This window comes from Carettochelys insculpta, chromosome 11, assembly GCF_033958435.1.
Source record: "Carettochelys insculpta isolate YL-2023 chromosome 11, ASM3395843v1, whole genome shotgun sequence".
In the NCBI taxonomy this organism is placed as follows: domain Eukaryota; kingdom Metazoa; phylum Chordata; order Testudines; family Carettochelyidae; genus Carettochelys; species Carettochelys insculpta.
In genome coordinates, this window is record NC_134147.1 from 16,311,006 (window position 1) to 16,445,279 (window position 134,274).

Below are 134,274 nucleotides of genomic sequence, written 5' to 3' on the forward strand. Positions count from 1 at the left end.
ACCTGAGGGTCTGGCACTCAACTGGGGTCACTTTCCAGAGGCTGCTAAAAGGCTGGGGCACAGCCCAGCACACTCTTGCCCTTCAGCAGAGGAGGTGCAGTGTCAGGACACAACCTGTCCAAAGTCACAGAGGTGAGAATGGAAGCAGAGCCCTGACTGCCAGGGGCTGGCCTCAGCCACCAGGCTGCCTGTATTCGCTGGAAAGGAGTCCCAAGTTGCTGCTGGCTCTCAGCCATCCTCTTGGCACACGGGTGGTGACAGGGCCCAGGTCATGCTGGGCACATCGCAACGGGTGCTACTCTCTTGGGGGCTTGGCCTTGTCACCCGGGTCTGCGTGTCTGTCAGCCTCTGAGTCACTCGGACAAAGGGTTTCCCTGGTTGGGTCCCGAGCTGTCACTGCAGTTGCCTGCCAACACCAGCCCAGGGACTCAGTACATTTATTATGGTTTGGCAGCCATGGCAACCAGTAATCAGCACGACAGGGCTTCTTCCCCCCCCTCCCCCCCAGGAGGAAGCAGGGCTTCCCCTTTCCAAGGGCACGGAAGTTTCTCCTGGGGAAGCCAGGCTGATGTGCCCCTTCCCAGCAGGCTGGGATTCGCAGCAGCTCAGGGCAGGCCGGGTCTCTCTGGTTGTCTTTCGCCTTTGCCAAGAACTCAAATGCAAACAGGGCTGCACCTTCTCAAACAAAGCTGCAGGCGCACCACCCTGCTGCCTGGCAGAACACCGACAGAAACACCCACCCACTCGAGGAGGGAGGAGGACTAGACTTGCCTCCAGGGCCCTCCCCTCAGACTTGTCTCACATGGCCCTGGCTAGTAGCTGCCTCGGATCCCCACACATGCCAGGGCACTGGGACACTAATGGGCACAATCCAACCCCGAGCCCACAGCCCGCCCCCACCAGCCCCCGTAGTCATGTCCCAGGTGCATCAGGCACTCAGCCCAGGCGTGTCCTTCTAGGGATCTGTTGTCCCCACTTCCACAGATACAAGCGCTAACGTTGGATTGACTCTAACCCTCCCTCCCCGACCCCACGCTGGGATGGGAGACCAGTCCGGCCCGTCCTTGCTCTCTCTCCCGTCCCCAGGCAGGTCAGTGCCAAAGGAGGCGGGTGACAAGTAAGAGCCTGCAGTGCTGGGGAGACCGAGACTGCAGAACAGGTTTCTCTGATCAAAGACATCAGAGAGAGCGAGGCGGGGCCGGGCCCGGCCTGCCCTCCACCTTAGAACTGCAGTTCCTTCCTGCTGGAGATAAGTCAGGTCTCAGACAGACAGAAAGATAGACAGGGCCATGGGGCCCCACCAGCTACTGTTAGCACAAAAGTGTCTAGAGGCCCCTTCAGCAATCAGGGGCCCAATCTGCAGAGACCCAAATGGACCCCAAGGCCCCACTGTACCAGCAGCTGCACTGACCGACTGAGATCAGGGCTCCCATTGCACTGGGTGCTGCCCGGGGGCACTCAGAGATGCATCCCTCCATCCCCACATCCCTCACTCCAAGGTGGGGGGGGCAGGCGTGCAGCCGAGTGGGGTTTTCAAGGATCTGAAAAGCTGCTGGGGGACCCCAGCCGCACACTCCCTCCTGAGTCTACAACAGCAACACCCTCTGCAGCCTCAGAGCTCAGGAGTAAACACCGGTGACAATCACGCCGTACTGGCCAACATCCGTGGTCCACAGAGCCGCAGCACCCAGCCCTGCTGCGTCAGACCTCAGCTAGGGTCTCTGCACCATGAGCTAAAGAGCCACCCTCTGCGGGGAGTGGGGGGAAGGTAAGAGACTCACAGAGGCTGTGCATGGGGGGCGGGGATTTACCACACACAGACCAGGGGATACACCTGTACGCACACCGCAGAGCAGTGAGAAGGGTGGACAGGAGAGGGGACTCGGGCACTGTCAGCACTTTGTTCCCCTGAGCGCTTGTACTGAGGTGCCTGACAGCCACTGGGGCTGAACTGCAGGCAGCCTGGTGTGGGGAGAGTGGCTCCTGGGCCCCCCAGGCAGAGCGGCACTGTGTTAAGCCCTCTTGGGGACCCCACCTCCACTGGGGAAGGCTCCTGCTGCAGACGAGCCAGGAGAGGTCGGCGCACTCTGGGTGCACCTTCCCCATCCCGCCCCACGTGCAGGCCAGGCTGACGCAGGCCCAGCACAGAAAGAGTAAAGGATGGTGCCACTTCTCAGTGGCATCTCTCGCTACAAGGCCTGTACAGCATCCTGCCGCCAAGCAGGCGGATACGGGCCCAGCGCAGGCATGATCCTGGCCAAGATAAGAACAAGAGAGAAACCGAGTCGTGTGGTCTGGGCACATGACTCACTTGTGGGTTTTTTGATCCTTCAGAGATGAATTTATGAGGCCTGGGTAGTAATCAGGGCTTTTTCCATTGCTACTCTCGGCCCCCCTCAGCCAGCTGAGCCTGGCAACACACAAATACACATACAAACACACGCCCTCGCTCAAGATATACCACACACGCAAAGTCTACACACATCACACTCCTCCTTCCTCCCACACACAGCGCATGTTCCTCAGAGGTACACCACTCCCACAGCCTTCATGTGCCCACATCCTCACTGCAACACATCACACAGATCTCCTCACACACCCCGAACACGCAACACTGCTCCCTTTTTCCCCAGCCCATCAAGGTGCTGGCCAGCCTCAGCTCAGACACACCTCTGGGGGGGGATGTCTCCCTGCTCTGGCTTTCGTGACCCCCCTAATGGAATCGGACGTTTGCTCTTACCCTGGAAATAAGAGTTTATCTGACTGGCCCTCAGGAGCACATTACCCAAGGCACCTGGGCCAGAGACAGCCCTTGACCAAGTCCAGGCCTCCCCTGCAGCAGCAGCAGCTGCAGGAAGCTCCAGTACCTCACGGAGCCAGCGGTGACAGCGGCAGACCAGCCTCTGACAGCATCATGGACAGGCGCTTGAGACCCTGGGGAGGGAACAGCAAGCAAAGGCCACAGCATTGAGTTTGCTGGATCTCGGGTGGTTCTGTAAATCCTGCATGGAAGAAGCAGTACGACCAAGCAGGGTCGGGGGAAGGCAAGGAATATTGCTCTTGGGGGAATGGCGACGGCCATCTCCTGCCGCTGTATAAACACACCAGCCCCAGGAGCGGACTGGCCACCTGAGATGCGGGAGAGAGAGGAGAAGGGGGCGATGGGTGTAAGGAGACCATTTCAAGTGGGGCACATCTATTTGCGGCATTTCTAAAAATCCTGTCTGAGCAGTACCTGTGGCCCAGCTGAACAGGCCAGAAATGTTCCCGTCCCCCTGAGCCGGTGACCAGAAGGAGCCATCTCTCCATGAAGCTGGAGGTCAGTGAGCTTAATGTCAGTCTGGGGCCACCAAACGATGCTGTCTGAGTGCTCTGCCTGCATGGATTGTTGCAGGCTCACAGGCCCTGACAAGCACAGCAGGGCCAGGAATCTGGCTTTAGCAAGCAGGAAAGAGAGGAAAAGAGGCTCAACCAGGGTCCCACAACATGTCAGAGCACAGTAGGGAGCGGAATATCGGAATCCAAGTTCCCCCTCCACAGTTCTCCCCACTGGACCCCAGTTCCCTCCCCGGACTGGAGACTGAACGCTGGACTCCTGAGTCCCAACACCTCGGTTTAGAGACAGAGAGAAAAATCCAGGAGCCCCCAGTTCCTTCTCCTGTAAAATACACCATGCACCTCCCCTGGGGACCTGTGTGATGCCCGATAGCGGTGCAGGCCAGAGCACCACTGGAATCAAAGGAGCACGCATGAATGGATGGATCTGAACAGACTTCATTAGTGCCTCCTGCAGCTACAGGGCTGCTCCAGCCCCTAGCAGCAGCACATGCCAGTGGGGACATAGGCCTGTGCGAGGAAGACCTCGCCTGTCGGTACAGTAAACCCTTGATTTAACAGACCCCTGTTTAACAGACTGTGGGAAAAACAGGGGCTGTCCACCAGCCCCCAAGCCACTAAATAAATGTTGGCAGCTCAGGAGAGCCGCCAGAGCCAGAGGAGCCACTGGGGGTGCCGGGGCCAGAGGACTGCTGAGGGAGGAGGTGGATGGAGCCAGGCCAGCGGGTAGCTCCTCTTCTGGTAATTGGGAAGGGAGAAGGAGGTGTGAGGGCAAGGATGAAGCAGGAGAGGGGAAGGGAAGATGGGGCAGAGGACAGGAGTGAGTGGTGGGCTGGGAAGGTCAGTGCATTGCCACACAGTAACGGACTTTCGATGTAACAGAATTAACGTCAGTCGGGTGAACAGAGGCTTTACTGTGCAGAAGACCGACCCAATGCCTTGTGTGAGGGCAGCTTCTGCATCCTCGGGCACAGCCCAAATGTCAGGTTAGATGGGCCACTGATGAGCAGCAGCCTACATGAGGGGACGGTGACAGGCCGTGGGGTGCAGGGTCTGACCCTGAGAGGTGCCAAGCCCCTGCCGGTCAGTCCAGCCCCTGGGGAGCTGCCTTTCCAGCCTCCGCACTGAAGGTCCCTGTGAACGAGCAGGATGGCCAGCCTGCACATCCCTGCAGCAGGGCTCACTGAAAGGAGACACTCCAGCCTCCCCTCCCCCCGTGCAGCAGGAGCCCTGGCTGCAGAGAGATGCTCCCTGGGGCAGTGCCACAAGGCACAGAGACGAGCACACCAGGGAGTGGGCCTGGGGCAGAAGCCCTGCACCTGGCCAGGAGCCCTGAGCCCAAGGCCACATGGCCTGGGCACGTCAGCTCCCCCTGTGCACATGGCTAAGGGGCACTGCTCCTCAGAGCAACAGCAGTCACACCAGGGCACCCCCTGTGTCACCTGCCAGCTGCCCCCTCCACATGGGTGGAAACGTCCCACAGAGTGCCAGTGCTGGTTCCCTCTCAGGGACCCTCTCTGCAGCTCCAGGGGGCCTCTCCTCAGACTAGCACCCCAGCCAGCCACCCGCCCACATGGAGGGCTTGGCTGGAGCCCGGGCAAAGGAGCGCGGCCATTGCACAGGGACCGATTCCCAGTCTGTGGCGGGTGGAACGCGCTGCTGCTGCTGTGACTGGGAGCGTTGCCGTGCCTTGGCACACAAGCAAGGGGAGCAGGGGTCCTGCCCATGGTGTGCCAGCTGGGCTGGGCTCTGCCGTGGTGCCACAGGTAACCTGGGCCCACACAAGTGGGCAGGGCTGCCCCCAGGGCTGATGGATCTTACCAAGTCCCCCATCCTCCACTCCTCCAGGCCCAGCTCAGCCACACTAGTGCCAGGCTCGCTCCCTCCCAGCCCCGGGCACAACGGCCATGGGTCACACACACCTGCCTGGCGGAGCTCACTTTGCTTGTGGACGTGAGCTGTGCCCTGGCTTTCCCAGGCCACCTCCTCTCTCGGGTCAGTCCTGCTGGTGGTGGGGAGGGAGGAGGGCAGTGCAGAGCAGGGCTAGGCAAGGGTGCCGGCCTCTCCGACGCTGATGGCTCTTGGACTCTCCCCCACCACCTGAGAGCCAGAGAACTGGTTTGGTGAGGAGATGCCAGAGCGCAGTGTGAGGCTTGCCTGTGATTGATGGAGAGGGCAGGGCAGGGAGCAGCAAAGAGCTGTGGGGGGTGCAGGGAAGCCGCCTGCCTTGGACAAGCCTCTGAGGCTTGGTGAGCAGTGAGGGGCTGCCACCCGCTCTCTGCAACAAGCCTGTCCGCAAGGGCCCCCTGGCCACATGGGAACATTTGCCCCTACCCTTAAGAACCAACCCTAAGGAGCAGCTCAGGCATGAGAACGCTGGCAGTAACTAACCCCAGCAGCAAGCAGGCAAAGGGCACCAGGCTTGGCAGCAGGGGGTGCCCAGGGGCGGGATGCCTGGCATGAAAAGGGGCAGAAAGGCTGTTCAAAGGTGGGCTGTCGTTTGGCTTCCACAGCACAGGCAGAGGAACCCACATGAGATGTTACCAGCCTGGGACAGGGCACTGCCAGCACCAAAGTCAGTGCCTGGGACTGGGACCCCTCCCCCGGCTCTTCTCTCACACACACCATGCCAGATGTCCCCACCAGAGGCGAGCTGGCCTGTCCCTCGTGCTTTCCAAAGCCGCCCTGGGCCCATGCTCAAAGAAGCCAAGTTTCGGACACTCAGAACTAGACGGGTGTGGGGCCCTGGTACAAACCTTTGAGCTCTTCACACAGGAAAGAGAATCTGTCACATCTGAGACAGAAAAACTCCCTGGCAGGAAAAGAAGAAGGCAGGTTCCGCGCTCTGAGCTGCATAAATGCAGGGAGGGCACTGCAAGGCCTAACGCCTTTTAAGCTGAGCTGAGGGAGGCTGTGCCTGCCTGGAGCAAAGACAAGACGAGCTCCGTGGCCCAGCTTGTTCCCTGCATCTCCAGGCCCCTGGGGCTCCGTTTAAGGCAGGATCTTGCTAGCTGGCTCCCACAGTAAGAAGTTTGACTTTGTAACTCCCCTCCCTGGCTAGACTCCAGATTTACTCCTGGCCTCCTGGGAGACTCTCAGCATCTAGTTCTAGGAAGCCTGTTTTCCACACAGGCTGGGAAGCTGCAAAGCGAAGAGAAAGGGGAGGAGGATGCTTGGGGCTGCCCCCAGCGCAGGCTCCTGGGGAACCATTTCTTGCTGACTCCTCTACAGAGGCTCTGGCTGCCACTAGGTAGTGAATCAGAAGCCACCAGTGCAAATGGGAGCGGCCTGGCAGGAAAGGCCCCGGCTGCCCAGCGTGAGTCAGTGGAAATGCAGAAGCTGAGCAAAGATTCTTACAAAAAAATTCATATTGCCGTAGTGACCTGGTGGGGAAAGCCTGGGGCCTGTGGCTGCAGGAGCCAGCTCACCCTGCCCCAACTCAGCTTCCTCGGGCAGTTTTTAGCTACCCCACGAGGTCCTGGCAAAGCCGGTGGATTTCAAAAGGGCTGAGCTAGCTGGGAAACCGATGCTCCCTCACATGACAGCTGCACGCCACTCCGGGCACATTCCAACAAAGAAGGACATTCACACACAGCCAGCCCCCAGAAATAGTCCCCCTGCACTTCGTAAACAAGCCTGCCCGGCTCTAAAATGCAGCTCCGCTTGCAGGCAGTGTGGTGAATGCAGGCAAGGGTTGGGAGCCGTGCGGCAGATCGCCATGAGCCGTGCCAGGGCTGGAGTCAAAGGCCACCAGGAGGGAGGGCACCTGGAAAAGGCAGAGATACAGATTGGTCCATCTCAGGCAGCTGAGAGCCTCTTGGCCTGTTGAGAAGCTCCTTCCCACCCACACCCTTGCACAGCTCAGGGCGGGAAGCTGGGACTTGGGCCCTCACACTGCTTGCCTGAGCCCTGCGCCTGTCAGCCCGTCCTTATTCCCACCCTGACCAAATACGGACAGAGCGGGCCCTGGGTCCATGCCCAGGTAGCATCCTCTTGGCGGGAGGTCTCAGGTGCATTCCCTGAGGAATCCCTTTCTTGCTCTTAACAGGACATGGCTAGAGTGACCGTCTGTCCGTCCCAGTTTCAGCGGGACAGGCCTATATTTGGGATGCCGGGACGGAGGAGGGCGTTCCAATTTATTTCATCAAAGGGGCTAATTGCCCCGTATTTTCAGGTGGCTGCCACCTGCTTCCCCCAGCTGGGGGAGCCAGGAGCTGGACCTCCACTGTGCCTTCAGCCCCAGCTTCCCTTGGCTGGGGGAGCCAGACCTGCATCGTGGCTGCACCCTGCCCCCGCCGCCCCCAGCTTTCCCCAGCTGGAGGAGCCAGGAGCCAGAACAGCAGCACAGCAGCCCTCCCCAGCTGATGGAAGCCGGGAGCTTCGCTGGAAGGGTGACAGCCGCCACAGGGCAGCCACCGCCTGACTCCCAGCTCGGTGACCATCTGTCCCATTTTGGCCAGGATGGCGTCATTCTCCTTGTCCCATATTTGGGCAGGGGAGATATCGTCACCCTGGACATGGCTCACTAGCCAAGCTGCCACCTGAGTCTCCTGCACCCTTGGAGAAGATGTAGCTGCGTCTGACCCGAAGAAGAGCTCTGTGTGAGCTTGAAAGCTTGTCTCACTACAGGAGCCGGCCCAATAAAAGATAGAACTTCACCCACCGGTCTCTCTTGGGCCATATAGTGGTGGGAATGGGAATCCCGTAGGCCAAGCCAAGCACACGTATTCCTGGTGGGTTAAACCGGCCGTTTTGTTATTGAGAAGCCAGAGGCAGATGCTTTAGAGAACCCAGCACAGTAGCCAAAAGAAATGCACCCCTCTTGTCTGCCACTTTCAGACCCCAGGATGCTGCAGGGGGAGCTCAGCCTGCCAGAGGCTGGGGGGCGCTGTTGTGGGGCAATGCACTGCACTGGGGTTAGGGCTGGCTGGCCAGGCACGGCTGCGGGGAAGCTCAGGGGCAACTCCCAGCTGTCAGGAAAGAGGACTGGAGTTTCTCCTCTCTGAAATAATGATGCTTTTGTTCTGGGGCAGAGGGAGAGCAGCTCCACTCAGAGCTGCTGCTGGGGGAGCTCCAGGCCCCAGCGGGGCAGGGAGGCTGGGAGAGGTTCCGTTGCCCTGGCAACAGCTGTACGTACTCCAGATGTGGCTCCACTCAGAGGCTATGTAGGGCCGGAAACCCGCCATTGGTCAGTTTTGAACCTCACGGATGGTCTCCCCTCACCCCACCATGCACAGCGAAAGCAAAGGGAAATGGCGCACGTGCTGTTTCTGTGCAGCTGGAAGATGGGCCCTGGCAGAGCGGCAGTGGCATCCCACAGCTTCCTGGGGTTGCTTGAAGACGCTCAGCTCAGCGGGGAGAGGCGAGAAAAGACGGTAAGGGGACCCTCATGGTTGGAGAGGTGGCCATTGCGGGGCAACCCTGGGGCTTTAGCTTCCTGCAGACACAGCCTCCACTTCGTCCCAGGAGGGGAGCCGCGCATGTGCCCAGGGCGTTTGTAGCCAAGCCTGCAATCTCCCAGCCAGTGGCATTTGCGCAGCACCTCACCCGGGGCAGCTGCTTCAACCAGGGAGGACTGCAGAAGAGCCAGGGCAAGCCCCTTGCAAATGGCAGCTGGCAGCGGTCAGGGCCATGTAGCAGACAGAGGCGCAGGGAGGGAGGGAGAGAGACTAACAGCCCCAGCACAGAATCAGCAGTAAAACGGCGCAGAGGGATTTTTCAGATTCCGAGTTGGTGCTCAGCCATGGCCTTTCCTGAGCTACAGGCCGAGCACGGTGCCAGGTTTCAGCTTCTGGCACCAGGGAAGCTCTTCCATGGGAGAGAGAGAGGCTGGAGTTAGGAAAGCTCAGTGCTGCCACAAAGCCCTGGAGAATCACTGGAGTCAGAAGCCAGGCTCTGCAGCCTGCCCAAGGCAGCCTCCCTGTTACATAAACCCAAAAGCACAGCCCAGAATCCCCAGGCTTCTCACAGGCGCTACAAGACATAAGCGCCCGGCAGCAGCGAACTTGGAAGCTGTCGTCATTGCTTCCTGAGCCGTCAATTCCCCTTGCAGCTTTCACCAAATGCAGGATCTTTCTCCGCTTCCTGTTGTAACAGTCGTGTTCCCTTGCAGCTGCCACAGTCCAGGCTCAAAAGGGCAGCACCTCAGCCACTCGCAAGGGCCACAGGTATACACAGCCACCACAGCACGCCCTGGAAGAGCTGCATCTTTGCACCAGGTGAGGGATCCCTTTATGAACAGCTGCCATGCCGCACTCCAGAGACCGCTGCATCTCAGCACGGGGTGCAATAACCCTTCTCTGCAGGAAATATCTACGTCAGGCTGATCCAGACAACAGCAATACTAATCCTCATCACACACCATTTACATTAACCCTCCTAGGACACACCCCACTTGGCAGGGGCAAGGGAACTAAGCTGGAGAGAACTGATCACTCAAACAGCATGCAAGAGAACAGAACTGGGGTTAAAGGTTTTTGGCTCCCGGTCCCATGCTCAGACCCCTGGACACAACTGACTTTTGTATGTACTTATACCAGCCCCTCACTGTAACCTTGGAGCACCTTGTAATCATCTAATATCTTTATCACGGTAATACAGCTGGGGGAAACTGAGGCATGGAGATGCTTGCCTAAGGTCACCCATGGAATTTGTGATGGAGCTGGGCATTGAGCCCCAGCCTTCCCAGGCCAAAGCTTATGCTCTGTCATCACACTGTCTGCCCTGCCCCTCCACAAGCATTGGCAGCTCCCAGGTGCTGAGGTGCTGGGATCCAATCCCTCTCCTCAGACCCATCATCATATGAGTCAACAGTGTGATGCTGTTGCAAAAAAAAAACCGAACACGATTCTGGGATGCATTAACAGGTATGTTGTGAGCAAGACATGAGAAGTCATTCTTCCGCTCTACTCAGCTTTAGTTAGGCCTCAGTTGGAGTATTGCGTCCAGTTCTGGGAGCCGCATTTCAAGAAAGATGTGCAGAAGTCGGAAAGGGTCCAGAAAAGAGCAACAAGAATGATCAAAGGTCTAGAGAACATGACCTATGAAGGAAGGCTGAAAGAATTGGGCTTGTTTAATTTGGAAAAAAGAAGATTGGGGGGGTGGAACATGACAGCAGTTTTCAGGTATCTAAAAGGGGGTCATGAGGAGGAGGGAGAAAACTCGTTCTTCTTGGCCTCTGACGATAGAACAAGAAGCAATGAGATTAAACTGCAGCAAGGGAGGTTTAGGTTGGACATTAGGAAGAAGTTCCTAACTGTCAGGGTGGTCAAACAGTGGCATAAATTGCCTAGGAAGGTTGTGGAATCTCCATCGCTGGAGATATTTAAGAACAGGTTAGATAGCTGTCTATCAGGGATGGTCTAGACAGTACCTGGTCCTGCCATGAGAGCAGGGGGTGGACTCGATGACCTCTCAGGGTCCCTTCCAGTCCTAGTGCTCTGTGATTCTGTGATCACCCCCATGGGGTTTCCGTCCATTCACGCCCTATCACTGCCCCTCCCTGGTCAGAATGGGGTGTGCTTGGCTCCTGAATGGACTGCTTGCGCCACAATGTCAGAACCCCAGCTCAGTCCCCTGCCAGATGCGGGTCCAGAGGCTGCAGAGAACCTCCCTTGGTTGCCATGGGAGCAAGGGATTTAATTATTAGGGAAGCCCCAGGAGAAATGTGAGTAAAGCTGCTGGTTCCCATGGAAACCAAAGGCAACGTGTCTCTCTCCTTACGTCCTTCCTGGAGGCTTTCCCTGGTGCAGCAACAGGCCATGAAGAACTCACAGCGCAGCAGCGATATCTGTGCCCGTGTGAGTCATCGGAGGGCTGGTCGGATGCCTTTGCTAGCAAAGCCACCCGTTTACCCTGAACAAGGGCTGCAGAATTACCCGGTGTTACAGCCTTGGAGCAGACCACAGGGCAGCAGCTGTCTCCTGCCAGGAGGTACCAGACATCTGCATGCCACCCTGGAGGCAAGACTCAAGCTTCTCCTCAGAAAAGAGGCAAAGAGCTGCTCACAGACCAGGCTTCCATGCAGCATTTAAAAGACCGAGACAGTACTAGCACCTACTGCTGTCCCATTCCCTCATGTTGGCAAAGCCTACACCTCCCAGACCCACAGGCACCCATTCCACCCCATTGGAGGCCCAGTGACCACCAGCCACCTGTCCCCCTTTCACCAGCAGAGGCCTCTACATGTCTTATTTGCTTCATGACAGCCCCGGGAGCAACTCGGACAATGCCACCGCTGTTCCCAGCGTTGTCATTGCAAAATTACTTTTCAATGAGCTGGCAAGCCAGGAAGGGGAATCCATCATGTCCAGTGAGTCACAGCCAGCATGTGAGTGGGGTGGGGTATCTAGCGAATGGAGGAGGGTTATGAGCTCACCAGACAAAGCTTTTCCCCTGCACCAGGGATTCCAGCAGAGTAACTTCTGTACTGGAGTCAGTGAGAGGAGAATCTGGCCTAGTGATTCTACTTCTGGCTCCACACCAGGACCCTGGCCAGGTCCGTTCCCCTCTCTGTGCTGTCCTTTCTGTAACCGTCTGCAGTCAGACACCACCTGCCTATACTGCTCATGTCCTAGCAGCTATTTTCCTGGGAGACCAATGTTCCATCCCGTTGGAAAGGTTCCAGTCCCAGAGCTTCTGCACAGCAATGAATGGGAAATGAAAGCATGGTTCAAGGGTAGGGCCGTGAGCTTAGGTTCAGTTCCCTGCTCTATTCCCCACCCTCAGTGTGACCCTGGGTACTTAGTACCAGAGGGGTAGCTATGCTAGACTGTATCCAGAAAAACAATAAGAAGTTCTGTGGCACCTTACAGACAAACAGGGTTTTGGAGCATAAGCTTTCATGGGCAAAGACCCACTTTGTCAGATGCGCGTTATGCTCCAAAAAATCTGTTTGTCTGTAAGGTGCCACAGGACTTCTCATTGTTTTTCCTGAGAACTTGGTCATCTGTGGCTCCACAGGGGACAATAGCATGGTCCCAGGGACTTGTGAGGAGAAATACACTAGAGAATGGGATGTACTTGAAGGCTGCCTAGGCAGCTTGTCTGGATGATTAGCTCGCTCCTCAGCTTCTCATAGTGACATGGGCCAATCCCCTGGGAGAGAGGCTGTTTCCCCATGCCACTATTCTATCACACCACCCTTTCATTGAGGTCACTGTTCCCAAACCACCAGGAAGCTGTTATCTCTTCACCTGTTGCTCAAAGGCCAAGCAGCTCCTGGGAGGAAGCCAGTCTTGCCAACTCTGGTGATTTTATCATGAGCCTACTACAGCTATTTGCTCAAAGCTCCCACGCGTGGAGAGATGGGATTTTCATTAAAACAGGCCCTTAGCCCACCTTGTTGCAGCAAAAGCTTGAAAACAAAACCTCCACAGCCAGGGAGCAAAGGAAAAGAGCCCACACGATTACGTATTTAGCTTCATGGCTTTGGGATCCTGTTCCGTGAGACTCTGGGATGGCAGGAGAGGAGTTATTTTGCATCCCTGGCCCCACGCACAGCCCAGCTGGTCTTTGTCTGTCCTCACTCACGAGGTTGTGACTCCATTGACTGTGGAGGAACCACTCCTGGCTGGCACTGCTATAACCGACACCCCCTGCTTTTCCGGTCGGGCACGGCCCAGCCTCTCCCATCCACAGAACGTCCCTTTCTGCAGAGCTAGTAATCGCTGTGTCTAAATAAAAGCTCCTCCGGACACCCCCAGATGAGTCATGCACTGCCACTGAGCTGGTGACATGGAAAATGCTCCTATTTGATCTGCAGGGGAGCAAGTCGGTCAGCTGACACCAGGCAGTCACAAGCAAGGGGACTACTCCCAAGCCTCTGTGCACTGTCCCCCCGAAACCAGCAGCACGAGGACAAGCCCGAGCTCCCCCTGACATGCACGCTGGGTGGGGAGCTCCTACTGCAAACTCCACCTGTGGGCCAGAAAGAGGAAACAGCCCCTTCCTTAGACACCAGCTCCCCTCTTAGAGCCTCAACAGCTGGAGAAGGCTCTACAGCCAAGGCACCCAGACCAGGGCTGTCTGACCAGCACCCACCTGCCTCTCCCATTACCACTCGTATCCCAGCAGGACTTGGCACTGACAAGGGTTTGCTGCAGCCACCCAGAGCCTTGTCCTCTGGCAAGTGCACAGCGTCTCTTATCAAAGATGCAGATGCAGCAGCAAAGCCCTATCAGAACCTGCGTGGTGAGCTCCCCTGGCATGAGACGTGATTGGGCCTCCACGTGGGTGGACGGGTTTACTCCAGCCTGTCATTAAGCTGAGCAGGGAGATCACACCTGCACCACAGGGAGGGGAACAGCCCCCAGTCCAGCTTCCCAGGGAGTCAGAAATCCATGGGAGTTGCTTTTGCTGCCTCCCTCCCCCTGCCCAGTGTCCTAGTTACCCGACGCATGCACACAGTACAGGTACTGCTTGGCTCTGCCTGAGAGCCCTGAGGCCCAGTGAACCAACTGTGGAAGGGACTATACTGAGCTGGCACAGCCTGGGAGTCCATCCCTCTGTGAGCACTCAGTAAACACTCCCTGCCACCCAGTATCTACTGATGTCCTGCCCAGCCTCATTCCATTACCCAGAACCCCCACCAGGGTCCTGCCTGCCCTCACTGCTCCACTCCCAGTTACCCAGAATCCCCCAGGACTCTACCCATCACCACCTTCCCCCTCCTGCACTGATAACCTCAAAAAACCCCAAAGTCAGGCATTGGCCCCCACAAATCAGGAGATGACAACGTTAAAAAGATCTGCAGGACCACATGAATATAAAAACATAAGAATGGCCATTACTGGGTCAGACCAAAGGTCCATCTAGCCCAGCATCCCATCTGCCAACAGTGGCCAGTCCCAGCTGCCCCAGAGGGGGTGGACCAAAGACAATGATCAAACAACTTGTCTCCTGCCATCCCGCTTCAGCCTCGGACAATCAGAGGCCAGGGACACCCTTCCTACCCCCGGCTAGTAGCCTTTGATGGACCTAACCTCCATGAATTTATCTCGCTCTTCTTTGAACTGTCTTATAGCCCTACCCTTCACAGTCTCCTCAGGCAAGGAGTTCCACAGGTTGACTGTGCGCGGTGTGAAAAAGAACTCTCTTTCATTTGTTTAAAACCTGCTGCCCATTAATTTCATTTGGTGCCCTCTAGTTCTTTTATTACGGAGCTAGTAAATGATGTTTCTTTATTCACCCTCTCCACACCGCTCAGGATTTTATATACCTCTGCCATATCCCCCTCAGTCTCCTCTCTCCTAAACTGAAAAGTCCCAGTTTCTAACCTCTCCTTAAAATCCATTTTGACCCAGCCCCTCCTCAGGCATTGAGCTCACACCCCTGGGTTTAGCCAAGCACGGCGCTAGCTCTGCCCTAATGCACATAAGTTTGCCTTGCTCTGGCGGAGGGTTGTTGAGCTCCCCATCTCCGGTGCACGTGAGACGATCAGTGTCTGCCATACACCCAGATTTACTGGGTGAGCAGCTGTTGGCCCCTGCTGCAGGTGCCGTCACCCACATCTGCCCAGTAATTAACCTGAGGCCCAATCTTACCCCAAGGCCAACCCCACCTCACCTCTACTCCTCTGGGGCTCGTCACACCTCTCCGCCACCGGCTGGGGTGCTGCAGCAAAGCCCCCAGGGGCCAGTCACAGCACTCTGGGGCAGGTAGGAGGTAGGTGGAGCTGTCTCATTGGTCCCAAAGGGAAAGGGGAGGAGCCCCCTAGAGCAGTGGGGCTCCACCTGCCTTCCTGCCTGTCACAGGGGGTCAGGCTATGAGGGAAGTTGAGCTCTCCTGGAGCAGTGCTGATTGGTTGCAAAGCCCCAGAGGCGAGCAAGTGAGGCAGGCAGCCAATCACAGTGGGTTCCCCACACACAAGGCCACCTGGCTTCAATTCCATGAGGGCAGAGCTCCAGGTGGCCAGGCTGGGCTGCAGCCCCCGCCAACATCCCAGCACCCACAGACGGTGTCGTCACTGGTGCATGCCCAGTACCCTAGCCAGCTCCATTCCCTGACATCCATTCCCCCGACCCCCCGCCCCAGGGTCCACTCAGCCTTGTTCTCTGCTACCGAGATATATCCACACCCATGCCCCATTCCCTGGTACCCAGAATTCCCATAGGTCTTGCTTGTCCCCAGGGTACCTCCCCAGTCTGTTACCCAGAATCCCCCAAGGCCGTGCCCAGTGCCACCCTGCCCCCGTTCCCCCTTATCCGGAGTTCCCCAGTGCCCCTGTTTCATCACCCCAATAGTCATCTTGGCTTGTGGGACCAGATCGGAGGGGTGTTGTACCCAAGAAGATGGGGCTGGGAGTGCAGGGAAGGCGGGGCAGCATCATGAACAGGGCGGGTCAACAAAACAGGTGCCGTACCCGCCCCCTGCGCCCCTGCACCAGCCTCAGGAACACCCAGTTCCCAGTAGAGAGGACCCGGGAGAACCATGGGGTGTAAGGCACGCAAGCCCAGGTGGCCAAGTAGGGCAGAGCTACAAGCAGAGGTGGTAAGAGGGGGGGCATCGTGACACAAACACACACACCCCAGCATGCTCGGAAAGGGGCTGGGGCTTGGGTGTGTTGAGCAACCCAGTGCAGGATTAGGCGATAAAGCTGCTCCCTAGCAGCACAGGATGGTGCAATAGGGGAAAACAGCTGGGCTTGCACGTCCCCGCTCAGGGGCTGGAATGCTGCAGCGCCCTGCGTGAGCTGGGCTGCTCCTCACTCACCGCCATGCAAAACCAGACAGCACTGTCTGTGCCGTCCCCCTTTCCATCCAGGGAGGCCCAACCCCCTCAACAGGCTAGCGTGACTTGCACTCAGGCTGCAGGAGGTGTCTGCTAACAGCGCACCTTCTCTCTCAGCCAAGAGCAACCGAACAGTCCCCTCTCCAGCAGGCACTACCAGCGCTGTCACAGCAGCAGCCAGCTCCCGGCCCCCACGTGCGATGCTGCGCCTTGTCCCATGACTCAGGAAGGCCTTTGCAGCCAGCTCAGACCGATCCTGGAAGTGGGGCTCAGACGGTGGCACGCAGGCCCAGGCTACAAGCTGCACCCAGGGCAGTCATGCCAATCGTACCTCCAGGGCTGGCTCAGGCACTGCCCCATAGCAGCTGCGACCCCAGGGCCTGGCGTCCCCAGACACCCTCTGGTGTTATGTGTGTTCACACTAGCACCTAGTCACAGATCAGGAGCCCATTGTGCAAGGTGCTGTGCAAACCCAGAGCTTCTCTCTCTCTGTCGCTCCAGAGGGCTCCAACCGCCAGGGAGCTCCCTGCCAAGGCCTCTTGGTTTAATTGGAAGCTGCCACACCTTGGCAGCAAACTGGAGAGAGCTACTGAAAATGACCCTCCCCTCCTCCTGGCAGCGCTTCCTTCTTCTGGAAAGAGCAAGGGCATTTCGCAGGCACCCACACACAGTGGGCTGATGCCAGCAGGCCAGGGCGAGCAGAGAGAGGAGGCAGGGCGGGGAAGAAGTCACAGCAGGAGGCTCCATTGGGTGACAACTCCTTGGCAAAGGTGCTCCTGAACCATAGAGATTGTCAGTAAAACAAAGAGCTGGGGCTAGGGACAGGGTGGACCCAGAAACGGCAACCAGAGCTTGGCTGGGACTGGCTGTTGCTGGAGAGGAATGCCCACGTCCTCTTTGGGGCTCTAGGAGGACCAAGTGCTGTAACAAAAGCTCACAGCCCAGGGTGTGTCTGACCAAAGCAAGGAACCTCCAGGAGGGTATGCAAAGTTCTGTGTCTTTCTACGCAGAGCCTGGGCCAAGCCAGGGCGTGTTTGGCTCACTAATTAGGGGTGAAGGCAGAGCAACGCCTCCTGCAGATTTGGCGCTGATACAACCCTTCTTCTGGCTGGATTCCTTCCCTCTCACACTCTTTAAAGCTACCACCCAGCAGGCTGCTGCCCCATCTCCTGCAGGCCCAGGGCTGTCTGAGCAGCTACCTGCCTCTACAGAGGCCTGGCACTCAGCTGTGCCACCTTAGTGCTTCCAAGCTCATCCCACTGGCTCGTTACAGCAGGAACGGGCACAGCAGAAGCCCAGGTGGGAGCAGCAAGTTATTCTGCATGGTGCTCCCCAGACAAACCTTGTCACCTGAGGCTGGAAGCTGTGCAGAGTGGGCCCCAGGAACTCCCTGTGGTTCTCCCATCCTCCCAGCTACTCCATACCTGGATCTACATCTCCCCCTGTCCCTAGGAGAGGAGGGATTGCTGCAAGGAGTGGGGAGCCTTGGAGACCAGGACCCTCCACCCCCAAGCTCAGTGCAGCCTGGCTGGCTGCTGTTACCAGAGCGGGGGCCAGGGCACCCCCTCCCCTTCTGGTCGACAGCACTGCTGATAGGAGCCAGGCCTCACGCTTGCCTGGCTCCTGCGTGCGGCCAGCCTGTCTCTTTAAATGGATTGGAAAGCGCCAGTCCTGCCCCCTGGATTCTGGCCAGCTGCTCAGGTGTTCACCTGCAGCCACCCCAAGGCCAGGGACTATCAATTGCCCCTGCCAGGGTGGAGCACTACTCGAGCAATGGGCAGACTCTACTCGGGGGCGGGGACAAGTGGCCCTTCAGGGCAGCCCAGGAGCCCTTGTGACAGGAGGCTGGGGAGCAAGAGAGACAGTGGCCCTTGGAGGAGTTAGTGTCATTTGTATTGCGGCAAGGTCTATGTCACTTGGTCCACACTTCTAAGGACCACTCCCCTTCCCCTCCAGGGCCCCACGCTCTGTTCCCCTCCTGTTCCATTCACCCCTCTGTTCCTCCCCTTTTCATTGGTTGGTTAAGGAAAAAAAATCTCCTTTTCATCATGCGCCTTCATTTTCTTTAGGCCAAATGTCCGGGACAAAAAACACCCACACATCAGCCATCCCGGCTGCTGCTTTCAATGTTTCCTTGGGACCCAGCTCAGGATCTCCCTACGGAACTGCCTGCCAGCCCGTGAGGGCGGGGACCGCTTCCCAAACTGGGGCCACAGTTTCTGTCGCAGCTCAGTTACGGCAGAGAACTGGGCTTTGGTTCACTTGGGTTTTGGCAGGAAGTACGTTGAGAATGTATCTTTCGTCCAAACTGTGTGAGCCCAACAAGAGAAATTAGGAGTGGGGGCGAAACCTCAAAAATTCCCACAGAACATTTTGCCTCAAGGAAAAATAATTGTCTCTGGGCCTTCAGTCGTGCCACATTGAAGATGGGAAGGGCTACAGCCGGGCGAGAGCTCAGGTAAACGATGGGATGACAGCAGACGGACCGCACAGAGGTCAGCACTGGAAGGTGCAGTGGCTGGAGGGGACTGGCCAGTGGGGACCCACCAGCCATAGGTGGCTCGTACGGGGCCGGATCGTTCCTCCTAATGGGGCACAACAGCGTTTCCAGTCTCTGACGCGGCCAAGTGAGCTTCCTTTGGCTGGTTTTCGGGTCAGGCCCCCACACTAGCTGATTCCTCAGGTGCTCAGCCTGCCTTCTGCAGCCACAGTCCCCCCACAGCTCATGACCATGCCTGTGTGGGGATCCCAGCAGGCAGCTGGCCAGGGTCCCCTGAGCGCAGCAGCCACTGGAGATTGGGGGTGAGAGGCGCCGAGAGGGTGCAAGCCCAGGGGGCAGTGCTCGGCGTAGGGCACTGTTGGCACAGCTCCCACTCTCCTTTACTGAAAGGGCAGCTCCCTCCAGAGACCCATGTGTGCAGGCGCCCTATGGCACCAGCTGCTTCCGGGAGCCCTGGGGCCAAGGGCAGCTCCCCCAGGCAAACTCAAAGTAACATCTGCAAAGGTGTGACAAGCCAGCTGGGAGAACGGAACACATTCTGCTGCTACTGGGAGCCCTGGGGGCTGGGCCCAGCCACATGGTTAACAAACATTTACTTACCAACACTTACATTACCAATTACTCACCAATACATTAACAAACATTTACTTACCAACACTTACATTACCAATTACTCACCAATACATTAACAAACATTTACTTACGAACACTGCCCTTCTGTGATGCGCCCCTGCAAACCCCACATTCAGACAATCTCTGACAGCCCCCAAGAGCCCCGCCCTGCAGCTCCTGGTCTCTAGGCAGTATAGGACCCCCCCCCGCCACAACAGCTCGGCCCTGCAGTGCCAGGTCTCTGCCCAGTATACAGACCCCCCCACAATAGCTCTCCCCCATCTGTGTTCAGTAATAGAGCCCCCCGCACTCTGCCCAGAGGGCCCTGCTCTCTGTTCATGATACAGCCCCCCCCAGCTCTGTCTTGGCTCTCCCTTGTCAATACACAGCCCCCCCCACCCCGCCCTGCCCCGCTCAGAGCTCTCTGGTCTTTATTCAGTGTGGGGGTCCCCCCCCCGCTCAGCTTTGCAGTTCGTTCCCTGCTGTTCAGATCCTTCTCTTCGGGGCCTGGGCACACAGCCTGGACCTGAGCCCCCTGTTTACATGTAACGTGACCTACATCAAAGCTGGGCCAGCCACCAGTGGGCCGTGTGCAAAACCCAAGCGGGGTGGCTCAGCCCAGCCCTGGAAGTGTCAGGTTTCCCCGCCTGCTTCCCCCTGCGGCCCTAGGGGGTGAGGAGAGCTCAGCTCGGGGACACGCTGTGCCCACCGGGCACCTTCCTGTGTCAGGGGAGAGCAGCGGGGCAGGGGCACAAGCTCAGCTCTGTTCCCTGCTGCCTCTGGCGTCGGCTGCGTCCGTAACTCCGGGGAGAGGAGAGACCGCGTGGGCCCAAAGAGCCACCCTGCCACATGCCCCACTTGGGGTCCCCCTGGAAGCAGCCAGGGCTCCACAGACCAGCCCTGCTTCCCCAGCCCGACACACACAGTGGCCAGGCCACACCCAGGGCTGCACGTGCCAGGTCCTACCCGGAGCCCAGACACAGGGGGAGCACGGGAGTCTCTCCCCATGTGAGCGCCGCCCTGGAGAGGCCGGGGGGTTCGCCGTGCAGCCACCCACAGTCTACCTCTTGCCCACAGCTGCCGGAGGCAGGGCACAGCCAGGTCTGCCCAGAGCTGAGAGCTCTAGCAGGAAGCTGCCCTCTGCGGCCCTGTGTCTTGGTGGAGGGGCTCTGCCCTGCCCAGTCGAAGGACGAGCCTGGGCTCTGGCAGCCGCAGCGCTGTCGCCCTGGCCGCAGGATCAAGATGGCGCCCGAGCGTCGCCATTTCCTTCCAAACAATGCGACTCAGAGTCTCTGCCCGGCACCTCCCACCCACCCCCGCTGCAATTCCACTAGAGCAGCTTGTACCCCAGGCTGCTCGGCTGTGAGCCGGCCCCAGTGCGCTGAGCCACGGCTGGGTTACCAACCCCACCGGCTTCCAAGCAAGCAGCGGGGGCAGGGCTGATAAACCAGCGCAGGGACGGGGCAGGGGAGGCAGGCAGAGCCAGATGTGGGCAGTACCAGCCCAGCTAGGAAATGCCAAAGCCAGGCACACAGGTCCTGCTGTGGACGGGGGCAGGGCCGGACCACATGGCAGTGTGGGTCACAGCTCAGCTGGGGTCTCCCCAAGCCAGCTGCAAGGCCTGCCGACTGCAGAGAGTCAGGAGCAGTGTTCCTTGTAAGCTGAGCACTGGGGCAGCCACCCAGGAGGGATTCAAATGCTGCCCAGCTGGTGGGCAGAGCGTGTGCAGTGCTCACAGCTGGCAGCGTGTTTCTATGGGTGGTGCACATTGGCACATGCTTCAGTGCACACAAAATTTATTCTGCACAGGGATGGGGAAAAAAATTAGCGGGGGGCACTGGTCTGCAGACACCAAGCCATGGATGTAGCAGCCGACTGGGGGAGGGAGCCTATGCAGGACTTACCAACCCATCAGGAAGGGGGACCCCGGATGCAGAATGTCCCACTCTGGCCAGGTCCTCCTAGGCTGCCTGATCCAGCAGGTTCCATGAATACACTTGGAACTGCTCCTCCAGCTGTGGCTCTCCAGCAGGCCCCCCAGAAGGTGACAGGTGGCATTGGCCAGGCAGGGGGTGCCTATGGCTAGTCTCTGTAACCCTCTCCTTACCCACCCGCACACCTGGCTTTAGTTCCTGCACGCAGGAGTCCATGTCACACCAGCACAATGGCTTCCTGACCCTGCCAAGGCACACACCACGTCATTCAAATCAACAGCAGTGACTCAGCCCCGGCCACGCTGTGCTGGCCACATCTGCTGCCAGCTGCCCCATGCCAGCTAGGGCTGAAAGCCCAGAGCAGGGACCTCCAACCGCCCCACGAGGACAGAGGGTGCATGGGCCAGTGCAGGCCGGAGGGCGTCGTGTGGCAGTGGCTGTGTTCTGTGGTCTGGAACTTGCACGCCCCCTGCCCCTCCCAGGTGAGCCGGGAGCCTCCCCCAGTCTCCCTGCTCTGAGCGCAAGGGGAAAATACCATTGCACTGAGGAATGCCTTATGCAGAGCCTGGCTGGTGACTATGATGGGTGGGGCTGGAGATGGTCCCACTTCCCTGGCTGGGGACTGATCCTGACAGGAGCTGAAGTCCAGCGCACAAGAGCAGAGCCTCGTTAATACCCTCGAAGAGGCCTCCGCACGCAGGCACCCCTCTGTCAAACCAAACTGGTAGTTTTACACTTTGATTCAGCTCCTGCCTCCTCCCTCTCCCCTCCCTGGGGCTCTGGCGGGCTGGGCCGAGCAACCTCCCTGCATTCCTCCCACCACCAGTAAACAAACAGGAATTTGGCCTAGGAACATGGCTCTCTCGCGCCTCCCCTGGCTTGCAGCCTGCCTCCCACGCTAGGCTGGCTGCAGGCAGAGACGGCTCAGCAAACGCCCCTGCCCCACACAGGTCTGCACGCCCCAAGGCGCCAGGCTGCCCATCACCTGAGGCTCAGGCAGGCCACTAGAGAGGAGGCAGACAAGCCAAGGGGCTGGTTCGCTGCTCCCACGCCTGGCCTGGGCAAAGCCTCTTCCTTCCACTTCCCCGTCCCTCTCCGGAGGCCAATGTACCGCACTCACCCTGGCAAAGGCAGGGGGCCCTGAGGTGAACGAGGCGCCAGAAGAGCAGGATTGTTACAAATTGCACACGCTTTCTCTCTCCCTCACATGCACACTCACCTCCCTCCCCCCATCGAGCCATGGCGGGGCTGTAGTTACACATCCCCACCCTGCCTGCAATGGCCAGGCTCCAGTGACAGCACCAACACCGTCTTTCTAAGCCTCGGGCCCCTGCACGTGCCCCCTCGCCAGCCCCACGTGCTGCACCCCACACACTCCAAACCCCAGGCTCAGGCTGGGATTGTGCATGGCACAAGTATCTGCACAGCCTCATGCTCTAGGAGCAGCATTCTGCTAAGCCCCTGCCTGGTAGCCGGACATTGTGTGGGGAGTGGGGGGTGGGTGGGAGGGAGAGGACAGCCCTGGGATCGCCTGCTGGCTCCTCCCAAGCTCAGAGCAAAAGGAAAACAGCTCACCAAGATAACATTCCAGGCCCACATTCCAGGCCCAGCCCTAGTGTTTCCGCATGCAGCACAGCAACTCTGACTCTCACATGGGAACCAGGCACAGGGAGCCGGAGTCACCCTGGGATTGTCCCTGCCCTCCTCCCACCAGCACCTCCTCCAGAGTTAGCTGAGCACAGGATCGGGGCTTGCTTCTCTGGAGCACGGCTTTAGCCACAGGTATGAATTTAAAGCCCCATCATCAAAGCGGTGGGAAGAGCCACAGGCATACTCTCCTTTTAGTTTGAATAGCTGGATGGCTCAATGGTTTGAGCATTGGTCTACTAAGCCTAGGGTTGTGAGTTCAACCCTTAAGGAGGCTCGTTAGGGATCTAGGGCAAATTGATCTGAAAAAGGGGGTGGGTGGGGGTGGTGCTTGGCCCTGCCAAGAAGGCAGGGGACTGGACTTGATGATCTCCTGAGGTCCCTTCCAGCTTTATGAGGTGGGTGTGTTGTTGGGTCCCTTGGATGTAAGAATCCAAACCAAGATAGGAGCATCCAGGGGAGTGCAGGCAGGTAGGTGCCCCTAACTACTGTGTGTTAGGCAACCACCTCCCCAGGGTGCAGGTAGCCTGGCTCCTACAGTCATCCAGCACCTTTCTCTGCATATTGTGGAACACTGAACTAGATGGGTCCCAGGGGCCCAAACAGTCCCCCACTGCTGCAGAAAACCTAGTTATTGCACAGTACCCTGATCTGTAGCTTAGCCTCTACCAAGGCTGCTCCTTGCTGAAAGCAGGGGTCTTTACACCACCCCAGGGGGCAGCTCCACCAGCAACAGTATGCTATTACTCTCAGGTTCAGTCCTGCCCTTAGAGGGCCATGCACAAGGAACCAGCAACCAGCCACTAGGCCGGGCAGCAGGGGAGGTATTGCCATATCAGAGCTCCAACATCCCATCACAGGGGTGGGCCACCATTAAAATGTTCTCCAGAACATGCCCACAGCTGGGGACATTGCACTTGGCGATTACCTGTCCTGTTCATTCCCACCACAGCACCTGGCCTTGGCCACTGTGGGAACACAGAATACAGGGCAGGATGCACCTTTGGTCTGACCTCGTGGGACCGTTCTGATATTCTCCCTGCTGTGTGCAGTGAGGCCCCATTACATCTCCCTGACCTGACACACTTGGGAATCCCCATTCTCTCTCTCCCCCTTCACTGTTATGCTGTTTCCCTGCTGTAGTTCTCATCAGTAGCACATCCCCCTTTGAGCATCCCTCCAGACCTGCTATCCCCCCCCAATGAACTGTGTCCCCCATTACCTGGGGTACAGCCTGCACCTTGACAACTCCCCCAGTACACTGGGTCCTCCTACTCTGGGTGGGGACAGATGAGCTGGTAGGCTTCAGGGGAGTGGAAGCAGCAGGCAGGGGGACAGGATGGGAGGCCAGCAGGGAAGTTTTTTCCTCCACTCAGACTATTCTTGAGATTTAAAAGCCAGGCCAGGCTTCGGCCACCCCCAGCCAGAGCCCTGGGTCAGTCACGGGCTGCTCACTGCCAGGGCCAGGAGCATGGAGCCTTTGCAATCTGCAGCTGTGACGACCTCCTAGAGGACGCAGGGTTCTCCCCCAACCTGTGGCCCTGAGCTGGGGGCTCTGCCCAGGGCAGCTCCCACCCCACGATGCAGCCATCATGCCTTCCTGTGCAAGCGGCTGCAAGAAGCTGAGATGGAAGTGGGCTGGGGCTGCCCGGCTGCAGCTTGCTTCCTCTGGCGGGCTGGAAGCGGAGGGGAGGCATGAGTCAGTGCAGAGCTGCCCAAGAGCTTGGGTGGGGCCGATTAAGCAAGAACAAAACTCGAGCCAGATGTGCGAACCAGCAACTTGGAGTGGCGCCAGCCTGGGCCAGGGCTACGCCTCCACATCTGGCAGCCATCTTGAGGCAGTGGAGTTTGTCTGGGAGGAGAGGTGCCCCAAAGGGGCGGGGAGATGGCTAAGGGGCAGCACAGGGCATTAACCCTTCCCTCCCCACACCCGCTAGCAAAGAGCAGCTTGTTGGCCACAGCGTGCGCAGTGAAGTTCAACCAGCTGATTCCCTGCCAGCAGGGAACTGCTGGCAAACGGCGCAGCCGGGGCTGCAGCTTCACAGGGCCCAAAGGAAGGAGCAGCCCTCCAGTACATAGGCAGCATTTTGCATAACTGTCTAGGGCCCAGACACAGCAGCGGCAGGCCAGCCAGCCTATGCCAGCTTTGGTGGCTGGGCAGAGCTGAGGAACGAGCCAAAGGGCTTGTCCAGGCGCAGGGACTACCACATTACCCATGGCATAGGTCAGGCACTGCATTGCCACAGCTGCACGGGTGAGGAAAGGTGCAGGCAGACAGCCCCAGCGCTGGCTGCAGGAAGGGGGTGGGAGACCTTGGCTAAGGCTGGTATTTCAGCAGAGCCCATTATGTGCACAACAGCTGCTCACTGGGCTGGGGAGAGCAACATACACACGAGTGCCAAGCACAAGTCAACAGCCAACTGCTGGGGGCCTGGTGAAGAAACACGCCCCGTTTGCAGCATGGAAATGAATACCCCAAGCCGAAAGTCTCTAATGGCCTCTGGGCCCAAGCACAACAGCCAGAGGACTGGAGCTTGACTGCTTTTGGTTTTGAGAGGACTGCAGCATGTGGCTCCCCCTTGGCTCCTACAGGAAGCTCAGGGTGTGGCTCACCCCTGCCCCACATGAGGGAAGGGGGCCCCTCCCCCCACTGGGGGCACAGGGACAGCTTGGGGTAGTGGGCATCCTTCACCCTCCTGCTAGGGCACAGTGCTGACCCAAGACTGGCAATCGAGAGGAGGTGCTGAGAGGTTCATTAGAAGCAGGTTTCCAAACAAAACAGCCTGCCCCAGGCAGACAGGTGCTGGCAGCAGCTTTGAAGCACCCCCTAACATCCCCCCCCCACTTTTTGTTCTGTTACCCAAGCACAAAAGGCCAATAAAAATCCTTCTTGGTTTCTCCTCATTGCCCCCACACCAGCAGCCCTGTCGTACCAGAACCGTCTGTCTCTGCCTCCAACACACAAGCACTTGGTATGGCTGGGGCTTGACCAGCAGCTGCTTTGCAAAGGAGGTTCTATGGCCCCATTTACAGATGGGGAAACTGAGGCACAGAAAGGGGACCAGTTCCTTGCAACTCTAACTACAGCCCCCAACCCATGGGACCCCTCCTCTGCTCTCTGAGCTGGGGCATAACCCAGATCTCTCTGCTGCCTGGGTCATTTGGTGGGGAGAGGTAGAGTGGGGAGCAGCAGGCTGCTCAGAGGGCCCAGCCAGCACCACTGCAAGGGTACACAGGAGGCACAGCTGCCAAGGTGATGGGGTTGAGCACCAGCCTTGCCCCTGACCCCCCAGGAGCCATGCAGGCTGCCAGGGTCCTAGAGCTTTTACTGGGCCCAGGGGCTCCTGGCACAAAGTTCCCTCATTCTCCTCCTCCCGCCCACTTGGCCTGGGTGGAGCAGAGCTGGGCAGGCCGCTGTGGCTCAGACAGACCCAGGGAGGGAGGGAAGCAGGACTGAACCAGGATCCCAGAGAATTTACAGAGGGTGGGGCAGGGCAGGACGGGGCAGGGCCAGCTCACCCAGAAGCCCTGTTATTCAGGCAGCACTAGCCGACAGCCCTTATACCAGGGGCTTAGCCACAAGCCAGCAACATGCCCACAGCCCAGGCTTCCAGCCTGAGAGCAGCCCCTGAAAGAGTCTGCTCCTGCAGCAACCAGTGGGGAGAGATCAGCAGGCAGGTCTTTCCCCCAGCCAGGCCCAGCATCCAGCTCCAACCCCTGCAACAAGGCTCACATGCCGCTCCAGCTCCTAGCCCTGCCGCCCAGCCCCGGCCTGCTGGCAGATGGCAGGACAGCTACAGCCTCGCGTGGCCAGACCGCACGGGCACGGAACGCAGCCGCCGGGCAGCAGGATGCGAGAGTGACTCACGCTTCCTGAGGGCCCCCTAAGAGCCAGATGGATGCGATTAAGCCAGTGCTGCCTCCTCCCCCCGCCTGCCCCAGCAGTACGGAAAGAGCTGGAGAGGGAACCACTGCAGCCAGGGAGCAGCGCAGGCCAGCGCTGGCAACAAGGCAGAGTAGGGGGAGGCAGGGCAGAGCAGCTGCCCTTGGGGCCCCAGCCCCTCTCCACCCAGGAGCTCCTGCACAGCCAGCCCTCAGCCTGGGGTGACAGCCCAGACCCTCTCCTCCCTGCCTCTCAGCACCCCCGCACTCTTCCACTGCTAACCTGGCTTCAGCCGCTCAGCACACGGCCAGCAGGACCCGGTTCAAATTCCAAAGCACACCTGGTACAGCCTGTTTGGTGCCATGGGGGCCTGGCCGCTGCCCTTCCTGCTGCCCAGGGGTTCCCCTGTCAGGCACCAGCCTGTTACACCAGGGCCGTGACTCAGCCGCTGCTCTGCAGTGGGCCAGACACCTGGACATGAGTCAGCAGCAAACGTTGCACTGCAGGCTGCTCCCTAGGAACAGAGCCTTGCTGTGGGCTCAGTGCTTGGGATTCCCAGGAGAGGAGGCCCTGGGCTGCCTAGCTACAGGCACAGAGCAGGTTAGGGCAGAGCCCAAACGAAGGGTTGTAGGAGCCAGGTGGCAGCCCCTGGCCTGCTAGAGAAGGAAGAGCCCTTGCAGAGGGCACCTAGCACAGACCATCAGCTGCTAGTGCCCAACCAGGCCCAGAAAGCCCAGTGCCGAGCAGCTGGAGTTGCTTCCCTGCTTTAGCAGTGCTGGGGTGGAGCAGCAGCTGGGCCAGGATTGCACAATCCCAAGTAGGAAGGGGTGTGGCGAGCAGACTGCAGCTGGGTCCAAGCCCACTCAGCAGGGGAGGAGGTAGTCTAGTGAGTTGTTTGATGGGGCTGGGGTTGAGACTCGCCTCTTGTCCTCACAGAACTGTGCATGGAGCTGGCCCGGCCCTGCTTCCAGTGCTACATACCCAGTAAGCCACCTGGCTGCAGAGCCCAGCCCTGCCTAATGACACTGATAAGCTTATCAGCAGTAGGTGTCACAGCAAGGCCAGGGCAGACGCACCCTGCCCCACACCTACCGCCCAGCTTAAATATTGATTTGGAGCCAGGCAACTCAGCCTCTCCAAAACCCATTACAGGGCTATTCTCCCAGCCCTGCCCGCCAGGGCCACCTCCCTGCACGCTGTGCCAAGCTCCCACCTGCTCACGGCACACAGGGCAGCATGGGAGAAGTTGCATGGGCCCAAGTACAGCAGCCTGCTCTGGGCACAGCCCAGAACCAAGCCGCCCTGGGCTCTTACTCCAGCCTGGCAGATGGCCCCAAGCCTCAGCTCACAGGGAGCACCAAGGTTCACCCCTCTGCAGCACCTTGCCCAGGTCCCGTTTGCCAGGCACCAACAGACCAGTAGCTTCCTGCTAGAGGTAAACACCAGCCTCCCTACCAGGTGCACCCGCAGCACTTCCCTCCCCCACCCCCGCCCCCAGCCAGGACACCCAGCGAGCTCACAGCAGCTGGCCCTTTGCTGGGGACAGGCAGATTTCTCCTCCTCCCCAACAGGAGACCTACTGCATGGATGTCCCTGCAGGGGGAAGAGCCCTATCCAGCTGCCAACAAGGCAACACCCCCCCCGCCTACCACCCAAGCCCCAAGGAAGCACCAGCAGCCCAGCAGCCGCCCCCCCCACCCCGTCCCTACTCAGGAACAGACCCCAGAATACAGCACGTGGGGGCTTTATTTTTCACACTGACCCAGGCTTTGAGGTTTGGCCTCTGGTGAACAGTTCCCAGCAGCCCATGCTCCTCCTGGCTGCTGTCCAGAGACTGCTGTCCTGCACTGGCCAGTCTGTGCTGGCCCAGCTGGCCTGAGGCAGTGCCCTCACTTGAAAATCTTGCCCTGGTTGAAAGCTTTGCCGACGTGCTTGAATTCACCCTCCCACATGAAGTACTCCTTGACCAGCATCTTGCACTCCTCACTGTCCACGTCCAGCTTCCTCCACGTATAGGACTCGTAATCCACCTGCCAGTCAGGGCTCAGCTGGGAACAGAGGGAAGGATCAGCAGCGAGCAGCCAAGGAGCCATCCCCAGGCAGTTCACTGCCAGGCTCCTCCCAATATTCTTAGAGGCCTCTGCACTCCGACACCCCTGCAAGCTGCTCAGCAGGCCCTGGGCAACCCCCTAGCGCAGCACTACGAGGCATCACCAGCCGTGGATGAGAACCACCGTTTGCTCATGCCACTAGGCAGGCCCAATTGCCCCGAGGTGCCCACGGAAGCAGGCTGCCTCCTCTGCATTACCCGACTGCCCCAACCACGTTTATCTACTCCTCGGCCTAAGAGCCATAGTAGAGACACGCAGCATCCAGGGTGGAGACCCAGCCACCCAGCACCTCCAGCTGGAGCACGGCAGTGCACAGCTAGGGGATACCCACTCCTCGGGTGGCCAGCCAGACTCCCTGTCCACAGAGCCTCACCGGGAAGGCCAGCTCCTGGCCACGGAAGACCCACACGCCAGAGATGGTGCTGTCATTGTTGGTGCCGAAGAGGATGACGCTAGCGAAGGCGTTCTTCCGTAGCTTGTCCAGCCGCTGGAACATGCCTGGCGAGAAGAGGCAGGAGAGCAGTCACTGCTGTGCACCACACCAGCAGGGCTCCCTGTGATGAGGCAGGGTCGCTTGGGAGCCGGGCTGACCTGTGATGAGGTTGCAGCTCATAAAGGTCTGGCTGAGCTCCTCAGGGAACCGGTACTGCGAGTACCAGATGGACCAGCCGTCCTTGTCAAAGTGCTCCCAGAAGTAGGGTAGTGCCACCGTCAGCGTGTCCTCGTTGGAGTACTTCCGCTTGAACTCATCCATGACGAAGGGGCTGGAGGCAGAACGGCTCCATCAGAGGCAGGCGGGGGCAGCTGCCCTCACTTCTGCCACCTCCCAGACGGGCTGGCTCCGGCCCAGATCCTACCTAGCAGCGACTCCAAGGCCCCTCTTCGTGCTGAGGGGTTCTGAGCTGGGCAGCCAGGGCTCTGCACAGCTCACCTCCCCCGTCAGTGAGGGAGCCCTGGGGTAAGAGCCGGGAGGGCACCGAGCAAAACCAGCCGTATCTACGCCAGCCTGTGCCCAGCGGCCCTGAGCTCAGTTCCCAACCCCCAGGCCTCTGGCCACATGCACCAGGGCCCAGCAGGGTGCACGGGCCCAGCCAGTGCAGTAGATGAAGCTATGCCAAGCATGCAGCAGGGCGTGGGACTGGGGTGACTCAACTCAGCAATGCTGCGGCTCTGCCTGCCAGTGGGCAGCCACCGCCCCCTAGTGGCCAGGAGAGGCAGCTGAGAAGTCATGAGCTAAGAGCCTGAAATCTGATTCCCAGCACGTGGCTTCCCTCCCCTCCAGGCAGAGGGCTGGAGGAGAGGGAATGCCACCCCGCCTCCAGGCAGGGAGGGGAGGGGAGGGGCGGGGCGGGGCGGGGCTGGGCTCCCACCCACACCCACTCTGTTTGTTCTGGAAAGGCAACTCTGCCCTTTTCCATCCAGGCCTCCCAGGCAGCAGCAGGGGGTTGGCTGTCCTCCTCTCTTCTCCTCTCTCTTCCCCCCCTCCCGCCCCCCGCCGGTGACAGCTTTCCCAGAAGAGGCCAGAGAAGAGGTGGAGCAGATCATGGGAACTGGCCCCTCCCACCGCCCAGCCTGCCAGCACCAGAGAGGAGCCGGATTAATGCAGGGCAGCTGTGGGGAGGGCCGTGCAGTCACCCAGTCTGGCCCCATCACCCCCTCTCCCGACACGAGCCCCCCAGGGAGGCCCAGCTCACCTCTTGGGCAGGTGAGCAAAGGGGTCCTTGGATTTGGGCTCAGCAGCCAAGGCCTGCTCACACTCATCTAGCTCCTCCTCAGGCTCAGACTTCCGCTCCTCTTTCTTCTCCTGCTTCTTCTCCTCCTTGGCCGGCTTCTCCTTCTTGGGGACGTCTTTCTTTGGCTGGTTCTCCGCAAACTTCTTGGCTGCAACAGACAGAAGAAGGGGCCCATGTGGGGGCAGCCAGGTCTCTCCTCTGCCCCACAGGCAAGTCTGGCAGACCATCCTGAGCCAGAGTCATGGCAGAAATCCAGTCACTGAGGCCACAACCCTGGGAGACCCCTGAGCACGGCCAGAGCTTCTGCAGTTGCATCCTAACAAGGGTGGAGTAGCCCAGAAGCACATGGGGCAGAGTGAGCCCCGTGAGACCCCAAGGGGGAGGAAGCCAGTAGTTCAGGGCACACCAACCCCAGCACGTCAGCAAGAGACTCCCCCCCACCCCACCTCCACATCTAAGCTGTTCTCGACTCACTGCAGCGCCAATTTATAACAGGGCCGGGGCTGCCACCCCAGGGAGGCAGAAGGCCAGTCCCCTGCCAGGAGAGCTGCTCACCATCAAACTGTGCCATCTTCTCACACAGCTTCACCTCACCCAGCACAGCCTTGAACTGCGGCTGGTTGATGCAGGTCACAAACCAGCGGTTGGTGTTGCCATAGGGCTGGCGGAAGGATGGCTCCAGCACCTGGAGAGAAGGTGAGGGATCAGCCCAGCTGGAGCCAGCCCCAGCCCTGGGCATAGAGCCCAGAAGAAACGCTTCCTGGGCATCTACCCCAAGGGCCGCTCTCAAGTCGTGCAGGAAAACCAGCCCCACCCTGCAGGCTCAGCATCCCACAGGGGGCCCCCAGAGCAGCAGGAACTCTCAGCCAAGCTACATGCCAGACGCAGACCCTCCCACCACTCCCTGGAGCACAGGCAGCAGCGTCCCCCTCTCCGCGACCCCACACCTGCTTGTAGAGCCAGAGCAGCGCGCACACAAGGGCGATGTCAGCCAGCGTGACGCGCTCTCCCACTAGGAAGGTCCGGGTCCTCAGGTGGGAGTCCAAGATGCCCAGGATCCGCTTCACCTCCTCCTTGGCATACTCTGTGGCCTGCAGATCCAAGGGAGGGGTGAGCCCCACTGAGGTGGGCACACTCACTTTGCTGCCATACGTACACTGGCACCACATCCGGGAAACAGCTTCACCCCGGCACCCAATCCCTCCCCTCCTCAGCGGCCCCAGGAAAGCAAGCCTGGCTGCACTCTAGTGCAGGGCTGGACAAATCCTGGCCGAAGGGCCACAGCAAGGAATGGAAGACGCACAGTGCCAGGAATGCTCCTGAACTGAAGCTGGGGTGCAGGAGGCTGGGAGGGCTCCAGCAGGGAGTATGGGTTTTGGTGTGGGGCCAGAGAGGAGTTGAGTATTAGGAGGGGTTCCAGGCTGGAGTGCAGTGGGAGGGCTCCAGATGGGGGTACAGGAGGCTACTCCAGGCTGGCACAAAGGGTTCAGAGGTGCAGACTCCAAGGCTGCATTTACTCCTTAGGCAGCTCCCAGAAGCCACATATCCCTCCCCAGCCAGCTCCTATACAGATGTGCAGCCAGGCAACTGTGCCCCACTCCTCATGCATAGGAGCTAGAGGGGGGAGATGCTGCTGCTGCTTCTGGGAGCTGCCTGGAGCAGGGCAAGCCCCAGACCCCACTCCCCCATGGCAGTGTGAGGGCCTGAGCAGAAGGGCTGACAGGGTGGAAGTGGCTGTAGTTTTCCCACCCCACCCATGTGATGAGAGCAGAGGAGCCAGATCACCTGGGCTCTAAGTCTGGCCCCACCACTGATCTCAGCCAAGTCCTCTCCTCCAAGGCAAAGGCCTTGCAGGCCCTGTGGGCTGGGCAGGAAGGTTATTGCTCCCAGGCTGAGGTGCACACCTGCCATTGCCATCACCCCTTTCCTCCACCCTCAGCTAGCAACAGAGACTGCAGCTTCTCACCAAGCTCGGCAGCAAGCCAAGAAAGGGCTCCAAAGCAGGAGAAAGCCTCAAACTAGCCCAAGCCCTGGGGCTGTTTCCTGGTGAGCTCAGCAGGGAGAGAGGAAGTCAGAAGCCATCAGTCTGTGCAACCCTTCCTACCTCTCACCCAGCATGACCGGGGAGAGAAGCCAGGCTCACTGGGTTTCCACAAGGGAGCCCTATGTACACAGTAGCTGGCCAACCCTTAGGAGATGGGCCTAACACCTCCTCATGTCACAGCCTTGGAACAGGCTGTTTGCCTCGCAAGCTGCAGAGGCACCAGCCATCAAGGAGAACTCAGCCTGAAACACCCTTCTTGGCATCTACATGGCCCTTGAGCTTCACTGCATCCTGAGTAGCCAGATTGCAGCATGGCAGCCCGGACTCAGGCTCTGGGTCTCCAAACATTAAGCACCAGCCAGCACGGAGTGCCCTTCCAGGGACCCTGCCTCCCTCCCACCTGCAAACAGCTGCAGCCTCTCCTGAGAGTGCCGGCCAAACTCACCACCAGGGCCTTGGAGCAGTATTGGAATGGTGCATACAGGCTAGGGGCTCATCAATGTCACACCGGACTGTTACCGTATTGTTGTTAGTGCTGCATACCCCTAAAATCCCAACCCTGCCTCCCTTGCCGACATCTGCGGCCAGGTCTACACTAGGCCTGAAAATGGATCTTAGACATGCAACTCCAATGAGAGTAATTGCAGAACTGGAATCAATGCATCAGCGACCAACTGAACAGAGAGGTTGACGGGGCAGTTCCCTCCCTTACCTCTCATGACACTGAGGAGCACCAGGATTGACTGTTGAGCGCCGACAGTTCCATTCTGTATGTCCCCACTAGGCACACGCTAAATCGAACCCCAGAAGATTGGCCCTGAACGAGCGCTCCAGTAAGTACGGCCGTACCCTAAGCCAGGAGTGGGAAAACCTACAGCCCATGAGGCTCTGGCTTCACCAGATCCAGTGCACAAGGCTCAGTGTTCAGCTCCCATCCCCCTATAGGAAGGAGCCCAGGGGGCCTTGTGGGCAGATTGAGCCAGTGGGTTCTGCCCAGCCAGGTCAGCGGGGGGGGAGGGAAGCACTGATGCTCCCCCTCCTGCTCCAGCTGGGGGGGGGGGGGGGGGAAGAAACAGCCAAGGACGCACCCCTGCCACTGCTCCCCACTGGCCAACTGCAACCAATGGAAGCACCTGGGGGTAGGGGGATGCCATGTGTGCCAGGAGAGCTGAGCCAGCCAAGAGCCCTCCCCCTGCCCAGGACCCCCTGCCTGCTCCTGCAGCCACCCTGCCCAGAACCCCCAGCTCCAGCCTGCACTCTGAACCCCTCATTTTTAGTCCTGCCTCAGGCCCCCAGAAAACAGTCTGGCCTGGGGGAAAGCATTGAACGTCGTCAGCCCCCACCCCCCCGCCACAGGGCTGGAGTAGGAGGGGAAGGTGGTGCCTCAGCCAAAAGCCACAACAGGGAATATTTTTGTTTTTCACTTGTGCCCCCGCCCCCAAGTGGTTTTTCGGTGGGTCAATGGCCCCAACCCACAAAGGATTTCCCCACCCGGCCTGGCCCCCTTCGTCTCTTCAGGAGGGGACGTTAGCACGCAGCAGCATCTCAAATGGAAACTGCCAAAGGGCCCTGCTGCCATTTCTCCACATGCAATGGGGGCGGCAGTGAGGAGCCGGAGGGCTCCTGGGGCTATGACCGCTCAGGGAGAGCAGGGGCTACCTGCCCACCCCGCCACCCACCTGCTTGTTGTAGTGCATGATGCCCAGCGTAGGGAAGACCCACGTGCTGGCAGGAGGGACGATGTCGCTGTCGGCGAAGCTCACCCACTGGATGATCTGGGCAGCTGTCTCCTTGGTGGTTCCCCGCAGCTCGTCATTACTCACTGGAACCAGAGAGCCAGCTGGTCACTGCTATGGGCAGAGACACCTACCCCACGCAGCCCTGCCCACTCCAGACATCACCCCGCCCTGTCCTGCCCCATTACCAGCCCCACGAACGGGGCTGCTGTCAGGAGACAGCAAGGAGCAATACCCTGGCAGAACCGGCAGTGGAGAACACCGAAGCCTGGCCCCTGAGTGCACTGCCCGTCAAATGAGTCCAGCAGCACTGGCCCAACCACAGGTCAAGAAGCTGGCCAATGCGCTAAGCCCCGCATGGACAGCAGCAAAGGCAGGAGCAGCTGGATGAGGGCCAGAACACCCCAGCTTTACTGAGCTGGTGCACTCCCACACCGTTCCCCGCCCCGGCCATTACCATAGTGGGCGATGGCGTTACTCTCAAACACGCAGAATCCATCAGCTCCTTCAAAGGCAGGAACCTAGAACACAAGCACCATTGCACCTCTCACAGAAGAGCTACAGCTCCCACAGGCCTGTGCAGCACGCACACGCTCCCCGCCACGTTACACTGGCTAGCTCCATCAACCGGGGATCAGTCTGTTCCCAGCTGCCAGATTTCCCTTGCCCGCCCACCAGCTGACATGTATGCTACTCAAGGGCATGCTGGCCCTGCAGACAGCACTCCAGAGGAAGTCACAAGGGGATGAAAGGGGAGGCATCCATGCCATGCAGCCAGCGCTAAAGAGGTTCCTCTGCTAGTTACTTCACCACTGGGCAGCCCTCCTCACCCCCCGAGAGCTAGAATGGCTAACAGCAGGCAAGGTACAGGGAACGCATGTACTGGGGGACTGTGCCAGGCTTGTCCCTTCACTGGGAAGTCACGTACACAGCCGTCATCTGTGGGCTCCACCAGTGATAAGGTGACATGACCAGCTCCAAGCTACCAACATCTCCTTCCACACAAGAAGGTGCAATACTGCACTGTTTGCCGCTAATCCCCCCACCACATACCCACACAAAGGCTAGAGGAAAAGACAGAATGACCTAGGGCACACCTGTTTCTCTGATCAGAATGATTCAGTATTGGAAGGCTGCACTGCTCCAGCAACACCCACTGCCCCAGCCTGCTCCTCATTCAGCATGCACAAGGAGGCACACACAGCATGGCTCCTCACCTTCCCAACAGGGAATTTCTTCAGGAACTCAGGTGTCTTGTTGGTTTGCCCGAAGTGGAACTGGGGTGGTGTGGAAAGGACTTTGATCTTAGCTCCACTGTACTGGGCAGCAATGAGGGCTTTAAATGCCCGCCAGTTCTCAGGATAGGTGTAGAGAGTCTGAGACACAAAAGGAACAAAATACTAAAAATGCAGGAAACTACCTCCTTAAACTGAATCCCCAGGACCATGTTTTCACAAGCCTCCTATTTGCCCAGAAAGACATTACTCCCTTCATCTCTCTACATACCCCCCAATCCACCAGACAGTGGCTCCCTTCACCCACCCACCCCCAGTCCCCTCAACAGTTGAGCATCACCCTCCCTTGAAGCCACTATCCTACCTCCCCCTCACCTCCCAGGTTCCCCCTCAGAAGTCCACAGCACCCCAGATCAAGCACCCTTTGCTTCTGGATACCATGAGTGTACACAAAGGCCACTACTCCCAGAAACCCAAACACTCTGCACCAAACCCCTACTCACTGTCCACTTCACTGGTAGCTTTGCCAGTGTCACAGAAAACCCTATATGCCTGTACCAGCTCATCATCCTAGGCCAACCTCCATCCATTGCCCCACTGACCAGGCTCCTAAGCCAATACCTCACACCGCTAAACCATAGTGTCACTCCATCAAAAAGCAGAGCTATCCAGAAGGTACCCTAGTTCACCCCAAAAGACACCTCTCCTTTATCCCATGCACATTACACACTCCCTTACCACCAACACCTTAATCCTAGGGCAGCCACATCCTCCCCAAGACGTAAGGGCTCCGGGAACAAGACCCTCCTCCCTACCTGCCCCAGCGTAGGGAAACAAAACTAGCAGCGCCCCCTCCAAAATGCCCCATAGCAGCAGGAGCCCTCACCTCATAAGCAGCGTCTTTGAAGCACTGGTCCGTGAGGCCGTCTCCTTAACCGCTCGTTCCTCCCCAGCTCCACCCGCCCTTCGGAGGATGAACCCCATCCCCACCTCGAGCCTGTCGCGGGTCAGCCCCAGGGGTCTCCCCTTCCCAGCCCACCCGGACGGACTCCCAAGGGCGCCTCCCAGCAATAGCAGCCGCTGCTAAACGAGCCCAGCCTAACGTCAGGCCTGCCAATCCCCCAGGCCCGGGCCCGCCCCCGCGGAGCGGATGGGGCCGGATTGCCCCAAGAGACCGGGAGATCTGCAGAGCCAAGATACTCACCCCGGCCACCGCCATCTTAGCGAGCAGAGAAAGGGAGGAGCGCGGGGCGGGACCGCCGTAAAGCAAAGGGAGTAGAGCCGCAAAGCGAAAGTCGCACAGCCAGTCACAGGGCGGCATACCAATGACCGGCGCTTTTATAGGGCGTCATCAAGGGGACGAGGGGGGGGCGGTCTCTGGGAGTCACGTGCAGACGGAGCTGCGTTCTGGACGTGAATTTAAAACACCAGCCACGCAGGCACGTGGGGGATTTCTATGCTCTCTTTCCAGTCTCCCGGGCCCCGCTTGTGCAGGGCAGTGCTGTGTGATACGTGGTTTGCAATGGACGCTGCTTTATGGTCCACGTGGGCTGTTGACCAGCCCCAGGGGTGACTTGCAACCTGCACCTGGGGCTGGGCCCCTTCCTCCCAGGTCTGTGACACGCACCTCCTGTCCTAGGTGGCTGCGTCCCACGTCAGAATCCATAAACTGGACTCAGAGCACCTGCACCAGTTCTTCAGTGCAGTCCCCAGCTGAGGCCCAGGTGCCAGTAGCAGGGGCTGTAGAAGCCATGGCTGATAAGGCTCTGACTAGCAGTCTCCTGGTGCAGAGTTTGCCCAACCTTTCACTGTGTCCTTTCCCCTCAAACAACCCCGCAGCAGAGCACCCACAATGCTCTTTGGGGCAGGCTGGTGTGAGTGGTTTGTCGGACTGATAGGCGAGCCAAGGCCGGGGTGCATAATTCAGGTTGTTGGCACCAACCCAGAGGAAAGCCCTGGTTTCCAACCCCTGGATTAAAACAGCCCAAACCGGACGCACTCCCCCTGCTAGTCTCTGGTCTGCCTGTATCAATTCCCATTTTGGGAATAAGGGGCTTTTGAAACCAGGGGGTCATTTTGAAAGGCTCCCCAGGTATACGGGAAGCTGCGTTTCAAACCCAGCAGTTCTGAAGCATGTGTGGTTGCCCTTATGCTAATGAGATACTGCATATTCATAGCAGCATCTCATTAGCATATCTCAAAGCACCATATTACCATAGCCCAGCCTTAAGAGTGTAAACAAAGTGGACAGGTGAAAGAGCAGGGACTGCCTGTGTGAATCCAGCCCCAGGCATGCCAGGGGTCCAGCCCTGCTTGGCACAGCCAGAATATGCACAGTAACAGCAGCAAAGCTCTCTGGGAAAAGCAGTTTGTCAGCTGTAAAATAGGTCATACGGCACTGCGAACAGCTGGATGGTTGTGCTCCCTTGATACCCATACATAAAGGCTGAGGTGTCAAGCAGCAGGAGTACTGGAGAACAGACTAGCCCCCCTGACTCTTTGTGCTACAGAAAGGGAGCCACAAGACGCAGTCGAGGCAGCTGGCCCAGCGCTGACAGGTGAAACAAAATGCTGCTTTATTAAAACAAAGGAACTTTTATTGGAGGTGAAACAGAAAGCACCAGTCTGTCAGCCACCCCCCCACCCACTGGGTGGAGGAGAGCGGATCTGTACTCCATAAATACAGCAGAAGGTGCACGGAGGTCTGGCTGGATACAGCTCAGTTGTTTCCCAGCTGGTACCCAGCTTTGCAGCGAGAGGGATGGATTTGTATTTCAGCTCACCAGGCCTGAGAAACACAAAGACAGAAAGGTGAAACCAGAACAGCCACAGTCCTGGCCCCTGAGAGGTGCAGCTCAGCCCCTCCCCCACCTTGAGCCCACCACAGTGGAGAGATCCCCACACCACGCCCAGTGTTTTACCGCAGGAACTGAGAGCATCACTTCCAATGCAAGAGCCAACGCAGCTGAAATGTTCTGGAGCTAAATATCCACCCAACCCAATGGGAACTCACTCAGCCCAGCCCATTATTCTCCTGCATCCTATTGGAGACACTTACCCAGATAGTCATCCATAAGGGAGCCAATGGCGAACTGCAAACAAAAAACACAGAGATTAATGCCAAAGCAGAGACTACAAGAAGTCCTGTGGCACTTAACAGACCAACAAATATTTTGGAGCATAAGCATTCATGGGCAAAGACTGGCTTTGTCAGATGCATGAGCGGGGAGGAGGGGGTCAGAGGAGGATTTAAAGAGGGAGTCTCGGTAAAGGGCAGGGGCAGAGCCGACAAGGTCTATTCAGTCAGGGTGGATATGGCCCATTATTGGCAGTTAATGTGGAATTGTGAACATCAAGGCTGTGTCTACACTAGCTCCCAACTTCGATGGGAGCCTGGTAAGTAGGGTGTTGGGAGATTACTAATGACGCGCTGCGGTGCATATGCAGCACTTCATTAAGCTAGTTCTCTCCCGCGGCAACTCCAAAGTGCTGACTTGCGTGTAGCCGCAGCTCACCTGCCGGTACTTCGAAGTCCCTTTACTCCTCCAAATTAATACTCTCAAGTTGCCGTGGGGGAGAATTAGCTTAATGAAGTGCTGCATATGCACTGCAGCACTTCATTTATAATCTCCCCACACCCAACCTACCAGGATCCCTTCGAAGTTGGGAGCTAGTGTAGACACAGCCCAAGAGAGGAGAAATAAAGTCAGGTCAGTCCTGGCGGATGTGGCCCATTGTCAGCTGCTAATGTGGAGCTGTGAACATCAAGAGTAGAGAAACTGCTTTTGTAATGGGCCAACCACTCCCAGTCTCTGTTCAATCCTTGATTGATGGACTCAAATTTGCAAATGAATTACAGCTCTGACATTTCTCTTTGCATTTTCCTTTTGAAATTTCTTTGTCGTAGGACGGCTACTTTTAAATCTGTTACTGAGTGTCCAGGGAGATTGAAGTGTTCTCCTACAGGTTTGTGTATGGTACCATTCCTGAGGTCTGATTTATGTCCATTTATTCTTTTACATAGAGACTGTCCAGTATGGCCAATGTAAACTGCGGTGGGGCATTGCTGGCACATGATGGCATGCATTACACTAGTAGATGTGCAGGTGAAAGAGCCCCTGATGGTGTGGTTGATGTTAGGTCCTGTGATGATCTCGCTGGTGTGGACGTGTGAGCAGAGTTGGCAGTGAGGTTTGTTGCAGGGATTGGTTCCAGGTTTAGAGTTACTGTGTGAGTTGCCCCTGCCTGCACACCCCTGCTGCTCACCCACAGTGTTTTAGCGCCCCCTTCTGGGAGAGGCTGGGAATGAATGCCCCAGCCCTCTTGCCCTGCTGCGTACAGTGCCCCTTACTGGAACAGGCTGGGGCTGGAGTAGCCAAGAGCTCCTAACCTGTTCCTTGCTGAGAGCTGGGGATCTGCACATGTATCCGCGCACACAGGATTTACTGGGAGAGGTATCAAAGACTCACAATGTCATTCTTATCCACTCTGGTCCCCACGATTTTCAACCGGATCTCATCGTCCTGCTGGATCACGATGTCCTAGAGATACGCAGCACTAGAGTGAGACCCACTTACGAGCTTCCTCCCCTTCTCAGACACACAGAGGTAGAAAAGGCGGAACACTAAGTTGCTCTTAACTCCTGCAAGTAAAGCGTGTCCGACAGAGGGAAAGCAAACTCCTCCTCACCACCCATGTCTGCTCCAGGAGTCTCCCCCACCCCCAGCTGGATCTCACTCCCTCTCCAGGCACTCCCATTTACACCCCAGCCTCCCCACAAAGCACCATCCACCCAGAACTCACCTCATCCACTGTCTTGTAGCAGGGAGGGTTGGAGTTTGGGTCAAACTCCATCTCGGAGGGAATGGACTGAGAAAAGAACAGGAGTCAGTGAGTGAGGAGCTCCCCAGATATTACCCTACCTGCTCCACCCCCAGCACCCTGCTTACATGTCGAGATATGAAGCAGGACATGGGCCCGATTTCGGTGAAGAGTCCAACCTGCCAGAAGGGGAAGCAGCAATTCCATTAGCATATCCATAAGTGGATTAATCCAGTTCTCCATCAATACCAACACTCCTCACCAGCCCAGAGACACCCACTGCTCACAGTCACCCAGACATCAGTCAGAGGCAGAACAGCTCTCGCACATCCCTTCCAGATCTGCTCTGGGGCCCCTCGAGCCTTGCCACAGGGGACACCTTGCACTTCCAAGCTAGGGAGCCACCCATCCCTGGTTTAGCCCCATGAATCCCCCTATTCATCCCTTTCCTTCAAAGGCCTTGAAAAGAACAGGACTGTTTGCATTGGCCACAACCACCATATCTCAGCATTATGACAATGACTGTAATCTAGCTTCATGCTTCAGATTTTCAGCCAGTCACCTGCAGGGACCAGGAAGGAACATTTTCCTTCCAATGCACAGTCTGGGCTGGGTTGGGTCCCCTGCTGCACCTTCTGCTGAAGCATCAGAGATCAGCCACTGCTGCAGATAGGACACAGGACAAGGTGGGCCCATGCCCTGAGGTGCCCCAGAGGATCCTCTTTCTAAAAGCCTGGCTGGAGCACCATGCCTAGATTGCAGGACTGGAGTCAGGAAGGAATTCTGTCTCCAGCAGATCAGCAGGGACCTTTGGGGTGTTTCGCCTGCCCTTACAGCATGGCACATGTGGAACGCTTATTTGGATCATCTGGGCATATCTTGCCGAATCAATTCCCTGCCACAGCAGGGTCCTCGGACATTGGGGGCCACTTGGTCTCTACTGTTCTCTGCCTGGGGCTCACAATTTAGTTACAAATGGACTCAAGTCACTTGATTCAATGCAGGGGCAGCCTGGTGAGTTCTCTGGCCTGTGTCATACAGGAGGAAGGACAAGATAATCTAATGGTCCCTTCTCACTTTACACACACGCGTGCACGCGTTCGCACTCCCACAGCATTGGGTTACCTTGTTGACCTGGGTCACCACAGCATCCACTACCTCCCCCTTGAAGGGCCGGAAGACAATGGCCTTGTACTTGACAGGGTAGAGCACGAAGCCACGGCCTGGCTGGATGACGCCTGCCCCAATGTTGTCAATGGTGGTGACTGCAATGACGAAGCCGTACCTGGGGGAGAATGGGAACCCACTCTTTTAGTGCAGGAGCAGAGGGAACAGGCCAGAGAGGGAGCTGCTACAGAGGGGGCACCTCCTACTCACTCCCAAAGGCGAGGGTCTTTGGGTCCTCCAAACAGAACCCCCCTTTTCCAATCCCCACTTCTTCCTTCCATGCATCGGCAACTGACAACCCCATCCCTCCATCCCCACTTCACAATCTGTCCACACACACTTTCCCATCACCCCCCACACTTGGGTTATCTCCATCCCAACCTCCCATAGGCCTACCCCTCCAGACCATCCTGCCCATCCTCACTTGCCAGTGCAGGTCCCCTCCACTTCTGTGAACAACTTCTGCTTGACAGTATTGAGGAGATTGGGCCCAAAGTAGCGTGGATGCAGCAGGATCTCGTGCTCCAGGGAGATCTATGGAAACAGGAAAAGGGGGTGAGGGAGCAAAGCAGAGATCTGCAAACCATTGACCAATCCCTCTCTCCCTGACCTCTGGCAGACTGAACAGCAGATGGTGGGCATGGAAAACTGTGGCTGTTGAGACCTCTCGATGTGGGGAAAATTCCCCATTATGCACAGGCAATGGTGCATGCTGGGGGCCTGGATGGGTGAAGGGAGAATGCCTCTGGGGCAGAGAGGGACCGTGCTGGGTGGGGACTACGGATGCACCTGGTGGGCTGCTCCTCTGAGGGGAGGTCAAACAGCAACTGGTTCCTGGGAAAAGGGCTGGGAGAACAGCTGATGCCAGTAGGAAGGGATGTCCAAGCCCAGGGTCGGGCAGGTGACCCCTGGGAGGAGGATACCTCAGGGCTTGGGGGGGGGGTGTCATATCCGAGGGAGGTTCCCCGGGGGTGGGTGGAAGTTTCCTCAGGGCTTGGGGGGTGGCTGATCCCGGGGGGAGGTTCCCCCAGGCTTCGGGGGGGGGGTTATCCCGGGGGGGAGTTCCCCGGGGCTGGGGGGAAGGTTCCTCAGAGCTCAGGGGGTGGCTGATCTCCGGGGGAGGTTCCCCCAGGCTTGGGCGGGGGCTGATCCTCGGGGGGGAGGTTCCCCGGGGCTGGGGGGTGGCTGATCCCCCGGAATCGCGGGGCCAGGACTGTCACTCACGTGGTAAAACATCTTCCCAGAGGCTCTGGACCGGAAGGAACCCACAACTGTCCCCACGCACCGCCCTGCGAGCTCCTTTGTCCCGGGCCGGCGGGAGCCCCGCCTCTCGCAGGAACAAAGCTGTAGGAGTCTGTGCGCATGCGCGCCTCGAGGCCGCTCGTGTGGCGGCGTAGGGCAGAGGACGCCAGGGGGCGCTCGGGCTCCGCTGCGTGAGACTGAGCGGTTCTGAAGCCCCGCTTCAAGGGCGGGGCGAGAAGTGATTGACAGGAGACGCGGTCTCACTCCCCCGTTTTATTGGGCATTCGGATACAGAAATAAACTCTAGAAAGCGACGATCCCACGTGCCCCAGCCCGCAGCTCCCACCCCCAGTCCCTCCCAGGCTCCCCCCCACCGGGGAGCTGCCATTCATCCCCACTGCACATCTAAGACCCCACCTGCAAGGCCCCGCCCCCTCCAGCTCCCCGGACACCCCCTGCCTCCCACAGCAGGCCCCAGCTCCCCGCTACCGTGCGCGCCCCCAGCACACCCCTGTGCCGAACCCCGTACTTCCCAGTATGCACACAGCATCTCAGTGTGAAAGCACGCAGTGCTCAGATCCCAACATGCACGTATGGACTCTCGCCCCCACCCTCGGCCCCCTAAGCCACGTCTCTAAGCAAGTGCAATATCCTCCAGAAGGAATACATGAATCGCCAGCTCTAAAAAAAGGGGAGATCCTCTCTCAGACCTACCCCTCCCAATGGTAGACGCTCTCTGAGCCATAATCCCCTTGCCCAAGAGGAGGTAGTTCCTGAGACTTATCAAGGATATCTTTGGAGGTCTGCTGCCCTTGACAATGGGAAATCAAGAGGGAAGACCATGTGGTGAAGGAACAGAATAAACCTAAACATTGTGCATTTAAGTGCCTTAAAGTGGTTGTGATTCTTTCTTCCTCTAGAAGCTACAGCCAGGCTGTAGCAACCAGCTGTCAGTGGTGGTTGTGTCTCTCCCCCACACGAGACTGTATTCCCCAAATCTAGAAATGGGCACATCAGTTCAACAGCTAATATGGCATCAGAACAGTCAGGACAAAGTCCCAGGCCCATCATGCAGCAAGTCACATTTAGCCATGGGGTACTATCGAACTGACCCCCCCGACCCCATTCAGCCCTGGGGCAGCGCCACTTTGCAGCTTATGAACCAGCTATGTTCCTATTTCTTCCAACCACTTCCCCAGACCTATTTCCTACTGCCACCTCTGAGCGAAGGAAGCCAGGTTCCAATCCAGCACCAGTGAATGGACCCCCCCTAAAAAATACCCGTCAGGAAACTGCAGACTTTCAGTTCCAAATAAGATGTAAGGCTAGCTCCTCTCCCCGCGAAGGCACCCATCCCTTCTGGGAGAGGGTTTCAGACCCTGAGATCATAGGCACTAAGTTTTGTTTTTCCTGGTGGGTGCATCATCCCTCTTCCACCCTACAGCCCCATCCCCTCCTGCAAGAACCTGTTGCCCGCTCCTCTCTGCCCTTCCCAGAACACTTCCTGCTAGTTGTTGAACAAGTGCTCGGTTGACAGCCCTCGTGCCTGTCCCAAATAGCTGTTCAGCAGGCAGCCCTGGGGCCCACATTACAGCTGTGGTTGGTGAGCTCCCCTATTTCTTCCCCTGCGTGCTCGAGCTGCAGAGGACCCACAGAGTGGGTGCCCTACGCATGAAATTTGGCTAGAGTCCACAGGCTGGGGCCCCACACCCTCAGCTTCAGAGTGCAGCAAAAAGGCATTAGCACTGACAGCCACATGCTGGCCTCCAATGCCCCTCAGGTGTCTCTCTGCTACTGCTGGCATGAGTCCTTCTTTGGATAGTGGATCCCTCCCAGAGCAGGGGGGAGCAGAAGCAGTCTAGTGCAAGCTGCCCACACGGGAAGCTGGAAATGTACATCCAGCTTAGGAGAGGGCAGGGGTCTGGGCCTGGCCATCAGGCAGGGAATGACCTTCAGTTCAAATTTGCACAGCTGGGCTTGGGGCTGAATGGTTCTGCGTATAGAGAGCTCCAGTCCCGGTGGAACACAGCTTCCAGTTGCTCCCGCAAAGTGAGCTGGGCAGTCCCTGGGGCAGCCTCACTCTGGTTGACCACCAGCCCCACCCCAGCAGTGTTGATGAAGTAATCCTCCGACCAGTTTGAGGTGCCTGCAAGAGAGGAGCAAAGGTCAAGCTTATTCAGGGCCCTTGCTGGCTTCCACTTCTCCTCTGCTCTAACCCACAGAACACCACTTCCCTCCCAGTTCTGAGGCTAGAACCCAGGAGTCCTGACTCCCAATCCTGTCACCCATCACTGAACTGAGATCCTGTAACTGCTCTTAATGATGACTTCCCTGGCCCCCATAGCCTATGATTCCAAGCCCCTGGGCTGATCCCCTACCCTACTGCTGGGGAGAGACGCACCAATATAGGCCAGGCGATCGGTCACCATGTACTTGTTGTGGTTGACACGGGAGAAGGGAATGAGTTTCTGCTCCGCCGATGCAGGGACAACAAAGAGTTTCTAAAAGAGACAAACGCAAAATCACCTTTGAGCCCACAGGCCCAGCAGGTCCCTTGGTACAGCGTACTACAGGAGGTTTAGATTAAGAAATAAATACAAGTTCAGCTAATTTAGGCCCAAAACCTAGAGGAGTGTGGGAAACTGACATTACTATTGTGAGAAAGCTAAAAATAAGCTAGAGATACCATGTTATGAGAGAGTAAGGCCACAACCCTGGGTAGGTTACTTTTATGTTGTGCTTATAGCTGGTTTGACCAAGGTTTGCAAAAAGTGTTTTTAAGAATTGTAAATTTTTTATTTAAATGTTTTCTGTATTTATAGTATGGGAAGCACATTAGTGCAGATGCGGATTTTAAAAATGTGTAATGCAAAAAGCCAATAAGAAGGTAGTGGGAATATAGTTATAGTAATGGACAGTTTAACATTAATTGATATTACAATAGATTATAAAAGGAGTAGTTTTGCTAAATTGCAACAGAGCTTCAATGAAAATTGACAGGGTACCCTCAGATTCCAGGTTTGTAAGGCTGTACTTCTCTCTGATATTGGTGTTCCCCTTAAGCTGAGAGCTTGGGCGGCTGTCCAGGGGATATTCAGACGCCACCCAGCTGATCAGCAGAGTACCTACTACCAGAGTGGGCAGTATGCGTGTCTACGGGTGGTGCACATCTGCACATGCCTTGGTGCACATAACAAAATTTATTGCATCCACGGATTGAAAAAATTAGAGGCAACACTGCTGACCAATACACTATCTCATCTGTGTAAGGAAAGGCAGGTCTACACGTCAAATGCTGCAGCAGCTCAGCTGCACTGAAACAGCTACACCACAGTAGCATTTCAGTGAAGTTGCTATGATACTGACAGGACAGCCTCTTTTGTCAATGTAGTTAATCCACCTCCATGAGATGTGGCAGCTATGTTGATGCGAGAAACCCTCCCATTGACACTGCGCTGTATATAACTCGGGTTTGGTCAGTATAACTGCATCACTTGGCATGTGGATTTTTCATACCTGAGCAAAGTACTGGTGTAAGTTTATAGTGTAGACATGGGCTCAGACTGTAGTATTGTATAAGTGATTATCATGCATCTGTTTGCTTACCTCATGATTTTTCTTTTTATCATAAAGTTTGGTGGCAGCATTCAAAGTGACACCTAGTGGTCCTCTACAAAATGATTTTATTTTATTTATTTTTTTTTTGTAACTGACCTAGAGGTTCAGATCTGAAAATCAAGCTGGGTTTTATTGCACTTTTGCTTTAACAACTTAATATGAATTGGGAACTTTACACCACACAGGTTACAAAAGATTACACAGGTGATCTTTCACCCCGGACCAATGCAGGGCACTGATACAGAGGGAGCTCCCAACACAAAAGGCCTCTCTCCCCCCATCCTCATGCTTCCTACCAGCTGGCCCCTCCACTGAGCCATGGAGAGGAAAGGTCCCCTGAGGTCCCAGCCTGCCCCAGCCCAGGCACTTCAGCATCCTACTTCAGTCCCACTCCAGGTCTCACCACTTCGATGGGGCAGCCCAGGGGCTCCTGGCTGAGGATTCTGAGCGACTCCAGGAACAGGAACATGGACAGGTCCGAGTGCTGCCAGCAGCTGATGAGCAACTTCACTTTCACGTGCCTGTCGCAGGCAGCAGCCCGCAGTGCATCATCAATGACTGGCCAGAACCTGAACGGCAGCCCGAGGAGAGCAGATCAGGGGCAAAGTGCCTCACAACCAACAGTCCCCCAGCCATAGCCCCTGTAATACCCAGATCCTGGGCTACAGCCTCACTACTGTTCAGCCCCTGGGTCCTGGTGCTCAGACCATGGTCTCCAACTGCCTACCTATAGGTCAGATCCTTCCACGTACCCTCCCCTCTTCCCAACCAACCCAGCCCAGGTTATAATTCCACTTCTGCCCAGCTCCTCAGGAACAGCCCCACCTTGCCTATCCCCCAGCCATTTATCTGACATTCACCAGTGCCAGCCTGTGTCTGACTCCCTCTCTCTCCTCCCCACCCTCACTTTCTGCAGAGCCCAGGGTGTCCATGCTGTCAGCTTCATGGCGGCGGGTAGCATGGGACTCCCGGCTGTGTCTTGAAGGGGCAGTGTGAGGGGAGCTGGCTGCCTGAACCCCACCTCTAGCCTGCACATCTTCTGGCCCTCACCTCTTGGGCTGGCAGAAGGTGCACTGGGGCACATAGTCCATCACTGAGATGTAGATGAAGTCCTGGGCATCCTGGATGGTGCTGACAATAGCTGTGAGGTCTGGGGTGCGGCCTGTGGAGCAAAGGGCAGGAGGGGAGCTCTGCAACCCAAACAAACGCAGGTATAGAGACAGGCAGGGCATGTCAAAGCACAGAATCTAGGAGTGAGTGACGGGGCTTTCAGGGGCCAAAGCCTGGCAGGGTGAGTGTGTCATAGCACAGATCCCGGGGCCTCCTGGGGAAGGGAGAGGCCCCTAGCAGGGAGCCATCTCCAGAGCTTGGACCCAGTCCCTCTGCCAAGACAGTGAAACACCCAGTAGTGATAGTAGGCACTGACCCAGCTGTGGGCCCCAGGATGGCAAAGGAGGTAACAGGATAAGGAAGCAGCCATGATGAGCCGCCCAGCTCGACAGAGCCTGCACGGACACTTACGGAGAGGTACAGCTCTGCACTGCTGCCATTGAGCTGCAGCTTCAGGGGATGGCTTAGGCTGGACCGTGCAGAGACATAAGCTGGCCATGCCGAGGGGAGCGAGGCCCCCTGCCCTCCTAGTGCCTGGTACATGGTGAAGATCCGGCGCAGGTCATTGGCCACACAGCTGCAGTTGTAGAGCACAGCACCCAGCTCCTTCACCTGCAAGGCAGGGGTGTTTGAGAACAGGACTCAACTCCAGCAGGAGACACAAGCTGTACTCTGAACACCAGGGACCCAGGCAAGTGAGTGTAACCCCAGTGGACGGCCAGCTTCACCGCCCAAAGGCCAGCTACACAATGAGTCTCAGCTCCAGTGCTAACCCTGCCCCACAAGGACCCAGAAGCCCCAGTCTCTAGGAGCACTCAGCCTCAGAATCACAGAATCACAGGGCTGGAAGGGACCTCAGGAGGTCATCTAGTCCAGCCCCCTGCTTCAAGCAGGATCAACCCCCACTAAGTCATCCCAGCCAGGACCTCGTCCAGCTGGGACTTAAAAACCTCAAGGGATGGAGAATCCACCACCTCTCTAGGCAACGCATTCCAATGCTTCACTACCCACCTGGTGAAGTAGTTTTTCCTACTATCTAACCTACACCTCTCCCTCTTCAACTTCAGACCTCCCAGTCTACCACCCCCAGAATGCCTGTGCCAGTGAGTGCCAGTCCTGGGGAGCGCACCTTCTCTCTTCCCATGCCCTCCCGCTCCAAGCCCCAGTTCCTGGGAGCACACTTCTCCTCTGCTTGCCCCCTTCCACTGGTACCTGCGTTAGTGAGCGCCAGTCCATGTTGGCACTGCCAATGTAGATGTGCTTGCCATCCACCACCCAGAACTTGGTGTGCACAATCCCTCCAGTCAGGCGCGTCAACTCCACATACTTGATGTCTGCACCTGCAGGGGGCACCAGCAGTACGTGAGCCATCACCCAGAGACATCTCTTCCCGCCTCCTTCAGCCTGGCTAGTCCAGCTCCACTGTGAGGGGTTTCTCTGCCCCCTGCCTGGGGCTGACAATTCACCTCATATACTTATCTCATAGAGCTGGAAAAGGGACCTCAAGAGAGGTCATCAAGTCCAGTCCCCTACCCTCTTGGCAGGACCAAGCACCATCCCTGAAAGATTTTTTGTTTGTTTTAATCTATTTGGCCCAGACCCCTAAATGGCTTCAACGAGCAAACTCACAACCCTGGGTTTACAAGGCCAATGCTCAAACCACAGAGCCATCCGCAGCCCCATCACTAACCCAATGTTGGCTTGGGGGGGTTGCCCCAACTTCGATGTTACCTTTCCTGGCCAACTCCTCCGTGTCCTGGTCTGACTTTTGGGGGCTGTTCACAGCAATGCTCAGCTTTATTCCCTGAGAAGGCAGGTCCTGCAGCTTCTCCAACACTCGCCTGCCCTGCAGGAGCAGCGTAAGTGTTATGGCTGAGCAGCCCATTGTCCCTTGCCCCCTAACAGCAGCAGGGAAGAGCTCCCTCTGCTCATTCCAAGTCTCACCTGCCAGGACGAGGGTTCTTCCTCCTCAGTGTCTGAATCCCGGAGAGTGAAGTAGAAAGCAGCAATGTCCACAGAATGGTTGGCAGCATCCAACAAGTCCATCCAGGCCTGGTAAATGGGGAGGTGGCGGGGGCTGGAGGGGCTGTAAGCCAGGCCCACAGGGATGCTTTCCACCAGCACCAAACTGCAGAAGCGACAGAAGGGAGAAGAGAGATAGACAGGCTTAGGAGGAGGATACCTGAACCGTGATAGTGGATAGTCTCTGAGAGGTAGCCATGTTAGTCTGTATCTCCGCAAAACAAAACAAGCTCTTCTGTAGCACATTACAGACCAACAATATTATTTATTATCTCCTCCCCTGCTTCCGCACCCCTTTTCTTCCCCCATCTAATTGATTTGTCAGTTTTTTCTTTCACTTTTTTCATTCTTCTTCTCTCAGTTATCAGTCACTTTCCAAATCTGAATACATGGGCGTGTTCAACAAAAGCTCATCACCTCAGAAATAATACAGTTAGTCTTTAAGGTGTCACAGGACTGCCTTTTTATTTAGTAATAGTGGAGGCATCTGTACTTGCCAGGACCAGCAGGGAACAGAACCAAAGCCATCTGCTGAGTCCCGATGCAAGCAGAGCTGTCTTCTAACACCGCTGTCTCTGCTGTCAGTATATGCTACTGTCCACCACCTCTGTTTGACCACCTGCAGATAGATGCTGTCACTACACCCGTGCTACTGCCAACCACCTCCATGTGATGGCCTGCCCCCGGCAAGACTCCTTACCTGCACTGTGGGCTGCACGCCTCCTCTGGCTCTCTCCACAGGTTGGCCACATGACTCCAGGCCAGGTGCCACTGGCCCATCATCCCCAGGATGGAGACAGGGGTGCTGTGCTCCCACAGGAGCCAACCAGAGATGCCCAAAATGAGCAGGAAGGGAAGAAGCACACAGCAGGAGGACGAGAAAAGGAAATGCTAACAAGAAAGAGAATAGCACTTAGTAGGGAGCCCTGCCTGGGGCAGAAACCAACCCAAAGGGACATCTCTCCAGGACCCCATGGACAAGGACCCATTTCTATATCCACCCAACCCTACCAGGGACAGAACAGGGGCTGGATGGACCAGGTCTGTTCTCTTCCAAGTAGCAGTGTCCAGAACTCAGTGCTGCAGAGAAAGGTTGCTGGGCACTGTGCTCTCCATGCAGGGACTGTTCCACCCAGCAATGGTTGAGCCAGCGATGCCCTCTCTCAGGCCCTGAGACTGCACCCCAGCCAGTGTGAGAGGGCAACTCTGGGCTCTTACTTCCCTGCCTGTGACATTAGGGCATGGCTCTGAGGGGAGTTGCCATGACTGTCAGGCAACGGGACAGCTGCTCAAGGGGAAATTCTGCTTGGCACCCAGCGGGGAGAGGCACTGGGATAAAGAAGGGAGCCTCGTGCTATAGCTAGACATGGAGCAGGGAGCTCAGCACCTGCACTGTTCTGTCACTCCAGTGCAGAGGTGCAGCTCTTCCTTTACCTTGTTCTGCTTCACTGGACTCTTGGCTCTGCGAGCTGGTGGATGCAGTGCTGCAGTTTCTGTCCTCATGGCCAAGCTCGCTGGTCCAGGGACAACGCTACGCACCCTTGACGTACTCATCTCTGCCAGACCAGGCATCCCACGTGCCACGCTCTGCTGGCTGGGAGCTTCACTCTGCCACCTAGGGGTTCTGGTCTTCATCCTGTCCTGCAACTTGAGGGCCAGATCCTGTAGCCTAGGGGGACTGCTGACGGCCCCACCTTGCAGCCAGAGGGCTGTGCCTTGCAGCCTGGGGGTGTTGCTGGCTGCTTTGCCCTGCAGCCTCGGACCCGTGATCTCCATGACAGCACCTGTGTCTGAGCCAGGCAGAGCCATCTCCAGGCTCTGCAGTTGATCTCTCTCATCTCTGAACTCTTGCCAGTCCAGGTTCAGCTGCTGCAGTGGGAGACAGCCAAGCCAAAGGCAGTCCTTAGTCTGGCAGCGCAGGGAGACAGCCCCCACTCCCCTAACCATTATCTCTCAGCTGAAAGGAAAAGAATGATCTAAAACAGCACTGAGCAATACAGGGGAACAAGTTGGAGGGAGGAGGCTGCAGAGCCTGAGACCTGGGATCAGCCACTACGTGCACTAATGTGAGGGTCTGCCACCTAGACACAGTGAGGCTGCTCCACGCCCCACCTCGAATGGGCTGCCTGGCATGAACAAGAGCTGCTAACATGACCACAACCCAAGACTCATGGAGGCCCAGACTGTACATGGGGCTACAGAGTTCAGGAGGCAGGGAATGATTCCAGCCCACAGTGGAGGGACTGGCAGGCTCAGTCAGGTGGTCATGGAATAAGGGCTGGGCAGTATCAGCTCAAATCCAGTCTCAGCATTGGGAGAAAAGGGGTGGTTGGCTTAAGAAGCTAGGGCATGGGACACAATGCCTTTGCTCTCTAGGACAGTGGTTTTCAACCAGTAAGCCATGGCACACTGGTGTGCCGTGAGATGTATCCAAGTGTGCCATGAAATGTCATCAATTTCCCCTTGCTGTGTCTCTGCAGAGCTACCCAGGGGAAACTGATGACCCCGCAGGACCCCATTCACACCAGGAGGCAGCTGAAATGCTGCTTTCTGGCCTGAATGAGCTGGTAGGAAGCCTGCCCCAACTCCCTGGTGGGACAATGGACAGGGAGAGAGGCCAGGATCCCGTTGGAGCTCGCAAGGGGTTTAAATGCCACATCCTGGCTCCAATGGGCTGGCAGGGGGGGGAGCTGCTTTTAGTGGTTACTCATTTACTCAACATGCCTAGCACGAGACTGAGCAGATTTTGAAAATGTGTCTGTGCTCACTGTCTAGGCGGTGTATTCTGCGGTGGATTTGAAACATTAACACGTATGATCCTTGTCCAGCGTGTCGTATGCACTGCTATGTTGCAAACCTCTCTAGTAAGACTGAACTGCAGTAAATGTGACATCTGTGAGCAGCAATTCGGCAGAAAAAAGTGGGTGTGCTGTGGAACTGGCTGTCTCACTGAAGTGTGCCATGTTACTGAAAAGGTTGGGAACCACGGCTCCAATCCAGCCCCACATCTGTAGTGACTGAAAGCCATTCTAACTGGACAGCTGTTGACTCCAGTGCATCAGGCACAATTATTTCTGATTGGTCTTGCTGTGGTTAGCCTCGGCAGAAGGAACTGAGGAGTCAGAACACTTCTCTCACCTCAGTGGGGAATCCACAAGGGCTCTGGCAGAGAGGCTAGAGAAGCGGGGGAGCACATTACCTCTTTCTCTCCTGAGCTCTCACTTTGGGAGGGGGAAAACTCCTCCATGTCTTCATCCTCCTCTGAGATCTGCAGCCTCTTCAGCCTCACGTAGGGTGACTGCAAGGGAAACAGAAAAAGCCAGATGTCAGCTCTGACAGAGTCTGCACAGCCCTGAGAGATGCTGCATGGGGCTAATGGAGACAACAGCCTATCTGTATAGTCTGTACACAGCACCAAACCTTTAGTCCCCGGGGAGCACTTGGAACGGCTAACCCACAGTTACAACCAGGGTGAGGGAGAAGCAAGGAGGGAATCACTCCAGACGGAGATATTCAAGCCAGCACAGACAAGGCAAAGCAACTCACCAAGGGGGCATCTTGGTCTAGGGCTGCTCTTCCACTGCTCCTGGAAGGCTTGAGTCTTGTTGCTGGCTTCTGAGAGAGGCCTCTCTTCATTGCAGTCCTCGTGGGTTCATCTTTGAGCTGGGGCAGTGGAGGCTCTCTGGCTAATATTGGTAAGGACTCCATGGCTGGTTCAGCCAAGGGCTTCATGGCTGGCATGAGGGTAGGGTCACTGTCTGGGTTGGGTAATGGATCCCCCATCAGAGAGAGATGCAGTTTATGAGCCTTGATACTGGCCCGGGGCTCCAGGACAAGGGAAATGTTCCCTGCCTCAGCACTGGGCACCTCTCCCAGGACCTGTAGAGGAGGAGAGAGCCCTGGTTAGTAGTTTACTCCCAGCTAGAACAAGAGCTGGACACTGACAGGACCTCCAAACTGCTCATATCACCCAGAACTAGAAGGGACCTCAGGAGGTCATCAAGTCCAGTCCCCTGCCCTCTTGGCAGGACCAAGCACCATCACTATATCTGACTTTTTTTTTTTTTAAATCTATTTGTCCCAGACCCCTAAATAGCCTCCTCAAGGATGGAGCTCATAACCCTGGGTTTAGAAAGCCAATGCTTAAACCACTGAGCTATCCCACCTACTGCAGGCTTGATTTCATCAGCGATTACAAATTAACAAGGGATTGTAATTTACAATGCTGTTAACCCTCATGACACTTGGTCCTTTGCCTAAAGCCTCAGCTTCTGTAATTCTGTAAGAAATGCAGTTTGCCCTTAAAAAAGAATAAGTTTGTAACCTTTGTGATTGCAGAGAAAAGCTTTAAAACATAACCCACGTGTGCCCCTAACAGTCCCTAGATATGACCCATGCATAATCCTGAACAGAAGTGGGAAAAGTACCTAAAAAGTTACTTGAGTAAAAGTGCACCCGCTGTCATTTCTGGATACTTGAGTACAATAAAGATGTGGTGGGTAGGGGCATGTGCACACTTTTACTCAAGTAGTTTCCAGGGTGTAACCCCCGCTTACTTGTACTTAAGTACATGCTCCCAGCTGTATTTTTACTCAAGTAACTTTTGGGGATACTTTTTCCACCTTTGACCATAAAGGCTCATATGAAAAGGAATATATATATATTTTTTTAAAACTTCATTATTTCTTGAGGCTGGTCGTAAGTGAACTTGTGATCCTTTACAGGGGAGGGGCTCAGCCTCATCATTGCTAAATTTAGCCCATTTTCCCAGGTGAAGGGAATGACACCAGGGGACCATGATGATAGCATGTAACTAGAAACCAGGTTGGTTGAGGAACACAAGGACAGCAACAGACAGATGGTGAAGAGAGTATGTATTTGTTGAGGAACACATCTGAATTTCAAGGAGTATAAGCCTACTAGGAGAGCTGAGCTGCCATAAGCCAAGAGAAGGCCTGATAAATTGAGAGATGCCAGGGTCCGGGTATAGTAGAAAACCATCTGCTGCAGAGCAGTATTGTGAAAACACTAGCTGGTGTGGCTGGCTTAATGTGAGATGGAAGATAAACTGAGTAAGTGGCAGAATTTTGGGGTGTTGGCAGTACTGGATTTACAACGCTGAGATCTTGTGCTGCAGGGCAACAAACCATCAAGAAAGGAGAGGACACCAAACGCTCAAACCTCTCTCCCATATAGCCCCCTAACGGTGCCGGGTGAGAGACTCCTCACAAGATAACTCCAAGTTCCAGGTATGAAATTCTGTCCCTTGGAGTTGTTCTTGGCTAGATGAACTTTGATCACTCTTCTTTGCTTTTTTTAACCTTAACTTCAGCCCTAGTCCACCTGCAGGGGCTGTATAGGCAGCGGAAGAGCTGTTGGGTTTGTGACACCACAAGTGGCAAGGAAGTGAAACCTGACTCTCCGAGCAGGAAGAAAGGGTTTTTACTGAGGCTGTTGAAAACACTCAGTGGATACCTGACACTTCTTTCACTCCAACACTATGGCACAGTGGGAGCTCCAAGGCATAGGGAAGCAGTGTACTTCAGTGGGTAGCTCACTGGGTTAGGGTCAACCAACGATGTGATCATGAGTAAATCTGTTTTCCCTCCCTGCCTGTCTAGTTACAATGTGAGCTCCAAGGCTAGGGAGTGGTTCTTGCTGTGTATTGGCAAAGCACCTCTTTTCTGCAGAGCTTGATAGTGGCTAGAGTCTAGACTTTAGGCAATACAGTGTCACAGACATAAGGGCTAGAAGTAATGCTCCCTCTAATTTTTTTCCATCCGAGTGAGGAATAAATTCTGTTATGTGCACCAATGCACGTGCAGATGTGCACTTCCAATAGAACCACATGTTGCTGGCCGCGGGCATTTTGCTAATCATCTGGGCAGCATTTAAATCTCTCCTGGACAGCTGTCCAAGCACCCATCTTATAAGGAATACTGGCTGTAAGGTACCATTCTGATTGAAAACTGACCACCTGCATTGCACAGGCCAGAGACCTTTATGTAGCAGATCCTGCCTCAAGTACAGAACGAGAGCTAGCTGGAGACTTTTTTTGACAAAACATTTTGGTCCAAAAATGTCAAAACTCCAACAGATCCTGAAAAGGTACTGGGTTTAATGAATTACCTGCCTTGCAGGGGGAAAATGTCAAGAGAAAAAACAAGTTTGGAAGTAGCTGAAGAACTGCCCTTTCCAAAAAAAAAGTTCTGTTTTTTGTTCTGAAAATAACTTCATTTACAATGAAAAAAGCTGGAAGAAGAAAAGTCAGAATTCTCAGAAGGACACATTTTAGTTAACCCAAAGCAAAAAAAAAAAAAAAAAGTTAATGACTTTGGCCTGATCAACTCTTGAAAGCTAAAAATCCTCATTATCATTTGTCATTCAACTGTACCCCATAACTTCTGGGTGAGCAAAAGCAGAACGCCTAGCAAAGTCACCCAGGCATAAGTTAAAGACAGCAGGTGACTGAGGATCCAAGGTGGGGGTGGGTAAGTTGTGCTACTGGTTAGCTGCACTACCCGTTCAAAACAAAAGACGAAAGAGCAGCCATGTAACCCCATAAACACGAACAAAATAACGTTTCAGGTGCTGAGCTGGGGTGGGGCAGACCCATCTCCCCAGATCGGAAAAAGTGGGTCTGCCCCCCAACAGCTGATAAATTGCTTTGTTAGTGCTCAAACCAGCCGCCGCGTAGCACTTTATTTGGTTGGGCTACAGACGAGCGCAACCCCCTCTGTTACTATCCAGCTCTTATGAGCGACTCTCTCTTCGCCGGAGCCGTCAGCGCCCAGCCATTGCTTGCGCCCTTGACAGCTCGATTCGAGCCCTGGCTGAGGCCTCTCCGCCCTGAGCGCCGCTACAGGGGTCAGCCGCTCAGCGCCGTTTCCTCTGGGCTCAGGCAACACAGGGCCTGCAGCAAGACCCGCTGTGCGCCCACCCTCGCTGCTCTGCCCCGCTCAGACCGCGGCAAGATCGCGCCCGCGAGGCAGTTCGGCGGCCCGCAGCCGGGAGATCGACGCCGCTTGGCTGAGGGACGGGCCGCAGCCTTGGGAGGAAGCCCAGCAAGCGGGCAGCTGCTCCCCGCCCCCGCCCGCCCGGCTCTCCCGCCCTCGCCCCCGGGCTCCGCTCCGCGCCCCACGCGCCCGGCTGGCAGGGGGCAGCGGCAGGTCGGGGCTCTCGCTGCCTCGCGCCAGGCTGCTGCAGGGGCCCCGATCATCAGCCGGGCGCGGTGCCTGCCCCGCCACCCTTACAAGCCGCCCGCGCCCGGCTCTCACCGGCCCCTCCGCGCTGCCCTCCGTGGCCAGGCGCGCGGAGCGCCTCACGGGAGTCCCAGCTCGCAGCGAGCCCCGTCTCCTCATGCCGGGCGGGCGAGTGGCGGGGAAGGAAGAGGCGGGCCCGGCTCCCGCGCGCGTTGACATTCAAACCCCGGGGCCGGTTTGAAATGACAGCGGGCGAGGGGCCGGCCTGCGCCCAGCGCCGCCTGGCGGCAGAATCCCGCCCACGGCTGGAGGCGCGGCCGGGGGGAGGGGCCGGGACCGGGAAACCCCGTCAAGTGCCGCTGCCCGAAGGGACCATGAGGACACCCCGCCCCGCGGGTGAGACGCAAAGAACAAACCCTGCCCCGCCACCGCAGGCAAACCCATTCCCGCGCCGCTCCCCCACGCACACGCCCCTCACCAGGCACTATGGAAACTGAAATCCCGCCCGACAAGGCGGGGTACAGAATCATTTCACCAATCAGCAGCCAGGACTCGTGGAGTGACACTAGGCTTTGACCAATCAATGAGTCCAGCCGGCACGTATTCGGAGGTCTGGAAGACCGAAGGATCGATTTCTGCGGCCAGTCAGCTCGCGGAGCATGAGCGTGACAGGAGATGGAAAACCAATCAACAGGCGAGTCGGGTTGAGTGACGGGTGCTTCAAACTAATCGACAGAAACAGGGTTTGAATGACAGCGGCAGATATCCAATCTACGAAGCCAACTGGAGAGTGACAGCGATCCGAAGCCAATCAAGCATCAGAGATCGGAGAAGGTGCAAAGACTGGCAGCAGGGGGCGGGAGTAGGAGGATCCCTTCAGGCCGCGGCTTTGTGGTGAGTAGGGATGCGGGGACCGGGGGCAAAACCCCCTGCGCCGGGATTAGCTACGCTCGCCTGCCCCGCATCGGAGCCCCGCTCACTTCCGCACGCGCCACAACAACCGGCTCTGGCCCCTCACACGGGGACCCCCGGCCCGCTCTCCTCGCGCGGGATCCCAGCGCCGGCCCCCCGCTCCGCTCCCGCGGCAAAACCACAGCCGGCCCCTCACACCGGGACCCCCGCCCCGCCCCCTCTCGGGGGATCGCAACCTGCCCTGCCCCGCCCCCCCCACCTGAGGCCAGCCCCCTTTGGCCCCAGCCCCCCAAACCAGGATTTCCCTTTTGCCCGGCTCCTCCCACCCCTCAGGACCCCCCCGTCATCCCCTGCCTGAGCTCGCTCCTGCAGCAGCCTTGGCCTGATCGTCCTCCCCTGGGACTCCCGCCTGCCTCTCGCCAATCTGGGTTGTAATGTGCATCCAACCACCTCCTCCCTACCCCGGTGTCTGTCCCATCCCCGGAGCCGGGACCCCTGCGTCAGCCCTCTTCTCCCCCAGGTTCACCCCCGCCGGTTCCTGTGCTATGTCAGGCTCCCGTAGGGCCATGCTAACACACACCTCCCATGGTAGTAGGGATGCCTGCCCTAGGGAATACAGGGGAATAATGGGGGCACTAGCTTCCAGCCATAGCCTGGATAGGGCAGGTGGACCACCTGCGCAGGGGATGATGGGAGCAGGGGCCTCTGGCTACTGTGCCCATGGAAAGAAGATATTCTGGATAGGGCTCTGTCTGCGGGAGGAGGGGAGAGAGGCTCAACGTGAGGTGTAATGGTTCACAAGTGAACCGGCTGAAGGGGAAAGGGATGGGGGCCAGGGGCAGATAATGAAAGATGCACGGCAAGGGGGAACCTTGCAGAGTCCAAGAGGGAAGGGAGCTCAAGCTGAAGCAATAAGGAGAGACAGGAGATGGATGGGGACCCATTATGGGGCAGTCTGGAAGGGAGATGCTGTTTCTCCATGATAATGCTGATTACTTCCTCCCACCCAGGAGGCTCAGGGCTATGCCCACAGCTGCTCCATCCTCCTGACCACCCGCCATCAGCATGGAGTTTCCTGACCACAGTAAGAACTTGCTGCAGAGCCTGCGAGAGCAGCGACATCAAGGCTTCCTCTGTGACTGCACCATCATGGTGGGCAGCACCCAGTTCCTAGCACACCGGGCTGTGCTGGCCTCCTGCAGCACTTTCTTTCACATGTTCTACAAGGAACGTCTGGACAAGCGGGACCTAGTTTGCATCAATAATGAGATTGTCACAGCACCAGCCTTTGGGTTGCTACTGGAGTTCATGTACCAAGGCACATTAACCTTCAACAACACTCCAGTGGAAGATGTGCTGGCGGCTGCCAGCTACCTGCACATGAATGACATTGTCAAAGTCTGCAAGAAGAAGTTACAGGCACGGGCACTGGCAGAGGCTGACAGCACTAAAAAGGAGGAGGACTCCCCAGCCAGCTCTGAGTTCCTGCCCAGCACATCCAAGTGCCAGCTGCAGAGCCCTGAGGTTTTGCTACCACCTCTTCACCGGTGTGAGGCAGGAAAGAACAAGAAGGAGGAGTGGAAGAATAACCCTTTAGAGAAAGCAGCCCCCCAGCAGCCTACAGCACCGGCTGCAGACATGGCAGATACTACCCAACCAGGAATGGAGGGTGACTCGCCCCAAGGCCCTGTCTTGGGCAGACCTCTCCCCACAGCTTCTGCAGATGTCTCCCTGTCCAGCCCCAGCAGCTCCACTGAAACCATCCCCCACAGCTACTTCCCACCAGGCAATGTGGCAGAGGCTCCATCCAGCCTGGAAGCCATCCCTGAGAGCTTAGCCATGGAGTCACGGGTGGGCAGCTTAGATGGCTTCTACCCCAAGGAGCTGGAGAGGGGCCCCATCAAAGTGAAGGTGGAAGCCATCGTGATCTCTGATGAGGAGCCAGACACAGTGGAGCAGCTGGAGAGGCGGAGCATAGAGATGAGGATGGAGAGCATCTTCCAGAGGCCCACAGCAGACATGGGGCCAGCTGGGGGCTGCAACCGCCACCCTGATGGCTTTGAGGAGCCAAGTGGCATGGAGGAGGTGTCCTCAGAGGGTGGCTTCCTTCCACAGGAGCATCTCTCCTACCACATGATTCCAGTGCCAGGTGGACAGGGCTACTCCAACATGGTGACACCACCACTACATGAGCAAATGTACCTGCCAGAGTACGAGGCACACCCCAACTTTGGGATCTTCACTGAGGATGTTCCTACCTGCAAGACATGTGGCAAGACTTTCTCCTGCTCATACACGCTGCGGCGCCATGCCACCGTGCACACACGCGAGCGCCCCTACGAGTGCCGCTACTGTATGCGCAGCTATACCCAGTCTGGGGACCTGTACAGACACATCCGCAAGGCCCACAATGAAGACCTGGCGGCCAAGCGCTGCAAACAGGATGTGGAGAACCCCTCGTAGTGAGCCCACATCTGCCCCACCTGGGGATTTCGGACAGGCTGGACAGTTCTCAGCGCTACAGGGGAAGCCTGGGGATTCTCTCCTGTAAAGATGGGAGGGGGGGTGTGGTGAGGCCCCCTATGATGCTGGCAGGGAACTTTGAACTTTAACCAGGAGTCACAGCAACCGTAGGGATAGGGCAAAGGGCCCTCACTCCAAACCAGGAGTTGCTCTGCTTCATAACCTTGATCAGTTGTCTTCCTACCCAAGCCACAGGTGTAACCTCCCTTCCTGCCTGAGGGAGCTGCTGTCATTTCTTATACAGGGTTGTCCTGTGCAGGGCACACTACACTGGCCTTTCCAGGTTGGACTGCGGCCAGCTTTGTAAATAGTTTGGAAACAGCTGTGTTGATCAGAATAATGTAAACTCTAACCAGAGAGCACTTCCACATCGATTTATGCTCAGAGTAGGCTGCAGCAGCTGGAAGCTCAGGCCCAGGATAGCATCTGTTGGGGTTATTGTTGCCCCAGACAGGAGCTCTGTACAGAGGGGGATTTAGATCTTCAGCGAGTTTGAACAGACATACAACCTTCACTTTCCCTTCCACCCACTCCTAGCATTGCCCCTTCTCCTGGTTTTTGTTAACCCTGGTCATGCTACTTCTGGCCAGACACTCCCTACTTGAAGGTTGCTCTCATTCAGTTTAGAGACTCCTTGCTTTTAGGGATTTACTTTTAAGCAAATTATGGCTCTCTCATCATCAGGAAATAAAGTCAGTTGTAAAAAATAGCTTCCCTCCAAGAAGGATTGTCCTTCCAGCCCTCCAGAAATGAGCTCCCAGGGAATGGTGGGGAGCAGCCCAACATCCAAGAGGATAAACTCCCAGCAGCTGTGGGGCTTAAGAACCCATCAACCCTTCTGCAAAGTACACTGGAAGGGACAAAAAGGTCCTAGTGGGTTATTTGCAGGGGATGGTTTATATCAATCTTGAGTGTTACTGCTGACTGTGGAGTATGGTTACAAGAGCAAAAAAAGGCAAACTTTATGGTCAAGTTGCCCCTGCCTATCACTACAGTTGCCCCTGTTTCTCCCCCAACACTGCCGCAGCAGTGAATACAACAGGGCTCCTGCTCACTCCAGAGAAGCGAGAGTCTCCAGCTGCAGTTCTGCTAAACTGTCCTCATATCCACCCCTCTCCTCCTACAGCAGTTCTGCTAAACTGTCCTCATATCCACCCCTCTCCTCCTACTCCCAAACCCAACAACCCAGAGCAGCCACCTTTTATCTGACTGATTGTGTGATCGTCTAAATATAAGGCGGAGTGAAAGTGCCAGAGGACTCCTTTCTGTACAAAGCTGGGAGCTGTGGACCGCCCAGGACACAAGTTCAGTAGTAAAACTAGCATCACATTGTTCCACTGTCTGTGCTGTGGTCTCTTCGCTCCAGCACATTTTGGTGGATTGGGGGGTGGGGGAATCAGCTCTGCTATAACATGGCACAGGTCAGGAAGGAAGTCCTGTGTTTGTCTGTGGGACAGGCTGCAGCAGTACAACCTGCACACCAGCTCACTCCTGTAGTGGAGGAGGAGAGAGTTCAATCTTTGTAGGAATGGTGGGAGCTACACAGACACTTTCCCAGCAGCAGTCCCCATGGCAGGGTGGTGGGATGGGCAGTCAGCAACTGGCAGGCTGGAACAGGGTGAGGAAAGGACCTCTCTCTCCCCACCACCCATGAGGGCTGGTTGAAGCACTATCCTAAACTGTGCTCACTGCTGCTAAGACTAGCATGAGAAGAATGTTGTGGGGTTGCATGTGTATGGTCAGCTGGAGTTTGTGGGGAGATAAACTTAGGTGTCTGGACAGCTCCTGAGAGAAGACCCTTCCCCACCTCCACAAGCCTGCATCTGAAGGGATTTCAAGTGCTGGGCTCCAGAAGCGGCCCAGGAATACTACCCTTGTACCATGGAAAAGGGACCTCTAGGGTGCTTCATGCCTGGGGGGCACAAGTGCCCCCCACAAAAATTCAGTTGTAGAAAAGAAAAGGGAAAGAAATTTTTTCCTTCTCCTAATTCTATGAGAGGAGGAACATAAACATCACACACCATTCCAACTCTCTCTTCACGTCTCCCTGGTACAGGAGGCCGTGGGATCAACAGACCAAGCCTCTAGTTCAGGGTACAGGTCTGCAAGCCTCATGTCCACAGAGCAGGAACTCTATTCTGTAGCTGCTCTAGCCTCCTCAGGCATGTTCTGAGAACAGATGTTTTCCCTCCTTGTAATAACAATCTTCACAGCAGCAATGGAAGGAGAGGCCTTGGTATGTACAAGTGGCACAGGGAGCAGGAAAGATGCAAACTGCTCTTTCAGCCCCCTCCTGCTGTGCTAAAAGCTTTGGGTACTTAGGTAACACAGTCTTTTCTAATCCAGCTTTCTTTTGTTAGCTTCTGAATCAGTGACAAGCCCCAGCAGAAGAAAGCAGCCGATCATCTGTATGAAATTAAGAGAGGCTTTGAGCATGCCCTCTGGGAGCTTTTACTTACTCAGCAGCACTGGAAAGGAAAGCACACAGCACCAGCTAAACAACCCTTAAATGGGCCTGCTAGCCAGTCATGGGTCCAAAACAGTGTTTCTAAAGCACAGAACCTGCTATCCAGTGCCCTGGGTTATTTGCATCTTGCTAGCAGATTTAAGAGTCCATGTGCTCTAAATACAGCTCCAACTGGTGCACTCCTCTACTGACTGATAGCACATGCTGCTTGCAGCTGGCAGGGGCCTCTTTGCTCTCCCAGTGCAGTAATTACACTAAACATTTGCAGTGGCTTGGCCCTACTGGATTGGCTTGCCAGTCTCATTTCACACAGATAACCCTGTTAAACATGTTACTGCAAATGCCTAACTGGTGGCTACAGGCTGTGCTTCTGAACTTAAAGGGAACACACATGCAATCAAAAGGACAAAGGACAGACAGTGCTTATTTCATGTGCAGAGTTCCCTTCCCCCTGCATACCTCAGCACCTCCCTTACAGGAAGGCCACCCCCACGCCACTGCTAAGGTAGCCCTTGAAGAGGCAACTCATCCCTGCTCCCAGAAGATGACAATCTCTGGTGGTTGGCAAGAGGGCCCAGTAAAGTTGCTGGAAGGTAGCTTTCCAAATAAGATGCAGTAAACTTCCACATCAGTGCCACCCAAGGTCCTGGGGAACAGATTGGGCTTCATCAGCTCCAGGTGCTACATCAGGAACTCAGAGCCAGCATTTTCCATCACCACCCAGCAGTGGGGTGAATCACACTTGCACCAGTGCAAGAGGCAGACAGGTGTGACTAGCCCCCCCACACCCCAAGGGCTATCCCATGCACACTACACAACACAGAACAAGGGCACCTGTTCTGCAGTCAGAGCTTTCCCTTTGGGTCAGGCACCCACAGGGGGATGTGAAGAAATGGGTAGTTTCCTTGGTATCTCAGCACACCAGGATAAATGCCACACTGTCCAAGCAGGAGGGTCCTTCCTACCCAGACTGGACAGGCTGGGATTACCCCATTTACCAAGCAACAACATTAGAACAGCAACAACGGCTCCTCTCAGAGGAGCAGGAGTCCAAGGCAACCAGCAGCCTCAGCCAAACATCTCCTGGGAGGCGTAGGTCATGTAGAGGAACCCATCCTCATCTCGGTTCAGCGTGTACACTTCAGCCATGGTGAGCGACATGCTGACCAGGCTCCGGCTACCATCCACCAGCAAGTAGAAAGACTGGGTGGAGCTGAGGGACATCCTGTTCCTGGGGAAGCAAAAAGGCAGGAGAGCTGAATCCCACCTGCGGGAAAGAAGGGAAAGCACTGACCAGTCTTCCCTGAGAGCACCCACTGCCTGCTCAGCCCAGGGGGCTGCAGTACCTGGCCATTGCCTGGACTTTCTCTGCACTTCATCCACACAGCAGCAGCCCAAGGGACCCTTACCCAGGGCACCCTGGAACTAAGAAAGAGCTGTTCAGAGAGCTACAATCCCAAAGCCGTAGGATACCCACTCTAGCACTAGCCTGCCTGGGACTGTCACAAGCCAGGGCCCAGCTCCCTCCTTTGCTATCTCAGGTTAGCGAGGGGAGCAGAAAGCAGCAGGGTCTGGGGCAGCCCCCCACCGCCCATCACACACCTCTTCTCCTACCTGATAATGGTCACGAATTGCCCCATGGTCAGCTCCTGGGGAACCAGGAACTTGGTCCTATCCAAAGCAGGCAGCATCTTCTCCTTGGGGTACCGCTCCAGGATCACCTGGGAAACAGACATGTGGGGAAAGGGTGGAAGGGACGGAAGCAGCACCCCTCCCCCACCCCCGCCACCCCGCAGAGGGACATAGGGCCCATTTCCCAGGCAGTAGCTGGGATCCTCGGCCCGGGGTTAACGCTGAGGGCGCCCCTCCCCCTGGCCCACGCCCGGGCCGCTCGGCCCACTCACCGGGAGTTTGTTCGGGAACTTGGAGCGCACCGCGGCCACTTCGCTTTTCCTGACAGCTGGAAGGAGAAGCGGATCGGGGAGGGTCACAGCCGGAGGGGCCGAGGCTGAGCTAGGCCTTTCCCCAGCAGAGTCCCCCAGAGCCGGGCGGAGAAGGGGCGAGACCCCGCGCCACCAGCGGGGAGGCAGCCAGCCCGGAGCCGGCTCTCCCCACACCCCCCAGCGGCAAGGGAAGCGCCAGCCCCGTCGTTCAGTTCAGCCCTGCGCGCCCCGGCTTGCACCCGCCTAGGGAAGAACACGGGGCACCCCGAGGTCCCGCAGCGCCTCCTTTTCAGGGGACGCCCTGTCTTGCCCGCCCCTCTAGCCCTCTCCGCGGGGACCCGCCCAGGGCTGCCCCTCACCAAAGCATTTCCGCTGCTTAAAGGGGGCGCGGGGCTCCTGGCGGCCAAGAACCGGCCGCATCTTGCAGGGCAGTAAGCGAGGCTGGGCTGGCGCCGGGCCCTTTAAATAACGCCGCGTGCGCCTCGGCCCCGCCCGCCCGCCGGGGAAACCCTGGAGCCGGGGGTCGCTCGCGGAGCGCTGATCTGGTTTTGCTCCGGGGAGCGCGGGGTCTGTCAGCCGCTGTTGGAGGGAGCCCCAGTCCCCAGTGCGCTTCCAGTGGCCAGAGGGGAAATCGGCCCCGTGGCCATCGCATCTCGTCGCCTGGCTCCTGAGCCGCGAGCCGGAGCCCACGTGGCTGGACCTGGGGTGGAAGGCGGGGAGCGAGAACGGACGAGCAAGTCCGGGCACAGTCACCCCCAGGGCCAGCCCCCGCCGAGCGGGGCCGAGGGTGATGGGCGTGTGGCTGGCGCGGGGCGGGGCTGGGGTTGGAGGAGAATCCCGGGAGAAGGATTTCGCTCCGGCCATGGGGGCTGTGCACGCGGGGAGGCAGTGGGGTTATTTTCCCCTCCCCCCCCGGTGTGTCTAAGGGAATTAGCCCCGGAGCGCCTCTGAGGGGCCCCCGGGGACTTTCCCCCGGTGCCGGGGGGGGGGGCGGGCGAGGGGATCTGCCGCCTACCCCCTGCTGCGCCCAACTTTGCTCTCGTCTAGGAAATGTTTTGCCCGGCTGGGGCCCAATCAGGAGCCCGGAGCCTTTGGCCCCGCCCCCACGTGACTTTCAAAACCAGCCCCTTTGTTTGAGCTGCGGTGAGTGCCCGCTGCCTGGCGAGAGAGCCCGGCCCGGCAGTGGTTGCTGGGGGTGCCCTCCCGCCCCTCCGCCTGCGGCGTGCCAGCACCCCTGCAGCGGGGGAGAGTTACTCGTCCTCCCTGCCCTGCTCCCGTTCATGCAATTACCCCCTCCCGGCATGCACCGTGCCCCGGTCGTGCTGGCGGTGCGCACCTCCCTCACCGGCTGCATGCACCTCCTCCGCCCAGTCGCTCCGGCCCCGGCTGCGTGCCCTGACCCAGATCTCTAGGGCTCCGCCCGCGGGGGTAGGTGCCTCCCCAGTAGCTTAGGCCCTTTTCCGGCCGATCCCCGGCGGTCCTCATGGCCCGCAGAGCAGTGCCGCCCTCCCTCTGGTCCGGGAGTGACCGGGTGCGGATCGGGGAGCGGCTCCAGGCCAGCCTGGCCGGCATCCTGGAGCTGGAGCTGCTGAGAGAGACGCAGAAGGGAACCGTGCAGAGCGCCCTGGGCATCGGGGAGCCGGCGGGGCCTGGCCCGGGGGGTCAGCCACAGGTGAGAGCGGGAGGAGTGGCTGGGGTTCGGCTGCTGTGCTGGTGGCCTACGGGAGATTACCTGATCTGGCCTGAAACTCGGTGACTTTGCAGGAAGGGCTGGTTATGAGTGCGGGGGACGGGGGAGTACGGGAGAACTGGGGAGCTGAGGTATAGGGGCCAAGGAAGGGCAGCAGAAGGGTGGGGGACCATGAGCTAGGGGTGTTGGATGGGTCAGAGAGAGGACAGGGGTGTGGAAAGCTGGGGAGGTGGGGATGGCTCTGGGTTAGGAGTGGGTTGTGGGGGAGGAGTATGGGAGCTGGCATTCGGGGGGAGCTACAGTTGGTGTAACTGTGGTGGGATTGGGGGTGTGATGGTGCAGTACTGCAGCCTGAACGAAGGGCCGGGGGAATGCAGCAGTGGTTGACATGACAGCAGGGAGGCTGGTTGGGGGTCAGGGTACAAGTGGGAGAGCTGGAGGGTTTCAGGACTCTGGCTGGACAGTGTTCCCCCAGCGCTGGGGCAGTGTGTGCTCTGGTTGGAGAAAAATTCTTTTGGCGGCAAACAAGCCTGGAAAGCTGCTCAGAGGCATTGTCGGTGGGGCAGTGACCCAAGCAGTGCCTTTGGGAGTGGCCAGTGGGGCGAGGAAAGACACAAGACACTCCAGCGTGGAGAATCCCTGCTCCTTTAGGGTCTGTGGGTGAGGGCGCTCGGGGCGGCTGAGTCTGCCTCTCTTGTTGCCTCTTCTCCTGTCTGCCAGACCTGGGCACATTCCCATTATCCACATGCATGTTCAGCCCTTTTGTGAATCCTGCTAGGCTCCTGTGGCAGTGAGTTCCACAGGCCAAGTCGGTGCTTGTTTCCTTGCTTTGGTTTTAAATGGATTGCCTCTAATTTCATTCAGTGTCCTCTTGTTTCTTCATCATTTGGGGAAGTGAATGATGCCCCCACTCTGCCTTCTCTTTGCTGGTTACTATTTTGTGTAACTCTCTGAGGTCCCTTATCTGAACTAACCAGCCCCAGCCTCTGCCAACTTTCCTTAGACTGAAATCTCCGCCTGTCTTCTTCTTCTGGTTGGTGTTCACCCCTCTCCCAATTCAACTTCCTCCTTTTTGTGCTTAAAGTTTGCAAAGTGGCTCCCTGGTATGCGGAGGAGTTGGTAGATTACTGACGGACACCGGATAGCCTGTGTTGGGAGTTCTTTCTTAACTTCCTTTCAGCCACTGCTTGAATGCAGCAATGTCTGGTGTCAGCTAAGGCAGCTTATCCAAAAGCACATTGCAATGCTGCTCAACAGTCCAGGAGAGGAAGGAAAGGACTGGAGAATCCATTATCCTTCTCAGACTGTGTCCTCATATGATGTGTGCAGTGTTGTAAGCATGTGGGTCCCAGAAGGACAAGGTGGGGAAGGTAATATCTGTATTGAACCCGCCTCTTTTGAGAGAGAGAGAGAGAGAGGGAGAGAGGGTTGGCACTTATGTGGTGCTTTTCTCCAGGTCTGGGACATGTACTCAGAATGTCACTGCTAAGTAGAAGATGGAACAAATTGTTTAGCATAAGTTGTTAGATATTTCAAGGCACCATTCAAGATGGAGTGCCTTGTTAATGACTTATGCTAAGCAATTTGTCCTGCCTTGTTTTTAAAGGGTGACACTCAGAGGCCATGCCTTCATTGATGGCTACAGAATTACAGAGTTCCCATGTGTAATTGCATCGCTTGTTTATGTCTGTTCCTCGTGCCCAGCAGATCCAGCCTGATCTCTGCAGGAACGCTTGTATTGATTATACTGTCAGTGTGGGGCAGCTCCTGAAAGCCCATAACAGTAGATGTGAGCAATACGGTGTCCATGCTGACGTGTCAGGTACCTACATGGACTCCCCCTTGCTGCTCGTGGAGGCGGTGTTATTAAACAGGTGTTGCAGGGTAGCTACATTTGCAGGAGGGACATTTAAGCAAACTCACTTCCATGGTCAGGTTAACATAAGCTGCCTTGCCTGGATCTGACTCTACTGCAGAACAGAGCTGGGTATATTTCCCAGACGGGAGGGAGGGAGAGCTCACTGTGGCTTGAAAGCTTTTCTCTCTCTCCCAGGAGAAGTTGGTTCAATAGAAGATATTCTCTCCTGACCTCGCCTCTCACCATGTAGGCGGCAGCGATCTGTCCCTCCCTGATCTGCCCTGCACTATAGCACCTAACGAAGGGGCAGTGTGCCCGGGCCGCACTGTTTGCGTTTCTCAGCCTGCTTTGTTGGAGTAGATGGGCCTCCTCTGTACTGTCATCGCCCCAGACTGGGGAGTTGGAGCCTTGTGGGGCTCTGGGGCAGCTCTTGGCATCTCCCCTGACTACTTGTCGTGGGCCTGGGAGCTGAGGCAGGGAGTGGGATTCGAGCCTAAGTTGCTGCCCCAGCCTGGGCAAGCTGGTCTCTGTGGCTCTGGCTTGCAGGGAGATGGGCGTTGGCTGCTCAGCCAAGCGCATATGAAAAGAAACAAACCACCTGTTGTTTACGGTGCTCACTTCCTGCCTGGCTGTCCTCCCAGCCCAGCTCCGTGCTGTGGGCAATGCCAGCTTCTCCATCCCCTTCCTGGTGCCATTCAAGAGCTAAGAGCAGAACTGGAGTCAGCTCCGAATCCAAAATGGGGAAACGTTGGCTAGCCAGCTCCAGCGGAAACAGCCTGGGACAGGCAGCAGGCTGCTCCCTCAACCCGGCACTGCACACCTGCCCCAGTGAGACACGCAGCTGTGCTGGGCTGGAGGGAAGAGGGTGTCACCAGCTGGGAGCCTGAAACCTGCCCTCCCAGGGGACAGCCGTGAGGCCAGCCCTGGCTTAATGCTTTGAATAACCCAATGGCATGGGTGAAGGCATTGAGTCGGGGCAGGGGGCAGAAACGTCAGCGGGGCCTGGCTGTTTTCCCAGGCGAAGGGTTCACATGGGTGCCCCAGCCAGCCCCTGGATGTGCACCCCCAACCCTGAAATCTTGTGCATGCCCCCTCACCGTTGCCTGCGTGGCACGTGGCTCTCGGCTCGAGTAGGTAAGATGGCCGGGGAGAGCCAGGCTCACACAAAGGCAACAGCTGCCGGCTTGGGAGGGATGGAGCTGAGCTCCAAGACAGAGAGGGGCCTCTGGGCTCATGTTTCATGCCTGCCGCCAGCTTGGCTCTGGGCCCTCCCCTACTTCTTGCGCTACCATAGCCTGGCTGAGGGTGGGCCTGGGGGGAGCTCCCTCTGGCCAGGCCAGCAGAGCCAGCCTGGGGCCATGGGTTGGAGGGAGCAGCACCTGTTTTCCGCTGTGATTTTCTCCCCCTCCCATATTGCTTGGCTGTTTTTTACCCTCTTGAACCCCAGAGTCCAATAAAACCCGAGCAGCGCCCCCCCCCCCCACACTTAGTGGGGAAGCCACAGGCCCAGCTCCGCCTCAGCTAGGCTGCAGATATCTGGGGAGCGGGGAGGTGACTGAGAATGGCTGGGCCAGCCCCTCCCCCACCTGTGGGGGAAGGGGGCTGCAGAGGAGGTGGCGGTGGTAAAGTGCAGGGAGTGGAATTATCAGTACTTCTGATCAGCCTGGGGTCAAGGTGCATCATCCCTTGGCCTCCTGAACTCCTGGCTGCTGCTGCCTCCAGGTTCCTGGGGCGGGGAGAGAGGCCCCTGCCTGCCAAGCCCTGTCCGGCTGGGAGAGAGCAGTGATGGGGGGAGGGGGATCGGGCTGAAAAGCTGTGCTGGAGACTGCAATGGCCAACCAGTGCCCCACAGCCCTTGCCCCGGGGGAGGCTGGGAGCAGCTGGGCCTCTGCTGGAGGGGCCTCCAGGCCAGTTCCCAACTGGGGATGGGGGAGCGCACCTGGCCGGGTGGAGGACGCCAAGCCTAGAGGCCTGCATGCACAGCTGTGCAGGGCTTCCGGGATCCCTTCTCTGTGCTTCTGCTTGGGCTGTGCCCTGCAAGGCAGGTACTCTCTGCCTCTCCCTGTAAGCGGGGTGAGGCTGCCTGACACCCCCGGGGGCTAACGGGCAGGGTGCTCTGAGCCTGGGAAGTGCCAACGGGAACCTGGCAGAGCATGGCACTGCTCGCTTGGCTGTGGGAATCTTCCTTCTCTCCCCGCCACCAGGCAGGACGGGGCTAAAACACGATGGGGCTAAACCAGCACCTCGCGTCTGTGGATGCAGGAGCCTGGGTCTGTCACTTCAGCCTGCTCCTGGAAAATGCCTCCCACCATCACGCCGCACTCAGCTGGGCTCGTATCAGTGGGAGGCTGCACCTGCACTGCCATCGGTTGGGGGAAGGGTCTCTCTGAGGTGGGGGCCCTGATCTTGCAGGGTCTATTCAGTGCCCGCCAGCCTGTGGCAGAGAGGTGGGTATCTGCAGAGCCCAGTGCCATGGAAAAGTCCTGGTCATAATTGAGCTGGGCTCTGCTCAGCTCTGTGTAGCGATGCAGGGCCGGGGCCAGGGCTGGCTCAGGACACCAGTGCCCTGGGTGGCTGGTGGGTTTGGTGGCTGCAGGCATCTTTCTGACTAACCCTGTTCATGCTCCTGCCACAGCAGGGCCAGAGCAGCCTGGGTGCTAAAGCCCCGCTGCCCCCAGCTAAGCTGGACCGAAGCAAGTCTGAGGATCTGCTGGGCACCCCCGAGAAGCCATGTGTCTCCTACTGCTCCTCTGAGAGCATCGATGTGGGGCACCCGTCTGAGAACAGGGACAGCAGAACAGCAGGGATGAGCCTGGAACTGAAAGCCACTGGCTCCAGCGAGCAGCTGCTGCTCCCCAAGAGGCCCAGGGCTCCAGCAGATCCGAGCTTTGCTGCACCAGAGACCTCAGAGGCCGACTCCAGGCCTAGCTCAGGTATGTCCAGCTGGGATGTGAGCTCTGGCAACCAGCACTGACAAGGCGGAAAGGTGGAGCGTGATGGAAGCAGAGGCTCCGAGCCAGGCCCTGTATCCTGTTGGGCTCATCCTCCGCAACCCAGAGTCCCTGGGATGTGTTAGTGGAGGACTTGGGCGGGTGGAGCTGGGAGATGTTCAGGGACTGCAGGCAGATGGGGCAACTGAGCTCCCACCTTGACCCTCTCCTCTCACCCCAGGCTTCTACGAGACCAGCGAGGTGGGCTCCCTCTCCGACTCGTCCACATCCATGCACAGCGAGTGCCCTGCGGGCTCGCACTGCAGCGCTGGGTCCCTTTCCCACCTCCCAGGCCTTCGGGACAGTGGCTGTGTCCGGCCGCACTCCACTGATGAGGCCACCGTCCGGCTTCTCGACCTCCGTCTGCAACGGGTAACAGCCCCCAATGTTCCCAGAAGCCCTAATGCCGCTGCCAGGAGACCAGTCTCAACAGGTAATCAGGAAACAGCCAGCTCGGGATGCAAACCCCATTGCCAGCCAGTGGGATCCTGGGAGTAGCAAGCCATGCCCCTAAACCTGGCTGGGGGAACTCATTCTAACTTCCCCATTGGCACCCTGACAGGTACCAGAGAAGCCCCCAAACAATGCTAGGGTCAGGGCAGGACTGTCCCCTACCACCTGTTCCCAGATTTCTGCATCCCAGGCAGAGGTGGGGCCTGCCTGCTCCCCTCTGCCTCATGGGTATTGCACAGCACTGTACTGAGTTATCGCAGATCTCAAAGCCAGGAAAGTTCATTGTGATGGGCCAGGCTGAACAACACTGCCCTTGGGACTCCTGCATGTAGCCAGGGCTGCCGGGCTTGTGTGATTTTTGGGTGGTGGTGTCCAGAGTGAATCAGAGTCTGGCCCCCACTTACCTCTCGCCCACACCTGCCTTGTAACCTGATGGATAGTTTTAAAATAACGTGAAAATGGACTGGAAGCAGTAAGCATGTAACCATTTCCCTACATTGCATAATATCACTATTGTAAGAAGAAACAATTAACTCAGAGTATTGACTTTATTAACACTCTCTTGCATTCGGAAACAACCAGCACTCTTGGATCCATAACCCTCGAAATCAAATACGTTTTAAAATGAAAACAATATGCGGCCCTTGCTTTTGTGATGTTCAGGAGGCAGCAAACAGTGTTTCCGCTGGAATTTAAGAGTCCCAGGGAACGTTTTTCTGTGGGTCTTAGGGGTTTGTTTTTGTAAAACTAATGTTTGAGATGACGTGGAGCTGTCCCCGTTACGAGCTTGCCCATGCTGGGGATTCACGCTGAGCTATGCGGTGTCAGCACAAGTCGTGCTTAACGGAGCATGGATTGTCTGCACGAGGGGCTCATGAAACGCGCACATCTAGGTGTGTGATTTACTGTCCTTTGTAGTGGTACCTAGACCACTGATAGTGAGAGAGACTGAAGCTGCTCTGCAGCCTGAGCTGAGAGCCAGCTGGCTTTTAGCTCAAATGGTAGCACCTCCTGCACTGAGTTCCAGCGGTCCCAGGTGAGTGTCTGCCTGGGAGCAGTTATACTTGCACAGCTACAGCTATGTTGGTGTAAAATATCCCAGAGCAGACAGCCTAGCACCCACAGCTCTGCACCCCTCAGGACCCTTTGCAGAGAACAAAGGAAAAAAGTGCCAACTCCTAAGCAAACAGCGGGGCCAGACAAGAGGGGTTCAAGGGGGAGGAAGGAGCTCGGGGCTTGGGCAGAGGGTGGGGTGGGGACGGAGAGAGCTTATTTTGCTGGGGAAACTGGTCGAAGCTGCAGCTCCGCCGGCATAGCTGTGCCAGCTGACCCCTCCTCCTGGGGACAAGGCCATGGTCTCGGAGGCAGGTTTTCAGTCCTCAGCTTGTTCTTCTAGCTCTCCTCTGAACCTGCGCTGCTGCCCTGGGATTGCTGCAGTGCCCTTGGGCAGCCAGCCCCTAGGTCATCGCTTTGCCAAGCCGGGTCCAGCTGAGATACTGGGTTGGGTTTGGTGTAGCCAAGTCCCATGTCATGCAGGGAATACTGGCTCTGCCCGGCCAGAGCCTGTTTCTGATCCAGGGCACCTGCTCTCTCCGCAGGGGACCTGGAGTTCCTGCTGAGCCTGGGTGAGCTCTCGCCAACCCTCCCTCAGAGCTTGCAGCTCCTGCGGTACAAATGCGACCTGGTATCCCGCAGCACCAGTGAGATCTACCACTACCCCAGCCCGCTGCATGCTGTGGCCTTGCAGAGCCCACTCTTCACCAGTGGCCTGTCCCGGGGCCCATCCCAGGAGGACCTCAGCAAGCAGGCAGCTGTCTGCACGGTGCAGGAGGGCTCGCCCCGGCAAGAGCCGGCCCCCTCGGAGGAGCAGCGCCAAGCCCAGCTGGACCGGTACATTGCCAAGCTGGTGCTGAGGTACAGGTGTCGCTTGTCAGCTGCGCGCACGGAGCCTGGCTACCTAGCCGGGCATCAGAAGAGCCAGTCCATGTCATCCGTCTGCGGCTCCCCACTGGGGGCCGGGCCGCTCCCTGGCTGGAAAATCCGCAGGCGCATTTCCACCTGCTCCCACCTCCGTTCCCCAGAGGGGCCTGACAGCTCCCAGGCCCTGGATGGCTCTGGGGGCCGGGCCTCCACCGCCTCCTCTGTAGGGTCCAGCGAGCGTTCAGTGGGGTCCCTCCTGGAGCAGCTCTCGCCGTGCCAGGAGCAGGCAGAGGGAGCCGGCTGGGCTGAGGCCTCCTCCTGTCACCACCACATGATCAGGGTCAAGGCCTCCTCCAGGAAGGGCCTTGGGTATGAGCAGGAGCGGCTGTACCAGGGCAAACATGCCGCGCGGGAGCTGGTGAAGGCCCGCGAGGGTGCGGAGCGCAGCTGGCTGAGCCCCCGGGAGCTGCTTCGCCGGATCAGCCTCCGGCGCAGGCCAGCTCTCCGGGCAGAGGGCAGCAGCCGCTGCAGCTCCGAGGTGAATGTCCGCATGCCGGGACCCGTGTATCGCTGCAGCTCCCAGTGCTGCCTGGAGCCCCCGGGCAGGCACAAGTGGGCATCCGTCCTGGAGATCTCCAGCCAGGCCCGGAGGAGGCCGAAAGCTGAGCCCTTCCCCGCACCAAGCCGCCAGCTCGCCTTCTCCACAGACTCCTGCTTCCCTGACGGCGGCCAGCACCAGCTGCAGCCCCAGCCGGCTGAGGGCAGTGCCTCCAGCCTCAGCGAGGTGGATGCTGTCAGCCTGAACGGGGACTGGCGACTGCGGCAGCTGGGCCCTCCCAGAGGCCGCCTGTTCCACACCTCTGCCACGCTGGATTCCAGCGACCCCGCCCCAGCCAGCTTCAAACTGCACAGGGCCTGCTCCTTCAAGGAGCTGAAGAGGATAATGAGGATGAAGAGGCCTCTAGCCCCAAAGGCCAGTGGAGCCTCCGAATGAGTGCCGCAGGCTGCTGCCCAGAGCTGGGGGCAGAACGGCCAGGGAGCGCTGCCTTTACAAGGGGGGGTGACCCTTCTTCCCGGGCCTGTGAACTCTGCCGGTCTCCTTCCCTTACCGAGCCCTGGCTGGGGCTCCACAGGGAGAAAAGGGACCAGAAGTGATGGGCTGAAGCTTCAGCCACCTCCCTTGCCCCCCTGTTGGGGGTGGGGGGGGATAGAGACTCGGGCCCTGGCCCAGCACTGGCAGAACTGCAGGGACAAGGCTGGTGCAGGGGAGCCCTCTCCCCAGGGTGGGGTGCACAGGCCCCAGCAACTGTCTCTCTGAGAGGCAGGGAGCCCCCCCCTCAGTGTCTAAGGGGGGAGGGGGCAGGAGCCACACTGGGTTCTTGGGCCTATGCTCACTGGGTCCCAGGAGCCCCTCCCGCTGTAGCCTAGCAGGGCCTGGCTGCCTGCTGGGGGCAGGGCTGTGTCTCTGGCTGCCCAGGGAGCCTCCCTGCTGTGTCCAGTATATGAGGGAAAAATAAAAAATGAACAGCCAGGTTTGTGGGGGCTGCGGGGAGGGGAGGGGAGGGGCCTTGCTACAGCTCCTGCGCGGGCACCCAGTAGTAAGGGGGGCAGGAAGGCAGCGGGCGATGTCCAGCCATGCACAAGCTGCTTTCTTAGCACAGGCTGCGAGCGCGGGTGCTTGTGTGCCCCGGCTGGGAGGGCCAAGCCCTGTTTTGTTAGCTGGCAAGAAGTGGGTGTACCCACCCCCTCAGCTGCTGGCAGAATCCCTCCCTTAACTGCCTAGCTTGCATGGGCCAGGGGCTTTGCTGCTGTTGGGAAAATTCACTCTAAATCATGGGTTCCCCAACTTCTTGGCATCATGCCCCCCGTTGATTTTTTTTTTTTGAGAAACCCTCACCCCCCCCCCTTTTTAAAAAAAAAAAGTGTGGATCAGCCACCTGTGAGCCCTCTGCCACAGCCCCTCCCCCACCCAAAGCCAGGCACTGCCAGCCCCTCATCTAACTCCATCCTTCTCCCTCCCCACCCACACTCACTCACCTTTGCAGGAGGCAGCCAACTCCACATGGGCCTTTGCTGGCTGCCTGTTTTTTATAGGGGCTGTGCTGGGTGGCCCATGTGAAAGGGCAGGGGCTGAGAGCCAGAAGCAAGGGCCAGATTGTTGGGTGTGAAGAATGACTGGGGGTGGGGCTGGGTTGCCTCCCGCCCGCCCTGGAATTTCTTCACACCCCCCCACCCCCAGTTTGGGAAACCCTGTTCTAAATGCTGCATTTAGGTTCCTCAGTCTGAGCAGCACCTGTGTAGTGGCTGCGAACTGGGCCCCCTGCCTACTTCATGCTCACCCCAGGCTAGTAAGTCCCTCAGCGCCCAGCACTTGTCCTTGGAGTTGGGAGACGACCCCCCACCCCCTGGAAGGTGCTGCTGTCAGTGAAATTCAGTAACGTCAGCATGTGCTCCTGGGGGGAATCACCAGGTGTGTGCAGAGGAACCACCTGCCCTGCTTGCTTGCACCCGGGGGCCTGGCCTTCCTGGCCCTTCCTTCTTCTCTCCTGTGGGAGCCCTGTAAGCCTGTGCATTAAGTACCTGGGCCCGTCCTGCTGGAGGTGGGCTTGGCTGGTGGCTGGGGAGGCAAGGGATTCAGCAAGAGGGATAACAAAGGACTGGCCCCATTGCTGCATAAGCCAGAGTCCCAGCCTGGTTAAGGCCATAGCAGGCAACTGGATCATGAGGCAGGAGCAGAGCCGTTAAGTGCAATACCTCTTAGGTTTGCCTAAAGCATCTTCCAGACAGGCAGCTTGGGAGTTTGGAAGCCTCAGCAGCAGGGGCGAAACTCCCCAGCTCCTTGGGAGCGTGTTCCAATGGTTGATCATCTCCCAGGGAAAAATGTGGTCCGTAATCAAGTCACCTCTGTGCACCTTCAGTTTCTCTGGATTCAGCCCTTCTCCAGCCCTCTCTTTGGGTCTGTGGCTGTGCTTACAATGTGCATCTCAATATTAGATGCAGCACTTGGCAATCAGGCTCCCCAAGGCCCCAGCTGGGCAGCGTGTAGGGCATATAAAGGACTTTCTGCTTGATGATGGAGTGAACAGCTGGGCTCTGCTACAGCGGCATTACCTTTGCCCATTTCATAAGGCTGCAGGGCACTGGCGAGAGGCACCCACTTCTCCAGTCATTCATGTCTCCTGCAGGAGCCTTGCGCTGCTCCACGCAGCACCGCACAGAGAAGGGAAAGAACTTGGCCCTGGCACCTGCTTCACAAGGGCACAGCAGGCAAGCACAGGAGCGGTACTTATCTGCAAGGGAGCTCAGGGCTCCCCAGGCAGAGTGGGCTGGAGCACAGTCTGGGCTACACAGACTGGTTGAGTTAAAGCACAGCAAGATCCTGGGGTGGAGAGCTCTTGCTGGCTGCTCGTCTGCTTCAGATGCAGAGATGGGTTTCCACGCAGGCCGCTGCAGCTGTTTAAGTGCATCAGTTTTGCTTCGCTGCCATCACCCTCTCCCCGGGCAGGCCCCAGGGGACTGCCTCAGGTGTGTCCTACAAGCCTGGCAGCTCAATGGGCCCAGCTCGTCTGAGCCTGTGCCCCTGTGGTGTGAGTTTATAATGGAACTTCTGCCCAAGCTCCAACCACAGCATCTTCCTTAAGTCCCCAGCTCCCCTCAGGGAACCCCACAGCCTTTTCTGTCCCCTCGGGCCCTGGCGTCAGATGTTTCCTAGTCATGAGCCAGTCCCAGCCTCACACCATGTGCTCTTATCTCCCCGGGGCAGATGCCAAGGCAAGAGGGGTGGTGAGTTGGATCAGCTTGTCACCTGAGACAGCTGCACTTCTTTTCTCCCCGCCCCCTGCCCCACAAGGCTGACTCCGGCAGACCAGAAGTGGAGAGGGGGCTTTGTTCAGCCTGCTGCACCAGGCAAGGTTGGGGGGCGAGGGGGTCATGCTCTCAGGAAGCAGCTCCTGTGCTGGCTGGCCTCACCTTCGTACCCTTCAGACTGGTGGGTCCTGGAGCAGCACCAGCCCTGGTGGTTTGCACGTTGTTTGCACATTGGAGGGAGGAGGAGGAGAAAAGGGGAAGGAAGGGGAGCTGAGAAGAGTCAACAGCACCATTTCCCAGCTGTCACAGCCTGGGGGCAGCTGTTTGCTTAAGCAGCAGGGAGGAGGCAGGGCATGTGGATGGCAGGAATGAAGGATGTTTGCTCGGATGGGAAGGCTGGGGGAGGAGCCAGGCTTGCTGCAGGACCGGAGATTATCCCCAGGGCTGGGCTGGCTGACCCCAGCTGGAGATTCTCAGCCCCTAAGCACATCCCTAGTCGTCTGCCAGGGCTGGGGGAGAGGCGGGGAGCTGCACACCTCCGAGCCGAAAGGGGTGCTGGGATACATAGCAGGGTCAGCTGGTGAGCCCTGAGGAAGGAGACCTGAGGCGCCTCCCCCCTCAGCAAGTCTCCCACTCCGCTGCTTGGAGCGAGCCAGAGAGCTTGGACTGCAGGCCCAGCTCTGGCACCAGCAGCCAACATGTCAGAACCTGAACTGCAGGTGCCCTCGCTCAAAACTATCCGCCCCCCCCATCACCGGGGCCTCACAGGTACACGGGGAAGTGTACAAAGCACCTCTGCAGTGTGGGCGTGTGTCCTGCCTGCGGGATAAACCACCTCCTTGCACAGACCCAGTCTAACCCCAGCCCCTCTGCAGCATGCCAGCAAGGCCTGGCGTAACCTACGCAGTCACTGCCCAAGCCCTGTGCAGCTGGCAGCAGACAGGACGAAGATAGGTGGAAATTTCTTGTAAGAGCTGGGGTGGAGAGGACCCCGAGCGAGGTCATGCAGCCCAAACCAACAGCAGCAGAGCTGGGGCTCACTCCCCTAAAGCAGCTCCCTGAGTGCTCCCCTGCACAGAAGGGAAGGACACAGACACATACCTAAGGCGCAGGGAGACAGATCCCTTTATGAAGAGGGCCAGGGTGGGTGTGGGGAGAACAGAACTCTGGCCCACTCTCCTCTGGCACCACAACCAGGGGGTGGCTGAGCCTGTGCGGTTGTGACTCTGGGCGTACCCAGGCCCTTGGGGGCAACAGAGAAGAGACTGAGGCACAGATGAGTGACAGGAGCCCTCCAAGCAGGTCCTAGCCACCTGCCCAGGCTTTCCTCCTCATCAGTCCACGTCCCGAGAGACCTCATGGGTCCAGTGCCATCAGTGGAAGTCAGACATGTCCCTGTGACCCTGGTGATATGTCGGCGAAGGTGTGCCTGTGGCCTGGCAGTCTGTCTAGGAACAGGAGGTGCAGCCACATGGTCTGGGTGGTGTCAGGTGGGGGAGCCAGGATTTCATTAGCTAAACATCCCCATGTAGAGCTGCTTCTCCTTCTGGTGATAGGTGCTGAGCTGGGACTCCGTCAGCTGCAGGTACCGCTTGACATTGGTGTCTCCATGGAGCAGGGGAGAGAGACAAGACAGGCCGAGGCGTGAGCTGAATGCCCACACTCAGTCCCCCGCTTATGTCCTGTTCCCACAGGCCAAGGCATAAACCCAGCCTCCTCTTGTGCCCCAGTCGAGCTCCCAGCACTCCCATGCCAGCACCCTCTGCCAGCACAAAGCCATGCGCCTGCCAATGCCCCGAAGCTGAATAGCTGCCCCCTGCCTGCCCACCCATAGAGACAGCACCAATACCTTCTCCCCATCCCCAGACGTTTACCAGCTAACAGCACAATTGTCTCTGGACAGCTGCCCCCCAAGAAGCATCCCACTGCGACTCTCAAGTGCAGCTGCAACTGGGCATTGTCCTGCCACCTCCCACTGCCCTTCAGCTTGGGGTCACCCTCTGGAGATGGGGTGTGGCAGGACAGCTCCCCTGCTGTGTGGAGACACGGCCCTGGCTCTTCCCTAGCAAGAGGACCCTCCCACTTCCCCCTACTCTGTGAGCAACCCGCCGCTCACCTCGGGGCTGGCTGTATGTGGCCGCTGTGAGATAGTGCCGGGCCCGGTCATAGTCCCGCAGGTGATAGGCAGCCACGCCGGCGCGGTAGAGGGCCTTGGGGTTCTCAGGCTGTCTCTCCAGTACCTTGAGGGTGTACTCCTTCACCCGCTCGTAGTTCACTGGCTCCATGCGGAGCAAGCTAGCTGGAGAAAGGGAGGAACAGCAGCAGTCAGAGGGTGCCGGGGGGCAAGAAGGGCACTCCTGTGCCTTCACGGTGCGTCGCTACCACAGACCGGCATGCACAGATGGAAGTGGGGGTAGTAGGACTGGAACTCACGGGTGAAGGGAGATGGGGGTGTGATCGAGGGGGCTGAATAGATCCTGGGGCGGGTGGCAATGCCAACCAGAGGCTGTGGGAGCCCACAAGCCGGGTAACAGCAACGGGATCACCAAGGAACCCGGGCGCAAGGGGCACAGCTGGGTCATGGAGCAGCAGAGGGTACTGTGATGCCCCAGGGGACCCAGTGGTGATGCCACTAGAAGGCAGTGCCCCCCTCACCAGCCAGGTTGTTGTAGCAGTCGGTCTGGGTGCTGTGCAGTGCCTTTTCCTGCTCAGGCGTCACTGGCAGCTGCTCACGCCCGAAGGCCTGCAGAGGAGATGGTACGCTGGGGTCCAGCCCTCGCAGCTGCAGCAGTGCCCGGTGGTAGCGGCTCACAGCATCCCGGAAGCGCCCCTCCTTGTAGCACCGGTTTCCCTCCTCTTTGAACTGCTGGGCCTGCTGGAGCCGCTGGTCCATGGCCTCCGTGGAAGAGCCCTGCACAGAGAGAGGCAGCTGCAAACAGACCCTCCCCAGGGGACAATGAGTCCTCCCAACCCCCCTGCACCCAGTTCTGGGGCAGGAGCAGCCAGCACAGCGCAAAAACACCCCGAGAGGTGCTGGGGCCGCGGTTCCCGGGCGCCAGGGTCCAACAGCCAGCGCCGGCCGTGGAATGATCACAGGTAACAAGCAGGCTCAGCGCTACAGCGAGGGGCCTCTCCCCCCCCCGGGCTCAGCGCTGCAGCGAGGGGTCCCCTCCCCCCAGGACTGAGCGGTGTAAGCAGGGCCCCGATCCCCGATCCCCGCCCCCGCGCGGGGCTGGCTGCCGGCTCCGGGCGCGGGAGGCCTGTCTCGGGCCGGGGCTGTGTTGCGGCCGGTACCTGCGCAGCCATCGCGGCCGATCCGCGGCCCAGCGCCAGGCGGCTGCCACCCTCGCCGGGGCTCCAGCTCCACGTGACCGGGCGGGGGCTGCGGGCGGCCCGGCTCCGCCGCTCGGGGGCGCCGGGATCGCGGGGGCCTTTGCCTGCAGGCAGCCGCCCCCCTCCCCCCAGCGCAGGGGAGCCGCGGAGCGACTGCGTCCCCCGCCCCAGGGGCCCCGGGCTCTCAGGCCGGCTCGTGGGAGGCGCTGGGGCCCCTCACCAAGAGCCGGGCGGGGGCTGCGGGCTGGCGGGGCGCCGCCGCTTGCAGGGCTCCTCCCTCTCCACCAGGACAGAGGCACCGCCGCGCGGCGGCTTCCCTGCCGGCTGGCTGGGGGCGGGAGACGTTCGGGGCTCGCTCCCCGCTCCGTCCAGCCCCCCCGCGTCTGAGCACCGCCCGCCGAACTCCATAGCGGAGTCTCTCGGGGCTTCAGGGAGTCCCCGGCAGTCTCCGTTTTGGGCGCAAAACTTCCCGGAGCTTGTACTGTGTGGCGGGGGGAGCAGCCGCCTTCTCCTCCATGGCAAGCGCCTCCGGGGGCTGCGGAGAGCTAAGGCCGGGGCCATCCTTAGGCACACACAGACTCCACAGCTGTGTAGGGCACCAGGTGCCTCATGTCTTGGGGCCCGAGGCAGCTGAATGCTGGGGATGCCCAGGGTCACTGCTGCAGGAGGGGAGAGTAGGATGCTGCACCCACTCCACCTCGCTGGGGTCAGGAGCAGGGCCATGTCCCCAGGAGGCGGAGCCCCTCACAGGGTTGGGGAAGGGGTGGAACTGGGATTGACAACCTGACCAGGACCAATGTTCTCTCGACTGTTGTCTATCCAGGTGCAGGTTTTTGTTACCTGCACCGAGGCATGTGCAGATGGGCACCACTCATAGAAACCCAGGCTGCTGCCTGTGGGAGCTCTGCTAATCAGTTGTGTGTGTTTCAATCTCTCTTGGACATCTGTCCCACTGCTCATCTTACAAGGAACATTGGCCAGGGTCCTGGGGCAGGGCTGGTGGTAGAACCTGGAGGGTTCCAGATGGACCCCAAGCCCAAGGCTGTTGGCAGCTCCCCAGGGGGAGCAGCTGGGACTCAAGATGGGGGGAGACAGAGCCCTATGTGCCCAGGCATGGGGCTGGCGTCAGAGCCCCGTGTGACAGCCTGGACCCTGGCAACTGGGTTAGTGGCCCAAAGTGCACTGCTAGGGGCATAAAGAGTAATTAAGGGCATACAGAAGGGCCTCTGCCTTTGTGTGTTACCCAAAACGAGGGAGCTCCTTAAGGAAATTAAAAGTCAGCACTCCGCTGCTTGGAGCGAGCCAGAGAGCTTGGACTGCAGGCCCAGCTCTGGCACCAGCAGCCAACATGTCAGAACCAGGTTTATGTGGGTTCAGATTCCTGATGTCTGATTTGGCAAAGTGATTGTCCACTTTGTCCAATATACATAGCAGGGGGGTATTCACTGGCATATCACATTGTTGGAGGTACAGGAATATGAGCCCCTGATCATGTAACTCATGTGGTTAGGTCCATTGATGGTGTCTCCAGAACGAGTGGTTGCTCATGAGAATTTTTCCTGAGGTTAGGTGGTTGTTGTTGGAAAGGACAGGTCTCTCCCTGAGGGCCTGTGAAAGTATAGTGTCGTGTTCCAATATAGGTTGTAGATTGTCAATCATGCGCTGGAGAAGTTTGAGTTGGGGGCTATAGGTGATGACAAGTGATGTTCTGTTATTAACCCTCTTGGGCCTCTCTAGAAGCAGCTGGGTTTTGTGTGTTCGTCTGGCCCTGTCTTTTTTTTTTCTTTTTTTGGTAGACATTTTGAAGTTTTTGGTCTCGGTCAGTAGGACTGGAGCAGATGTGGTTGTATCTTAGGGCTTGACTATAACTCCTGGCTCCTGTGATGTGTCCTGGATGGCAGCTGGAGGCATGTCGGTAAGAGTAGTGGTCAGTGGGTTTCCAGTAGAGGGTGGTATTGATTTGGCCTTCAGTGATTTGTACTGTGGTGTCCAGGAAATGGATCTCTCGTGTAGAATGGTCACGGCTGAGACTCATGGATGGGAGGCAGGTTGTTGAAAACTCTGTGGAATTCTTCCAAACTCTTTTTACCATGGGTCCAAATAATGAAGATGTCATCAATGTAGCATAAGTAAAGGAGGGGTAATAGGGGACAAGAGCTGAGGAAACATTGATCCACGTCAGCCAAAAAAAGTTAGCATATTGTGGGACCATGCGGGTGCCCCTAGCAGTGCCACTGATCTATAGGTATAATTTTTCCCCAAATTGGAAATAGTTGTGGGTGAGGACAAAGTTACATAGCTCAGCCACCAGATTTGCCATCGTAACATTTGGGATCGTGTTCCTAGTTGCTTGTGGTCCATCTTCATGTGGTGTAAAGAGCGTCTACATCCATGGTGACCAGGATGGTATTTTGAGGAAGATTTCAGATGTTCTATACAGTAAACCCCCAATTTGCGTGAGAATTGTTTCTACAGAACCAGGCGTAATTCGAATTTCATGCATCAGGATGGGGCTGCCGGCTCTACCCACAGGGAGCCGTGGGGGCTGGGGGAATTCCCAGCAGCAATGGGCCTGGGAGCTCCAGGAAAAGGTATGTGTGTGAGGAGGGATGTCTTCACAGGAGGTGCTGGTGGGTCAGTAAAGGAGGATCCCTGGGACTCAGAGCCTGAGCGGGGAGTCCCTCGGGCTATGCAAGGGAGACCAGAGGACCCATAGGGGAACTCAGGGCAGGATGAAGGGAGAGTGCAGGGGCCTGGGTGGCAGGAGCTCAGGGGCAAGAGGCCAGGGCACAGAGGACACCCCTGGGAGCGGAGCCCCAGGCCAAGCCGGAGACAGACAGCCCCCCTGCCGTCACTCACCCTGTAAGTGAGATTCATCCCCACTGCCAGTCTCGCGCTGGTCCCTGCTGAGCTGCACTCCCCACAGCTGGAAAGTGTGTGCCGCCCTGGCCTCCCTCACTTTCAGGTCACTCAGGGGATACGGCCTAGGCGTGGCCCAGAGGCACCCCCCGGCGTGTGGGAAGGAAAAGGCACTGTGGTGCTGGGGAGCAGCAGCATGCGTGCATTCTGGGTGGGGTGCGCCGTGGGGGGGGTGCTTTGTTAAAGGCATGGGGGGAGCAGGCGTTTAGTGTCTCGGCCCGAATGCGGTGGGGGGAGATCTGCACCTCTCAGAAAGCAGAGGCAGCGGGGGGTAGGAGATAAGGGCCTAAGAGCCTCTTCCCCCTCCATCCCGCAGTGCGTCCAGCTCCCCCTCCCCACCTCCTGAGGAGCCCCTGAGCCGCGACTCAACTCACATTAATATAAAAAAATGCATAAGTCAAGTTCATGCAACTCAGGGGTCTCCTGTAATTTCCTCAGGAAGTCAGCGGTATCTGAGAGATAGCTAGGAGTGCTGGTAGCATAGGGTTTGAGGAGGGAGTCTACACAGCAGGACAATCCTGTAGTAAGGGTGCCAATACCTGAAATGATAGCGCCTCCTGGTTGTCCAGATTTATGGATTTTGGGAAGCAAACAGAATAACCCTGGCCAGGGCTCCATGTCTGGCTGAATTTGGTCCTGAGTAGAGGCACATTCTTCCTTAAGAAGATGGTGTAGTTTCTTTTTTATCAGCTTTATCTTTTGCAGTTTTATCCCACTGAAGAATACCCAAAGAGAGTGCTACAGGACTTTTTCGATTTGTGAAAATACAAACTAACACAGCTACCTCTGTGTGACTTTTCTCAATGAGTCTGCTTGACAGGTCTGAGTGTCCTGGGGTTAGTCTACAGAAACTAAGCCGCTCTGCACTGGATAGGGAAAGATGGAAGGAAATAGTGAGAGAGGCCTCAGACACCAACAGGCGCTGAGCCCACGGTTATTGACGATGATGATGATGATGATGATGATGATTTGGTTCCTATCCCCTCTCCAACTGTTGCAGCTGTTTGGAGATGTTTGCCTTTCACGCCGTATTAATTCACACCTCATTAATTCAACAGGGCACTCCAGTCAAAGGGGAGAGATCTATTCTACCACAAGGACATTTTCTTGACTTTAATTATTCCTAAGGACTATAACATTACACACAAAGTGCCTTGCATGTTGAACAGTAACAGAGAGAAAGCTGTGCTAGTCTATATACTATCAAAACAAAAAAGCAGTCAAGTAGCACTTTAAAGACTAACAAAATAATTTATTAGGTGACGAGCTTTCGTGGGACAGACCCACTTCTTCAGAGAGTGATTTGCTCACCTTGATAATTTTTTTTCTCATTTGTCCACCTTGATTACTTCTTTTGGTTCTCTGTGCCTTAAATATTGAGTCTGTTCTGGTACGGCTATGGGCTGAAGAAGTGGGTCTGTCCATCGGAAGCTCGTCACCTAATAAATTATTTTGTTAGTCTTTAAAGTGCTACTTGACTGCTTTTTTGTTTTATTATAAACAAAGTTTCATCTGCCACACACCATCCCTGCAACAGGAGCAGAAAACAGGTCCTCCTGGCAGGATCGAGTGGCTGTTTCTGCAAGGCCCAGGCCCTGTGGCCAGAGACTGTCCACAAGCCTACTAGAGCATGGATTCCCAAACTAGGGCATGTGCCCTCCTGGGGGGGCATGAAGAAATTTCAGGGGGGGGGGTGTGACAACCCAGCCCTCCCATCACTCCCTCGACCCCAGGAAAGAGCCAGCCCTTGCTTCCGGCTCTCAGCCCCTGCCATTTCACATGGGCGAACTAGGGGAGCCGGTGAAAACACACGTGGAGCTGGCTGCCTCCCGCAAAGCTGAGTGAGTGTGGGTTGGTTGAGGGGGAGGAGGAGGGCTGGGGGTGGCTGGCTCGGGGGAGGGGCTTAGATGGGAGACGGGGGAGGGGCTGGCAAGGGGGAGGGGGAGAGGGTTAGATGCGGGGCTCGGGCCAGCACAGTGTCTGGCACCCTGGCCAGGGCTGTGGCTGTCCTCTGCAGGGCCTGGGCCATGCCTGCAGTTTTGGGGCCATGCTGGCAGCCCAGCTGGGGCGGAGCTGGCACTCATGGAGCCAGGGCCATGTCCAGCATGGGGCTGTAACCAGCCTTCGCAGCCCGTGGCTGGACTGGTGTTGGCCCAGCAGGGGTCAAGGTCCGGCAGGAGGTAAGGGGGCCCTGGGGCCAGGAGGGCACTAAGGCTCTGGCAGTTGGTGCGTGGCTTGTGGGGTCACAAGTACATTTGGACACCACTGGGTTAGAGGGTGGCCTGGGGGTGCCTGGTTCTAGGGGACAGGAGGTGATGGGGTAAGAGTGGGGGGCTGGTGGTGCTTGGCTTTGGGGGAGAGAGAGGGGGTTCAAGGGGGACTGGGGGTGCCTGGTGCTGGGAGAGGGCACTGATTGTTTTGTTGTTGTCTTTAATGATAACTTCTGTTACCCATAAAAATGTCCAATTTTTTATGGATCTTGCTAAATTCACGGCCACAGCAAGTTGCTGTATCACGGACACCCACAGACTAATAATGTGTTGTGTGTTTTCGGCAGTTTTGACTTTGGCACATTCAAATATAGTTTACCTCAGAAATCAAGGGGAAAACATTCTCGTCAAGATCAGCAGTTTTGGAGTCATCTCACCCTTCCTTCTCCCTGTCAGAGCTTGTCAGCTTTTGGCTAAGATCAACCTTGACAGTCCCTCTGGCTGAAGGACCTGAAGAAGGCGTGTACCTTTGAGGGCTTTGAAACCACCACTGACAGACTTGTGGAGCAGTTGTCCACAGAAGCATCCTCCGGGAGGAGGACACCACGTGAGGACTCCTGGCACCTGCAGGTATCCCTTAGGCTGAGACTCTCCAGCACCACCCGCAATGGTAGAGGCGATGCACACTGCCACAAGAACCCAATCAACGTGAGCTGGTTCCAACAACTCTACCAGCTCACCTGCCCCAAGGGCATGAGGGAGATCCTGGAGGGTGCCCCACCCCACCACGCCATCCCACCTGAGAGGCTCCATAGTTATTTCATGGTGGTTTTTGATGGCAAGGCCCACCCCAGCTCACCCTCCCTAGACTGCCTTCAAGGTCTGCCGCACATTGAGGGCTCAGATGACTTTGAAAGAGACTCTGCCCCAGTGAAAGTTGTGATGGGGTTCAGGGGTCCCCAAGCTCTGCACCCGTCCGCAGGCAGGAGTGACTCTCACTCAGCAGGTAGAATGGGAGTTTATTAGTTGACAGAGGCACAGCCCAGCAAAGAGATGTCAGTACAGCAGGCAGAGGCAGTCATTCCAACCCATCCTGGGGAGAGGAGCCCAAGGGGTGCCCTATCTGGGGTGTAGCTTCCCCCCTAGCCAGGCTGGCTGCCTTCCAACTCTCTCTCCCCAGCTTCTAACTGCCGCCTCTGATTCAAACCCCGCCTGCCTCCTCCCTGCTCTTTATTAAGGTCACAGGTGTTACCTGCCAGCTTAGGTTACAGCCCCAGGGGGTCATCCTTAGCTGTTGTGAACTGCTCTGCCTGTCTCACACACACATCCAGCCTGAGTCACACACACACACCCCACTCCATCACAGAGGTACAAGCCGGGCTTGATAGGACCACCAACACCACCACCGGCTGGGATGGCATCAGGTACCAACTCCTGAAGAAACGTGAACCTGGCTGCCTGGTGTTCACCGTTGTCTTCAACTGCTGCAAGAAGTTCTGATGCATCCCCGGCTCTTGGAAAACATCTATGATGGCCTTCACCCACAAGGATGACCGAGATGACCCGGGCAATTGCAAGCCCATCTCCCTGTGTAGCACCCTATACAAATTCTACCCCAGCTCCTGCGACTGGGTGGTGAGGGGCGAAGCAGTCAGCTCATCCCAGAAGGGCTTCATGTTCTTCAAGGGCTGCTATGAGCACAACTTCATGTTCCAGAATGCCCTGCAGGAGACCAGGAAGTCTAGCAAGCATTGTGTGGTGGCCTGGCTTGACCTGCTTAATGCCTTCGGGTCCGTCCTGCACCACCACATCTTCGATACCGTAGTGGAATTTGGGATGCCAGATACTTTCCTCCAGCTCCTGAGAGATCTCTACAGGGACTGCATGGCCACCAACCATTTCTCAGACAGAGAGGCTGCCACCATCTGCATCTGCTGTGGTGTAAAACAGGGCTGCCCACTCAGCCCCGTCATCTTCAGCCTGGTCATGGAGCCGCGCCTGTGAGCCATTTCCAGCGGCCAGGCCCGTTTCAGACTGCACGGCGAGAGAATCGACATCCTGGCATATGCAGATGACCTGGTGTTGATCACAGACAGCACTGAGGGCCTCCAGCAGATGCTGGAGACGACTGGATGAGCTGCAGAGTGGATGGGACTGAGTTTCAGTGCCAAGAAGTGTGCCTCCCCCGGATGGTGGCCTCAAGCCCCTGGTAAGACTGACAGAGTTTGAGATCCAGGAAGAGTCCATGACCACCCTCAAGGAGAGAGAGCACTATCAACACCTGCGGACCCCTACTGGAGTCCAGATCCAGCAGGCCCCTGAGGACATTATATCCAGGATGCTACATGACGCTACGTGACGCCAAGCGCATCGAGTCCCTACTCACCCTTGGCAGAAGATCAATGTAGTCAATACCTTCCTGATCCCCTGCATCTCCTTCATCCTTCAGGGTTCATCTGGGCCAAAGGACCCCTAACCAAGGCAAATAAAGCCTTGAGGAAGCTGCTACAGAAGTGGCTGTACCTCCCCCAGAGGGCCTGTACAGACATCATTTACATTTCACGTAGGCAGAAAGGCACCAACGTTCCACGCATGGGGGACCTGTGTGATGTGAGGGTGATCACCCATGTATTCTGCCTCAGTTTGCTACAGAGCATGAGATGGTGATCTGCAACACGAAATTCCAATGAAAGGACTGTAGGAAGTGGACATGGCGACTGAATGACAGGAAGTCCAAGAAAATGATAGATATGATATTGATAAGAAGATGGATAACATCAGTACAGCAGTGGGGAACTTTCCAAGGTATGAATATAGACTCAGACCACAGTCTAGTGATTGCAAACATCAAGATAAAACTCAAAAGAAAGCGTAAGACAGTTAAGAAAAGAAGAGACGTGGTGAGGCTACGTGAGGAAGAAACAGGGAATGCACACAGAGCAGCGCTCGAAGAGAAGATTAAAAATATCGCAACAGAGAAAGACCTAGATAGTCTCCTTGTAGACTATCAGATATTTTGGAGCATAAATATTGGTTTTGTGGATACAGACTAATGTGGCTACCCCTCTGATACTTGTCAACATTGTTTTGGTCAGTGGAGGAGGATGCAAATGGATCCTCCAAAGCCTGTCTTCCCCCGCCAAGCCATAGCCATACCTGAACAGAACATACCAGTCTGTTCTGGTGAGGCTCTGATCTGAAGAAGTGGGTCTGTCCCACAAAAGCTCATCACCTAATAAATGATTTTGTTAGTCTTTAAAGTGCTCTTGAATTGCTTTTTTTGTTTGGATGTTTTGTGGTTATTGTAACAAGCAACACTTAAATATGAAAGGAAGAAATTTCTCAGTTGAAAATACGTTTCCTTTGTACATTTAATTATTATTATTTATTTTGAAGGAAAATGTAGAGACATGAGAATATCGATTGGATTGACAGGCTAATTCTGACGAAGCAGGTCTTTGCCCACGAAAGCTTATGTTCCAAAATATCTGTTAGTCTATAAGGGACCACAGGACTTCTTATTGTTTTTGAAGATACAGACTAACTTGGCTACCTCTCTGATATTTATTTTGTATTATCGTAGGAGCTGGGAGCTGTGGTCATGAACCAGACCCCCAATGTGAAAGGTGATGTACAAACTCAGAATAAAGAGACAGTCCAACTGCCACAAAGCGTTTGCAATCTACTATATATTTCAGAGAGTTGTCCCTGAGTGTGTCTGTGTGTCTGTAAAGCAAGGGAAAGGTTTGGTTGTGTCAGGAAAATGGGATGTCCCTGAAATGGGATTGCTTCTTATAAAATCTTACAGAAAAGAGACAATTACCAGGCAGGTGAACGGGGCTGGTTGGGGGCACATACACACACACACACACACACACACTTTCCAAGACTGTCCCCCAAGCCTCCCTCCCATGCCTTTTAGGGAGGGCAAGGAGGGGGGCTAAACTCCCTCCCCTCCCCTGATTTGTACAGGAACATTGCTGTCTGTTCCCCTTCATCAGGCAGCGAGGGGAAAGTGCACAGTTTGCTACATTTGTCAATCTGGCTGGGAAGCACAGGTGGCAGATGAACCTGGATCTTCCCTAGCTGGGACAAATGCACCCCTCCCCTGGCCATGCCCACTGGAGCTGCAGTGGCCATAGTAAGGTGGTGCTTACTTGGTGCCAAGCTACTGCAGTGAGAGAGAGCTGGGGTATTCCCCTGTCCCCAGTGCAGGCTGCATACTGAACCCCTCATCTGCATTCCCACCCCAAAGCAATGGTTTCAGTGAAGCACAGTATGGCGAGGTCGCCTGCCCCGCCCCATCCCCAAGGGCTCTTGCGTTGCCCTCAGGGCTCCATGGCCCAGCCAGAGTTCACAGGCCCTGGGGCCTTGTCAGCACGAATTGCCCCTGCAGCTGGGTCAGTGCCCCCTAACAGCCAAAGTCAGTACCCAGTGGCCTAGTCGCAGTCTGTAGGCCTCAATGGCCCAGCCGCAGTTTGCAGGCTCCAGCAGCCTAGCCAACATGCATTGGCCCGGCGGCCTAATCAATCTATGCAGGCCCTGCGGCCTAGACACAGTGTTCCATTCCGTGGGGTCCCAGGGGTGGGGATAGGGGAGCTTGCAGCTTCCCTCTCCACCAAGCTCCAGCCCTGGGCCCTGTCGGTGCTGTGTGTGTCCTCCCCAGCCACCAGCTCACCGGGGATCCTTACCACAACATGCTGAGCTCACAACATGGGCCCTCCTGGCTCCCTGTCCTGGGCTACTTCCTCCCCTGCTCTGGATGTGACAGGCTGTCCTGGCTCTGTCTGTGTCTCCCCCGGTTCCTGCTGCTGTGACTGCTGGCTCCACGAGTCTTTGCAGCTGCTGCCACTGCTGCTCCGCAGGTCATTCCTGCAGGCGGGGCCAGATCAGAGCAGCGCCCCTGCATAGTGAGAGCAGGTGCTGCTGGGAGCCCAGCACCTGCCGCTCACCTTCTCCCAGTCTCACGGACCTTGATGGCCTGGCAGTGCCCTTCAAAGGGACTTGGCTCCCGGTGATGGGAAGTGGGTGGTGGGCAAGGAGGAAGCAGAATGAGGCAAACTTACTTGGGGTTGGAAGAATTCCAGTAGATCATGTCTAAAACTACCGATCTGACTATGGCGGTCCTGCAGAAAACCATCACCGTTCCCCAGCAGTACTTCCAAAGGAAGCGGGTGCCCAACTGCATAGCCATAGTCAGAAGCAGCTCCAAGTTCCCCGCCAAAGCTTGCCAACTCCTCTGGGCAGCTCTGTGCACCTGCCCAGTGCTGGTGGGCGGCCGCCTGGGATCCCCAGCCCAAAAGAGCTGACTAAGCTAAACCAACACCCCCACGCATAACCAGCCGAGTTACTGAGTCATGCTGGAAAAGCTCTGGCGAGCGCCGACTCCAGCCACCACCAAAGGGTTCCTGCTGCCCTCAGTGTGAGCACCTCAGTCCTCCCTCCCAGCGGGGGATGCCCAGCTGGCCAGCCAGATGCCACTCAAACTGACAACTCTGCTTTGGAGCTTGTGCATCATCTATGTTTGCCTGCAATCAAACCCCAGAGGTGCGGGGGCGAGGAAAGGGGGAGAAGGAGTGGCACAAAAATTGGATACAGCTGCATGCACCCTGCAGGGTACATGTTTGATGTGCTTGATCTAGATCAGTGGTTCCCAAACTTTTCAGCATCATGCCCCCATTTTGATTTTTGAGAAACCTTCACCCTCTTCTTTACCATCATCCAACCCTCCTTTTAATAAACAATTCAATTCATAATTTAAAATAAACACAAAAATGACATAAAATTTAAAATTAAAATTAAAAAATAAGCACAAATGGTTTTTCTTGGCTCCTTACAGGTGCCTGGTGCTGGCCAGCTTCCGGAGCCCCATGCCAGCCACCAGAGCTGACCACGACAGCCACCTGCCCGCCTGAGACCTGAGCTGCCAGAGCCGCCCACCTGAGCCCTGCGCCACCAGGGCCAGCCACCCACCCGCCCACTAGCCACCTGAGCCAGCCACCTGCCCGCCTGCTGGCTGCTTGAGCCCCGCACTGCTGGGGCCAGCTGCCCACCCACTAGCTGCCTGCCACAGCCATGGGCCTGCTGCCCAAACTGCCCACCCAAGTCCCATGCTGCCAGGATCAGCCACCCTCCTGCCATCCTGAGCCACCCAAGCCCCACGTTGCTGGGGCCAGTCACCTGCCTGCCAGCCCAAACCGCCCGAGCCCTGCGCTGCCAGAGCCAGCTGCCAGCCCAACCCACCTGAACCCTGCAATGTCGGGGCCAGCCACCAGCCCAACCCACCTGAACCCTGCGATGCTGGGGCCAGCTGCCCAAGCACTGCAATTCCCACAAGTCAACTGGCTGCCCAAGCCCCACAAGCCCTGTGAGCCGCCTGCCCGAGTCCCTCCCATCCCACAAAGCCAGGCACCACCAGCTCCCTGCTCTTACCCTATCCCCCTCACCCGAGCCAGGCACCCCCAGCCTCCCATCTAATCCCATCCTCCTCCTCCCCGCCCCAACCCATGCTCACTCATTCTAGCAGGAGGCAGCCAGCTCCATGTGGGTCTTCATCAGCTGCCTGCTTTTCATAGTGGCTGCGCCAGGTCACCCATGTGAAATGGCAGGGGCTGAGAGATGGAAACAAAGGCTGGCTCTTTCTTCAGGTATGGGGAATGATGGTGGGGGCTGGGTCACCTTGCACCCCCCACCCCGGAATTTCTCCATGTTCCCCCAGGGGGCACACCCTCCAGTTTGGGAAACCATGATCTAGATCATCCCTGACAGGTGCCTATCCAACCTGCTCTTAAATATCTCCAATGATGGACATTCCACAAGAAGCACTACCAGCCCCCTGCTCTTACCCACGACCTCCCTAGGCAATTTATTCCAATGTTTGACCACTCTGTGTTTTCTTAAACCTCCCTTGCTGTAAGTTAAGCCCATTGCTTCCTGTCCTATCATCAAAGGTTAAGGAGAATAATCTTTCTTCCTCCTCCCTGTAACACATTTTTAGGTACTTGAAAGCCGCTATCAACTCCCCTCTCACTCTTCTCTTTTCCAAACTAAACAAACCCAGTTCTTTCAGTCTTCTCTCATTGGTAATGTTTTCTGGACTTTTAATAATTTTTATTGTTCTTCTCTGGACCTTCTCCAGTTTCTCCATATCTTTCTTCAAATGTGATACCCAGAACTGGACACTGTACTCCAACTGACGTCTAATTAGTGCAGAGCAGAAGAATTGCTTCTTGTGTCTTTCTCACAACACGCCGATTAATGGTTCTGTTTTACTTCACGTTATGTCCCTTGTACTCCAATCTCCATCCTCTGTATTTATGGACTTCAGATCAAATGTAGGGTTTCCAGTGTGGCCAGTCTCCCAAGGTTTATAAATAATGATTCTATTTGAAAAAAAACATTAAATTGTCTTAAAAATAAGGGCTGTGTCTACACTACCTCCCTACTTCGAAGGGAGGATGGTAAGTAGGATGTTGGGAGTTTATTAATGAAGTGCTACAGTACATATGCAGCAGTTCATTAAACAAATTCCCCCACCCCGTGGCAACTCCAAACTGTTCAACTTCGAAGTGCCGGCTCGTGTGTAGCCACGGATAACCCGCCAGTACTTCAAAGTGCCTGGGCAACTTCGAAGTCCCTTTACCCCTCAAAAAGGCTACGTCTACATGGTGAGAAATCTTCGAAATGGCCATGCACATTGCCATTTTGAAGATTACTCATGAGGCGCTGAAACACATATTCAGTGCCTTATTAGCATGCCGCTGGCCGCGGCACTTCGAAATTGCCGCGTTTTGCTGCCCCCTGGCTCATCCAGATGGGGGTCCTTTTCGAAAGGACCCCACCAGCTTCGAAAGCCCCTTATTACTATCCCTATTCCTATTCCTATTGGCATGGCCATTTCAAAGTTTTTTGCCAGTGTAGACATGGCCAAAATTTTGAGGAGTAAAGGGACTTTAAAGTACTTCGGGCACTTCGAAGTACCGCCGGCTGAGCCATGGCCAGACACAAGCTGGCACTTCAAAGTTGCTGCGGGGGGGAATTTGCTTCATGAAGTGCTACATATGCACCGCAGGACTTCATTAATAAACTCCCAACACGCTACTTACCATGCTCCCTTTGAAGCAGGGAGGTAGTGTAGACAAGCCCAAGGAGACTGATATTAGAAAATTGCATCCAGTGCCTCATTATTTTTAAAACAATTTAATGTTTTTGAGGGCTGAATCATTATTTTAAATGCAGGGGATTGGAAACCCTACATTTGTATTTGAAGATCATAAATGCAGAATATGGAGATAGATTATGGGTAAAAAGGTCCATGATGGAAAAAGGTGTTGGAAAATGGTAGAGGATGAAGAACCACAAAAATTCTGCAAGGACCAGGGAATATGCTTTCCAGCAGGAGAGTTTAAGGAGTTCAGTCTGTTTAGCTGTGTCTCAAAAAGAAAACTGAGAGGTGACTTGATTACATTGCATAAGTGCTTTCATGGAAAGAAGGGCTATAGGGGTTCTTTATTCTAGCGAAGAAAGGCAGAAAAAGAATCAGTGGGTAGAAGTTAAAGCCAGACAAACTCAAATTAGAAACAAAGCAAACATCTTCCCCAGGAAGAAAATTAACTGCTGGAACAAACTTTAAAAGAATGGGTTTAATTCTCCATCTCTTGGTGATATCCAGTCCAGGCTGTCTCTCCTTCAGGAAAATGGTAAGCAAACACAAACCACTGGGCTCAGTGCAGAGGTAAGTGTGTGAATTACTCTATCTTGTGCCATACAGGAAGGCAGATCAGAAGATCTGATGTTCCCTTTTGGGGCTAAAAATCTACTTTTTTATACTAAAGCATACTACCCCCCCCCCACATTCACCTTGGGTAAGTCTACACAGCAGGGCTATTTTGAGTGCACTATTTAGTTCCCACTACACCCCATTGTGAGAGGGATAGCGGGAAGTTCAAAATAGGCACTTATTTCGAACTTCGGTGCCATGTAGCCAAGTTCAAAATGTTACCTTGAAATAACTTATACAATTGATGCAATGCAAATTTAAGATAGGGCTACCATTTAGCCCTAGTCTAGGAGTCTGCAACCTGCACCTACACAGCCACATGTGGTCCTTTAGGGGCTCCTTTGTGGATCCTGACGCTGTAACTTCAAAGTAAAAACAAACTCTCCTGATTATTTTTGATAAATGATGAACATCTAAAAGTCTGACAATGAACGACCCATATCTAAATATCAATTGATTTGTAATCTCAAAACGTTGGATAACGCCCCCACTTTTAATATGTGCAGTGTATTGTGGGATATGGTACTCTAGCTGTGTTTTGATCATGTTGCTTGCAAAGTCTTGATTTTGACATTTTTGAAAAGGGCAATGCACATTTTAAGGAAGAAAACTGAAATTACACACGAAGGAAAATTGGCATAATTAAAATAGGTTCGGGAGTGAAAGTCAGGAAGATAGTGGTATAAACACACATGTAAATCATGAGAAAATAGAATATGTAAAAAGTTTGTGAATGTCCTGAAGTAAACAGGCATTGCATTACAATTCATTGTGTGTGCGTGGTTCTTAAAATAGGGATTACAAAAAGTATGTTTTGATGTTATTTCTTAAGGACTGTCTAAACTGCACTTTGGACATGCTTTCAAGCTTTTTTCACCCATTGCTTCCTGAATCCAGCCCATATTATACAGTAAAGCTAAAGTGTATCTTTTAGAAAAAGACTTTAAAAGCTTCAAGTATCAGAGGGGTAGCCATGTTGGTCTGGATCTGCAAAAGCAATGAGGGGTCCTGTGGCACATTATAGACTAACAGAAATGTATGAGCATAAGCTTTCGTGGGCAAAGACCCACTTCGTCAGATGCAGTGGGTCTTTTCCCACAAAAGCTTATGCTCATACATTTCTGTTAGTCTATAAGGTGCCACAGGACCCCTCGTTGCTTTAAAAGCCTCAGGTGATGGAGACACCACTACTTCCTCCGTTAAATTTAATTCCCCTCTCTATTAAAATCATGCACGATATTTCTTGTTTGAATGTATCCAGTATCAGTATAAAATAATAGAACAACAACTGGAAAAACCTCCAGCAATCCTCAAGTCCAGTCCCCTCTACTCATGGAAGGACCAAGCACCACCAGACCATCTCTGATAGGTGTTTGTCTAACATGCTCTTAAAAATGTCCAATGATATTATTCCATAACCTCCCTAGGCAATTTATTCTACTGCTTAATCACCCAAAAAGTTAGGAAAATTTGCCTAATGTCCAGCCTAAACCTCCCTTGCTGCAAGGTAAATCCCAGTGCTTCTTGTCCTATTATCACAGGTTAAGGAAAATAAATTATCTCCCTCCTCCTCCTAACAACCTTTTAGGTTCTTGAAAGTTATCACATCCTCTCTTTTGCAGACTAAACAAAGCCAGTTCTTTCAATCTTCCCTCTTAAGTTATGTTTTCTAGACCTTCAATCTTTTTGTTTTCCAAGGAGCATGAACAGGAGTGTTGTGAGAAACCCACTGGTTAAACATACATGGTTTTGTCTATGTTGGAAAGTTACTCTTGGTTAGTTTTCTAAGCCACTTGAGTTCACTGGGTGCACAGACCTGTCTGGATGCTTTCAGTGAGAATTAAGACCAGTTACTTTGGGTTTATCTGAAACCTTTCCCCAGCCAGTTCAGTAAACCCTAAAATACAATTCTCCAAGCCCCAGGGTTTGGCTGTTTCACAAACCCCAGTTAACCACCACAGCTCTAACAGAACAAACCACCAGTCATGTAGCATTTAAAGACCAGCAAAATGATCAACTGGGTGATGAGCTTTGGTGGGACAGACCCACTTCTTCAGATCTGAGTTTTGTTTTGTTGGACTGCAGCCTTACTGCACTGCCCGTTACTCTTCGCCACCGCTTTGCGGAGGAGCTGGTCTGCTCATGCATAGGGGAGCAGAGACACTTAGGGGGGCGGGAACTACCCTCCACCTTTGGGATTGTTACTTGGGGGGGGGGTAATTACTTCCCCGTTATTTGCGCTCAGATCTGCTCGGGGAGTAATTCCCCGCATATGCCTGGGGCAGGTAGGCTGCGGGTGCCCCCCTTATACTTGTAGGTCAAGTGTACTGGGGGGTAATTGCCCCTTGCACACGGGTGGACAAGAATACTGAGACCGAGCGGGCTGCCATTGCAAGAAGAGGGGCTAGTTCCTACCAGCTATTTCCTCTCTGACTTGGGTACTAAAGCACAAAATGGCGACCGCATAGGCTGAAAAAGGTACGGGCCATTGGACGACGCTTCGAGATGCACCCAATCACAAGCAAGCCTTGCAGTTGCTAGGCAGCTTAGAGACCTGTGCTCTTTGCGATTGGTGAGAACGAGCCAGCCAGAAAATTCATCAGCCTCTCCGACGGCTGGGCCGCACAGGCCGCAAATGCCCGCCTAAACCGATACCCAGGAGGCTGCGCATGCGCAGCTAAATAGTCAGCTAAACGACGCCTGCCTGCGGTTTTCGCGGCGGCCTAAGGAGAACAATTGGAGTCTGCGCACAGTCGATGTGTGGGAGGCAGCGCATGCGCCTTTGCGGCATACGGCCATGGCTACAATATGCGCATGTGCAGTTGGGTGGGTAGTGGGTAGGACGCGCGTGCGCCATGGCGAACTTCGTCGGCCGTTGCAGAGCCTCCTCCTGCATGTTGGTGAGCCCAGGGGGCCGTTGGAATCTGCGCCTGCGCGACGGCGTGGGCGGCCTCGAGACTGCGCTTGCGCATTGAGCTGCCGAAGAGACGCTCGGAGGTTGCGCATGCTCTTTGATGGTCCTGGCCTCCCGCGCTTGCGCGGTGGTCCGTTCGTCCGGTGGGCGCGCTTGCGCTGTTGTGTTGCGAGGCGGCGGTAGGGCTCCGCGCAGGCGCAGTAGCGGCGCGGGCGGCCGAGGCGCTGGGTCGGTCGGAGTCGCTCGCTCGCTGCCTTGTCCCCCCCTTGCCATGGACGTGAAGCGTCTGAAGGTGACTGAACTGCGGGCCGAGCTGGGTCGCCGTGGTCTCGACTCTCGTGGGTTGAAGGTGGAGCTTGCCCAGCGGCTGCAGGAGGCCCTGGACGCCGAGATGCTGGCGGCCGGGCCCGAGGAGGCCGGCGCTGCCGGGGCCTGCTCCGGGGTGGAGCCAGGACCCGCGGGGGTCTCGGTTGGAGCCCATCCGCGTGGGGATGGCGATGACGATGAGGACGAGGAGGAGGAAGAAGAGGAGGAGGAGGAGGAGGAAGACGAGGAGGCGCTACTGGCTGACGAGGAGCCGATCCCAGGGTTGGGCGGGGAGGCCCAGCCGCAACCCGGGCCCCAGGAAGAGGCGGCTCAGGCCCAGGCGCAGCCCCAGCCTGAGGGGAACGAAGGGGGCGGCGTGAATGGAGCTGAGCGACCTCAAGAGGAGGGGCCCAGCGGGGATGAGGCGGCGGCGGCCGAGGCTGAGACCAAAGAGGGGGGCGAGGAGCCTGGTGAGGCCCGAGACGGGGTGGGGGAACAGCAGCAGTAGGTGACTCCCGCCGATTCCTCCTCCCCACAGGTCATACTCAACACATCCATGCGGTTATTCTCTCCATCCCACTCACGGGAACCCCCTTAGATCCTCGAATGCCCTTTCCTTTTTTGGCTCATTTGGGTTCTGTCCCATATCTTCCATGCATTTATCTTGCCCTGCACATCCATTCCCTTCATCCTACACAGTTAGGTCCCTCTTCACATCTCGCGGGTGCCTGGGACCGTTCCCTTCACACATCCAAATATCCTGCATGTTACTCCCACACATTCTGGTCCACTTCTTCCCCGTTATCTAGTCTTGTTTGTCCAATTCTCTTCCCTGGTGCTAATTTGGGAAAGCAAACGAGAGCATTGGGAATTTAAACTTTTTGACATGTTTGCTAATTGGATGTCTGTAAATCTGTGACATAATATTTTAAATGTCACAAATATATTTACGCAGTTCCTAGTGCATATACAGAATTGAAGGAAAGCCATGGAACGTTTCAGTTTTGAAGGCACAAACTACCCTGTTTCCTAAAATGGGATTTCTAGGCTCAGTGATAAGATCCCTGTACATAATTCACATTTGCACCTGTTCAGAACATCTCTGCACTGGATTTTGGTTTAGAAATCCTGTTTTGTGGGTGGGCAATAAACCCCCAAAAGGGGTTATAGGTTACAAAGGTAAAGTTGTGTCAGCAACAATGCAAACTTCATAGTTCTTTTTATTGGTGTCCTTTTGGGATAAATTCATAGCTTTTTTAATTGAAGGTTGTTCCAGGTACCCACATTTGCCATTGAGTCTGTTGCTAAGCTTAGTTGCAAGTGTTGGTACTAAACACATTTTACTATTTGTTTGTGTATTTGTTTTCCCTCCTATCTCCCCATGAAATTTAAAGAAAGACAGGATGGGGAAACTGATCACCAAAAAAACCATTGTCACGTGGCCGTAGCAAACAGACAACTTTGCTGCTGTTTTCAGGGTAGTTGTGGTCAGGGTCCCAGAATATTAGAGCAATAGGATACACAAGGTATTTTATCTATTATTAGACAGTCTGTTGGTGGAAAAAGTCAAGCTTTCAGAGAGTTGTTAGGGTCTGTACAATCTCAAAAGCTTGTCTTACCAACAGAAGCTGATTAGTTAGCACCTTGTGTTTCTAATTTCTCTAAACTTAAGTTAGAGTAATCTTTATTTTTCATAATTAAAGATTAAAATGAAATTCAGTGCAGAGTTTTATATATGAGACACTTTCCAGGTTAATGATCACTCTGTGTACTAGCTGTTTGTCATTTGTAAAATAGTAAATACAATCAAGCAATAGAAGGTGTTGTTTAAAGTAAGCTGAGCCTAACTTTGGCTTCTCTCCGTCCAATCCGTTATATTATTTTGGGCTTTCCCTTCCTAAGTACATTATAAACCATCTGACCATAACAAAAAAATTAATTGCATTTTTTCTTTGGGTTTTGCTTTGTTTTCTCTATAGAGCCTGTGTGCATTGCTACAAACAGAAACCCTGATTTTGCAAATGCATGTTTCACTTTACTACAAGCACCCTCTTATCACGCCCAACCTTCCTGAATGAGGGGGACTCAAAAGTTAATCATGTGGATAAATGTTTGTGGGATCCAAAGCTCTGGGGAAATAAAAAAAATAAAAAGTCTTACGACCCAAAAGCTGGAAAATATAAAAAGGCAAAATTAAATATTCAGAATAAATTTAAAAGTGAGCTATCTGCTCATGTATTTTCCTGGCAAGGCTAGAGTAAAGAAAATATTTCACATACAAATGGGTGACTGTTCCTCAGAGTGCAGGAAAAGCTCCAACTAAGAGAAACAGCAAAGTATATTAATACTGATGTACTTAGTGGTTGTATATTTTTCTTCACTCTCAGGCAATTATGAAGGTTACTAATTAACTAATGAACATTGAACCCAGTTTTTGTATGTAAGTCAGGGAGAAAATGAATGTAAATGTTTACTTCTAGAAACACTAGTTCTTCAGTTCACATTTGTGTTATTGGTTCAGCATTAAAACAGTCAACTTCAAATCCAGTCAACTTTTTAGAAAAGGTAAAAGTCGTTTCGAGTACTAAATTATCCCAAGCTGCTGTGTGAAAGATGCACATGAGTAAAATGGGAAATAGCAAAAGTTCCCTAAACAAACTATTGTTAAATGCGCAAACTAAACAAACTGGAGTACACATTCTTCTGACTGCAGTGATCTTGATTTGTCACTTTTTTAAATACATGAAAGTTGGGTGGATGTGTAATTTTCAAGATGCTGTCCCTTTAACAGCTTTTGTTTTTCAACTTAATGAAATGACCAAATTTTTTATAGATTGTTCATGAGACTGAAGCACTTTATAGGTGTTCTCTCTTTGCCAGGAAGACATGTCAGGCAAGTGGGACCCACAGGGCTTTGGTGTTGCATTCCTTAAGGTTTTGTGTCACTTTCATAAAACCTGCTGACTTTTTCTTCTGCCCCCTACAGCAGATGAAGAGGATGGTGATAAATCAAAGCCAACAGGCTCAGATGGAGAACGGCGAGGAGTTAAGAGACAACGTGAAGAAAAAGAAGAACATGGCCGTGCTTATTATGAATTCCGAGAGGAGGCTTACAATAGCAGGTGAGGAGAAATTAATTTTTGGTTTGGTGTTTACTGGCAATTAATAAAATTAATTTTGATCATCTGATTCTGGAGTTAGGCAGACATTGCATGTCTCTTCTTGGTAGTCACTTGATAATGAGTAGGATGTCTTCATGTCACCTTCTGGAGAAAAGATAGAATTTGGTTTGGAACTTGTTCTTGTTTTACATTCATCTGCTTTCCCTATTCTAAATTGTTCTTATTCTTGGATGATCTGTGATACCTGATTTCTTGTTTCTTGCATAGGTCTAAGTCCCCACCACCACCAGAAGAGGAACCGAGGGAGGAAGATGATGAAACTGTTGTGATCTTGGACACATGTATGTATGGGCCACGTGGTAGTTGTTTGATTTTTGATTCATAGTAAATTTAAAGTTCAGAGATTTAATTATTGGGTATATAATTTGAGAAACCAAGCATCACAGCTAATGGGATATGTATCAGAATAACAGAGGCCACTCTACTTCTTCAGCCGTCCCAGGGCTTACAGGAGCGTCTGTAAGTGGAACTCTGTGGCTGTAACCCTTTTAGATCTTTATGGGTGATATATGGCAGATTTGAGGGTGCTTAGGTAAGTGAAATAGCAATGCAACAGCAGGAGAGTAGTGGTTTTCATTCTGTGGTCTGCAAAGCCTGAGGGGGGCTGAAGATTGTCCAGCACCTCTGTCTGAAATTTTCTGGTGGTCCACAAATGTAAAAAGATTGCAAACTGCTATGCTGGAGCAACCTTCAGGCCTGCCAGTAAAAGTGGAACAGTGAAAAGGTATAAAACTACCTTCTAACGTGTTAAGTTACTATTTGGATGTGACTCAGAGTATGATGTGCGTATGGGCATTAATACTATTTGAGTACATATGAAAAAGGAACTTGGAGTAAATTGATCTCTCATTTCTGACAGATACATCTGATCTCCACTTCAAAGCAAGCAAGGACCGCTATGGTGGACAACCTCTCTTCTCAGAGAAGTTCCCCTCCCTTTGGTCTGGGGCAAGGAGCACCCATGGAGTGACAAAGGGGAAAGTCTGCTTTGAGGCTAAGGTGGGACATCTGCTAGATGGATGTGCTGAGTTGGTGTGTTAAGAAGTGACATGGCTGTTTTGCTGAATTTCAATACTGAATGAGATGTTGGATCTCAATTTTAAAAGGTTGATATTTAGAGCAGTTTGTGAAAGACTCACCATGCTTATCATGAGGGGGTGTGTGATCAACTAGGCCTAGCTAAAGTGCTGCGGTTATGAGAAGATCTTCCCCATGGTGTTGAGTCAGTCTGTCAGAACTGAATTTGGCCTTAGCTCTGCTTAAAAAAAAAAAAAGGCAAATGTAGGCCCACTTTTTGTGGCAATTAGAGCTAAATTTCTCACTAAAGTTATGTAATTGTACCTTTTCACTGATTTGAATATGGAGAGGACCTGCAAATTCTTAGGTTCTGTTCCTGCTTATATTTTGCCTTTTGAGATATCAGGATTATCAAGTCTGGATCCCTGATGTTTGCTGGAGGGCATCTGTGGGGGAAAGCAGGTGGGGGTCACTGTGGGGCTGGGATGAGAAGGGGCTTGGTTGTTTTTGTGAGCCTTTGTCCTTAATTGAAGGGTTTAATCTTGAGCACACATTTCTGTTGTTCCAAGTGTTAATCATGTATTTCAGTCATACAGGTGTTCTCAGATCAGAAATGTAATCAGTGTAGTTACCATTCCCTTTACCACTTCATTGCTTGTCTGTCATTCTTTTTTATGATACTAACCTCACTGGCTCTTCATTCACAGCAGCTTCAGTGTAATAACTTAGTTGATATCTTATATGTAAAAGCTTTTCTTAAACACCTTTCAGGAAGCTTTCTCCCTGCCTGGGGAAGGTGAAAAGAGTGCAGGGCTGTTGTTATTTCTGTCTGAGTTATACTTAAATGGTAAATTTTTATGGATGTATGTAACAACATACCTCTTTTCGCATACAAAGGATTTTTCACATAAAGCAGTTCTTTTATTTTTGGGGCGGTGGGGTGGAATCCTCACAGTTTTACTTACAGCTGCTCCGTTCTGGGTATTGGTTCCCGTTGGCATATGGGCACACCAGTTTTGCACAGGATACGTTCTTCCTTAGGTTTACTTCTATCACTACACGTCGTAGAGGGCTAGCCATGTTCGGCAGTATCTCTAAAACAAGGAGGAGTCCTGTGGTACCTTAAAAACTAACACATTTGTTTGGGAATAAGCTTGTTTTTTTACCCATGAGAGGTTATGCCCAAATAAATCTGTTAGCCTTTAAGGTCACAGGACTCCTCATTGTTTTATCACTAGAGTTTCCCATTTGAGAGTATTTCTAGTTGGTGCATCTCCTCTCTGATTGAGGGTTAGAATTTGTCATCGTGTTAAATGGATTTCAGAAGGTAAACCTATCCATCCCAATTCCAAGACAGGCTGCCAAAATCTCTCACTTAAGATTGCAACACAAATTTCTATGTGGTACAGGTTCCCAGTGCTGTCTTCCACTCCTGCTACTGTCTCTGATCTTGTGAGATAATGGGTGGATGGAGACTGTAGAGCCTTATAAAGAGAAGCAAGTGAGTATAATCCCACCATGCAGTCTCTCACCCAAGCAATAGCCAGGGATTGGCTGGAAGAACATACCTTGGTCAGATCTCACGCTAGCTCTGCGCCAAAGGAATAGCCTCTTACCATATGGTTTGTTCTAAACCTTGGGGACTCACTTCCAAATGGCTGAGGTATTTTGGTGCTGCTGTGTTGTGCCTGTGAGGGTGTGCGACGTGATTGCCTGTATCTGAAGCAGGTGAGATCTGTATTTGAATAGGCCACAGTGAAAGCAGGGGAAATACCTCATGAGCCTGTGGCTTTTGGTACAGAGAACTGTGACCTGTGCATACATCCAGCTTGTGGAAATCCTGTGACTAGCACCTGGAGGATTATAGTCTCACAGAGGCCTGACTAGCTTTGCACACAACTTCTTCAATGATTCTTTCTCTCTTAATTTGTCCAGGTGACACAGAATCTCCCAGTGAAGGAAGGCAGTACAGAGGTCCCACTTCTTCGAGTCGGGTGGTCTGTGGATTTCTCTCGTTCCCAACTAGGTAACAGAGGTCATTTTTTTCTATTATGTTAACTATGAGCTGGTTAGGTTATGCAGCTGTTGAGCTGCTGCTGCAGCCCAAGCTGGGATTTTCAAAGCGCTTCTGTGGGCAGTTTGTCTGAGCAGCGACGCAATTTGGGAAAACTTGTGATATCTGCTGCTGTTTGCCAGGTGAGGACGAGTTTTCTTATGGCTATGATGGACGAGGACTGAAGGCTGAAAATGGACAGTTTGAAGAGTTTGGTCAGCCCTTTGGGGAAAACGATGTGATCAGCTGCTTTGCGGTAAGTGCTGTAGATAAGGCTTGCAGCTCCCATCTCAGAGGGCGGGAGGGGGAAAGACTTCTGTCTTTACATCTAAAATATATGTATTAACATAAGACCATCTGTTCCTTTTCTGCATGTAAGGAAACAGCCATGCTCTTTCTGAAAACAGAAAGATAGGCTTAAATCACCTCTCTGTGTTAAATTGGATCGAGGAAAGCCAAGAACTGGTTTTCCTCCTGTCTGTGGTGGAGCCTGTTGGGCAATGGGTTTGGAGGAAAGATGTTGGAGGGAGACATAGTGGACACCCCTCAAAACTTGCTGGTCACAGGATTCTTGTGTTCTTTGTTGTCACAGAACTTTGAGAATGAAGAGGTGGAGCTGTCCTTCTCCAAGAATGGGGAGGATCTGGGAGTGGCCTTCCGGATCAGTAAAGAATCTCTTGCTGACAGAGCCCTCTTGCCACACGTGCTGTGTAAAAACTGTGTGGTTGAACTGAACTTCGGTCAGAAGGAAGAGCCTTTCTTCCCGATTCCTGAAGAATATGTGTTCATCCATGCCATCCCAGTTGAAGACAGAGTGCGCACACCTCTTCCACCCAAAACCACAGAGGAATGTGAGGTAATGGGGTTTGTTCCAGACAGGTCTAGTTATTGCCTGGAAGAATAAGACATGCGTGGCGTAATGTTGCGTGGCATATGGGTCTGTTTTATAAGGAAACACTTGAAGGACATACGGAAGGAGCCATTGTCTGCATGGCATGATGTTGGCTGTTACTGTTTCTCCTCAGAGCTACTTAATCGTTTCAGCTCTTCCTCCTCTAACCTTTGTGTGGTGCATCTTGCAGGTACTGCTGATGGTTGGACTGCCAGGGTCTGGGAAGACCCAGTGGGCACAGAAGTACACGCAGGAGAATCGAGAGAAACGATACAACATCTTGGGAACAGAGACTGTTCTTTACCAAATGAAGGTAAGCATTTCTATTGCAGAGTGGCATTACTTGCAGCCTTCCCAGGGCTAGGCTGGCTGGACAAGCCTAGACTATATAGTGGCTTTATTTCTCATTGCCAGTGTTGTGCTATAACTGTGACATTGTAGAAAATTGTTTAGTGGAGTAGTAAAGGGAGAGAAATCTTTTGATAACAGCAAAAACGAGTGGAGGGGTTTTTTTTTGTTTTTGTTTGTTTGTTTTTTCCTTCTCTTTTAGTCAGTCTGTTTGTGATTCCAGGCTGAAGGCTATAGCTCCAGAGGGCAGAACTAGTGCCCAGCTGTGACATTTGCGCTATCTCTGCACCAGTAGTTTGTGTCTGACACGCTTATACTGGTGCCTGAAGGGCTGCATGAATATTCTGTGTGAATCTCTTATTGATATTCCTGTTCCTCTTGCCAGACAAAGGGCCTTGAGGAGGAAGAGATGGATCCCAAGAGCCGAGACCTGTTAATCCAGCAAGCTGCCCAGTGCCTTAGCAAGCTGGTCCAGATTGCTCCCAGGGCAAAGAGAAACTACATTCTTGATCAGGTATTATTACTAACCTTCAGGGACTTCCTGATCTGAGCAGCTCTGACTTCGGGATATGCTGAGCATACACCTCAGCTCATGTCCAGTTCTGGTTGGGCTAAGTTAGTGACAGATGAATTTCGGAATTCTGTTTCTTTTCCCTCCTCAGTGTAATGTGTATAACTCTGGCCAGCGAAGGAAGCTGCTTGCCTTCAAGGGTTTCTCTCGCAAGGCGGTTGTGATTGTCCCCAGTGAAGAAGACTGGGTGAAGAGGCTGGAGCTGAGAAAGGAGGTTGAAGGGGAGGATGTGCCTGAATCAGTGATGCTGGAAATGAAAGGTAGACTGGTTCAACAAAGCCTGGTGCGCTGTGCTGCAGCACCTCTAGCAATCTTTGGCAAGTGCCAGACAGTCCTGGGCAGTGGTAGGAGCCCAGGTGGCCCATGGGGGTGTTTGAAGCAGGAAGTTTTATTAACCTCCTGAGTCTCTTCTCTGCTGGGAAGTAGGGACCTGAGTCATTGAAAGCTGCTTTGATATTGTGAACTCTTTTGCTGTTTCCATTTTAACACAGCCAACTTCTCACTCCCGGAGAAGAGTGATTACTTAGATGAGGTGATGTATGAAGAGCTGGGGAAGGAGGAGGCCCAGCCACTGGTCACCAAACACAAGGAGGAGGCCAGAAAACTTCTCCCTCCATCTGAGAAACGGGCAAACCGTCGCAATAATCGCAACAAGCGCAACCGTCAGAATCGCAACCGTGGCCAGGGATATGGTGAGGCTCTGCAGGGCCTGGGCAGTACTGCCTTTCTAGTTTCTAAAGGCTCCTTTTGCCATATTCTCCTGATGTCAAGGCAGTCTGTAAGGATTCTACTCCCTTGTTGTTCAGAAAGCAACTTAGGTCACTTAGTGCAGGCCGCAGTATGACATCAGAACTCTCTCTCCATTCCCACTTCTAGGTCATTTCTCAAGCACCTCCCTTGCCCAGTTAAACCCGATTGTTTAATTTGCACTTCGTTATTTAGAGCTAAATTGTTCCCACTCACTGATGGCTATGAGGGCTGAGATTTTCAAAAGCATTTGCCTTTCAGTGGAATTTAGGCTCCCTCCAGATCCTTAATTTTTACTGTCATGGCAGAAATAACCATCTTTAAATCTGTATAGTGCAGAGTGCTTTGTTCCTCTCATTGATGAAACACATTTTCCTCAATTTGCGTGTGCCTTTTCTACCCCCAAGACTTTGTTTCTAGTTTCATAATGTAAGCCCTTTTCTCCACTCCCCAGTCTCCTGCTTACAGACAACCTCCTCCTGCTGTCTGACCTGGGAGTGTCATCCCTTTGCCCCATCTCTTTCTGCTCTCCACTTCTAACCATGTCCACTTCTAACACTTGTCTGTCAGGGAAACTGAACAACACTGGTGTATGTTTCATAGTATGTAGATTGTCAATATCTGTATGAATTACACCTCGTCATACTATAGACAGCAGCAATGCATCACTGGACACTCATAAGTGGGCTGTTATTCCAATAATGAATATCCTCTGCATATGGTGTGTTGTCTGTCTCATGTTATGCTCTTCCTCTCCAAACACCATTCTTTCTGTATGCTGGGGAGTTGCTGAGCTTTGTGTAAGTGGGGTTGCTGCTGGATTTTCTGTTCTGTAACTTTATTAAACTTACTAGGTGATGAGCTTTCGTGGGGCAGACCCACTTCTTCAGATCTGGAGATTGTGCCGTTTCCTGTACAGAACTACAGGTTTATAACACAGATGCATTAAAAAAATTGAAATAAAAACTGACAAATCAGAGACACAGGAACAGCACGGGTGGGTGGGGAGAGACTTACTAACTGTAAGTGTCCTGCCTGAGATCGCTATGAATATCAAAGAGGGGGAAGCTGTTTTTGTGACCTGTAAGGTAATTGCTCTCTCTGTTTAGGCCAAGTGTCAATGTATCAAAGTTGAGCATCGATTGCAGTTCATGTTTCCCTTTGTAATCTGCTGTTGAAGTCTTTCTGTTGTAAGATGCACATTCTCAGGTCTTTAACGGTATGGCCCACTCCACTGAAATGCTCACTGACAGGTTTATGTGCATTCAGATTCCTAGTGTCATTCATTGGTGAAGACCAAACATGTTAGTTACAGGATTTAGTGGCTCATACTCCTGTGCCTTAACCAATGTTATATACGCCAGCAATGCCCCTCTGATGCATATATTGGACAGACTGGACAGTCACTTCACCAATGAATGGACACAAAGCAGACACTAGGAATCTGAATGCACATAAACCTGTCAGTGAGCATTTCAGTGGAGTGGGCCATACCGTTAAAGACCTGAGAATGTGTGTCTTACAACAAAGAGACATTAACAGCAGATTACAAAGGGAAACATGAACTGCAATCCATGCTCAAATTTGATACATTGACACTTGGCCTTAACAGAGAGAGCTATTACTTCACACATTGCAAAGACAGCTTCCCCCTCTTTGGTATTGTGATCTCAGGCAGGACACTTAAAGTTAGTAATTCTCCCCGCATCCCGCTGCACTGTTCCTGTGTATCTGATTTGTCAGTTTTTATTTCAATTCTTTTCTCTTTGTATCTATGTTGTGCCGTTTCCTGTACAGAACAATTTCCGGATCTGAAGAAGTGGGTCTGCCCCACGAAAGCTCATCACCTAATAATAAATTATTTTGTTAGTTTTTTTAAAGTGCTACATGACTGCTGCTTTGTTTTGTTAGGATGCAAACTAACACAGCTACCTCTGTTACGGTAACTTTATCAGAAGGTATGAAATATGGTATGATCAGTTATATAGGAATCTCTGATAGTTTCTCCTGGCAGAATTCTCATTTGTTTTTAATGTACAATTTCATCTCTCTCCTGCTCAAGCTCTTTTAATGGAAAAGTTAAACTTAGTTTAACCTTCTCTGTACTCCTGGTTATTTCTGTACCAGCTATTTGCTGCTTTCGCTCCCCAGTTGGGAAACATGCAGCCTAGAGGAAGCTACTATGTTGAGGTGTGCTTGGCAAGTCTAAAACTCTGCTTATTGGCATCTTCCCTCAGCGGATTGCAAGTCATGAGGCAACTCAGGAACAACTTGACACTTGCTGATGTTTGAGTTACTGTGTCTGTAGCTTTGTCTGAGACCTGTCTTGTTTCCTTTTTAGTTGGTGGACAGCGCCGAGGTTATGACAATCGACCTTATGGGCAGCAGCAGTACTGGGGGCAGCCTGGAAACAGAGGAGTGAGTGCAATCGTTCTGACAGCTTCATACCAAACACAGGTGGGGGGTATGGTGACCATAGTTGATTTTTTCTCTGCAGTGACAGAGGGCGTTTTGAGGGTGAGTCTTGTTTCATTTTCTTCCCACGCCGAGGAAGAGATGATAATACTGGCTCTTGTATGGTGCTTTTTATCCATAGATCTCAGAGTACTTTACAAAGAAGGCCAGACGCACAGAGGGCAAAGTGACTTGTCCAAGCACTCCCAGCAGGCCAGTGGCAGAGCCAAGCAGGGAATGGAACGGAGTGTCAGTCCAGTGTTAGCCCCTAGTCCACACTTTCTCCCATGAGAAGGAGACTTTAAAAATATAACTTCTGTAACTGACAGAGTTTTTCCTGGTAGCCTTTGGGAACCTTTGCACCGTGCCTTAACTTAAGCCACATTTATAGTTAGATTATTGGCTGCTGCCATCTGCCTGAAAAATAGCCATGTGCTTCATCCTGGTGGTTGCCTGAACCTCGGTGTTCCAGGCTTGGGTGCCATTCATTTGCCATTTCCCAATATGAAATGGGGATGTGCACCTACCTTTGTATAAAATGCTTTGGGTGGTTGGGGTAAAACAGACTATAGAACTCAAAGATTTACTGGAGGTAATGAGGTTCTACCACAGGATGGGGTTCTGCTCCTACAGGGCTGTATCTTCCTACAGGGCATGCTGGTTGGTGGGCTTGGCTAACCACCTCTATTATCACAGGGTTACCGTAACTTCTATGACCGGTACAGAGGGGATTATGATCGATTCTATGGACGCGAGTATGACTACAACAGATACCGAGATTACTACAGGCAGTACAACCGGGAGGTGAGTGGCCACCCACCATACAGCAGTAATAGTTCTAGGAGGGGTTTCTTAACCTTTAAGCGCATGTGTTGTGGATATTTCACCTCCCATTTGCAGTTGTCAGGGTCCTCCCGTACAGGTATCATCCCAGCTTCCCCGTAGCAGCTATAGCAACTTTCCACATGGAAGATTGGTGTTAACAGTTTGGCTGTTTTTACTTGTACTTTTCAACACAGTTCCTGTTACTGCTTCCTTATATATTGTCAGCAAGGCTTGACAGCTCCTTATTCTAATCAGTTTTAGAGGTCTCTGAGTTTGTTGCAATGAAGAGCCTGGTCACTATAGAAGCAGTTTGGAACCAAGCAGATTAACCTAGGATAGCGTCCTCACAGTTGAGAGCTGCTGTTTTAGGACATTATGGAGGAGGACTGGAGGCTGGGTGGAAGCTGTACATGTGCAGTTATAGGGGGAGCTTGAGCTTTACAGATCATTGCCCCTGCATACAGTGTGTGTCTGTTTTTTCCTTCCAGTGGCAGAACTACTACCAAGACAGAGACCGATACTACAGGAACTACTACGGATACCAAGGATATCGGTGAAATCCCAGCCGTCTTCACCCTTCAGCCAAGAAGCTGAATCTGCGGAGGTGTCTGCCACTTCCCAAAACACAACCAATGGAAACAGGGCTGTTGGGGGGAAGAACGGCGGCGGGGGGAGGGGTGGGAGGCGGAAAAAAAAAACCTGTAAATTTTTTTTAAAAAAAGTTTGTTGAAAAGAATATTGTCTTATTCTATAAAACATTTCAAACCTAGGTAGAGATTTGTAATCAGAATGTTTGCGCAGAAAGCGCAGCACTTAGTGCTGCCTGGCCTGTACCCTGTGATTGGGCAGGAAAACCACATACCCTTTAATAATTTTCTAGAGCAGCTGGACTGGCAGCTGGGCAATGAGATGCAGGGTTTGCAAGATGCGCTCAGTGATGGGAACTGAACATGGGAGAACCGGAAGGTACAGAGGAGTGAGCCTAGAGGGGCCAGCATCCCCTGGGGGGAGAGGGAGGGTGGGGAGGCAGGCAATATTCGTTATTGACTGATGATTTACTTGCAAAACTGATTTCCTTCCAGGTTATCATTTGCTGATCTAGCTTTAGGGTGATGTGTGGGGCTCTTCCCACAGTGATTCTGGAGATCTAGCGCTCTTCAGTGACTGGTGGAGAAGGGATTGTTTCCACCTTGGAAAATCTGGCAGAGTTCATCGTTCCTGCTGTTGTCTCGTCTGACACTGCTGTGTTGGCTGGATGTAACGTATCCCTGGCCAAAGCCTGTGCTTTTTAGTTAAACAGTTTGCTTCACCCCCCGCCCCCACCAATTAAATTTCCCTGAAAGCTTGTAAGCAGAATCATGAGCTGTTTTTCGGCAGAAGGAAGCACTGGAATTTGGTTTGCCAGTCCCTAAATTCTTGTTCTTCCCTGACCAAAGCAGACTGTCTCATAAATTTCCCCTGCAACTCCCTCTGCCACCCCTGATCCTTAAGGATAGCAAACTTGGCCAGGTGCTGAATCATCTCTGTATACTGTCTGTCCTCTTTAGTGGAAGAGAAGGAACATTTCTCAGGGTTTCTGCTGGATCTTTTCTTCATTAGAGCGTAATTTGTGTGTGTGTGCGCGCGCGCGTGTGTGTGTATAGGCAACCCATGCAGTGTGTATCCTTCACCTGTGAAGAGATGGTGCTGAGAATAGCAACAATTTTATACCGTAAGACGAGGGCACAGTTGGTAACGTGCTCCTGTGGTTTTGATAAACTGGTAGAGCGTGGATATAGGAAACTAGGGCAGGTGACTGAGTGCAGTTGTGAACCAGCCTGCAGTGGGCAAGTGTGTGTGTGTGTGTCCCACCCTCCCCATGGTTTGAAAACAATAAGGTTTTGACTTTGATGCATTCTAGCTATGACGTCTAGTCCCAGAAGAGGGGGAGGGGGGTTCCTGAGGATGCTGCGTGAAGGAGGATTCCCTTCAGTGCTTGGGTTGTGCTCGGTCTTCAGAATTTCTGTGAGATTGGGTGCTAGGAGGGGGTGTAATTTCAGACATAACTCCTTTCCCAGACAGCAGTTGGGGGAAGAGGTACAGCTGCTTCTGTTGGGCTGTGTATTCATGGCAGAAGTGGATGTGACTCACTTGTATCTTTTGTAAGAGGGGAGGGGCCGATTTATTTTCCCATTATGAGATTTAGCATTGATCTTTGTTTCATTCTCATCAGTTTGTCTGCTGCCCTGTGATTCTTCCCTCATCCTTCTTTCCCAGTGAGGACAGGATACCCTCTTAAGAAGTGAATTGTAAATACTCTTGGTTCTGGTCCTATAGCCTTGGATTTGGCTAGAGAGCTTATTTTTGTCCAGTCCCCCTGTTCCTTTCCCTTCCCTAGCTTGAGAATTGCCTTCCATTCCCTGTGATTTGTTGTTTGAAATACAACATTTTAATTTCTTTTAAAAACTTTATTTTTTTAATTCTCTGGCTACCATTAGAGTTGCCCTGTCTCCAATGCCCATTGTCACATCCCAGCCCAGACTAACCTTTCCATCCAGACCAGGACATGGTGAGACATGGCTCTGCCAGTGCCAAAGTGCACAGGTAACAGGTTGCTGGGATCCCCTAGCCCTGTGCCACTTCCCAAGGCGAAAACTAGTGAGAAGCAGAGTTCTTTTGTCTCCAGCTGTGGTGCCGCATGTGTGTATCTGAACGTGTGACTGTGTGACGACCGTTTTTATAACAAAGCAACTGGTATTTTAAATGATGATGCTTCAGGCCGCTAGAAAATACTCTTGGGATGGGGTAAAGGGGAGAAAGCAGGAGCCTGCAGTAGCTGTGTGCTGACAAGGGTGTATCGATGCTTTGGTATTTTTAAAAAGTTCCTTCTTGGGGTGTGCTTTCCAATTGCTGGGGAACGGGCAGCCTCCAGTGCACAGATCCTCCTCAGCCTCATTGCATTTGTGGGATGTGGAGTAACTGACACTGGAGCCAGGAAAGCTTAAGTCACTTCAGGAGGCGCTGTCATGGTTAACAGAATAACTTTTGAAGCTATAGTCCTTTTTAAATAAAACCTGTTTTTCTGGGGATGACTAGAACTGCCACATCCTTGTCCGTAAGACCAAGAGATCTTAGCAACTTCAGTAGATGTCTTTTTCTGCACATTTTTGTTAATAAAAAAAAAAAAAAAGAAAGAAAAAAAAAAAGAAAAAAATAAATGGTAAACAAGGAAATGCAGCCTGTTTTAGATCTGTTAGTGTTTCATGATTGTACGTCTTAGTTGCTGTAGATGGAAAGCTTGAGAGAACATGAAGGCTGTAAATGTTTTTACAAACTGTAAAACGTTTTGAAGTGGCCAGTAAAAGGGTTTTACCATTGAACATGTAACTGTGTGGTTGTTTACATCTGTAACTTTCCTTCAGATTCTGGCAAATGTAGGCAATAGCTTCCATTTTTAGAATAAATAACCATTGGCTTGACTTAACATCCTTATGTTGCTGCACTGACTTCATAGGTGTTTCTTTACTTTGGCTCTTCTTCCCCTCTCCAATAAAAAGAAAACTCAAAAGACAAGACTAATTTTGCTCTTTTCATAAGGCTCTTCTGTGCACATCCCTTCCGCTGCCTGCTCCCTTCTCTGCAAGGGAAGGGTTAGTGCCTCTGCTGTTCAGCAGGCGCCTGAGCATGGAGCAGCCGCGTACCCTGGCGTGAGGCCTGGGTGCTAACATGTTAATATGAACTCTGGGGCTTTTCCTCCATCTGTGTGAAAGAGAAGTGCCACTTCTCCCTCAAGCTGGGCCTATGATCGTGGGTGGTGCTGTTTGTTCCCTTAAGCAAGGAATAACGCTAGCGGAGCCCTGTCCTGGGACGGGGGGTTCATCTGAGCCCCATGGAGGCTGCGGCTGCGTGCTCTCCGTGGGGAAGGGTCTCCTAAAACCCCTCTGTTCCTGTCTGATCAGCCCTTAGCTCAGCCGAACTCGCTGCTTCTGGTCCCTCAGTACCCGTCAGCTCCAAGGCGTGCGCGCCCGTGGCTGGGTGAGCAGCCCCCCAGGAAGCCGGCGCGGGAGAGGAGGCTCGGCGTCCCGCCCGCCCCTTGCAGCTCTTTCTGGAGGCGGGACTGGGGCTCTGATCCCGGCTGGTACTGGCCACGCCCCCCACCTGGCTCAAAGCCGGGAGGTCCCTGAACCGCAGCTTCGGCGGGGTTACTCCGCGCAGCCCCACGTGCGCCCTTGCGGACACGCGCAGCGGCGCTTCCCGCGCTCCCTGCCTGGCCATGGAGTCAGTGGCTCATCTGCTGGGTGGCGCTCGGCGCAGCCGGAGCTCTGGGCTGCTGGTTCCCGGGCCGGGCCCCGTGCAGAGTGATGCCCAGGTGCTGGAGGGTGCGGCGGATCAACGTGGCGCTGGAACGGTAATGAACCGGGGGACGCCGCCGGCGACTGACGCCTCTTCCCCGGGGCGCTGGAGAGGGAAAATCGGGGATCTCTCGCGAGCCACACGTCCCTCTTTTGGGGACGGACACGCCCCACCTCTCCCTGCTCGTAGCGCCGGAGAGGGGTCGCCTTGAAGCGGCCAATATCCACGCCCCAAATCGGCCCAGCCTCAGGCGCCTTAACACTCGAGTTCCTTCACCTCGGGCTGGTTCTCCGGGGCTGGCTGGAGTTGATGTTACTGCTCGTTCTCGGAGGACGGGGGGCCAAATGGTGGTGACTGAGGTAGTACAGGTGTGGGCGGGGGCTGGGCGAGGACATGGGAATGGATTTGCAGAGCTGCAGGGGTGGGGGGGCATGGAGAGGTGCAGAGGTGGTAGATTTGGGAATGAACCCAGGGTTAGAGAATCAGCCTGGCTACAAGACGGCAGGCTCAGAGAGTGCCAATAGGCCAGGCGCAGCACCATCCACCTTCCCCATCTCAGCAGTGCTCCTTTGTCAGGTGCATTATCCACCTGGCTTTAGTGACCCCTTGTTCTGGGCAGGGAGGCTTCCATGTGTGGGATTGCAGGGGTGAGGGGCCATGTTAGTAATAGAAGTTCTTCTCCCCTTTGTCTAGGATTCTGGAGGATAAAGCAACTGTGGAGGAGTTGGAACAAATGTTGGTGTGTTGGGTGAGAGGGTCTGGGCTAACCGCATTAATCTCATGCTGCATAGAAACCAACACTGCCAACATCCCTGGGGAATGAGTGAGGGCAGGAGTGGCTGCCCCCTGCTGGGGCTCCGTCTGCCAGCGCACTCCCATATACAGTACCACACACAGTGAGATCCCAGGTTCCTTTTGTATTGACAGAGCCTGTATTCTAGGTGATGTAGCAGTCTGTGTGGTGCCTGGTTCCAGGAAGGTCTGTTAGAGAACCATATCCCATCTGCTGCAGACACAGGGGAATGGGTGGGTGCTGGCAGGAGTGGAGGAAAGGGCGTGGGGGTGAGGAAGAGGTTTCAGGAAGTAGCCCTGCCAGGTACACATCTCTGTTCTTCATTTACCCTCAGCCCTCTCTTTCAGAAAAGCTTTGAGTCAAAGTAGCTATGGGATCACCCCTGAGAGAACTACGACCACAGCTTTCTGCTTCTGAGAAACATGCCTAGGCTCGATATCAAAGAGTGGGACTCAAACTGCTCAGGGACATCCTGGCTTGTTGCCAGCTGGAGATGCTGCCTTCACAAGGACAGTAAAGATACTTTTGGGTGCTGGGTGGCACTTCTGCCTCATGCCGCTTACAGATTTTCCAGTCACTTTTTGCTCTCAGAGATAATAAACATAGGATACAATCCCTGACATCCAGCTCACTCCTGAATGTGTGACTCCCACTGCATCATCTGCCTCCTGAGTGCTGCCATGTTAGCTGTGGGATGGGCGACATCCTCACAGGTGCCATCACATAGATTGCAAAGCAGGACGGGTGTCTTCATCTTGTTTCCTAGTCCAATAACGCCTGTCGCATCCCCACTAATGTCCCTTTTCCTTGATTTAGGGGGAATCATCTTAGTTCCTGGAACTAAAGTCTTTGAGGTGTGCGTGGGTCCCATAGTGAGCTCCTGAGATCACAGGGAAAAATAGGGACTTCTTGGCTATTGGATTCCAGAGTTGAGAGAGGTGGTGAGTGTTGTGCTGTGGGTCGGACAGAAGGTAGATCCCATTTCTGGCTATGGGAGTGACTGACTAGTATTTTGAATGGTTGGTGTGAGTTGCTTGTCCCAACTTCTGCAGCCTGTATGTCTGTTACATGCCCAGCTAGGGAGTCCACCTCCTTAGTTCAAACTGTAGCAACATAATTTTAACTGTGAAGGCCTCGATTCATTCCCAGCCACGTCAGCCTTAGGTATGCCTGTGTCTTCAGGTACCAGTGGCCTGCAAAGAAGGTTCTGACAGAGGGTGTGTAGGACAGGGCTGGGATTGTGGGACATGCGCATGACTACCTGGTTAGAAAAGGAGTGACGGCAGAGAGGATTGGTCTCAGGCCAATCCATGCCCTCAGTGCTTCCCTTGGATGGTGCCCTAACTACAGCCAGGAGGCAGAAGCATCTTTGGGAACAGCGACATTAGATTCTGGAGCTGAAGTTGGGTGAGCGACTGCCGTGCTATCCCTGGCCAGGCAGTGGTGCAGGCTGCTGCCATCTTAGCTTCTGGGAAAGAACCTAGTCTGGCTGCTGCCATCTTGGTTACTGGAACAGAAGCCTCCCGATCGGCCGCCATTTTAGATCGTGTACTGGAAGCTGGCTAAGGAGTCGCCACATTGGATCCTGGACTGGAAACGGCCTAAGGTGCCGCCATCTTGAGTCCTGGAATGGCCTCATGCGCCGTTGTGCCGCGTGGGAGAGGTGCGCGTGCGTCTCAGCCTCCGTCTCGCGTCTGGTCAGTTTCTGAAACCGATGCGCTCCTGGGCGCCGCCATGTTGGCTGCGGGCGCCGAAGCCATCCCGGGCGCCGTCACGTTCCCCTATGTCTGGCGGGCTTCAGGTCGCACGGGGCGGAGACGGGGGGGGCGTGGTGCTGGGCGCGAGGGGGAGGGGCAGATGGTGGGGCTGCTGCACGTGGGCGCCGAGCTGGTGGGCAGGTGCCAGGTGAGCGGGTAGCGCCCAGGGACCAGCGCGGCCGCGAGCCTAGCTCGGAGAGTGGGACCGAGTACCCCATAACTCCGCCCCCCCACCCCATCCCGCCTCGGCGTGAGCCCGAGCACCCCGTAACCCCAGCACCCCCACCCCTCCTCGGAGTGACCCCATGTACCCGATAACCCCGCCCCCCACCCCGCCTCGGCAAGAGCCCGAGTACCCCAGCACCCCCACCCCGCCTCGGTGTGAGCCAGAGTACCCCATAAACCCGCACCCCCACCCCGCCTCGGTGTGAGCCAGAGTACCCCAGAACCCCACACTACCGCCACTTCCCAGTGTGAGCCAGAGTACACCGTAACCCCGGCACCCCCACCCCGCCTCGGTGTGAGCCAGAGTACCCCATAACCCCACCCCCCACCCCGCCTCGGCATGAGCCCAAGTACCCCAGTACCCCCACCCCGCCTCGGTGTGAGCCAGAGTACATCGTAACCCCAGCACCCCCACCCCACCTCAGTGTGAGCCTGAGTACCCCAGAACCCCGGCACCCCCACCCCACCTCGGCATGAGCCTGAGTACCCCATAACCCCAGCACCCCCACCCCTCCTCAGTGTGAGCCAAAGTACCCCATAACCCCGCACCTCCACCCCGCCTCAGCAAGAGCCCGAGTACCCCAGCACCCCCACCCCACCTCGGCGTGAGCCTGAGTACCCCATAACCCCGGCACCCCTGCCCCACCTCGGCCTGAGCCCAAGAACCCCATAACCCCAGCACCCCCACCCCTCTGGCGTGAGCCTGAGTACCCCATAACTCTGGCACCCCCACCCTGACACCCTACCCCTTCCTTGGAAAGTGACCCCATGTACCCTGATATAACTACACCTCGATACCCCATCCTGTTCCTCAGTGAGTGACCCCATGGACACCAATAATGCCTGCACCCCACCCCAACCTTGGAGAGTGACCCTATGTACCCTGATAATGTCTGCACCCTCCACCCTGACATCCCACCCCCTTCCTCAGAGAGTGACCCTGTGTACCCCATTGATGCCTGTAGCCCCCACCCTGACACCTCACCTTCCTGGGACAGTGAGCCCATGTACTATATCTCCCTGCAACCCCATCTGGACACCCCACCTCCTTCCTCAGTGAGTGATCCTGGGTAGCCCAATATTTCCCAGCACCCTCAACCCAACACCCAACCGCCTTCCTTAGTGAGTGACTCTGTGTATCCCCTACCCTCCCACCCTCAAACCCCACCTCCTCCTTTGGGGAGTGGCCCTGTGAGCCCCAGTATTCCCCTGCACCCTGACATCCCGTCTCCTTCCTCAGTAATTAGTCCTCTTGTGCTCTGATATCCCCCTACATCCTCACCCCAACTCCCTCAGTAAGTGATCCCGCCCATGCCCCCCAAGGTCTACCCACATCCTCCCACAAGAGCTCACCTCCTTCCTGGGCGAGTGACCACAATGTACTCCGGTATCTCCCCGGGTCCCTGCCACCGACGACACCGTCCTGAGTGGTGAATAACCTCCAATATCTTCTTGGATCCTCACTCATCCTCCCTCTTTTGTTCATGAGTGGCCCTGTTTAACCCAAGATGCTTTTGCATCCCTGCCTCCAACATCCCCACCTCCATAGGTCTGCCCCATGTTTTCCAGTATCCTCCTGCCTCCCCACCCTCCAGCGCTCAACTGCTTCCTGAGTGACCATGCCACCTCCTTCATCCATGAGATCCCCTCCCTGCACTCTCACATACCCCAGTATCCCCACCCCCATGCAGGGTTCCAGCTTGCCATGCCTGCTGTCTCCTTCATCGCTGGAGATCTCCCCTCACCTCCTATTTGCTACAACCTCACCTTCCCTGCAGTCCTGTGAGGTCTTGACTCCCACGCTGCTTCCTCGTTACTGAGTGCGATCCCCTGCTTGCATAGTCCCCAAATCACAGTAGGCCTCTGCATTGCCATCCTGCCCTCCGGCATCCCTCCGCCAGCATGTCCTCCTCTTTCCATGTGCGGGGTGCATTTTTATGTGGACCAGGGATGTGCAAATGTGCCCCACCCCTAGAAACGCAAACCTCCGGGTGGGCACTCTGCTAATCGGCTGGGCGGCATTTGAGTCCCTCCTGCGTGGCCACACAAGTGCTCAGCAGACAGGAAACGCTGTCTTCCACCCCCAGTACTCAGCAGGCTCGGGACCTGCAACGCCACCTCCTGACTCTGCATCTTTTCTAGGCCCTTTGCCCTTCCCTCAGGCCTTTGCACCCCAGCCTGTAACCCTGCTGCTGGGTCGGTCCAGGGAGTGAAGCGGTTATCCACCTGCCAGGACTGACAAATCCAAGCAGAACCTTAGGAAAGGGCCTGGTGAGTGACGAGCCCCTGTGGGCAGGCAGGATGCCTGGGTTCTGTCCCTAGCTCTGGGAGGGCAGTGGGGCCTAGTTAGAGCAGAGGTGGGAGTCAGGACTCCAGGGTTTTACTCTTTTCCTCCGTCCCTTGGTTCCACAGTGGCGTGGTGCATAAATCCCAGTTCCCACTCTCTGGAGCAGGGCTGTCGCACCCCTCTGCCTGGAGAGGGCAGAGTCAGGCCTGGCATGTGGGCTGGGCTGCGGGGATCCCGCCAGGGTGGCCAAGGGTGATCCTGGCCAACCTTCCCTAGGGGCGGGGGTTTGTTCTCTGGGGAGCTGGCGGGTTGGGAGTCCTGCACCGTGATCTCGGCTGGCGCTCACGCTGGTGAGTCCAGAGCAGCCGGCAGGGGGTGCTCTCTGCACCTGCTGGGCTCCTCCCCTTGCCGGAGTAGGGGATGATCTGGTGGGTGGAGGAGGGGGCAGTTGAGTGGCAGCAGCAGCAGACAGGAAGGGGCTGGTGGAGGCAGTGGTAACGGGGTGGGGGCATCCCTCCCCTCTCACCTCATCTCAGGGGGGCTGACAGACTTGCTGGGCCTCTGGGGGGCGGCTGCTGCCACAGCCATCTGCCATCTCTTTCTTGCCCCAGTGTTCCGTTTCCGCCAGGCCACAGATGGGCGCCCGGAGCAGCAGCGGGGCTGGAAGAAGGGAGGGAGGAGGAGAGGGGAGGCTGTTTCTGTGGGATTCCCAGCGCCTAGTGACTGGGCAGCTCCTTTCCCTGCTGCTTGGGCCAGCACCGGGTCTGGCTGCAGCGGCTTAGAGTTGCTGCTGCACCCTGGGCAGCACCTAGAAGGGCATCAGCCCTGTCTACGCCAGCAGGTCTTCCCACACTAGCCTGCCCTCTGTGCCCTGCTGCCCGACATCCACGAGCTTTTCAGGAAGTGAGCTGCTGGGGAGGGTGAGGAGAGGAGGAATCCCCCCACAGGAAGATGCTCGGGGGCCCCAGTGGGTCCATTCATGCCCCCCCAGCCCTGGGGCTGTCCTGCTGTTTTGGGAAGCTGTTCACACATCACACTCCATGTGGCAGTCCAGAGCCTGGGCGTGTGGGACCCCAGGCTGTGCACAGTGTGCGGGGTCACTGCTCCCATCTCTCTCGCGCTCTCTGGGTCAAGGTGCTAGCCCAGCAAGCCAAAGCCATGTACCCAGCTCTCGCCATCGACACGGAGGCTGAGTTGCAACAGCTGAAGGTGGGTGAGAGCCACAGTGATCCCTTCAGCTGCGATCCCCACTCCGCTCTTCCCTGGGAATAACCCTCCCCACAAGGAGACCCCCACTTGGCTGAGAATCAACTTGCCCCCCCAGAAACACCTCCTTCCCCACTGGGGATCATCTGGCTGGCTAAGGGCTACCCGGGGCTACGTCCTTATCTCCAGGGTTCCCCACCAGGCTGTGAACCAACCACCCTCCCTTTTTTTTTTGGAAATACACCCATGGGCCCTGACCTGCCCCACTCCCCAGCCAAGGACACCCAGTGTCCCTGAGTAGCCCCAGAGACCGAATGGCAGCACCTCCCCCATCTGGTCCCTGGGTATATGTTGAAAGGATCCCTGGTGAAGGACATCGACTTTGGTAAGTGCGCACTCCCCTCTGCCTGGTGTACGACAGGCGAGGCCCCCAGCCCTGGCCCCTGGCAGTCCCTGGATAGCGCTTCTCGACCTGCAGCCCAGTTAGCACAGGGCTGCGGCCCAGTGGACCAGACAGGTAGTACCACATGCATCCTCTATGACACGCTCTGGGCCACGTGCAGCACGCAGCAGTAAGTAGGCTGAGAACCACCGCTCTAGGGGGTGCCCGGCTGTGGGCGTAGCTTTTCCTAGGGCAGTCACAGGGCTCAAAGGTGGGTTGGTGTGGGCAGAAGCAACAGCCCTGCTTTCCGCATGGCCTCCTGGAGCTCATGTCTATCTGACCCTGGGTGTGCTCTGCCCAGAGCAGGCAAGATTGCCTCCTGTCCTCACCTCACCTTCTCCTTCATCCCTAACTCCAGCCTTCCCTTGTCTCTGCAGGGCCCTTCGTTTATCTGGGCCAACTGCGCATAGCTCGGGATGAGCGATCTGGGCTGGAACCCGTATGGTTGTGTGGCCTCCAGCCATCCTTTCTGACTCTCCCACAGGAGGAACTGACCTCCATTCCCTGCAGAAAGCAACACGCAGTGGGTAGGGAAACTGAGTCACACACGCTGTGTACATTTTGCATCCCCTCCTCAGCTCCATGGGACTCCATACAGCAAAAATCGCAGGAGCCAAAGAGAACATTGGCAGGCCGGTAAGGGAGAGTCTTTGTCACCACTGGAGTCCAGGGCTGGTATAGTGGTGTGGGCTTGGGATGCAGGAGCTCTGAGCCCCGTTTTTGAAGGCCCCTTTTGCTGCCATTCCCTGCTTAGCTCACGCTGGCCTCTCATCTTTCCCTGGGGACTTACCCCTTTGTGACATCCTGGAACTGCACCTGGGGGCGGGGGGGTGGCAGCACGGGTCTGCACAGGCCTGGGTGTCCCACCTTGCCCCCTTGGGAAAGCTGATGGGGTGGTGAAGGCCAACACCACCCGGTGGGTGTTGGGACCTTCCCCAGGTCTGAATGGCCAGTTTGAGGTCGGGGACACGTCTCCTAAGGCTTATGGGCAGCCCAGGAAGCAGGACTGGGATTCCAGGTGCTTCCCCCCTGAAGCGGGAGGGAGAATCCTGGTGCCACCCCCTGAAGAGCAGGGAAGCTCCTGGCTCGCTGGGAGTCCTGGGGCCCTGTGGATAATGGCGTGTCCCTTCCCTCTGGCCCTCCCAGGAGACTGGAGAGCTGCTTCTGTCACAGGGCCAAGAGTTTGGTGTCCCCACAGGCCTCAAGTGCTGCTGCGGGTGGGTGGACCTGCTGCTGGTGAGACATGATCAATGGATTTAGCATGTAAGGGTCACTGCCCCCATCTCACAGTCTCACCTGGTCCCCCCACTGCCTCCCGTGACAGCCTCAGGTTTCCCCCTCCACTCCCACCCTGCCACCCTGCTGCCCCACAGTCTACTAACCCCCCTGCTGTCCAGTGCTGCCCCCGTTGTCCCTCCCTTCCTCAGTCTCACTAACCTCGCCTCATGCATCCTCCACTGTCAGCCAGTGCCTCCCACACCCCGGTCTCACAGCCCTGCCCTGGGTGACCCAGCCCTGTCTCCCTGCAGCCTGGCATTTACCAAGCTGGATGTCCTGGCCACTTTCCTGTGCGGCACCAGGTGGAAGGGACAGCCAGGTGGGCCAGTGGCTGGGTTAGCCCGTGAATTGAAATATTGCTAAGTCTTCTGCCTTGCCTGCAATGGGAGGGGAGTGGTCTCCGGGGGTGAGGGTTTGGGAGGAGGCTCCTGTGGGGGAGCAGTGGGGGGGCTTGAGGGGAGGAGCCATCCCTGGTGGGGCAGGCATCCAGCAAGGAGTGGGGGCAGCTGAGGGGGCCAGGGGAGAGGGCTGCCCGAGGAATGAGATGGGGCCTGGGGAATGGAAGGTTCTGGTGGGGGTGGGGGTGGGGTGGAGATCTGCCCTGTGGGAGTGCACGGGGAGAGGGTCCAGGGGGGCTCCCAGTTCTCCCCTCCCTCTCGCACTGCAGTGGTTTGGTGTCGGGAAGTTCTGCAAATCCCTCCTTGAGATTTCCTGAGCCTCGGCGGCCAACCATCACTCGCAGGGGCTCTGCCCAGGGCACCCTCTGTCTGCCACCCGCACCCCCCAGCCACGGAGCTCAGGGACCAAGGGGTTGGGAGCAGCCCCACACGTGCTCTCACTCTGCCGTGCTCCCCTGTGCCGGGGGCGGGTTCCACCCCTCCTGGGAGAGAGTGAATTACAATTTTACCCCCCCACCCAGGGCTGCACGTGGCGGGGAGCTCCGGCCTGTAGTTTAGCGGCTGCCTGTCAAACTCTGCTCCCTCATGTTGGAGGCTGGGCCATGTGGTTCCCCCATCCCCTCCCTCCCTCTCTCCAGGCCTGTGCTCACCCCAGCTTCTGCTCTGCCTGTCTCTCCTGCCCCCCACGGGCAAAGTTCACCCTGCCTTTCCCCACTGGGCACCCATCTCCTCTCCCCTGTCCCTGGCTGGGGCCTCCAGTCACCCCACTCCACACTCACTCAGCTGCTTTTTCACTGCACAGAAATAGCTGTAAAGAGCCGGGATTGCTTTTCACCATGAGCCCGGTGCTGCATCCGTGGGGGATGCGATAGGGCCGGGGCTGGCAGGCGAGGTAGGCCCTGCGCGCCCCAGCACTGGGATGTTGGAGGGTGTTGGAGATGGGTTAAGGATTGTGTGCAGGAAGCCACAGAACTTCCCCAGGGGCTGGGAACTGGGCAGGGAGGTAGGGGGTGTGTTCCCAGCTGGGACCCTGTGGCAATGTGCAGTGGGATGGGGACAGGCTCTGGGGACTGTCCTGTGCATTGCTCCTACCCCCAGGCCCCATTGCTGGAGGCTGCCCATTCTCCATACAAGCTGGCCAGGGCGCTGGCCTGGCACCCGCTCACCTCTCAAGCTGGGCCCCTAGTCAGTGTTCCTGCCAGTATTTTTCATTCAGGGGTGGGATATATTTTGTTCTGTGAACCAAGGCACATGTGATGTGCACCACAGCAGAGACTCCTGCTGCCAGCTGTGGGCGCTCTGCTTTTAACTGGGTGGCACCTCAGTCTCCTGGGCAGCCGCCTAAACACTTGGCTTACCGGGAACACTGCCCCAATCCCCACAGCGCTGCCCTGCAGACAGGCCCCAGCCACTGTCCGTATCCGCCCCCAGCCAGCTGCCTCTGACGGCTCTGCCCATGGCCCCCTCGTCCCCGGCCCCTGCTGCCAGCAGCAGCACCACCACTGCCCTGACGCCCCCCCGGTGCCAGTGCACTGGAGTAACTGATGCCACCTCAGGGCCTGGGCCTCCTGCTGCTTTATTCTCAAAGTCTGTTTACATTGGGTGGGATGGCTGAGCCCTGCGGGCGGGGCACTGCCCCCCCAGCCCTGGGGGAAGGGGTTGGGCCTCGAACCATCTTTGGCCCCCAGGCCCAGGAGCAGCAGGCTGGGAGTTGACACCTCCCCACCGTGAAGATGGGGAGAGTCGGGGCCGGTGGCACGCTGCTGGGAAGGGGCCTGCAGCCTCAGCTACCCCAGGCCTGGAGAGGGGAGCTGGGCTGGGTGTGACTCCTGCCAGGATGTGGCGTGATACCCCCTCCTGAGTGAGGTGGGTGGGGTGGATCCCCCTGAAGGGGAGGGGCTTTGGGGGCTTGTGCTCAGGGCAGGTGCCCTCTCTGGCAAAGCTCAGTCAAGTGGGTGGGGTGAGTGGTCCCAGGCGCACACCCAGCTCCAAAGCTGACCCTAAGAGGCAGGGGGGTCAGACCCTACCTGGGAAGACCTGCCCAATCAGAGGGGCAGGGTGGGGGGGCTACGTGGTGGCTGTAGCCGAGGGGTAGGACAGGCAGGGCTCAGAGCAGGGCACAGAAGAACTTCTTCTCTCGGAAGGGGTTCTCAGAGGTGGGCACTGGTGTGATGAGTGGGTCTTCACAGGCATGGGCGTCACAGTACGTCATCAGGTCAGCTGCTGCCTTGGAGACCTGCAGGAAGGGGAGGGGTGAGAACTGCGGGGGTAGTGGGGGGTGCTGTGGGGAGCAGGGCAGGAGCGCTGGCTGGGGGGAGTTCCCACTACTCCAGCCCTGGGCTCCCCCACGGGGATTGCTGACGGGGGCGGGGCAGGAGCACTGGCTGAGCAGGGAGCTGATTACACTAGCTCTGGCCTCACCCCGCGGGGGTGCTGCGGGACATGGGGCAGGAGCACTGGCTCAGGGGAAGGTGGGTCTCTCCAGCCCTGGCCTCCCTCCACAGGGATGCTGCAGGAGCACTGGCTGAGGGGGGCACTGCCAGCTCTGGAGGTGGGTGGGGCCTTCTTCTATCACAGTAGCGGTCGAGAGGCCACCTCAGTCCCCACCTTTATCCGGCACATGCTGGCCTCAATCTTGAGCTGCTCCACCATCTTGCGGGCCTGCCCGATGCTCATGGTACTGTTGACGGGGGTTTCACCCTTCATGGGGACCTTGTAAAGGGAGAGCAGAGGTTGGGCTCAGCACTGGCGAGGGCCATGAAGCACTTGCAGGCCCATATCCTAGAGTCTCCAGACAAAAGAGCAGGGGACAAAGCCCTGGACAATTGCCCCGTCCTCACTGGGTTACCCCTCGCCCCTCAGCACCACCCCTAGCTAGCTGCTGGTGAGAGGAGCTTTCAAACCTGCCAGTGGGCTCCCCACCAGCTTCTCCCTCTCTGCCCCCAGCCTCTCCTGGGGCAGCCTTGTCGCCCTGACTGCTGTCCAGTGTGCTGCCCCCTGTGACCCAGAGCTTCCAGCTGCAGCGCTTGTCTTCCCTGCCCAGGACCCTCTGGCCCATGCTTAGAGCTTGTCCTGACAACTCTAGCCCCTCCAATTGGAGCCCAGTCCCCTGGGGGTGAGGATTGTGGGGGAAGGGTGTGGCAGGGGGCGGCCCTGCACCAGAATGACAGCCCCAGTTCAGTATAGCCATTCGTGTCCTCGAGAGAGTGGGGGTTGCTCCCCTTGGGTCACATGAGACCAGCTGATGGCAAGGAGTGCCTCCCTGGGGCTGGGGCATCTTCCTAAGTACATTCATTGCTCCCCTGTATTGGGGGAGGCAGGAGAAGCAGAATGGACTGTCCTGCCCCATTGCCACTCAACAGCTGCCCCGGCTGCAGGGACATTGTGCCTGCCCAAGGCTCGGACCCAGGGAGAAGGGAGCCTGAGGAGACCATCCATGAGGCCCTGTCCCCACTCTGCCACCAAGCTCTGGTACAATGGGCGCTGCAGGATTGTCTCCTGGTGGGACTAAGACTCTGGTTTCCCAAATCTCAGACTGACCTGGGAAGCAGAAGTGGGGCTTGGGAGGCAGGACCTGAGGGCCCCTCCCAGCTCTAGCCCGGCTCTGAGCGCTTTTGTGCCCAGCCTTCAGCTCCTCAGTGCTCAAGTGGCACCCACTGCCCCCTGGCACATTGCTGGGCGTGAGTGCATGGCGATTAGCCCAGCCCTGTGTGCAGACAAAGGAGCTGCTGCTCACTCTGCTCCCCTGCCAAGGGCACCAGCAGCCAACTCCCCAGCTGCACCCACAGCCTGTTAAGGCAGCGTTCTTTCTATCCTAGCCTCGGTGCTAGCTTTGGGGGGCAGGAGGGGGTGGCCCTGAGTCCAGCTAGGACAGAATCCTTCCCCAGCCTCCTATCCCCAGGCGGCAGCACAGTTAGGGACATCCACCATCCAGCCCCACATGGGCCCTGTCAGTACAGAGGTGATAGCAGCTGTACCCCCACACCCTGTCCAGACTGGCTGCCCCTCTGGGTATCTGGGCACACCCCAGTGGCCAGCTGGGGCACCCCGGGGCACTGACCTTTGTGTTGGAGAGACTCTGGGATGGGCTCCCTTGTGTGCCCTGGTGCCCTGCAGACGGCTCCTCTCCCTGTGCCTCCTCCGGGATGCAGCTAATTCAATGCGCCCGTGGTACCTTGAGGATGCTCGGAGCCGCTCGGTGCTAGGACTGGACCATGCCCGTTCCGGGGGGAGGAGCGCACGCCCTGCGGAGCGGGGCTCAGCTCTGGCTCACTGCCCAGCTCCCAGAGCTCCCTGGTGCACAGGCCTGGGAGTGCAGGAAGGAGGGGGCGGGCGCGGGATGGGGGACAGAGCGCCCCGGGACGGGACCGGGCTGGGGCTGGCTTCCCGCCCCCCCTGCACTGCTGCTGGTGGAACTGGCCCGCAGTAGCTGCAGTGAGGATGCTGTCTCCCCACCATGCTCATTTGGAAGTCTGACATCAGGGCTCCGCCGGGCGTGGGGCTGCTCCTCTGCCCGGTTGCGATGGGAGGACTGGCTGGTTTCACACCTGAGAACAAGGGGATAGCCCCGTCCTAGGCGGAGGGAAACTGAGGCACGGAGCGCGGGACAGAGCCGGGGGTCGCAGCCAAGGGTCCTGGCTCCAGCCCCCGGTTCTAACCACCAGCCACTGTAGCCCCGGGGGAGCGAACCATGCAGCTGGGGGCCGCCCCCTCCAGTTGCACTGCCTGGGGGGAGGCGCTGAGGGGCGGGGGGTCCCCAGAGCCGGGGGGTGCCTGGGGGAAGGGCGGATACACGGCGGAGCTGGGGCAGGCTGCCCGGGCTGGGGAGGACGTCACGTGGCCTGGGCGCGGGGCTTCAGCCCTGGAGGTGTCTGTCCGGGCGGAAGGGGCAGGACCGCGGCTGCCCCAGGAGAGGGAGGGGTCGCTGGGGGCGGGGCTGCCCAACGGGGGCAGCAGATGGGGCTGTTCGGGCGTGCTCGGGGATCGCGTCACCATGGAGACAGGGAGAGGCGCGTCTGCAACACGTGACGATGCCTGCAGTGGGAGGAGCCCGCCGCGCCGTGCGCGGTCTTTGCCGGCTCCCGGGGCGGGAATCTCGGGCGCTCCCGGAAGAGGCGGAGCGGCGGACGGACGGAACGGGATGGTGGGTGAGAGGGGTTCGGAGCCCGGAGCCCTGCGCCGACCGCCGGGCCCCGCCCCGGAACCCCGGCGTCCTGGCCCCTCCCATCCCCACCCAGCCGGAGCTCAGGGACAGCCCCGGCGTCCTGGCTTCTCCTGGCCCTCCAGTGCTGCGGTCACCGGACCCCTCCTCCCAGTACTGCCCGCTGCGGGCTGCCTGCGCCCCTGCTCTAGCCACTAGGCCCCCATGTCCTGACCTGCCCTTCCGCCCCCATCTAGCTCAGACTCCCCTTCTCGTCACCCTCTTTCCAAGCTACAGGTAGGGCCAAGTCCGCAGCCTCCTGGCACTTCCCTTTCCCCCGTGGTCCCGGCTCCCACCCCTGCAGTTTCAGCCCAGACTCCCCTGTGCTGGGTGCAGGGCTGACCCAGGTCTCTATCTCCTTTCCTCCTTAGATGGGCTTTGGTATTTGGCCCTGAAGCGCGACTCCAGTGTATGATCAGTGCCGCGGCGGCCCTGCCCTGAGCCTGTTGGCATGGCCCTACCAACCCTGCCCTGGAGCCAGTGACTCCCTGTGGTGCCCTCTCTCATGGCTAGAGACAATTACTGGAAGGCTAAGCGGCGCAGACGGGCCAGTGAGCCTGCCCTGAGCCAGAGCCTGGTCTCTGTAAAGGAGACACTGAGCCTGGACCCTTTCCAATCGGGCCAAGAGGTCTTTCTAGCAGCCTGAGCTATTTTGCAAGCACTCAAGCAGTCGCTGCCACTCCACTTCCCTCTTTCCTGGTACAGGAGCTAGGGGCCAAGCTCTCTCCCCAGCCCCTGGACACCAGCTTGTGGCCTGCAGGGCCCCTGTGCCATGCCGGGCAGCACAGGGCCCTTCCTGAAGTGGGCCCAGGAGGTGGCCGCGCTGCTGTTGCTCCGGGTGCGGCGCACAGTGCTCCAGACGGCTATCTTGTTCTGCGTGCTGCTGCTGCTACTCTGGGTCGCCGTCTTTCTCTATGGCAGCTTCTACTACTCCTACATGCCCACCGTGAGCTATATCAGCCCTGTGCACTACCACTTCAGGTGAGGGCACCTGTGGGATGGGCCAGACTGCCTGTGGAGAAGCTGTGGAAGCTCCTTAGCTGCAGGTTTCCAAAAGGGGGATAGATAGCCATCTGTCTTGGCTGGATTAGGTCCAACCAGTGCTGCATCTTGGAAGGGTGTTGGACCAGAAAGCTTCTAACCTGTACCGCTCCAGAGCACAGGTCTGGGCCAGATGTCCTGAGATGGCCCCTTCTGCTCCCCCATGCTTTCTGCAGGTGTGAGTGCCTCTGAGCTGGGACCTGTTCCCAAGAGTAAAGCTCTGGGCTGCCGCAGCTGGGGGCGTGGGGGTGGGGTTGAAGAAGTCTGGGGGAGCTGGTGGCCCTGAGTGTGACTCACTACCTTCTGTCTCCCAGGACAGACTGTGGTTTGCCAGGCCCTGATCTCTGCTCCTTCCCTACTGCCAACGTCTCCCTGGTCAAAAACAACCGGGACAAGGTAAGTGCTGCTGGCTGTGAGGCAGGCTGCTGGCTCTCCACTCCCTGGGGGTTCTGGCCCTTCCATGGGGGTGGTGACGTTATCTGGGGCCAGCTGGCAGCAGCACTGGGGATGGGAGCTTTCCCTGCAATGTGGAGGTTAGGCTCCCTGCTCTGTTGCTTATCACATTCCTGCAACGGGGGCTCAGAGGGGTGGGAAATGGGCTCCCCACTTCATCTCTGATGTGCTTCTCCCACAGCTGTGGGCCCTCTAGGGTGACTTGGGAGGGGCAGGTATAGCCTTCTGTCTGCTGACTCCTGCTGCCCTGTAGGTGCTGATGTACGGGCAGCCCTACCGCATCTCCCTGGAGCTGGAGCTGCCGGAGTCTCCTGTGAACCAGGAGCTGGGCATGTTCATGGTAGTGATGTCCTGCTACACTAAGGGTGGGCGCGTCATCTCCTCCGCAGCCAGAGCGGTGAGTCGAGGGCCATTCCAGCTCCCCCAGACCTCTTCAAAGCTCTTCTGAGCTTCCCACCCCCCCACCTCAGCACCAGACATGCCTGCGATCCCAGCTTCCTCTTGGGTGGAGCTCCCCCAGCAGCTTTTCCAGCCATAGCCCCAAGCTACAGCAACTCCTGGGGTCTAAAGCAAAGAAAAGTTGGGACTCCTGGGTTCTAGCCCCACCTTTAGAAGGGAGTGGGAGGGAGGCTGTCTCATGGATTATGGGAGGGAAGACATTGGGGTTCTACCCTGTACTCTGCCACTGCTCCAACCTGCTCTTGGGCAGTTGCCTTCCCCTCTCTGCAGTGTGCCTGAAGCCCTGGGAGATTGGTGTGCAAGAGGCAGTTCCCCAGTGGCCCCAGGCAGGTTTGAAGGGCTCTGGGCTGGGCTGGGTTCTGTGCTAACGTGCTCTGCTCCCTGCAGACCATGCTGCATTACCGCTCTGGCTTGCTGCAGACCCTGGACACCTTGGTCTTTGCTGGGCTCTTCTTCTTGGGCTTTGCTGAGCAGAAGCAGACAATTGAAGTGGAGCTGTACTCGGACTACAGAGAGGACTCGGTGAGCTGCTGGGGCAGGCCTCTTCCGTGGCGTTAGCTGTCTGGATTGCTGAGGCTGGCTTGACCAAACCCTCCGCTCCCCTGTGGCCTGCATGGGAGCCAATCGTGAGGCAGGGCCTGGGTGCCTGATGCAGACACCCTCCCTCTGGCCTGCAAGCAATGGCTCCCCTGCTGTGTGGATTGGGAGCCTGGAGGGGGTCCACGTTGTCTGGATTGGATGTGCAGGAAGGACCGTTTCCTGGGTTGGGCTGAGGGAGAGCAAGGGACTGACACATATTCTGTGCTCTCAGCGGGGTGCCTGGGGGTGCCGGTGGCTACAGCTCCCTCTGGTTGGGGAGGAGAGTCAGGGCCCTGGATCTCTGGGCTGGGCACTGGGGCATGAGGTTGGGAGCAGGCCTGGCTGTGAGGGTTGGGGCTCTTGTGATGGCCTCACCTGGGCTCTAAGGCTGCTCTGTCCCTCCCAGTATGTCCCGACGGTTGGAGCGGTGATCGAAATCCAGACCAAGCGGATCCAGATCTATGGGGCTCAGCTGCGGATCCATGCCCACTTCACGGGCCTGCGGTGAGGATGGGGGGCGCCTCTCGGCAGAAGGGGAGGGGATGGGGCTGTGCAGTGCTGGAGGTGGTTCCTGGTAGTAGGGGACTGCAGTGCACTCAGTTCCTCAGCCCCCCCCCCCCCCGCCCCAAAGCTGCTCCCTGTGCTCTGCCCCCATGGGTGGTGCCGGAGGCCTGTGGGTGAGGGAAAAGGGCCTCTGTCTGGGCCTGTGGGATCCAGGTTGCAGCCCCCTAATGCTCAGTCCCTGCCCCCTCTCGCCCCAGGTACCTCCTTTATAATTTCCCAGTGACTTCAGCCATCCTGGGTGTGGCCAGTAACTTCACCTTCCTCAGCGTCATCGTCCTCTTCAGCTACCTGCAATGGATCTGGGGCAGCGTGTGGCCCCGGGAGCCCCTCTCGGTGCAGGTGAGAGGGTGACACTGGGAGCAGGGGGCGGTGGGGTGAGGAAACTGGGGGGTGCGCTAAGGCCGTGGAGCAGGAAGATGGACTCCATGCAAATGAGGGGGTGTGGAGGGGGGGCTTTGTGCTGCGGGGGGAGGGGTCTGGAGGCTGTGCCCCACAATGTGGTATGGGGCTCTGTGGGGGTGGGGGGGCTCAGGGCTGCCTGGTTTTTCCCCCCCATAAACGCAGTGTCGCATCTCCCCTGAGGTGAACACGCGGGATGCGGCCAGCCTGCAGCAGCGGCGGCAGGACATGCGACAGCGCGTGGCTACTCCCCAGCCAGGTACGGGGTGGAGGGGAGGCTGGGGTGAGGGGGGGCTTGGGCAGAGCCAGGCTCTCCCCTTGGTGTGTCAGGCTGGGGTTCCCATTTGTCTGTCGCTGGGCGGGGGGCACTGTCACCCTTCCCCTGGTGGGAGAGCTGCTGCCCAGGTCCAGTCTCTGCCTACCTCTGTCCTACCTCTGACGCTCTCTGTCCTGAAGCAGCCAACCAAGAGGAACTGACAACTCTGCAGCCTGAGGCCATGGGGCTGGGCAAGAGTGACCAGGAAAGGGCTCTCCAGGGCCCAGGTACTGACCATTCCCTTCCCGTGGGGGTGGGGTGGGGGGAAGGTGCAATAGGCTGGGCTGGTCCCTTCCTGCTGCAGTGTGGCTGGGCTGTTCGTCACATCACATCTCATGGAGCTGGAAGGGACCTCAGGCGGTCATGGCGTCCAGTCCCCTGCCCTCTTGGCAGGACCAAGCACCCTCCCTTTTATTGACCCCAGGCCCCTAAATTGTATTGATTTAGATGGAATGAAAGGGTCCCAAGAGACCAAGGTGTTTGTGGCCCTTCTGCTGCTCACCAGTCGGTAGAGTTAACCAGGGCTTGGGGGCTGCAGGACAGAGCCCTCAGCCCCAGACGTGTTGTGGGAGCGTTTTATTAACCAGACGGAGCACGGGAAAGAGTTGGAAATGAAGGCGTAAGTCAGGCTTGTTAGACGCATCTCTTGTTCTCCCTCTCCAATCACAGAGGCGGTGAAAGCCCCCTCTCCCCTTCTCAGCTGTTGGCCCAGCATCAGGCGCCTGTACCTGGCTCCAGGCACAGGGAGAACAGTGGCTGAGGCAGGCTGGAGTTGCTGCTGTGTAAAACTCAGTCCTGTTTCCTAGAAGAAAAGCCACGCAGGGAAAAAGCGACATGAAACGCAGCTTCTGTCATCCACTGCTGGGGAAGAGCACAGCCACTCCCGCCTGTCAGCTGGTCGGCGCCTTGGGCTCTTTGGGGCAGCGTGTGCAGTTGCTTTTTTGGTCACAGACGTACAGCAGAATTGCAGAGTGCGCCGTCTCAGCCAGCTTGGGCGGGTGGTTGTTAGACAGGCGTAGGGGAGAGAAGGAAGGAAAAGGCTCAAGAGGAGGCAGGGGTGGGACTCAACCAGTGGAGCAGGTGGTGATCTCTGGATTCCCCCTCAGTTTAGGGTGCGTCTCCGGGTCAGGAAGTCAAAGGTGCAATTACCTCAGGGTGGATCGATCTAGAGGGTCCCAGGAAGAGGGGAGGTGCCAGCTGCGATGGGGAAACTCCCTTCTTCCTGCTCTCTGTTCCTACCCAGCCAGCATCCGTCTTCCCCCAAGTCTCTTCCAGGGGACACCGAAAGGCAGTGGTGGCTGGTGCCACTCGTTCTCACACCAGTTCTGGTTGGCTAATTCTTGTTCCCACCCTTCTTGGGTTTCAGGCTTGATTTATGTCCGCCTGTCTCTGAGACTTACTGAGTCTGATTCCTGGTGCCCCTTTCCCATGCCTGGTTGCTGCGTCCGACTGGGAGGCCATTTGTATTTACTTTTCCACTGAGGGCACATTCAAAGGCCCAATTTCTACTGCGGGACTCTGTCAGCCCACCAGGGAGGGGGTCGAGCCTTTGCCAGGGAGGCCTCTTAGCTCCCCGGAGGAGGGCACAAGGCCCTGTGACTCGGCCTGTGTTGGTGCTTTGTCCTTGCCCCCAGCCCTGCCTCTTACCTGTGCTTCCCTCCTTCCCCTGCAGCTTCTCCCTCGCAGCTACCAGGCGAGTCTCTGGAGACAATTGGCCCCATGGGAGGGACAGCCCCGGCAAAGGAGCTGGATCTGAGTGAAGGTGAGTAATACGGTTCTCTGGCTCCTCAAAGCCGCCCTCTCCTTACTTGTGCACAGCTGAGCAGGGGCCAGAACCCAGCAGTCCTGACTGTCAGCCCCTCTGCTCCATTAGTCTCCATTTCTCACCCACTTGGGTGTATCCCAAGGCCCCAGCATCCGTCAGGGCACCGGAGACCCTCTGCTCTGAGCAGGAGCTGAGAACCTGCTGTGCAGCTGGGAACAGCTCTGTGGGGGGGAGGTGACGGCCCCGCCACTAGGCCGGGAGAGGCCTTTCCTTCACTTCCTGGGGGCCCAAGCCCTACCCGGAGAGGGGGTTTGTCTCTTGTGGGCCACTGCAGGGCCTGTGCACCGGGGTATAGCGCTATTCTGGCCCTAAAGGAAGGCACGTGACTGCGAGACCCCTGCAGCTGCCTCTCTGTGGAGCCTGTGAGCCCCTCCCCCATGATCTCTCTACCTGTCACTGCCTTCCCCGCCCCCCCCCGACCCTTTTTGCCCCTCTGGCGTCTCTAACTGTCTCCCCACTCCTTCTGCAGAGGCCGAGTTCGAGTCAGTAGACAAGTTTTCTCTGCTCACAGATGCCAATTACCCGCCCCCTGCAGGGACACCAGTGATGCTGCCACAGCTGGGCGAGGGGGTTGAGCCCCTCCCAGGGGCTGAAATCCGCCAGAGACACGTCTGCTCCAGCTCCTGAGGGCACCAGCTTCCCCCCGCCCCAAACCTGCTGGATTCTTCCCTGGGCTCCCAGCTCATGTTTACATTCCCGCTCCCTGCCCCTCATGTGGAAGTTCTGTAACTGAATAAACCACCTGCTGATGGAGCCAGGCTGCCGGCTTGGGGGTGAGGAGGAGCAGGCAGAGCTGTTGGGGCTGTGGGGCCGGGGTAGACCCCTGGAGGTGAGGGACTAAGGCCCTGTGGTAAAGGGCTGAGACGGGTCATGCTCGGTCTCCTAACGCATTGACAGAAGGGGGACCCCTTCCCTTCGGATAGGC

The 134,274-nt window shown here is 56.0% G+C and overlaps 11 protein-coding genes and 1 long non-coding RNA gene across 25 annotated transcripts in view; 6 read left to right on the plus strand and 6 right to left on the minus strand.

Annotated features, from left to right (window-relative positions):
- Window positions 1-28,369: 28,369 nt before the first annotated feature.
- EEF1G (eukaryotic translation elongation factor 1 gamma) lies at window positions 28,370-36,808 on the minus strand. Its single transcript, XM_075005575.1, has 10 exons — window positions 36,705-36,808; window positions 35,483-35,641; window positions 34,723-34,786; window positions 34,209-34,351; window positions 31,433-31,576; window positions 31,041-31,170; window positions 30,447-30,633; window positions 29,344-29,516; window positions 29,126-29,250; window positions 28,370-28,689 (listed from the first exon to the last, which is right to left on the minus strand). Exons 1-10 carry the CDS (start codon window positions 36,717-36,719, stop codon window positions 28,531-28,533), a joined length of 1,299 nt encoding a protein of 432 aa, XP_074861676.1. The 5' UTR covers window positions 36,720-36,808; the 3' UTR covers window positions 28,370-28,530.
- Window positions 36,809-38,058: 1,250 nt separating this feature from the next.
- Window positions 38,059-42,831, minus strand: POLR2G (RNA polymerase II subunit G). The gene is made up of 8 exons (XM_075005753.1): window positions 42,713-42,831; window positions 41,913-42,022; window positions 41,447-41,606; window positions 40,450-40,500; window positions 40,304-40,369; window positions 39,970-40,041; window positions 38,559-38,592; window positions 38,059-38,288 (listed from the first exon to the last, which is right to left on the minus strand). The coding sequence occupies exons 1-8, from the start codon at window positions 42,722-42,724 to the stop codon at window positions 38,275-38,277; spliced, it is 519 nt and encodes a 172-aa protein (XP_074861854.1). The 5' UTR covers window positions 42,725-42,831; the 3' UTR covers window positions 38,059-38,274.
- Window positions 42,832-43,191: 360 nt separating this feature from the next.
- LOC142019202 (5'-3' exonuclease PLD4-like) lies at window positions 43,192-57,116 on the minus strand. Its single transcript, XM_075005752.1, has 13 exons — window positions 56,758-57,116; window positions 53,027-53,359; window positions 52,680-52,778; window positions 50,915-51,349; window positions 50,181-50,371; window positions 49,403-49,586; window positions 49,190-49,304; window positions 48,671-48,798; window positions 47,870-48,070; window positions 47,399-47,538; window positions 46,752-46,917; window positions 45,132-45,231; window positions 43,192-44,876 (listed from the first exon to the last, which is right to left on the minus strand). The coding sequence occupies exons 1-13, from the start codon at window positions 56,899-56,901 to the stop codon at window positions 44,683-44,685; spliced, it is 2,430 nt and encodes an 809-aa protein (XP_074861853.1). The 5' UTR covers window positions 56,902-57,116; the 3' UTR covers window positions 43,192-44,682.
- Window positions 57,117-57,556: 440 nt separating this feature from the next.
- ZBTB3 (zinc finger and BTB domain containing 3) lies at window positions 57,557-60,826 on the plus strand. Its single transcript, XM_075005314.1, has 2 exons — window positions 57,557-57,576; window positions 58,605-60,826. Exon 2 carries the CDS (start codon window positions 58,660-58,662, stop codon window positions 60,055-60,057), a length of 1,398 nt encoding a protein of 465 aa, XP_074861415.1. The 5' UTR covers window positions 57,557-57,576; window positions 58,605-58,659; the 3' UTR covers window positions 60,058-60,826.
- A 1,160-nt stretch (window positions 60,827-61,986) lies between these two features.
- On the minus strand, window positions 61,987-65,305 carry LOC142018975 (microtubule-associated protein 1 light chain 3 gamma-like). The gene is made up of 4 exons (XM_075005268.1): window positions 64,887-65,305; window positions 64,489-64,544; window positions 64,199-64,305; window positions 61,987-63,815 (listed from the first exon to the last, which is right to left on the minus strand). Exons 1-4 carry the CDS (start codon window positions 64,945-64,947, stop codon window positions 63,653-63,655), a joined length of 387 nt encoding a protein of 128 aa, XP_074861369.1. The 5' UTR covers window positions 64,948-65,305; the 3' UTR covers window positions 61,987-63,652.
- Window positions 65,306-65,644: 339 nt separating this feature from the next.
- LOC142019047 (uncharacterized) lies at window positions 65,645-75,310 on the plus strand. 2 transcript variants are annotated; one of them, XM_075005397.1, is made up of 4 exons: window positions 65,645-66,199; window positions 70,714-71,008; window positions 71,247-71,498; window positions 73,117-75,310. In XM_075005397.1, exons 1-4 carry the CDS (start codon window positions 66,011-66,013, stop codon window positions 74,430-74,432), a joined length of 2,052 nt encoding a protein of 683 aa, XP_074861498.1. In that variant the 5' UTR covers window positions 65,645-66,010; the 3' UTR covers window positions 74,433-75,310. The 2 variants fall into 2 exon arrangements, with proteins under 2 accessions (XP_074861498.1, XP_074861497.1); XM_075005396.1 differs by having other exon boundaries at window positions 65,646-66,199; window positions 70,711-71,008.
- Window positions 75,311-78,353: 3,043 nt separating this feature from the next.
- Window positions 78,354-80,910, minus strand: TTC9C (tetratricopeptide repeat domain 9C). Of its 2 annotated transcripts, none has more exons than XM_075005082.1 (4): window positions 80,540-80,910; window positions 79,901-80,156; window positions 79,362-79,544; window positions 78,354-78,850 (listed from the first exon to the last, which is right to left on the minus strand). In XM_075005082.1, the coding sequence occupies exons 1-4, from the start codon at window positions 80,549-80,551 to the stop codon at window positions 78,756-78,758; spliced, it is 546 nt and encodes a 181-aa protein (XP_074861183.1). In that variant the 5' UTR covers window positions 80,552-80,910; the 3' UTR covers window positions 78,354-78,755. The 2 variants fall into 2 exon arrangements, with proteins under 2 accessions (XP_074861183.1, XP_074861184.1); XM_075005083.1 differs by having other exon boundaries at window positions 80,799-80,883.
- Window positions 80,911-97,594: 16,684 nt separating this feature from the next.
- Window positions 97,595-113,154, plus strand: HNRNPUL2 (heterogeneous nuclear ribonucleoprotein U like 2). The gene is made up of 14 exons (XM_075005044.1): window positions 97,595-98,176; window positions 100,693-100,828; window positions 101,096-101,169; window positions 101,748-101,887; window positions 103,841-103,931; window positions 104,102-104,214; window positions 104,551-104,814; window positions 105,041-105,163; window positions 105,584-105,712; window positions 105,861-106,029; window positions 106,261-106,461; window positions 108,858-108,934; window positions 109,667-109,774; window positions 110,284-113,154. The coding sequence occupies exons 1-14, from the start codon at window positions 97,672-97,674 to the stop codon at window positions 110,350-110,352; spliced, it is 2,199 nt and encodes a 732-aa protein (XP_074861145.1). The 5' UTR covers window positions 97,595-97,671; the 3' UTR covers window positions 110,353-113,154.
- A 771-nt stretch (window positions 113,155-113,925) lies between these two features.
- LOC142019195 (uncharacterized) lies at window positions 113,926-115,534 on the plus strand. Its single transcript, XR_012647017.1, has 3 exons — window positions 113,926-114,182; window positions 114,821-114,866; window positions 115,268-115,534. It is a non-coding gene; the product is annotated as an uncharacterized LOC142019195 (long non-coding RNA).
- Window positions 115,535-119,878: 4,344 nt separating this feature from the next.
- Window positions 119,879-134,102, plus strand: BSCL2 (BSCL2 lipid droplet biogenesis associated, seipin). Of its 11 annotated transcripts, none has more exons than XM_075005017.1 (13): window positions 119,902-120,398; window positions 121,416-121,473; window positions 121,984-122,073; window positions 128,085-128,694; window positions 129,069-129,150; window positions 129,461-129,604; window positions 130,054-130,188; window positions 130,652-130,749; window positions 131,007-131,148; window positions 131,374-131,467; window positions 131,665-131,751; window positions 133,197-133,286; window positions 133,819-134,102. In XM_075005017.1, exons 4-13 carry the CDS (start codon window positions 128,486-128,488, stop codon window positions 133,974-133,976), a joined length of 1,239 nt encoding a protein of 412 aa, XP_074861118.1. In that variant the 5' UTR covers window positions 119,902-120,398; window positions 121,416-121,473; window positions 121,984-122,073; window positions 128,085-128,485; the 3' UTR covers window positions 133,977-134,102. The 11 variants fall into 11 exon arrangements, with proteins under 11 accessions (XP_074861116.1, XP_074861117.1, XP_074861118.1 ...); XM_075005026.1 differs by having other exon boundaries at window positions 119,915-120,398; window positions 131,392-131,467; XM_075005015.1 differs by lacking the exon at window positions 128,085-128,694 and having other exon boundaries at window positions 119,879-120,398; window positions 121,322-121,473.
- On the minus strand, window positions 123,772-127,378 carry GNG3 (G protein subunit gamma 3). The gene is made up of 3 exons (XM_075005029.1): window positions 126,574-127,378; window positions 125,121-125,225; window positions 123,772-124,749 (listed from the first exon to the last, which is right to left on the minus strand). The coding sequence occupies exons 2-3, from the start codon at window positions 125,217-125,219 to the stop codon at window positions 124,621-124,623; spliced, it is 228 nt and encodes a 75-aa protein (XP_074861130.1). The 5' UTR covers window positions 125,220-125,225; window positions 126,574-127,378; the 3' UTR covers window positions 123,772-124,620.
- The window catches only part of LRRN4CL (LRRN4 C-terminal like), a 7,184-nt gene continuing 6,938 nt past the window's right edge, over window positions 134,029-134,274 (plus strand). For both annotated transcript variants that reach the window (XM_075005027.1, XM_075005028.1), the window contains exon 1: window positions 134,029-134,122. The gene's annotated coding sequence lies outside the window, so the exon portion shown is untranslated. The remainder of the gene's footprint in view (window positions 134,123-134,274) is intronic.

What these genes read in the sequence shown, in the direction of transcription:
- EEF1G (XM_075005575.1), bottom strand. An exon ending in TAACGCCATCGCCCACTATG is followed by an intron (nt 34,352 to 34,722) that starts GTAATGGCCGGG and finishes CTCTGGTTCCAG; the next exon opens with TGAGTAATGACGAGCTGCGG. An exon ending in TGCTCTGGCTCTACAAGCAG is followed by an intron (nt 31,171 to 31,432) that starts GTGTGGGGTCGC and finishes CCTTCTCTCCAG; the next exon opens with GTGCTGGAGCCATCCTTCCG.
- POLR2G (XM_075005753.1), bottom strand. An exon ending in GAGGGGACCTGCACTGGCAA is followed by an intron (nt 41,607 to 41,912) that starts GTGAGGATGGGC and finishes ATTCTCCCCCAG; the next exon opens with GTACGGCTTCGTCATTGCAG. An exon ending in GCTACAAGACAGTGGATGAG is followed by an intron (nt 40,042 to 40,303) that starts GTGAGTTCTGGG and finishes GCGTATCTCTAG; the next exon opens with GACATCGTGATCCAGCAGGA.
- LOC142019202 (XM_075005752.1), bottom strand. Translation starts at nt 56,901, where the DNA reads ATGTCAACGCGCGCGGGAGCCGGGCCCGCCTCTTCCTTCCCCGCCACT. An exon ending in GGAGGAGTTGGCCAGGAAAG is followed by an intron (nt 48,799 to 49,189) that starts GTAACATCGAAG and finishes TGCCCCCTGCAG; the next exon opens with GTGCAGACATCAAGTATGTG. An exon ending in GTGCAGAGCTGTACCTCTCC is followed by an intron (nt 47,539 to 47,869) that starts GTAAGTGTCCGT and finishes TTTGGGTTGCAG; the next exon opens with AGCTCCCCTCCTGCCCTTTG.
- ZBTB3 (XM_075005314.1), top strand. Translation starts at nt 58,660, where the DNA reads ATGGAGTTTCCTGACCACAGTAAGAACTTGCTGCAGAGCCTGCGAGAG.
- LOC142018975 (XM_075005268.1), bottom strand. Translation starts at nt 64,947, where the DNA reads ATGCGGCCGGTTCTTGGCCGCCAGGAGCCCCGCGCCCCCTTTAAGCAG. An exon ending in TAAGCAGCGGAAATGCTTTG is followed by an intron (nt 64,545 to 64,886) that starts GTGAGGGGCAGC and finishes TTCTCCTTCCAG; the next exon opens with CTGTCAGGAAAAGCGAAGTG. An exon ending in CAATTCGTGACCATTATCAG is followed by an intron (nt 63,816 to 64,198) that starts GTAGGAGAAGAG and finishes TTGCTTCCCCAG; the next exon opens with GAACAGGATGTCCCTCAGCT.
- LOC142019047 (XM_075005396.1), top strand. Translation starts at nt 66,011, where the DNA reads ATGGCCCGCAGAGCAGTGCCGCCCTCCCTCTGGTCCGGGAGTGACCGG. An exon ending in GCCCGGGGGGTCAGCCACAG is followed by an intron (nt 66,200 to 70,710) that starts GTGAGAGCGGGA and finishes CTCCTGCCACAG; the next exon opens with CAGGGCCAGAGCAGCCTGGG. An exon ending in CGACTCCAGGCCTAGCTCAG is followed by an intron (nt 71,009 to 71,246) that starts GTATGTCCAGCT and finishes CTCTCACCCCAG; the next exon opens with GCTTCTACGAGACCAGCGAG.
- TTC9C (XM_075005082.1), bottom strand. An exon ending in CTGCTACAACAACCTGGCTG is followed by an intron (nt 79,545 to 79,900) that starts GTGAGGGGGGCA and finishes CCCTTTCTCCAG; the next exon opens with CTAGCTTGCTCCGCATGGAG. An exon ending in CACATACAGCCAGCCCCGAG is followed by an intron (nt 78,851 to 79,361) that starts GTGAGCGGCGGG and finishes TGCTCCATGGAG; the next exon opens with ACACCAATGTCAAGCGGTAC.
- HNRNPUL2 (XM_075005044.1), top strand. Translation starts at nt 97,672, where the DNA reads ATGGACGTGAAGCGTCTGAAGGTGACTGAACTGCGGGCCGAGCTGGGT. An exon ending in GAAACTACATTCTTGATCAG is followed by an intron (nt 105,713 to 105,860) that starts GTATTATTACTA and finishes TTCCCTCCTCAG; the next exon opens with TGTAATGTGTATAACTCTGG. An exon ending in ACAGGCAGTACAACCGGGAG is followed by an intron (nt 109,775 to 110,283) that starts GTGAGTGGCCAC and finishes TTTTCCTTCCAG; the next exon opens with TGGCAGAACTACTACCAAGA.
- BSCL2 (XM_075005015.1), top strand. Translation starts at nt 120,141, where the DNA reads ATGCTCGGGGGCCCCAGTGGGTCCATTCATGCCCCCCCAGCCCTGGGG. An exon ending in GCCCACTTCACGGGCCTGCG is followed by an intron (nt 130,750 to 131,006) that starts GTGAGGATGGGG and finishes CTCTCGCCCCAG; the next exon opens with GTACCTCCTTTATAATTTCC. An exon ending in AAGGGCTCTCCAGGGCCCAG is followed by an intron (nt 131,752 to 133,196) that starts GTACTGACCATT and finishes CTTCCCCTGCAG; the next exon opens with CTTCTCCCTCGCAGCTACCA.
- GNG3 (XM_075005029.1), bottom strand. Translation starts at nt 125,219, where the DNA reads ATGAAGGGTGAAACCCCCGTCAACAGTACCATGAGCATCGGGCAGGCC. An exon ending in CCAGCATGTGCCGGATAAAG is followed by an intron (nt 124,750 to 125,120) that starts GTGGGGACTGAG and finishes CCCTTCCTGCAG; the next exon opens with GTCTCCAAGGCAGCAGCTGA.